At 36.5% G+C, this 144,179-nt stretch overlaps 2 protein-coding genes and 1 long non-coding RNA gene across 3 annotated transcripts; all 3 read right to left on the minus strand.

Annotated features, from left to right (window-relative positions):
* Positions 1–2,264: 2,264 nt before the first annotated feature.
* LOC100889391 (PRELI domain containing protein 3B) lies at positions 2,265–12,101 on the minus strand. Its single transcript, XM_030977875.1, has 6 exons — positions 11,992–12,101; positions 9,546–9,714; positions 8,572–8,658; positions 6,756–6,826; positions 5,180–5,282; positions 2,265–3,158 (listed from the first exon to the last, which is right to left on the minus strand). Exons 1-6 carry the CDS (start codon positions 12,021–12,023, stop codon positions 3,036–3,038), a joined length of 585 nt encoding a protein of 194 aa, XP_030833735.1. The 5' UTR covers positions 12,024–12,101; the 3' UTR covers positions 2,265–3,035.
* An 11,029-nt stretch (positions 12,102–23,130) lies between these two features.
* On the minus strand, positions 23,131–61,658 carry LOC579151 (deleted in malignant brain tumors 1 protein). The gene is made up of 7 exons (XM_030977884.1): positions 60,527–61,658; positions 44,191–44,520; positions 27,963–28,307; positions 27,114–27,533; positions 25,989–26,104; positions 25,033–25,276; positions 23,131–24,680 (listed from the first exon to the last, which is right to left on the minus strand). The coding sequence occupies exons 1-7, from the start codon at positions 60,693–60,695 to the stop codon at positions 24,217–24,219; spliced, it is 2,088 nt and encodes a 695-aa protein (XP_030833744.1). The 5' UTR covers positions 60,696–61,658; the 3' UTR covers positions 23,131–24,216.
* A 25,991-nt stretch (positions 61,659–87,649) lies between these two features.
* Positions 87,650–103,670, minus strand: LOC115921004. Its single transcript, XR_004062663.1, has 4 exons — positions 103,255–103,670; positions 99,517–99,523; positions 92,260–92,262; positions 87,650–87,660 (listed from the first exon to the last, which is right to left on the minus strand). It is a non-coding gene; the product is annotated as an uncharacterized LOC115921004 (long non-coding RNA).
* Positions 103,671–144,179: the final 40,509 nt, after the last annotated feature.

Genomic DNA, 144,179 nt, shown 5'->3' on the forward strand with positions numbered 1-144,179 from the left:
GTCATGATTGAATTCAAACAAAGCACAAATGAATATATAGAACTGAAATAGAAACCATTCAACCCACACAAATTCATAGCCTAGTGCATCTAATATACATATTACAAGCCCTGAGAATCAAGTAAAAACTATCTAAGCTGGAACAATCTTCATAACTTCAAATCTATCAAATTTAGCAAAGCACTAGATTATATTAAATGTTTTTGAATTTTTACTGCAAATCAATCCACTACAATGTTCAAGGAACTTCATGCCAATGAAATTTAACAAATTTGATCTCAAACCTAACTCAGTAAAATATAAATAAAACTGGCGACACTGTACTGATAAGAGCTACCAACAGATGGAGCACTAACAAAATTAAACCACCATGTATATAATTTAACAGAGAAATAAAAATATGCAAATATTTTGATCTCAACAGTCACATGATCTTTTTACGAAGGTAGGGCTATCCCTACAACTTAGAACACCAACATTCACACTGGAAGACTTTATTAATTCACATACGGTATATTACGGTATATTACTGTTGGTATGGCTCCAACATTCCATTAAAATGTCAATGTAGTGCTGGCACACAATGAAAAGTATTGGAAATATTGTTATGGGCCTTGCATAAGGTATTAGCAGGTGAATTTCAGAATAGATATGGGCACTAATGCCCTCCTGTCAGCCACACAACAATATCCAACTTTATTATCATGGAAATGTGTCAAGTGTGAGAACAACTTTCTTCACAAAAAAGTCTAAGAACCATAATGACCCATCAATTAAGAATAACACCATGATTACACTACAGAATTCCTTTTGAGTATTCATTAAATTTTCACACAATCATGGATAGATTTGATTTACTAAAAAAAGTGATATTCATATTTGGGATGGCCCTATTTATTATTTCAATGGTCAAAGATTAAAATGATGAATTACTATTTGCAGGTACAGGTGTACGTCTCATAAAAGAATTGCTTAAAACTTCCCTCCACCTTTACAAAAGCATTTAAATACGATAACAATCACAGCATCAAATATATCACCGTTCTAAATATACACATCTTACAGCTTTGCTGGAATGTAACCTTTAGAAAATAAATTTCTGAATAAAACTATAATTATGACAAATTGGTGAAAAAAACTAAAATGAAGATACTTCAAATACATGTAAAGGTTTGTTAATCCTTGTAAACTCAATCCTAGATTGGCATCACTAAAATGATAGGATGTTCATAGAAAACACAGCCTGTACAGATTATGTCACAAAACTAGCGAGTGCTTAAAACATGTTTTGAACTTCTGATTCATATTTGATACAAATCACATTAAAGAAGTCAATATCAATTTGCTATCTGTCAATATCTTAGAGCACCTTCATTAGTTATGGAAAAACTAGTCATATCGTCAATCACTACAGCAGTATCTTTTTTATGTCAGATCCCACTTTATAAATAAATAAAGGCACATTAAAATCAAGAATTCCTTACTTTTTGTTGTTGCTCAAATATGTGACTGTTGATGTGACATGAAGAAAGATATCACTGTTTCCAGAAGATTGTAATAGATACCTGTATTATATCATATTATACAATATAACAAGATGATAGACCCTCTGAAATTACCTTTTTTTTAAAAATCTAATTAAAAATAATTTACATGTTCTTCATTACAATATATTGAGTGGCTGGACATCAAAAGGTCAAACAAAATTCTCCAAATACCCTGGAGTGACTCAAACGCAAACTGCCCTCAATTTTACACATCAAAAACTTTCAAAGAAGCTACAAATTATTCTAGTAAGAATTATCCATTCATAAACACATCACCTATCTCCTGACTTTCATTTGACTAGTTTTTCGTGTTTTTTTTGGTCCTTTTCATTTTTTTGTTATCACAAATAAATATTCTCTTTCTATATATATACATGTATATTATGAAATAGCTATCACAAGTCCACCAAATACGCAAGCCACTGATAACTGATAAGTTTATCTGTCTCTTTCACAAAGTATATCAAATACAAAATAGTGGACAATATCCTTCTTGATATCAATCTAAAAATTCACACACTTTTCAAGATTTGACCAATAATATATTTTTAAATGGTCATAGATATTGTCCCCAAGTACTTTGTACTGTAATCTTCCACCAACAGAACATCTGTCTTTGGCATCCTTATTTTATCCTCTAACCTGTATTACAGTGGTAGATTATCAGCTTACCACTCAGATCATACAGATTTGAGATCATCTAAATGCCAGGTACTGTATCATACAACAGCATCTCACATTGTTGGAAAACACCACTAGCGACTGAAATTGCCACCAGCAACAATAACTAAATCTACACAGCACCTTTGTGCCAAGAGAGAAATAAATAGCTTGTCATCATTACTGTGGCTTTTTCCTCGTCATACATGTACATACTAATAGCCACATACCCATAGGTACTACACCTAGGTATTTACATGTAAGTAGAGAGAGAGAGAGAGAGAGAGAGAGAGAAGTTGATTAAATGCTTCGTCTAAGGACTAAGCATTGAGCTGGTAATGAAATTCATGACCAGAGGCTAAGAGCATACATTACTTTCCGATGTCTCTAGCTTTCTTCTGGCTCAATGGTACATTCATTTGTTGCCACTGGTGTGTGATCATTTGAGCTATAAAATGAAGTCCATCTCAATTCATACTTCCCCTAACTTACAGTACTGACACAATAAAAGTTAATACTGTCATACATAGTTTCTCAATAGTCTAGTCTCTGTAACTTTATGCACTGGAAGACAGTTTAACAAACATAACAGGGCAAGTTCAAGCTATTTTGTGCTATATGTTAAAATTACGCTTTTTTATCAACAAATCTCAAAAGAACTCCTGTAAACAGAAAAGTTTTGTTGTTTTACACAGCTTATTAACGTATAGCATGGACTTGCCCCTACCATTCTCTCTACCTCTCTTTCTAGTGGTGGACTTGTGATATTCCGTCAATAACGGCTGACAACATGAAATACTCTAGCTACTACACAGGTCAAAGCCTTTGTCAATCAAACTCTATGTTTTCTATACCACTGGTAAGATCTTCGATACCTTTCTTGGCCGTGGACGCCAGATCTGTCATCTCCCTGTTGATGGTGTCAATGACCCATTCCATTGCTTCACGTCCCTGCAGAAGATTAAATGAAGACACACAGCAAAGGAAAAGGAAAGAGAGATAAAGATAATTCAATTATTATCCACCAAAATATGCCAAATAAGAAGTAAATTTAAACATAAATTTTCAATTGAATTTCAATAGTTTTGATAATCATAAAGATAACAGACAAAATCTAATTCAAATATTACAAGATGTTCAGGGTCATTCCATATCAAATCACCCCAAAAATCTGAAAATCTTAACCCGACCATTTTTGATTTTGATGAAACTTACTGTACTTGTTGAGTGTGATCTCACAGCACCAAATCCCAAATTTTATGTCAATTGGGTGAGGGGTTTGGGAGATACGGCCAACCAAATTTTGAGATTTTTGCAAAAATGGGGGTGGCGGGCCTACCTTTGAACCCTTGTATCTCGGGACCTAATGGGTCAATCTTCACAATAAACCCTATTATAATGTATACAATACATGCAATATGCACAGTAGGCCTACAACATACATCTTCCACATGCTTTTTTGTTCTAGGCATATCCATTCTAAATGTCAGCAGTACTTGAATAAAAATAAAATGATAAGTTCATATAGGCCTAAAGGATCGGTTCTAGGATAATTACCCCCCTGGAAAATTAACCCCCAGGAAATGTCCCCCCCCCCCCCTCCGAGGACAATTACCCCCCGAGGACTATCACACACAGATGACAATTACCCCCCAGAAAATTACCTCCTAGGACAATCTGCCCCCCCCCCCTGGAAAATTACCCTTCAAGGATAATTACCTCCCCAAAAAAAATCTGCTTTGATTAAAACCAACTTAGTACCAGGATGAACTTTTCCTTTAACGAATAGGGGGGGGGGGGGGGGGGGGGGGTAATTGTCCAGGGGGTAATTGTCCTCGGGGGGGGGGGGGGACAGATGGTCCTAGGAGCTAATTGTCCTCTGGGTGTGATAGTCCTCGGGGGGTAATTGTCCTCAGAGGGGGGGGGGGAACATTTCCTGGGGGTTAATTTTCCAGGGGGGTAATTATCCTAGAACCAACTCAGATGTCTAAAGCCATACATCCTGTTAACCCTTTAGGCGTATATGAACTTGTCATTTTATTTCTAGAATGGATATGCCTAGAACAAAAAAGCATGTGGAAGATGTATGTTGTACTGTGCATATGCATGTATTGTATACATTATAATAGGGTTTATTGTGAATATCTGTAAGTATGGATACTTTCAGTCCTTATTGCTCCTAAACCAAAAATATTATATCTCTGAAACTTTTATATGTTTTAGTGAACATGTCAGAGATTACATTTCATGAAAAATGTTGTCAAGGTCACGTGATCCACAAGGTCAATTTCAAGGTCAAATTTTAGGTCAAGAGGTCAAAGTACCCCAACATGTACGAATTTTCAAAATGGCGGCAGATTTGGAATCCTTATTGAATAACCTTTCCAACAATACAAATTTTGTGAAGATTGACCCATTAGGTCCCGAAATACAAGGGTTAAAAGGTAGGCCCGCCACCCCCATTTTTGAAAAAATCTCAAAATTTGGTGGGCCGTATCTCCCAAACCCCTCACCCGATTGACCTAAAATTTGGGATTTAGTGCTGTGAGATCACACTCAACAAGTACACTAAGTTTCATCAAAATAAAAAATGGTTGGGTTAAAACCATTGGGTGATTTGACATGGAATGACCCTTCAACAACAACAAAATATCTGCCTTACAAATACGACACAAATACCATCTGAATAGTAAGTAAAGAACATGAGGAAAGCTGTATTTGTACTAACTGAAACATAATACCATGTTTCATATGTTCATGCCTTTTATTCCATTTCTTATTCTAATCAATTTCAGCTCTTTCTTGGTTTTTTGCTGTGCAAATGAAAACTTTCACTCACGATCAAAGTGATAACATGTATTTTACACATTTTATCTCTTAAAATATCGGTAAAATCACAGTAATTTGCCCCCCCCCCCCCCCCCCCCCGAAGACCAATGCCAGAGATATATAAATATAGAAATGCCACATACCTTGTTTGCATTGGATGAGATAGTACTTGTGACCATCTTCTCTAACTGGCCAGCCAAACCCAATCCTTTCACTGTAACTGTAGCCTCCTGTGTCAACAGTGTCCTGTACAAAGATATCATGAAGGACATTCATTGTATTTGGGTAACGAACCAGTGAGTTAGATTGCCACAAGTGGCTAGTTCTGTTTGACCCACAGCCTTTTCACACACAGCTAAAATTCATCGTATCTAGAGAGGATTAGAATCACCTAACAGTTTTAAACATGTTTATAGACAAAATTTCCCAGTGTGAACATCGTTTATACGATGTTGGGATAGATACGAAGTCGCGATCCATACGCCCCTAAAAGCAGGCTGCAGATACGAAGTTCGTATCTAGAGAGCTTGACATTTTGTGTGTGAAAGGAAATTCGTGTTTAAACGTGTTTAAACTGGAAGGAGCGTGCGCTTTGATTGACATGACATGACCTTCAATGCGCAATGGCACTACTGCGCATTTTACGAGCAGTAGTTAATCACGAAAATATTAACGATCGCAACGAAATTTCTGTGTGTGAAAGGCTCGTGATTAGTTTAAACACATTCGAAACACGTTTATACTAGTCATGTTGATAGAATTTTAGCTGTGTGTGAAAAGGCTGCCAATGCACAGTGTACCATCCAACTGAAATCTGATTTTGGAAGAATTTGCAACAGCACTTAACATATACATTTAAATATTCATAATCAAAGATCTGAATAGTGAATAATAAATAAATACAAATTCCAGACTATTGCAAGCCTCCTATAAAGAAAGGCCTAATTGGTTCTGAATCAAACTGACGTCAGACCGTTCATATAGTTGTCTACAATTTAAAGCAGATGGTGCCTATACGCTAGCTATAAGGCTTAATACATCGGACCAAAATTACAATTTTAGTGTTCGAATGAATACTTAGAACCTCAATTAGGAATACTACAGTTGCTTAAATGACAACATCCAATGCAGTTATAATTCCTGTAACAAAATCAGAAAGCGGTATTTCATATTTTGGCAATTACATGTTCTTGTTAGTTAAATGGTTGCAAATTTACATGATTTTCTTAACTTAATGGATAACTACAGTTCCCTACGGATATTATGTATGGAATCATGCAGTCGCCTGTAAAATGGCGACTGGCTGGAATGCTCCCCAGGGAGTGGAAAATGTGCACACATTGTGTGCGGGTAAGCCTGAATCCGATGACCGGGGTAATAATATATCTGTAAAGCGCTTAGGTACATCGTTGGATCGGTGTATTGAGCGCTATATAAAAAACCGGATTATTATTATTATTATTATAATTTTAACAGGTCAATAGATCCAATCCCCTTTTCTGTGAACCCACTGATGCGAAACTGGGTGAGCCAAAAACATCTCTCAATGAACAATGGATACAAAATCTGCCTCTACAGCAACTTTTTAGTCTTTTCTATTGGAACATATATTCTTTCTATTTGAATTCACTTGCAAAGGACCATGCAGGCCAACACGAAAACAAGTCTTTCAGGACAATAATATGTTTTGAGGGAGCTACATTTCCTAAGTATACTTACGCATTCTCAATGGTGGGATGTGGCTTGTATACTAATTTCTCATCGATAGAAACATAACTATGAAGTGAAATCTGAAGAAGAAAAAAATTAACAGATCAACTAACTGATATGATCGATTGATTTTAGTCACCAGCAATGACAACAACAAGTGTACAAAATATGCAAATTATGTGTCTCGACTGTGTAAAGGGGAATACCAAGCTATTCTGTTCCATACACTACTAACTACATCCAATAATTTATATCTTATATAATTTATATTTATGTGTGAATTTAATAGCCCTAAATGTACTTGAGCTGGATTCAAATCAAACATGAAATAAAATGACAACTTGGTATAAAATGGGTTCAAAACTCCACACTACTTGGTAATGTATAGGAATCATACAGACAGACAGACAGACAGACAGACTCAAGACATAATAAAAGCTGGTACATGATGTGTGTTATTGCGGAACAGAGGTGAATGGTCCAAGGCATTCTGTTCCTACATGTACATGCAGCTCAAAGTACATGTACACTTATGATGAAGTTCCGACGATAAAAGTTAAATAAATAATTTAATCTAAAAGTAGTTTATGAATTCCATTTACCCTTCCACACACTTCTGATCATGATCAAAGCTCTACCAAAATAACTTAATACCGTAAATTTCTGTGTGTAAGATGCACCCTATTTTTACGACCAAGATCAAGCCATGCAGGGCCAGGAAGGACTTTAATTTATCACGAGGCGCAGTTGAAGTGCTTGTGAACTTGTCACAAATAATAGTAACAATATTTTTTTTTAAACTAAAGATTACAGAGAAATTTTCCCCTAGTCCAAACAGAAATTTGGACAAGCTAGATTTTGAGTGGTGAGTCGATATCCTCAATGCGAGTGAGCTGCATGTGAAGGGGTATAATTTATCAAGACTGAAAAAAAAGAAAAAAAAATTCTCTTCCCTTCAATTAGGAATGTAGTTTAACTTCAAATAGTAGATCCTATTCTTTATCTTTATTCGCATTATGTAATTCATGTTGAGACACAGAGATTTTCAAAAACCACTAAAAAGTAGCATTTTGTGGACTCAAAATATCCTGTACCTGTGTATAAAACGCACCCCCGACTTTTTATTTTTTTCCGGTGGAAAAAATGTGCGTCTTATACACAGAGATTTACGGTATATATCATCATTTTTAATTTTTTTTTTTTTTTTGGGGGGGGGGGGGGGGGTGGGGTTTTGGCATTAATTAATTTCTCACTTTGATGTGCAACCTGTCTAATTAATTATGGCAACAGTTTCCATACATTTTTCTGCCTTGATCCACCAAAAACTTTTGTGTACATACATCTATGTACCGGTATGCTTGCCTACAGAAATTTCTAACCCTACAAATATGAAACACAACATGATCTATATTCAAGGTCCCATGCCTCAAAAGGAATTTAGAATCTGTTTCTTGGCCAGTATAAATCTTTTGCTGGTACCATTTCCCCCTAGTTTTCACCTAACTTCTACTACTCTCCAAATGCATCATGTGTTTTACATGAGTAGAGAATTTTGTATCAGGAAGTGTAAAATTCAGTTAAAAACTATTCACTTTCATTGATTTATCTTAAGACAAAAACTGTTGATGGTAAACTTGGTTTGAGTTATTCAATGCTGGTCAACTATCGAGGGTTATTTAATACAACTTATCAACAATGATAACCCATAAAAATTAATATAAGCTACCAAAATCAATGAGTTGGAATGGTTGTGAGTAAATTTATCATAGACCTGTGGCAAATGTTTCATAAAACAAGGCCTAGATTAATATGTATACATACTTACATTAGCAGATTTAGCAGTGAATGTCTTCTCCTTAGGGTCTACTATCGAGTATTCTGATCCGTAGCATGTAGGCTGTAGACCAACCAACTGCAATCAAAAGTTGAAAAGACGGGGTTAAAATCCTAGTCACGTAATCATAAAATCTTTATTCAGGGAAAATAATCTAAAAACATGATACGTAATTCACCAACAAATGTAAAGAGTAATACAATTTGCTATTCATAGGTGGCACTCAAAACAGCTCTTTTCCATACCGGGTAACTACAATTCCAATTATTTCTTAAGCAGAGTTGGAGGTAAATTATTCACAGTACTATACAGTATCTAGATTATAAGAAACTTGCATGTACACTAATTACAATTACATTCAGGGATCAGCTGTCAAAAAAACACATAAAGAAAAACATAAATTCTTACTAAAGCTTACTCTCCAAACATTTGCCATTTGTGGAATTTTATCCACCTTTTCACAACTTCACAACTGAATTTCATACTCAGATTGGTTTACACATGAAATAAGAAAGTTTGAGTTAAAATATAAGTACAGGACTGATCATTATAATTGTACAAAAAAGTTCTAGTATAGCTTTGGGTGTATTGAAGCTTTTTGCTTACCCTAAACTTATCTCTTACCTCAAATCTTAACACCAACTCCAACCCTTAACTAAGATAAAAATGAAGCCTAGAGGAATAGAGAAAATGTCGGATCAAAGGCAAAAAGTGATTAAATTTTATGGAAAACGTGGTCCATTAAAGTGGGCACCACAATTGGCCAGTATATATTAAAAGGTTTATACATGAGCCCCCGGGATTAAATCTTGAAATTTTGAGAGCCTAGAGCAAGTTTATATATTTTGTCATTATTTTGTATTTTTAAAACCCATTTTGGGGGAGGGGAGGGATGGGGGCAAGTGTGTCTGATGCCTGTTAAAGTTGAGCCCTGCTCTAAGTACATAACTTTGACTGGTACCTACCGATCTGACCCAGCCTGGAAAACCCCACTCAGTAGTGAGTAACCTCCTGCTGTGAAGACGACCCCTCTCATCTACCTTCCTGTCAAGGACGTCAATCCCGATGACGCTGGGGTTCATGGGATTGGGGTACTTCCTCCAGGCGGCTTGGGTGACTGTCTCCCACGGATGGCTGTAGAGAGAGAGAGAGAGAGAGAGGGATAGAAAGAGAGGGATAGAGAGAGAGGGAGAGAGACGGAGAGAGACAGAGGGAGAGAGGGGGGATTTAGTTAATTGATGGACAAAGACTACTAGGTGCTAAATGAGTTTCAACCACTAACTAAAACTCAAAATATTTCTGCCCTCCATGTGAGAGATTTTAGAATTTCTTATTGGTGTTCAGATTTATGGGTGTGAAAAGTGTGAATCTACGGTGTATACCGTATTTGCCGGCGATAAGGCCGCACCCCCGATTTTGACATTTAAAAAAAAAAAAAAAAACTTTTGTCGAAGGCGGGTTTCGAACTCTTGCGTACAAATGTAGATTGGGACCCAAAACCACCGCCTTAGACCGCTCGGCTATCCCGACTCTGATGCTTTCTCATGCGGCTTTTTCTTGTGTATGCACATTGCACCATAGCTTTGTTTGCGCGATCTGAGGATTGAGGTTTGCTTTAGCTATGGCAAAAACTTTGATCTAGATCTACCAGTAGAGTTTGGTTGGTAAGTTATCAATTTTATTTACGAGATTGACAAAACTTTGCCCTTCATTTAAAATATATAACACATAATTGTCGGTAAGACATGTGGTATTCTAGAAATGTCCATCACCTTTCATTGTTGTCCCATATGTACAAATTCGTGTTTTTGACTTCCGATCTTTTTTTTTAAAAACTCTTTCGCCGCAAAGGCTGCACCCCGACTTTTTGATATTTTCTCTTCCAAAAATACTGCGGCCTTTACGCCGGCAAATAGGGTAGGCTTACAAGGTACAGTAAGAATCAGGCTAAATGGACACATCGCTCATGTAGATGTACGAGCAAGGTACATGTACATCATCCTTTATCTTGGATCAGTGAACAGTTTTGAGGGTAGATTACATCAAATGTTACTAAACTTTTGAAAGAATTCAATATGGCAACTTTATTTTCCCCAATCATAAGACGGCCTAGAATGCACACAGAGGGCATTCATAGTATGCGTTGGGGTGCAGGCGTGCATGAAGTTAGCAACCGCAATGATAATCATCATGGACTTAATGTGAATTACTTACTGTAGACTACATAAGAAAATGTTTATTATAAGGTCTTCGTTTTTAGGGAAAATACTCAGAAAAAGATAAGAAAATTTAGACGAAACAGGTAAGAAACATAAACGACTTTTAAATAATGACCATTATTTTACCAGTTGATGAAGATTTAGTTAATTTTTGGTATGTTTTAGTACTAGTAGGTCATGATATAAAGACGTATTATTTCTTACCCCTTTCGTGTCAATTTTATCTTCTTTGGAGTATTTTTCCTAAAAACAAAGACATTATAATATACATTCGAGCACGCCAGGGTGCATGAAGTTATCAATTGTATGGTAATTGTGCAGCGGTTTGTCGTGAAAAAGTTATAACTATAATGTCTTCATTTTTAGGAAAAATACCCCAAAAATGATAAGAAACATAACTATTAAATGATGACCATTATTTGAACTTGATGAAGATTTAGTTGATTTTTGGTATGTTTTAGTACACTGTAGGGTATATCCACGCCGGAGTTACGGGTAAAAAATAGATACGAACGTACACTAGCGCCGAGATATGATTCTGAACTAGCGCCAACTAGTTATCATCAGGTATCACTCTGGTAATGGTATCAAAATCTCATATTGTCGGGTAAATTCTTGACCTATTTCAGAGTGCTTTGTAGATCTAGGAGAAGAAAGAAGAGTCCACCAGCCAACTCCAAAGCCAGTGTGCAATGTTCGACAGGTGACAGAAGGGGCGATTACAACGCATAGGCCTATTACTTTTTTTTTAAACCTGCCTCTCTGTCTCCGACTCCGAGTCTCTCTTTTCTTTACGCAGGCGCAGGGTTACCGGGTATGAGACCGGGTCCCAATTAAGGCTTGGACTTGGTGATATTAATTATTCAGTATCATATTTTATATCATTACCTAGCCCTTAAGTTAAGGCCTGGTGTACTTATAGCAAAGAAGAAGGCTAAGCCAGAGGCCAGCCAGGCCAAGGCATGTCAGGGGCGCTAGGGCCGAGGCATTGCAGTCGGTGCATGTATAGCATGACTACCGGGCGGTATCCCCTGGCTGTCTGGCCTGGCCGGTGTGGCTCTACACAGCTGTCATGCACGTGAGTCACGAATGCCGGCGTTTTTACAACGGCTTTGAAATGCCTTTTTTACGCATACTATGCATGTAAACCTTGCAATATCATTACAAAATAGAGGGAAATTGTTATACTTACTGGAAAACGTGTTCAGAACTCCAAATCTTCATGATTTCCGAAAATAATACCTCTTAAAACGCTCGGGAAACAGCGAATCGTTGCAAGAAATTGCACGAGAAATTATGCAATAACGTGCATAAGTATAGTACAGTGCTACGCAGTGTATCTAAGCCACATTGCAAGTACGCAATTTCCATTGTGACCTCACTTGTCTGAATGACTCGAGAAAGACATAGCTAGTCTAATTATACAGACGCAATAATATTATTTCCTCCCATAAATAATTTAGATCAGTAAACAATTTCCCAGGAATAAGTATATAATGTAAGATAATATATTCAAAAGTATTAATAAATCACGATATTGTATGAACAAGTTAGAAGCACTTATTTTTCTAACAATAGACATTTTTATAATCTAGGCTGGATATTAGACTGTGAACGTTATCAAATACGCGCGGAACGTCTAATGAATAATTCATAAGCCGGGTACGTGGGCGTGTACTACGTCGGCGGCTCTATGCGATCGGCAATGACAAATTTGCCAAATATGCACTTCCGGTTGTATAGTCATACGAAATAAAGAAATATTAATGATGAAAACTGTAATAATAGTGATGAAAATGATGACAATGATTAAAAAAACAAAAAACATATTGATGTTAATGGGACTCAAGGGAGAGAAATTGTATATTGTGAAATAGTGATTGGCATTACTTTTAGTTTCATAGCTGGCCTTTTTTTTTTGTTTGGGGGGGGGGGGGTGGGGGTTATGGTCTGCTATATGGTATTATTTGATTTTCTTACATCAAAAAAGAAAGAGAAAAAATTGCAACCAATCACCCGCAAAAATGATTAAAAATATCGTTTATTTAAAAGTCAGAATTTATTGATTGCCAAATACAACCCAACAATATCAGCGTAGTAAATATTAAAATAGCTAGGTTAAGACCAGTATGCCTACACACAGCCGGAGGCAGATTGAGGATTTTCCACACAAAAAAAAAGGGGGGGGGGGGGTTCTAAAATTTACCAAATTGCGAGAAGCCTATACGGCGTGACGGGATATTTTGAACCTTAGATGCTTTATGGTACAATCTGAGGCATTTCTGAATGCCGCAAACTCAACAATTTTTTTCGGGAAGAAAAAAGGGCTTTGGATCCGCCCCTGACAAAGGATTTATATTTATTTATTTATTTATTTCAAATCTTTTGTCAGGGTAGCCCAATCACCAATAGTAGTGGTATTCCATGGGGCCCTGAATAAACATGAACATATTTACATAAAAACATAACGTTTATACAGAACAGTTAAAATAAAATTCCATAGTACATTTAGAAAGAATAATATTCGTTTGCAAAATAAACATATACCATTAACCTAGTTCAACAGTAATGCCAATAGGAAAATATTGATTAAGTCGCAATTATGTGAATAAATCATGTTAAGATGATAGAACATGCACGTAGTGTATGTTCGGACAATGACAACACTGAACAACGATGTGAACAAGGATGTGAACAACGACAACACTTTCTAATTACTGTTTAAAATCCCGCCCCGGTAAATTCCAAAATAAGCTGTTCCAAAAATGTATACGGAATAAGTCCTATAAAGAAGGATTTTATATTTCACTGAGAACTTAAGCAATGTTTGCATTCGCTAACGCTTAATTACTATAAAAATGAAGAGTTGTAAGATGTAATCGAGTCCACCCAAATAACTATATTATTTTGATCATAAACTAAAACAAACTCGAATCGAATAAAATAATGAGGAATATATTGATATTTAAATGTTCTGGCTGGAGGAGTGAGTGCTACAGAAAATCGGGGCAGCAGTCATGATCAGTGGCGGCGATCCGGGGGGGGGGGGGGGACAGTTTCCCCCTAATTTTTTTTTAGGGGGGATCGTCCATCTCGGAAAATTTGAGGCCCTTATAGGCCCTGGAGGACCCAAGAGTGCAGCGTTTAGACAAATAAAAAATGCAAAAAATCTTCTCGTCCGGTATATAGCTACGCTAAGTGAAGTGTGAAAAAAAGTATATTGCCTATTTTTATACAACAGTTTTGCTAAGGAATGTATTTCTTTGATACAACAATACTTCAAAATGCTATGAGGGGGTATATTTACTTCCGTCACCTTCACCCCTCTCGTTCACTATGCTCCCTCGCACTGGCGGATTGATGGGGGAGGGGGAGCTTTGGGGCAGTTGCCCCCATAATAAAATTCAAACGTGGTTTATTTCTTATTCGATACCTTTGATTTACAAATGTTGCTAACATGGCATGGTTTTCGAGCTTCAGGGGGCTCAAGGCTGGCCCCTGGTTGCTCACCTGACCGTAATTAAATGCCTAAAAACCCTCAGTTTCCGGGGACTCCGCCTCCTGGACCCCTCCAGGGCCCTAAAGCGGGCCTCTGGATGCTCATCTGACCGTAATTAAGTGCCTCAGAAACCTTAGCTTCCGGTGCTCTGCCCACTGGACCCCCCCCCCCCCTAGAGCCCTCAGGCAGCCCCTGGATGCTTATCTGATCATAATCTAATGCCTAAAATCCCTTAGATTATTGGGGCTACGCCCCCTTTACCCTAAGAGAAGTGAATGACATGTTATATGATTGAAATTTTTATTCTTCTGTCGGTTCATACTTTTTCATGTTGTATATACTTATGTTTTCGTACGTTATAGAAATTCTACAAATTCATCATTATTTTCCTCTTCTTCCTTCTCCTCTTTTTCTTCTTCTCCTTCTTCTTTTTCTTCTTGTACTTAATATCATTTCTATCATCAGTTTAATGTTGTTATTATTATTATTATCTTTAATAAGTAGTTCTTTTAATTTTCTTATCTGTCTGTAAATATTACTATTTTAACTTATTAATTTTATACATGTCTGTAAGGGACCCCACTGGAAATAAGCTCTCGAGCTTTCGTGGGTTATCCTGTTCAAGCTGACTTTTTTTGATCTGTTATTATTGTATATTGTTGTATGTTGGAAGCTTGTCGAATAAAAATCAATCAATCAATCAATCTACTCCAATTAGTGACCCGCATGCCACACTGTAAAAAAGAATTTGTTCATTGGTAATTTTTACGTATTATTTCCATGTAGAATTTACTTGAAAACATTAGTTTTGCCACTTACGCACTAAATTTAAGTCTTGCTAACTCAAACTTTCAATTTAGTAGAACATACGTGGAATATTTAAGTAAAATCAAATACATAAGAACTTTAAGTAATTTCAGTTTGTATTAATTTAGTAATTTTAACTCAAAATCAGAAATTATACGTATTACTCAAACAATTTATGTTGATTATTCTTATCTTTTTAAAGTAAGGACCGATGCAGTGCGTAATAGAAATATTTACATAATTTATGAATATTCATTAAGACCAAATTAAACTCTTTTTTTAAATAAAACAATTCTTTTTTGTGGTTGAATGAAAATTTAAGGACTTTAAAACATTTACTAATTCATTTAACATGGCTAAGCAAAGACAAGACAATTTTATATTGTTACCCAGTTCAAAACAAATCAAAACTTGATATTTCAGGAAATTGTCAACCAATTTTCCTTTTAAGATGCTACGATCAAGTATATATAAAATTTGGAGCCTTTCAATATGTGTCGAATTGAAGCGTATGTAATAGTTTGTGATGGTGGTATATATACACGGTTAAATCTTAAATAGAAGTAGTGAATGATTAGTGGATGTTACTTGTTAGATTAGATGGGTACCAAATCGTGCAATATGTAATCCTATCATAGCTTTTTTTTAATTATCTAAAATGATTACAATACTTAAATTATTTACTTTAATGTAACTCGATTTAACTGGGTACAAATTTATTCAGCAAAATAAGTAAATTCTACTTAAGATGCCGTAGGTAATATTTACTTAATAAAAATAAGGCAATTCTTTTCCTCAATTTTATTGAGTTATTTCGACTATTATTTTTTTACAGTGCACTGTCCGACAAATAAGGTATAAAAATATGCTCATCTGACCGTAATCAAATGCCTAAAATCCCTGAGCTTCCGGGCCCCTCCCCCTGGACCCCATGCACCGGGTGCCTTAACGCGGCCCCTGGATGCTCATCTGGCCATTATTAAATTTCTAAAGCCCCTGAGCTTCATGGGGCTACGCCCCTGGACCCCACGCAAATTTACACGCCACTTGCTTCGCTCGCTTTGCTCTACCTGATCGTAAATACTTTAGCCCCCCCCCAGGCCCCCACCACTTTGAAAAACGTTCCGCGGGGCCTGTATGTAATTGTTCATGCAAACGTGGGGATGATGAAGATTTTTTATTTCCTGCCCCCCCCCCAAAAAAAAAAAAAAAGTTTTTGCTCATTACGCCACTGCTCCCTCGTCCCTCACATTTCGCCCCCTCCCCCCGGTCATGAAAAGAAATCGCCGCCCCTGGTCATGATAATTATCTTGTGGCCTATATAGACAACAACAAATATAAAAAATAACATATTTCCTTTCTTTTTTTCACACAAAACAAAATAAAACAATGTATTAAACGTAAATAACCAGCTAGAGAGGGACAGAACGAGACTTGAAAAAAAAAATCTGGATTTTTGACTGCAGAATTGAGTACATTTTTTAGTAGATCCAGTATCTAAATAATGACAGCATTAAACAAAACAAAACAAGAAACAAACAATAACAAAAAACAACCAATAAAGCAAAATAGGGAACAGCTAGTTTGCATGAGCAACTAAAAAATAATACAGCACTTTTTATATAGCGGAACAGATCTGTTGCAAGACGAAAAAAACACAAAAGAAAGACAATTTGTAGAATGAAAGGTGTAATGGTTTTATCACGACAAAAATCTCCACCGCCTGAGAAGATTGTTGTGAAGTGACTCTTTTGGACATGGTTCCCCTCCCCCTGCCGCCTGTCGTTCTCTTTGATCTTTCCCCTCCCCCTCCCCGCCTGACGTTTTTGTCTCTCATCTTGTTGAATGGTGACAAAAGTCACGAGACTAATGGATGCGCCTTCCACTTGCGGTTTTTAGATGTCCAAAAATAAGAGAAAAGGCGAAGGAAAGGGGATACTAAATGAAACTGAGGGACCCCTTTAACCCCTCCCTATTTTGGCCTTGTTAATTCATATATCATCACCTGGTAAGACCGGTGCCCCTTGCTATAGGGACACGTGCCACATCAAATGACGTTTATAATTAAAGGGAAGAGAGAGGGCAAAGGGGATACTAAAATTAACCGGGATGACCCAGCTCACACAATTCCTATTTTATCAGTGGCCTTGTAAATTCATATTTCATCACCTGGTTACCTTTGCCCATATTAATCGTGTCGGTGCCCTTTTCATTACTTGACCCAAGCCAAGGCACTGTGTCAAAATCAGTTCTGTATTATCTTCAATAATCACTGGTACCTGGATACTATACCAACTTATATTTCTATTTTGTTGTTGTCCTAATTAGGATAGGGCGTATTTAATTTATTTCAAATGATTTTGGAATAGTGGCATATATTTTGGGTTTCTTTTGTGATTACCAGTAAGTACAATCTAATCTCAAACTGTGTATTTGCTTCTCCTTTTGTTATTGTATATTGATTACTTGTATATTTGAGGATATGTCAATAATTCATTTGTATTTGATTTTTTGTTAAGAATTTGATGCATTTTCAATGACTTTTTGTAACCTAGTTAGATTTATGAATTTATACCTGTTTTTGTATTTAGTTATGGATTGAAAGTAATCAAAAATCTCGATTCCATTTCAATAAATAAATTTGAAATGTATAAGCCCTTGAGGGAGTGCTGTTGTGTGTGTGTTGTGTGTGTGTGTGTGTGTGCGTGTGCGTGTGTGTGTGCTCTCATCTCAGCATTCTTGTGGGGTTTTATGTGCGCTTCACATACCCCTTGTGAGGCATTTTTACTTTGTGGGGTATTTTTTCAGGACCCCACAGAGTAAAGTCTTTCAAATGACTGTATATTCGGTGTCCTATGCCCTGCGGGGCATTAGAAGTGGTACCCCATAAATGACTTTTTGTGAGCGTGTGCTAAAACTTGCACACTTTTTTATGGTAACATCGTAAGCACACCGCCGGGTTGTTATCGCCAGGTTGTACATACCCCACTAGTAGGGGACCACAAGGTATATCTGGAACGCACAGAAATACCCCACAATCAGGTGCCCCACAAAGGCCCTGATGTGAGAATGTGTGAGTGTGTGTGGTTGTGGGGGGGGGGGGGGGTGGAATATCAGGTAAACCAAAATAATGTGAGAGAATGTGGCCACAGGCTGAGCTATCCTTCCATTTCCTTCATTTTTTAACGATTTGACTAGGGGCACATTCTACCCATCTTCCCTCTTTATCTTTGACTGGGGAGGAGGCTGTGGTCAGAGGGAAGGGGCACGTTCATCCATGCCCCCTTCATAGCTTTATCAGTAAGAGAGTTGATGTATGAACACCCTTTATATTGTTAAATATATTTCTCAAGCCTGTCCACATATAACTTTTTTATTTGTATCTTTACATGTTTGTTCTCATCTTAATATTCCTACTTTCTTCAACATTCAAATTCGTATTATAGATATTCTAAAACCTAAATAGTATTGCTTATTTCAGAGAGTGCTAACACGAGACTGAAATATATAATCGATCTACATTTATAGTTTTGTCAACCGTCTTGCAAGGAATAGCTTTTGAATAAATTGAGATGCATACTTTAATAATAAATATGTATTTTTATATTCAAGAAATGTCTGCCTACCGGGTTCCCATTTATTTCACCTGGGTGGAGAATGGCAAATGCAGATTAATATCTTTCCTCAAAGGGGAGGCACTAGTCCAAGACAATTATTCCCGAGCCCCCCCCCCCCCAAAAAAAAAAGATTACCATACATTTTTCAGAAAACAAGAATGATGCTGTGTAAGTTGTATAATTCCTTTCTTCCAATGTCACCATTCTGTTGGGTCATAATATCGTTATAACAAAAGATGAAGTACACAGGTGTCTGACATGCTCTGAGATTTTGATTAGCAATATCTTTAAAAGTTCTTGATTATCCTCAATTAAATTTCATAGGTCATATCATATATATAGTATTATATCCTAAAGTTTGTGTAAATTAAGGTACAGCTACTAAAGTTATGCTTGCTTTTTGTGAGACAAAGTTTAGGAGACACTATTTTTGAGGATGATCAGGTTCTTTTTAAGATATTGTCATTCAAAATTTGGTTGGCATTTTTCGGACACCCTGTATCAATCTATTCCAATTAGAATGAAGCACACCATAAATTAGACATTCACAAAGAAGAACAATGATTCCATATTGCATTTATTCATAAAGATAACACGGTGGTACAGCAAAAAAGAGATGAGTGGATGTGTCACATGGTATGTACAACAATCAAGGTCACAAAACTAGTACAAGAACTTCAGTATTTCAGAAATATAAGTACAAGTTGATAGTATGTGCCAGAACAAAGTGATTTCTATCTTGCTCACATGTTTTCAAACATTTTCTGTATACAATATCACATTTTGAATTTAGGTTGGGCTTGCTTTAGGGGTAAGTATTGATAATTGTGAATGCTTTGATGATTAATAATCTATTTTTGTAGTAGACAGTATTGGATATCTTGTTGAGCAATGAGCAAATTGGCAACACTGTTCAGATACAATGAGTTACTTTCAATAGATTCGATAGATATTAATTGATTTAAAATGGGAACCACAACATATTCTGACCATGAATATTACGTCTCCTTCCTCCCATAGGGACTATATGTAAAAGGGATGCAGCAAAAACACACAGAGGAAAGGGAATAAAAGCCAACCTTTTATACCCGTTCCTTAAAAAATAATTCTCTTTATTTTGTCCTGAGGATGTCTTTATGAAAGGAAAAACCAATTTGACCATTGGATGTTGACTTAACATCATTTATGTGTTTTCAATTTCACAGAGATACATATCTTAAAAATTGAAATTTTAATTCTACTCATGCCACAGATTCTTAACGAAGTTTATAGCATTTAGATGCACAGAGTTGTAGAGTATCAGTAAATTCATGGCATGATATAACAACTTTTGAAAAGATATATCTGTAATTTGTACTCTTGATATAGATTTCTAGTCCATAAAATTATAATCCACATCCTAATTCATTGATTAAACCAATGTGGTATCTAAGACATTTGGTCACTGAATATAAATAACAATAAAATGTTGAATAATGTGCACTTATACTTTTGTTATAACACATAATATCATCTATTTGAAGCAGAAGGGCATCATCTCATTTCATTTTAAACAGAATTAATACCATTCGGGCTCCGATTAGATGATATCGTCGCTGTTTTCACGAAGTGACGGTAGTGAAAAAAAATTGCATTCACTTTGCGTTACAATTTTCCTCACTACCGTCACCTCGTGAAAACAAGGACGATATGTGCAAATCTTTGACTATTTTGAGAGCAATCTTTTCCATGTTCCTAAAAACAATTTATAAACAAATATGTACTATAGCACAAAATTTTACACCACAAATAAGTTAATGCACAGGAACAATTACAGAACAGTGAACCTGGAACAAAATTAGGCAATTTGAATAAAAAAAGAAATAATCAATTTTTAGATAATCACCCATATGTCATTAATATCAAATGGTATCAAAGAAACTCATCTTCTGCATTCTAGAATTATACAAATGCTTATACTTGCATGTAAAGTGCATTAAATAAAAAACACAAACATTATTAATCATCATTGAATAACTTGAAAGAAATTTAAAGTAAAATATTAAAACAAATTATTAGGAAGTTGTCAGTTAATCCTGTGTAAAATTGTGTTTTTCTTCATTTTAATAAATCATTCTTAGTCTTCACTGATGACTGATGGATGTATTTTTGCTTCATAGAAGTCCACACACACTATTTTCAATTAACTTCTACTTGAATCTGTTGTGAAAGAACACACAAATCAATGGAATATGAAGAACTTGGACTAAAAATGTTTTTGCTATTTCAATATTAGATCTATAAACACACAAGGGTTCCAAGCTGAATGTATCCCTTTATTTAGGATCAAATCTTTAACAACAAAACGGTAGTAATTAGGTGGATATAAAATGTCAATATTTCCAAGAATCTGTCTGTTAAATATGATGATACATGCCAGTTTCTCACAAGCAAGTTTGGTATTACAAAATTAATCTTTCTCACTGATCTTGAAAACTGCAAGTAAATAGTATAAAAGTAACGACAAAAGTATGGGTTATATTTAAACAATATATGTTTGTCATCTTTGTTATAATCTAAATTACAGTTCACAAAGGATAAGCTCTGAACAATGACAACATTGGGATCAACATACATAGAAAAATATTCACATAGCACCAAACCTTGCCTCCTGTGAGCAAGAAGAATGCTAACTCAACATTGTCTTTAGAGTTAAAACCCTTCCTGCTCTCAGCAGACAAATTCTCTTATTACTTTCATCTCATTTTCTTGTGAAAATGTTAAAGTTGGACGTAAGTCTTGGTCAGTGTCATAGCATTAAGTCCTCTTAATCTTTCTCCATATTTATATGATGAACAGAATGAGCAACTTAATCTCATGTACCAAGTTATTTTATGCTGGACACTTGATTAGTATCAACCTTCGGCCATTTAAAAAAAAAAAAAAAAAAAAAAATCACATTTATGTTGCTTCAATTTAAAACTTCAAAACCATAAGAATCAATTGATTTTTATATTTACACTGAAGCAATATTTGGCAGCCTGCAACTTTAAAGCTTTTAAACAAGAGAGGGCTTAGTAGTTGATTTCTTCAATGCTGGTGCTTCTTGTGGAATTAAAATGCAAGGGTGGTATGCAAAGTTATAAAGGAGTTTAAATCATAAGAACAATTATGCTTTTTAATCTATCTGTGAGCTGGCTTAAAGAGAAGGTTGAGTTCTGGGAAGAGGTGAAAAATAATTTGTGAGCGTTATCATTCTTATTATGCAAGTGTGGAAGAACATCAGATAAGACATGTTCCCTAAAAAGCATGACTCTTCAAATGCCTTTATATTCTAAATATGTCATGTACATCGTAAAACTCGGGGGTGGGATTTTTACGCCACGTGTTCGTGTAGTCCCATATACATCTTTCTGTGTGGAGTGTTTGTAACTTTACCAAGACTTGGCCAAATTTCTTATCATTTTGATGATTCCAGAACCTTGCAATACATACAAATTCTTATATGCTAGATGATCAACCTTTTCTGGTCGATTCCACACCGTTTCTTTCACAATGCAATCGCATGACCAGAACTCAACTTCATCTTTAATTTATTTAAAAAACTGAATAGATAAAAACATAATATGATGCCTTTTATCTTGCAACAGTTTACTAGTATCAACAGATAAGAATATCAATGGCAAACATTTAGGAAAGATTAAAGGCTTTGGTGAAAACTTGTTAGTCCAAGAAAAGAGTCCAGGTCTATCTCAAGTCAATTAGGTCTAAAATTAAGACTAGCACACATAATGGTACACATATCTCAATACCAGGTCAAGTTTGACTACACTGCCAAAAAAGTGCAGAAGTCTAACATATTAAAAAAATGCATATGTAATCAGTATTTTTTTGTCCACAGTGAAAACATGAATACAAAATGTTGCTAAATGAATATAAATTTACAGGTACAGAGTAACATCAGCCCGAGAAATTAGGCTATATTTCGAATTTTATCTAAGAAGCTTGAAATAAAGAGAAATATAGTAAAAATACTTTTGAAAATATTGAACTTTTTGTTATTGGACATCAATATCAATGGTCCTTAATGCATTAAGACATTTGTTGTTGTTGTGAAACCCATTTCATAATACTCCTGGATTCAGATTTTCTACTTATGCTTTTCTCTTTGAGTTTGGTGATATATTAAGCATTGCTTAAAATAAAACTTGTTAATCATCAATTTCATAATTTTATGCAAACGTTACTCTGTGCCTTTAACCAATTAATATCTACTAACTTTACTTCAACACAGAACTAAACATCATTATAGTGACAAACAAGAAGTCTTGCATAAAGAGTATATACATTGTCTTATTCTGTCTGTAGACTGTAAAAAGTTTGTACACGTGATAATTGCAAATGTATGAGAATACATCACCACATTTCTATAAAACAGTTTTGAAAATGTTAATAATTTTGTATAGTAGTATATTCTCTTTCCACTCATCTGGTCAATAAAAATAGGAGATAAAAAGTGAAAGAAAAACATCCCTTACTAAAGACAAATTCCATGATAAAAGTAGATTCAATAGGGAGAAATGTAGAAAGTACATACAAAATAGGAATAGTCTTAAGTACTTATGATACCGTAGTTTATCATTTCATGTCAAGGTAGATTAGTGAGAGCATTAAGAGCTTTGATGCATAATTACCAGTATATTCTAACATCCAAGATCCTTGTCTTGTACATTAAAGCTATACAAATTTCAAATCATGGCAGTGTTTGTGAAACCCTAGTAAATAGCTAAATTGCCATAAAATATTGTTTTATTTATTCAATTTATTTCATGTTTGTATTTTAACAGTTTGATTTACAAAAATCTCACTCCAGTTAATTAAAAAAATGCTGCAGATCTTTGATTGTGCAGTCCCCAAACTGGAGGTCAAGCTCCAGGTCCTGTGGTCATGTAATTAATGTCTGAACTAGTCAAGAAGTCTTACATCGTAAGCAGTGCACAAGTCTTCAGGTGAAAGCAAACTTGCAGCACCCAACAGCCGACAAGAACTGCAGCTACCAAAGGTTGTAAAAGCTGTCTGGTTTTAATGACTCTGCTCTAACATTGGCGTTGGCATTCTATGTCTGAGTGATTTCATACGAAGGCAACTTTTTCAACCTTTGCAGCTGTTTGACAAAGTGCAATAGATGCTTCATTAGTGTTCTCCTTAAAACCCACACCCATATAAACTATGCATTTTGACATATCATTCATTACTGGGACGAGGTAGGGATGGTGGTAGAATGAGTTTTCAGCTTAAATTTTCAATTACCATACCAGCTTTAAAAAAGAAGAAGATACAGTTCTCCATCTCCTTGCAGCACAAATATAACAACTGGATCAAAATATGTCAATCTATAAAGATACACAAAAAAAGGAATGAAAAAAGCTTGTCATCATCCGCCTACAAGTGGTATCCAAGGCAAGGTGACTAAAGCGAGAACGATGATAATGATTGACCAGATGAGTACCTTACGTCATTGTTGCGAGATGCACCTGTTATATGAGGGGGGCGGGGGCACTATATTTTCCGCGCTTTGGAGCATCTGGGCAAAGGCATCTGGGTGTCGCAAGACAATTTCGTAAGAGGGCGGTCCCCCGCTCAGAGCCTCAAGCTCTTCACAAATAGTTCCATTCTGCGAGACAGGGCTCGAGACCGGACTTGTGGTGCTGCTCCCTATAGAAGTCCTGGAGCAGATGGTAAAAGGGAGGGCGTCGTAACGCCGGGTGTTGTGCGGGAAGCCGTTGCTGGATCGGCCAGAGCGCGAGGCTGAGTGCACCATCATGACGACCATCGGGGTGGGACGCGCTCGAGGGGAAGAGGTTTCCTCGATGCGGCGGTCGCAGGATTTACAGGCATAGTGGAGTAGGGCGCCACCAATGATGATGAAAGAAAACGCTGAGATCATGGATATTGCGATGATTGCACCAGGTGGCAGATCTGCATAATGTGGTAAAATATGAAAAGAAATGTAATAGAATAGTAATATTTACATGAAACTGTACAAAATGAATGTCTGTAATTGAGACTTATAATAACAATTCAGTTTGACACTTACAGTCAAAGGGTACTACTGATGATCAAAGACACAATTGAAATAATCAAGAATGAAAAGTATGTCCATCGGATTATGATAAATGAACATCAAGGACCAACAGGTAATCATTTACCAAAAGTACCTTATTTTCTTCAAACTTCTTATTGGGTAAACACCAGAATGGGGTTGAATTCCCCATGAGAGCTAACTACCGAGTGTCTTTAAGTGATACCACGGAGCACTGAACCAACTTACGACTTGCGGAGCCAGACGCGGCTGTGATGAGACCGGTACCCTCAGACTTGCAGATGACGGCTGCATCCTCGTTATGGATGCAGTCATGGATGTGGAGTTCATTATGATCACACTCCAGGAGGTTGGCCTCATCTCCCTTGCAGTCCACGTTGTCCAGGAGGATGTTGACCAGACCAGGACCGAAGGTGGTTGCTTGGGTCAGGGCTCGCAGGGCATCGGGAAATCCTAGCTGACGACATACCACCTGAAAATGTGATAGGGCAACAGAGGAAGAGGAGGAGGAGAAGGAGGAAGAGGAGGAGGAGGAAGAGGAGAAGAAGAAGAATGAGAAAAAAAAGAAGATGGAGAAGAAGAAGAAGAAGGAGAAGAAGAAGGAGAAGAAGAAGAAGAAAAAGAAGAAGAAGGAGAATGAGAAGGAGATTGAAGAGTAAGAAAAGGAGGAGAAGAAGAAAAGGGAGAAGAAGAAGGGCAAAGAAAGAGAAAGAGGAAGAGGAAGATAAGGAGGAGAATGAGAGGGAGAAATAAAAGGAGAAGGAGAAGGAAAAGAAGAAGAAGAAGATGAATTACAAAAATTAAGATGATGAAGAAGTTATTAAATTCAATGCTCACTGCATGCTTCAATGAAAATTACCAGATTATTATATAGACCAACAAACCAACATTGGCATACAAGACCAATTGCCTTCGAGAGTCAAGAAGCCCCATTGATACAGTCCTGGCTGACACACCAACAATATCATTCCTGCAGGCCTTCTGAAAATCAATGAGGGTTCATAAGACCTGTAGCCCATAAAATTGATCGACCGAAATGTTGGTCTCGCATTGCCTTGAAGTTCGGACAACTTTTTTGAGGGTCCTTGTCATTATACCTCTGTTATTATCTTTGGATGTTGGTCTCATTAGTGATTGGTCTTGATAATGGGATGTCCTAGGCTTAGAAGGACGAACCAACTTACCCGAGCATCTTTAATATCCCACAGATCGTCACAGATAGTATACCAGTCGTTATCATGGTAGATCTCAACCCGACCTTGATGATCATCCTCCGACCCTGCTAACCTTACATCAGCCTCTGTATGAATGGTATCAAGATCAAACATGTATGTCAACGTCATCATCACACAAAACAATCAAGCTTCATTATAGGCAAATACAATTAAACAACAGGTAATGGTAACATTCCTTTCTTATACAGGGAATTTCACATCTTTAGTAATGTATCTACACATTTCCAACGAGCTTTAATCATTGGTCTTTGGATCTGTGTCTGTTAACCACTTGACAATTGTATATTTTGAATTCTTATATTTTTTATTTTTATGTTTTATGTAATGTTTTTTATGTCTTTTTAATTGTACAGACAGGGCCCCTTGGAAGAGCAATATTTGTTATTGAAGGAGGTACCCTGTTTAAAGAAAACTAAAATAAATAAATAAATTAGTGCCCAAGATGCTGTATATACTACACTGGATTGGGAAGAATGGTATTTTAGTGATTGGGGACTATGGTATAAATATACAAATATTGACTGGCGGAAATAATCTTTTCAGATAGGACAACCCAACAACAACAACAAAAGCTTTGAGGGGCACGATTCACTGTCTCACTTTCGCATATATATCCATTGTTAGCTACAGGTATATTGGACAATATTTTTTTGCTCTCTTGCCCAGCAGTCGGTAGCAAAGTTTATGCCTGCAGTTTTTACCAGTCGGAGGCCTAGAATCATATGCCGTATATCACACTACATCATATCATATTCCATGGGTTAAGATATATTCATTGCGAGGACAGTCATATAATTTTATCATTTAAATTACAAAAGCCAATTTTCACTCCGTTCATGAGACAAAAAAGCTGACAAAAAACACACAACAGTATTTGGGACCCTGTTGGAACCATCAGAATGGAGAATGAGGATCAACTGACGAATATCCCACCACACAAGTAACCCAAACCCTGACCCTATTCCTTCCCAAACTCTTAACCATAACTATAATCTATTGTGCTGATGCATGGAGGGGAATTCTAAAGTTAAGCCAAAAATAAATTCAATTCATATCCAAAAATATTTAGCCTACCTGCAAATTTTTTCTTCTTTATAATTGGTATGAGTGTTGAGTTATCCAAATGTATGTCTGTTAAATTGCTTCGATCAGCAAACCAATCCTCGTCCGGTTCATCGTTAGAGCATTCTGCAGCAGCGAATCCATACTGGCACGTCCATGGACTATTGAAATCTTCCGTTGAGAAATCACACTCTTCCAGTGAGGTCTCAGTTCCTTTGCACTTGAATTCACCAAATTTGGAATGACAGTTCATCTTGCTCCATGGGCAGAAGGGCTGTCGCCGTGGCAACCCAGACAGGAAGCCACGTTGCCTACAGGCCACCAGGGCATCACGTTTGTCCCACTGCAGATCAGCACAAATGTTCCACCAGATGCCCTCGTAGAATATTTCCACTAGACCTACTTTGGTCGGTACCAATCTCACGCCTTGACCTAGCACAAAATAAGATGTAAGATGGGATACAAGTTGTGTCACTGAATTATAGCGTTTTTATGCTGGTGCAAAACTTCCAAGAATTTGATTAGAAATAGTGAAACCCATACATTGCATGATACTGCTTTAAAATTCAAAGAATTAAATTTTCCACGATAGAGACCAATATTTATTCTCTGTCTCCAAAGAGTACATCCTTCTTGGACAAGTAATGTTTTAAGATTTCCTACATTAAAATAAAAAATAGGATAACCTGAATGAAATGAATACTACTCAAGAGCTGTGAACCTTAAAACCCAGCAAAGTGACTGTTGAGATCCAAAAGAGCACTAACTAATATCATAACACCCTTCTGTCTCTCAAAAGATGATCATACAGTGGTTTCCTTTAATCCCTGGCCTTCCCCCTTCCTCCAGCTCGCTACTCACCCGCTCGCATGGAGGGCTCTTGGCTGCAGCGGACACCAATGACCTCTGTCTTCTTATTGCAGTTATGCGTCCAGGCACTGCGGTGGTAGCAATCCCACAACCTCCTTTCATCCCCAGTGCAACGAACATCATCAAGAACTATTGGACCTGATCCGGAGCCAAACGACGATGAGGGCACGAAGGTCAACGCGAAGGGGTAGCCCAGCTGGCGGCAGGCCACGTAGGCGGCCGTCTTGGAGAAGCGATCCTCGCAAACCGTGCCCCAGATGCCATGGACGAAGACCTCAAGTCTGCCCTCGCTTGGTCTCTCACCCCCGAGCAGCCGTAATGAGTAGAGAGGAGGGTCTGTAACGAGAACCAAACAGAGATATTAACCCAATGCATAGAGTAACTAGGTGGTTCCTAAGGGGATGACAGAATTCATGAGACAACTCTGTAGTTTGATCCACTTCTGCAGTGACTGCCTCTAATCAATGCAAAAACAATAGATGATTCAATGAATTATGTATTGTCGTAATCAATGGAACACACAAACTGTTGCTTAATTATACAATATGCAACATATCCCCCATTCAATAGACATTATTTTATGTAATAGAATATTAGATTATCAAAACAAAACCACTTCCTTACATGTAAATCATGTTCTCTTTCCCCTTCCCTTTCCATATTTTCATTCTTTATTATCAAAAGTTTGTATCATATATATGGTACATGCTTTTTTTCACTTAGATCCACAAAGATTTTTGTGGGTATATATTGTATTATTGTAACTACAAGCTATCCACTTATTTTCATTCAATTCAGTTTCTTTACAACCACCTCCTTGTTTCTGGCATGTGATTAGAATCATGTAGAGTTTTTCCAATTTCCTCTTTCTTGTTTTCATTTAGACTTGTTAACCTTTCCTAGAAAAGACAGGTCATAAACTCCACGCCACTGTCTTGCATGATATCAAATATAAACTTGAATTCAATTTAGACTTGTATTGTACAAATCATTTCAATTCAATGTGGTTGGTATGGCCATTGGACGATCGAGGCTGGCGCATTTGATCATCAGTGCCTCTGACACCAAACGACAACCCTCGTCCCTTTTCTCCATTATGAATGTCCTGTCAGATGGAACGTGTCCATTTCCTCCCATATTTAATGAGAATTGATGAAAGATGTCTAAAATACGAGTACTCATCTTCATCATGAGTATCTGGGTGAACATCGGCAGCAGCATGGCCGCCCAACTAACCCTAAGGCCACACAGTAACTGTCTTGTACAGACTGTCCCAAGAAAATGATTCTAGACTATATCTTGATAATTGAACAGAGCAATAGGTGAATTTAGTTTTATCATAAAATTACTGAGTTTACAAAAAAAATGATTATACATTATGAAACCTGTATATAAAGACTTCATAAACATCGTGAAAGCATTCTTTACAAGAAGGTGGTCTCTAGATGCAGAGTACGGTTGTTTGTGTTTCGATGAAGGAGAATGATCAAGAGAAACAAACAAACAGAAAAAAGTGGTATTTCTAGGGAAATGGGTCATACAAGTGGTTGCTAAGGCAGGATTCGATCATTCTATTCAAAGTATTGTCAATAGATCTCAAACTTTGCCTGCATGCTCCTCAAATTGGCCACAAAGCTTCAGTTTCAGATTCATTTTTTTTCCATTTTCAACAGGAGAATCAATATAAACAATTATGACAAGAAATGATCAATAAAACTAGATGGAATTCGACTGCGCGCAGTCGAAAATGATGCCTCCGTTATAGAGCAATTATACAAACCAAAACAGAAAAAAAAAATTGAATTCACGTTCAATGGTAATCCATTGACAGGTTCTCAGAATATTGTGATTACAAGCAATTTCTCATATACATATATGACCCTTTGATCTTTGACCTCATGACCATAAAATCTACTCAGTTCATTGGCTCTGCAAGATGTTCTGAGTTAAATAGTAATCCATCTGTCAGTTCTAATGAGAATGCGTTCACAAGCTATTTTTGCATACATAATGGGCCCATGACCTTTGACCTTTGACCTTATGAACCAAGAATCTACTCAGTTCATTGGCTCTGCAAGTAACAAACATGACCTAATTTTGGCATGAATCCATCAATCGGTTCTTGAGATAACGCGATCACAAGCTGTTTTTGCATTCATAATGTGCGCTGTGGCCTTTGACCTTTGACCTACGTGCTCCAAAATCTAATCAGATTGTCTTCCTATGGTGATACACACTATCATTAAGTTTGAAGTTTAAATCTCCAGTGGTTCTTGAAATATTATGATAACAATCTCAATGTATGGAATTTCATAAGTTGACCTCTGTGACCCTTGACCTTTGACCTACGTGCTCCAAAATCTAATCAGATCGTCTTCCTATGGTGATACATACTATCCTTAAGTTTGAAGTTTTTACATCTCCAGTGGTTCTTGAGATATCATGATAACAATCTCAATGTATGGAATTTCATAAGTTGACCTCTATGACCCTTGACCTTTGACCTACGTGCTCCAAAATGTAATCAGATTGTTTTCCTATAGTGATACACACTATCACTAAGTTTGAAGTTTAAATCTCCAGTGGTTCTTGAGATATCATGATAACAATCTCAATGTATGGAATTTCATAAGTTGACCTCTGTGACCCTTGACCTTTGACATACGTGCTCCAAAATCTAATCAGATCGTCTTCCTATGGTGATACATACTATCCTTAAGTTTGAAGTTTAAATCTCAAATGGTTCTTGAGATATCGCGCTAACAAACTCAATACAAGGAATTTCATAAGTTGACCTCTGTGACCTGTGACCTTTGACCTACGTACTCCAAAATCTAATCAGATCGTCTTCCTATGGTGATAAATACTATTCCCGAGTCTTAAGTTTAAATCTTAAATGGTTCTTGAGATATTGTGATAACGGTCAAACGGGACGGACGGACGGACGGACGTACGGACGGACGTACGGACGGACAACCCGAAAACATGATGCCTCCGGCACCACCTTCGGTGGCGGAGGCATAAAAAATCAACAGACATTAATGCAATGCATTTTGCAAATTGATTAATTGAATTACAAAAGAGAATGTACATTTCTACTGTAAGTTATGCTTCTTCTTTTTGAAAGTAAAAAGTGTAGAAATGGAGGGATCCACTTCATATGAGAAGCAGGGCTTGTAGATTTTGGATCCCTCAAATAATGATAATCATAAACTTCTGTAATCAATACATATAAACTTGAAGACAAAAAGGGGGGGAGGGGCATTACATCATAAAGGTGACCAACAATTGCATATATACAGTTGATTCACTTTATTTTACTGACACATGGTGTACTAGGGTTCAAGAAGGCAATCTAATTCTTTGATTGATACATCTTGTCATGCTCTCTGACATTAACTACCACCACTAAAAAACAAAACATCACTGATCTTGACAGTAAGAAATAAAGTACAAGAAGATTTCTCTCAATCTACATGTACTTCAGGGTATCTTAATCTTAATCTTAAGTAGTTGAACCAAACTGAATACATCACTCATAATTTTGACGTTCCATTAAACTAAAATAGAAGAAATATAATTTTTTACTTCAGAGTTCATTTTTGCTGTCGGCCCAGGCACAACCGCAGTATATGAGTTATTCAAGCCCCTTTTTCTCTTTCATAATGATACGATTGATGAGATCATAATAGTTGCAAAATGACCAGGAAATAAGCTGCTGACTTTGATTTCTCCTGAAATCGATCATTCTTGCATTCTTCAGGAATACACAACACATCAAAATCTCACATAAAAGATGAAGTATTTGGTAATTTTGATTGCCTTCTTGTAATTGTGATGATCTAAGGCATTCTACAGAGTTATATGAGCCTCTGTTTGCCTTCTTCTCAAATAGTGCCTTGTACCCACAGACCCAAATTTTGAGAGGAAGGGGGGGGGGGGGGGGGGCTAGAAAGGTTTTGTCAATACAATATTTTCAGAGACTAAAAAGTATTCAATATTCAGGAGCCATGTTTTAAAAAAAGGCAAAAAAAAAGTAAGAAAAAGAAAAGGATTATTCAATAATACAAACAGCAGGAGGGCACTTAACTGCAAGTATGTTGAATTATTGTAAATATTTACTTATTTTTGAGGAGGGAGTATGGGTTACATGCCCCTTAAGCCCTTGGATCGATCAATGGTTAATATCATATTACCCCAGGTATTTCTTAAATAAACTGTATTTTATTGGCGTTTCTCATGAGTACCTTTAAAAATCCCCTAGTGATGAAAAACAAAAATTGGCTCTTCACCCATGCCTCAAACTAAAAGACAGCAGAAACTGGCACTGGTAATGTCATGCAATTTGGCGATGGGACAACGACCAGGCGGCCATTTTAGAAATCCAGCTTGCTGGAGGATTCCAAGATTATGAACTTAATGGAATAATGTTGGGAGGTCATCAACCCCATATTTATGTTAACCTGTAGACTTAGACACATGAAACATTAATCTCCATTTGATCTCCTTACGAAGCTCAGACAAGCATGAATCCATTCTAGTTTGATGCAATGACATGAAATTACAAGCAGTAACATAAATTCATGGCCATACAATTGTTCAGACACATAAATCTTCCTTTAATATTATGTGCTAGTTTTTAACATTCCCCCCTTCCTATGTATACATCTTTGGTCACTGTCCTACAGCTGAATTCCTAGCTTCAAGCAGACTAAACATTATACCTAACAGTATACCGTAAACCCATGAAGCAACCCTAACACTAACCCTATAATCTTTGACAGAAAAAAGCCCAGAACAACCATTGTTGGATATTGCAGCACCACTAGATACATATCACAAAGTCTGAAAAGCATGAGTTCCATATTTTCCATAAATACCACTTGTAAATTGAAATAAAAATTAAATTTATATTCTAATGTAATCAAGGGTAGCTAGCACACTGCAGAACTACAGAACTCTTCCATATCACAAAACAACATCAGGCATTGGATGTGGTATAGTGAGGCAAATTTCCTAGAAACTCATATCCATCCAATTGATTTTTTTCCCCTCAATCCTAAATAGACCTTTGGAGATCTATCTGCAAGAATTACATTATTCATTTTCTCCAGAAGGTATGCGACTTTTCCCTTTTCTATGAACTTCAAAGAGCAGTTTCCTAAAGTAATTTGGTAGTCCTAGGTGCAATGTATGAATAGACAGTCGGCCTACTTTTGACCCTTCAAGCTCACACTAGTGGCAAACCTGTTTTTGAAATTGGAAGCAGTGCAGATGAACATTATGTGGCAAATGGGTTATCATATAACAATGTGAACTTAACAGCCGAACAAATTCTCAATTTTTTACTTTATTTTTGTCATAATCTGCTCATTTTGTAGAGGTGTCATGGTTTAGTGGATGCGTCACTTGACTGTGGATGCGTCACTTGACTGTGGATCCCATGGTTTATGGTTCAAGTCCTGCCGCAGCACCACTTAAATCCTTTGGCAAGACATTAATCTGCATTAGCCACTCTCTATTTTGGTATGAACTCTCCAATGTGCCTTTTAGCAGTTTGATACAAGAGATTTGTTTACAATTTAAGTACTTTCATAATAACTATCAAACACATCAGGAAGAGCAGATTCTTTCTTCAATTACTTTTCAATGTGAACAATCTATTACTTTAGCCTTAAACCTATGTTTGGGGAATTTTTTACCTTCAGTTCAATTCAGAGTCAATTACCATTCTGTGTAACTCTTTGGCAAAGGCAGGTTAGCATGCATGGAGTCACAATGTTGGCCTTGCTGGAAGATAGCTCTCAGCAGCATGCAAAACAAATGTATCACTAATCAGTAACCATCAATATCACTGCCATGTCTGTCTTGGGAAATCATTGTAGTAATCCACACTATCAAACCTACAAAGGTCTAAAAATGTCCTCAATAACCCTGATTCTAGCATTTTTCTTGCTTTTTATTCTATTAGAGCTCTCATATTCCTATCCGCAGAGCATGAATGTAAACACAATCTGACCAATTTCTGGCTGTTTTTGAGTTGCGAGAGACATAGATGCCAGGTTCCTACATGCAACAATGGGCCTTTTCACACGAGAGAAAAACGGTATATCAAGAAACTATTTTTGAGTAGAAACCCATTCAATGAGTGTATTACAAAAATGTTGTTGTGTAAATGTGGCATGCAAATCATAATAATTTGTGCATATTTACTCCTTCTGTATTAAAACCTAGTTTTGATGGTGGGCAAAGTTCTTACACTTGTGAAGTCAAATGAAATCAAACTTTTGCAAATTGTTGACAGCTGTTTAAAGGGCTAGTAACACCAAGGGGGGGGGGGGGGTAGTACGCGTCACATTGACAGAAGAAAGAGCACTCCCAATGTAACATAGGTTTGTGTGGGGTTTATTAGAAATTGTGTAACCACCAAGATCCAAACCGAGGAAACGAAAACCTCCAACCAAACAAACATCAGCTTCACTGGAACTTTCCCAAACAATGATAATAGCACGTACTCTAGTAGAATGTCATCTTCATTTCACTTGCCCAAGGCTCTCTCTCCTGTCCACTCGACCCAACATCACCTTGGCCTTGAATGGTAATGTCCACTTCGGCACCTCACTCTACCCACATTGCTCAAGTACCTTCAAACACCTAATGTAAACATGAATTCTCAGCCGATTTTTGTCGGCTAGTGGTCGCCAGAAACCATTTCACTTCTCGATCTTTATCTTCTCCTTTCCTTTTTGTAAATATTATGTTATATAATTCTTCATCTTTTATTTAGTGTAAAATACCAAAGCTTTGTATATAAGCACAGAACACATTTACCCTAGATGTAGAATAGTTTGTAGCTTAAGTATGTATTCAATAGTATACAAATAATGAATGGTTATGAGTTCAATAGTGCGAATATGTTCATGAGTTGAAAGATTAACATTCTATTCAACGAGGCGTCAGCCGAGTTGAATAGAATTAACGTTAATCTTTCAACGAATGAAAATATTTGCACTATTAAACGAATGAAAAACATTCATTATTTGTTTTATACAACATCGAAGAAGACCTAATAGAACGTTAATCAACAAATTATGCTTTACTCCTTATAAAGATAAATTACAGTTCGAGTCAAGCCTTCTCAATTACATGCAGATACACGCAGGGATACGCGCGCGCACATGCAGCAGAGAGGTACGCAGTCTGCATATAACCAAAAATGCACGCGCATATAACCAAAAATGCACGACCGTGCAATATACCATCTATTGAATATCATGTGACCAACAATCGTCCAATCAAATGACAAGGATCCACGTAGGTGTTGTATAATTATTCATATTTATTCATTACATTCTCATTTATTGCTGTGATTCTTTTTGTGTGTTAGTGGTACTAGACACGATTAGCATTAAATGCTATTTTCTGGTCCCATTTATTATTTCAATGTTAATTAATCATTCACATTTGATTGTTATATTGATGTACTTTTTGTTTTGGATAATAAACTTCAAACTCAACTCAACTCAACAATATACCATTAACTCGCCTATCAAATAGTTTAAACAGGTAATTTCTATTATATCTTTGCCTATGTTCAGTATTACAACATGAAATTGATAAACAATTAACAAAAACAAACAAACTACTTTATTACTTGCACAAGTCATGTACTTCAATATCCACAATAATTCAAGGTAATACGGTGTTACTTTGTATCTTAGCACAATTTATGACTTTCTCCCTTAACACTGACCTACTTCTTAGTATGGTACCTCTAAATTAATAGGTGTAAAAGAAAACTTCTGATCTATATAAAATCAGACATCACACTCCCATATTATTATTTCAATGTATGAAACTTTCGAAAATCTGGACAACTTGCGGAAATAATAACAATTTCTTGTTATACAGAATACAACATTCACAGGGTCAGTCAATCATGACCATTTACTTCAGTTTTGTTAACATAATACCTGAACCTTTATTTTGATATACAAAGGTTTCCAAACATTTTTCTAAACAATGTTATGTCCGGTGAAGTGGATAAGCGTCCATAGCAACCGAGTTATTGACCAAAAAGTCATGTAGTTTTTTAAGTATGAACAGGGGATAAACTGTATCCTAGTACATTTGCTTGGAGACATTGTATGACCATTAAGAGTCATGATCGGGTGATGACCTAATACTGTCATGTTATCTATCATCCAGTTCAGTTTAATACCTGTTTCTGTGTCAGCTATGTCCGCAGGATAGCCATGTGGGCAGTGTTTACAGTTAGGACATGGCTACTTCATAAGTTTCAAAGGTAATATTACAAAGCTTCTGATTCTTACACTGAAAACCTCTTAAGCTTTGTAGAACTAGGGTTATCGCATTTTCCTAGGCCTGAACATGGAGAAAACTGTATCTTACTGCAAGTGCTTGCAGACATCGCTTCATCAGTGGTGTTATTTGTTCTCTTGTATATATGTTAATGTAGATTGTAAAACGTTCTCTTTTAATGCAAAGTGCATAGATAATTAGGTGTTAATTCTTAGGCGCCAAATAATTTGAAAGTTATTATTATCATTAATACTGACATGTAATCCATCATCCAATAAAGCTCAGTGGCAGATCCAGAATTCTATTAAAAAAGGAAATAATAAACAAACAAACAAACTACAGTTACAAACATTTGAGGGGGTGATGTGAAGCAATCGGATCGTTGTCTCATTCTCATGACTTTAATACGTCACGTGCGTGGGTTCGAGTACTGCGCTGAGCAGACCAAAAATGCAAAAAGCAATTGTCGCCGCATCTCTCTCTTTCTCTCTGCATCTCACTCTTTCTCTCCCTCTCTATCCTCTTTCCCCTTTTTCTCTTCTTCCCCTCTGCTCCTCTCCTTCTAAGCGCGCTCCTCCCGTCTGTTCTTGATGCAGGCTTAGGTTCAGGGGATAACACTCCGTTCATCATAGGCTACATAGCCCTTTGAAGACTAACAACAGAAGAAGGACAACATACAATTACATCTACATCTTCATTAGATAATAATAATGATAATCACAATAATAATAATGATAATATTAATAATAATGATAATATGTAACATACGTTATAAAGCGCTTAATAATAAGTTTCTAAGCAAATAAGATCTTTGTTTACTGTTGGTTTAGGGCTTATTGGTGCAATTTCAGGACAGCACACTTAACTGAATGCAACATTGAATATTTTTGATGGTGTTATCAGAGAATAGATTTTCACATCCACACTTTCCAACCAAATTCAATTAATACTTTCGAGGCTATCACAGACCATTTCATATCAGTCATATGGCACAAAAATTGACACCTCCATAGTGAATGTTCTATTGAGATCAGAAACAGGAAATTAAATGGATTACATGCTAGTATTCAAATGGTTTTTATCAATTTCCTTTGTACATGCCCTTTCCCTCAATGAAACACGTTCTGTCTGTGACTTGATCTTTTACATTATAGCATAAACCTTGCTTGATTTTAACAAATGAATAAATGAAATGTATTTTTGACCATTTGTGAAACAAAATATAAAACATATTCACAGGGTATAACAAAACTAAATGGCAATGGAAGACCACAAGACAGCCCAAATAGCTAATGAAATTGTGGTTCCCTGATATGTCACAATACATGCAATATATTTCAACGCTACTTAAAATGCATACAAACTAGGATCTTATATTCCATAACAAATTGAATGAGCAAAGTTATATATATATCTTGCAAATGGAATGTATATTTAGAATTGTATGGAATTCCTTGTGAAGAGAAATCATTGTGAATCTAAAGACATAACAAATTTTATTACCAATATACTATAAGATTTACACAAATACTTACACATTATTTCACTCACGCTTTACTTTTCACACGTAATAAGAATTACAAGGATTTCCAACTACTTGTAGAGTGAATGTCTTGAAGTGCCCCAAATCAATATGAAATGGTTAAGTAGTGTATCAATCAAAGTTAAGATACCGCAAGGACCGTTTGTCCCAGATACAATTGACAAGATACTGAATGTGCCTCTTGCTCCAATCCCCCATGGTTCAATTTACGTGATATTCACAAGGTGGCATTTGTGCATTTTAATGACTTTCATGTATTTTCTCTCATCAAAGATCGGTCTCTGAAGCATGCGATGGCACACACACATTAGGGCACAGAGTTGTCGTTGAATGTGAGAGTGATACATCATATAGATCCTGCGGGAAGTGTTGATGAAGATGAATGCTTGACATTTCTAACTTTGTCTCCTAACTAACAGACAGTGAGGTCAAAATTAACACGATTACCTCACACATTACTCGCTTGCTCGTTCTCTCTCTCTCTCTTGTTCTCTCTCTCTCCCTCCCACCCCTCTCTCTCCCACCCTTTCCCTCTCTCTCTCTCTCCTCCCCCTCACTCTCCTCCCCCTCACTCTCTCCTCCCTCTTCTCTATCTATCTGTCTGTCTGTATCAGTCTCAATCTCTCATGATCCACCTTTAAAAATGTTTCTTTTCACATTCGCATTGCTTACCACCCTTTTTCTTTATTTCTTCTCTTCACATCTTTTTTCTTCTCGTCTCTCCCATTCTTACATCACTCTTTTCAAGTCTCTTGTTTTGTATTATCACATGTATCTTTACCCTACTTCAAATGCATTCTCTCCAATTTCCTTCATATCATTTTTTTGTATTTTCCAATCACTTTAATTGCACAGGTTTAAAAAAAAATGTACTGTTCATTCCTCTGTTTTTCTCTTTAATCTAAAATTACATTTTAGTCTTATCATTTCATTGTAGGCTTTCTTTAATAGACCTATTTTTCACCCTGTGTTCTCTCTCTCCTTTCTCAGTTGTTCTCTTTAATGTGAATTGAAATCTATTCTCATGTCTTTCATTTGCTGTTTTGATCTCTTCTATCTCATTTGAATCTCTCTGCCTCTCTCTGCCTCTCTCTGTATCTCTCTCTCTCTCTCTTTCTCTGTATCTCTCTCCCCCTCTCTCTCTGCATCTCTCTCCCCCCTCTCTCTCTGCACCTCACTCTTTCTCTCCCTCTCTATCATCTTCCCCCTTTCTCTCTTCTTCCCCTCTGCTTCTCTCCTTCTAAATTGGAGTCCTCTTCACATCTCCTCACTTTGATTTATCTTTTAGTTTCATGTATTTCTCCTTCTCTTTCAATATACCTGTGTTTCCCTCTTGTCTTCTTGTCCAATGGTCTAATTATCTTCTTTCCACCCTCCTTTTCTCATTATTACAGTTCCCCCTTTCTTTCTCATCCATCATTTCTGTCTCGACAGCATTTCTCACCAGACACCCTTTCTCTTATCCTCTCCGCTTTTCTCTCTCTGTCTCCCCTTTTCTCTTTCCATCTCCCCTTTTCTCAATTGTTTTCTGATGCTCATCTTGAAGTGTGACCAATTTCCGCTGAATGCCAGCATAATATATCATTACCATGGCGATTGCTGTCATGATGAGAATTCACACCCCTAGAGCAAAGCTTTAACTTCAGCACATGTATGTTACTATCAACTGTTTTATCGAAAAACTTCTATGCAGGGTGTCTAAACATATAGCAACTGAGAATATGTTCCTGCTCCGTCTCCATGAGAGCCTAAACAACCCTCACAATTTAATCATTCCTCATTGAAATCTAGATATATAACAGTTTAACAAAAATGTGTATTCTGAATTGTGTAAAAAGAGATCATCATCTTGATGAGGGAAGTCACTTTCTATAGCCAATCTTAACTAAAGAACTCCTGATCACTTTGCAAGTTGACTTCATTCTCTACCTCATTGCGTTTGGTCACGAAAAAGTTATACCAGCATTTAGGTATTCTTTTCCATCTCAATCTTGATGATCTTATCTCAGAGTACACTACACCCCCCCCCCCAAAAAAAAGAACTCATCCAATGACAGCATTACACTTTTGAGTTTGATTGCTAAAACTCTTCAAACTCCTCTCCAGCTTTATTAAAAAGGAAACAACCAGCATGTTAGAGAAAAGCTTTTCAAGAGTTTCATCATGGAAGAGAAGGTTGAAAAAGTCAAGGGATGGTTTGCAGAGCTGTTATCCACAAGATCTCACGACACTTTAGCCCCCTGCCCTTTTCACCCTTAATTTTGAAGTAATGCAACGAGCCATCAAAGTGCAGACACCTTTCTTTCTGTGCTACAAACTCCAAGATGGAAATGAATTCTTGTAGGATTCCCTCTGATTACTGGGTTCTGCAAATAACTGGGAGTTTATACCTTCTCGTCTTCGAATCGTAATGACCAACAGACCCTCTGGACCCTGCCGGACGTCTAGCTAGCGGCTTTCCGTCACATGATTGCAACGTTGGTTACAGCTTGGCTGGGCAACAAGTGTAATGTCAACAGTGACTGCCCGGCCGGCTGTCTCTGCAGGCTACTGGGGATTATTACGCTTTATTCAAGCTTTTCTGATCCGTTTTGCGATAGATGCTGATTCTGAGATGTCCGACATGGATGACGGCCCATGGATTATTACATGGTCACATGCATGGCCTTTAGGCGTTACTGCCCTTACAACAATATTCAGAATGAACACTGTAGCATGGGTGCCTTTAATTGTGAAATACCTTTGTGGAATGAAAACCGCAACGTCATTCAAAGTTAACTCATGTGAGCCAATCGTGGGGACATTCTAACCACACAATCACCCCGCAGATATCTTACATATCGCTTCTCATTACCACGGAAACTTTAATAGGGGGGAAAGATGTGAATGATGGAGCAAGATTTCCAGAAATGAATACATATTAGACCCCTGTTACACATGCGTCGGCTTTTAAAGCGGGCCCCGGAGGCGGCCTCACACCGGCAATTTGAAGCCGCCTCGAGATCACCAAACCCCTGTTACACATGATCTCGGGCCCGCAATTTTGCGTCTACACATAGGCCGGCCTCACGTCGCCTTTTCACGAGCTGATGTTGGGGCGGACTCCAGAAAGACAGAAAGAGAAAGTGATAGAATGATAAAAACAAAGAATAACATAAGAGAAGGTAATAGAAGGGAGAAACAAAGAATAACATAAGGAAAGACAGAAAGAGAAAGTGATAGAATGATAAAAACAAAGAATAAGATAAGGAAAGACAGAAAAAGAGAGTGATAGAATGATAAAAACAAAGAATAACATAAGAGAAGATGAAAGAAGGAAGAAACAAAGAATAACATAAGGAAAGACAGAAAGAGAAAGTGATAGAATGATAAACACAAAGAATAACATAAGGAAAGACAGAAAGAGAAGGTTATAGAAGGAAGAAACAAAGAATAACATAAGGAAAGACAGAAAGAGAAAGCGATAGAATGATAAAAACAAAGAATAACATAAGGAAAGACAGAAAGAAAAAAGGATAGAATGATAAAAACATTTCACATAAGGAAAGACAGAAAGAGAAAGTGATAGAATGATAAAAACAAAGAATAACATAAGGAAAGACAGAAAGAGAGAGTGATAGAATGATAAAAACAAAGAATACAGGTTACGTCACTTCCGCTTATAAGCCGGCCCGAGTCCACTTTTGGTGTTACACATACCGATTGCGGGACTGAGGCCGGCCTCAAACCACATCCCGAGGTGGACTGAGTCCACCTGGCCTCAGTCCGGCTTTTCGAAAAAAGTTGGTGTTACACATACGTCGAGCCGACTCCGGGGCCGGCCTCAGTCCACTTTCAGACGTATGTGTAACAGGGGTCTTAGTTACACATGCAAAGGATGAACTGCCAAAAAGGCATTATCTCTCTTCTAAAATGACCCAACTTAATATCATTCTTGAACCAGTTTTTTAATATTATGTCATTCGAAGGATATCACAAGTTTATATATTGAAACTGCATTAAAACATGTAAATGCAACTAGCATGTAGACTAGTCAAGGCACTGGTGTAAAAGTGAGTGAGCACATAGATAAGTAAACTCAGTGTGAACTCTGCATTCAAGGAGCTACCTGTGAGCAGTTTGGTTTCAATTTCAATATTCTTGAGACAAGTCGAGATGGAAAAGAGATGTAAACCACAAGCAACTGAAACCGCTTTAGAAACACCTCCAGCTACAAATAAGGGCCATTCTTGAGTGATCTTTGGGTAAAACATCAGTGCTCATCACTGCACTCAGCTTCACCCCCCCCCCTTCATCATGAAGCCACAACTCCATCTAATCCCCCCTCCCCCCGTTCAGACATCCCAAATTAATCAATCACATAACTAAACCGTCGTCTACCTGGTAGCTTGAATTTTAGGTAAAAAATGAAGCGCTAAGCAGAGGGGCGTCAGCACTAAATCGCCTCAAACTTTTATAAAACTGACTTATTTCCGAGAAAAAAATTGTGGCCGTGTTCTACTATAACATTTCTATTAGTCTTTTAAGTTTTAAACCAATTTTTGGGACAGAAAGCACTTTAAATATAAAACAAATCTTTAAATGCAAATAATTCAAAAAGTAGTTTTTTGAGTCATTTGTGCGCTAATGCCCTTCTCCCAATTGGGCGACGATATATTCTAGCCTGAATGGATAATGAAACATGGTTTTGCAAAACAAAATCATTATTATTATTGAAATCATAATTTTATCACAAAAAGGTAGCACAAAATTGTCAAGATATGGAGCTGGTACATACATGTACCATCTCGGTGAGCTTAACTTGTATGTAAAAAACAACAACAACCTTTTAAAAAACAAACAACACAAACTACATGTATTATGCATTTTGTATTCTAGAGGCGTCTTTTTGGGCCATTATATTTCCCTAAGCTACCTCATACAACGTTTCTTTATACGATGTTGTTAACCAGTGTGAACACTCCTTCTTTATGCAAGTTTTGTTAAAATTACCTCAGTCTGAACAGGGCCTGAACAGTGAGGGTATGGGGCTTGTGCCATGGAGTGTAAATAAAAGATGCCTGTTAATTTTTCATGCATTCTCCACGGGCTGTCCCTCGGTCATTCAACCCACAAAAAACCAAGATCTATTTTGGTCTCCCTTATCTGGGTCGCACAAAAATGATGCTCCTAGGGAGTAGTATTGTGTTGTTACAGGGCTGTTCTCACTTGTACAAGTAATCACGATGAAGCACCTGTAAATTTCTGAATGAGTATCAATTTCAGAATCGCTCCCTAATTGCTTTCTTGAATATTAACTGAAAGTAATCAGATACTTGGATTAAAATGTAAGTATGAAATAACAATTCCCTTGAGTAAAGCATTCCTGTATCAATACCTGATTCTTTTACCGTACTTTTCAATTTTCAAATAACTGATCAAAGTGATTTGCTTTACAGTGTGATATTCATCCAGCCATTAGAGTGTTGCCCCCCCCCTTCCACTTTCATGGAGAAAGGCATCCAATGGCGTATCTATTTTTTTATTATTTAAAAAAAAAGTGTTTCGCCACCCTCTATATTCTATCAGGAAGAGAAGGAAAACTGATGAACCATCAAACTTTTCTTTTAGGTTTTTTGCCTCACCTCCACATCCACTTCAAGGAGAGAAAGCAACCAATGGCCAAAGTAATGATTTTCACAAAGGATATTGACCCCACCCTTTTCACTTGCGGCTTTTGGTAGATTTTTATACCACGCGTGTACCTCATGTCTTGCATGACTGACTGACTCACTTTCTAGATGCCCCCATTTCTAGCGCTCTCAGGTTTAGCCAAGTATAATTTCTTGCGTAGCCCCATTTCTGGAAATGCTTGCATCGAGATATGCCACGCATCACAGGCTCTGAAAATGTGACATCAACGAGGCATTAGAGGATATTGCCCGAGACAAATTTCCTCATGCATGAATGCATCATGAGATTATCTTATCAAGTGGGAAGAACGATGAGTTTTTATCTCAAATATTTGTACACTCTTTGGTTGTTTAGGCATCCATACCAGCCAGGCGTATTCTCAATATCTATACTCATTTCACCGCTGAAGCATAATTAATGACATCAAAATATTTTTCATCAGCATGATGCATTTTAGCTCTTTATACTCTTTAGCTCACTGCATCGGCTGATCGTCCAGTTTAATTTAGAAAAATTCTACACAGTAATTTGTACTTACGATATGGGTAGTAAGAAAAGGCACTTCCAGTACAAAATTGCTTGTTTAGAGCTAGAGCTAGAGAGGTACTAACTTTGTATGAAAGTATATGATTTAATACCCTTCTCAACTCTCAACATACATACTGCATTTTTCTTTCTTACCTGTCGGCTGCGGAAGCTGACACAGTAACTGCACGCTCTGACAACCACGTTCAATGGAGTACTCTTCAAATTGGCAATTGGAGAGGTGGGTGCTATTGTCTCTACAATGAAAGTTCTCATAAAGGATTGGATAGGTATCCTTGTCCAGCGGAGTGACAAGTTCTGAATGTGAAGCCAGTGCTGCACCTGGGTAGCCCATTTGCCTGCAGACGATGTGAGCTTCGGTGATCGTCCAGGTGTTGTTGCAGACTGTACCCCAGGAACCTTGATAGAAGATGACCAGGAGACCAGCATTAGCAACATGGCCGTTGACGAGTTTGGCTGAGAAATCTGAAAGAGAGAAGAAAGAACGGTTCAATATCACAAACAAATATGCACTGTACAATCAAATAAATGATCAAAGATGAAGTGTAGAGAAAATGGAGAGAATATTCAAAGAGTCGTGAAGATTCAAATCATACAACAAATAAAGCTGCAAGTAGAAAGTTCACTGGTTTTACAAGTGAATGAGAAAAAGAGAAGATATTAAGATATTACTACATAAATTTAAGGAACAAAGAAAATAAATAGAAAAGAAAAAGAATAGAGAGAGAGAGAGGGGGTTGGAAAAAGAGAGAAAGAAAAATGAATATCGATTGGGACAAATACAGATGACCAAGGAAGATTGACGGTTTCAATTTAAAATCAAATGATAACAAAGCTAAAACATACTTGTGATGCAATATCAATCCTGTGTGATATGAATAGAGCTAGGATAGGAGTAACAAACACCATGTGAAATATACTTGCAGATATTAATGGCCATGGCTGTGTTTATTTGCTTCATACATGCATGATCAAAATTATCAAAAGGATCAAAACACTTAATGATGAGCACTTGCTTGATCCTCTCGCATTTGTTTCTGAAAACATTTTGGAACAGTTCAAGGCACACCACAAACTTTAATCTCACTTGCCAATGTAAAAATGATCATCCCTAACCTCATCTGCTGAATAAAACATCAACCCCAATATTGACTCTCCCAAGGTCATGCAAAAACCACTCTGACATTGTACTACAGAATGTCAGAGGAAACTTGAGATGACACTTTTTATTTCCCAACAGACAATCTTGGAATGCAACAACTCAAATGACACGAACGTGGTCGCCTTCCGTCGGCAGGAAAGCAAAGTCACGTCTGAAACTTCGTCAATCAATTTGGAGGTAACTCCCCTGATGTCTCCCCCCCCCCCAGTCCCAAGTGCTAATCAAGGTCATGAAAGTATTAAGGAGAGAGCCACATTGATATGGAAATATTGTGAGATTATGTTCATCTTTTCAACAAACATACATAGAGGTGTCGTGGATGAGTAGATACGTCGCCGGACTGTCGATCACAAGGTCCGCGGTTCGAGTCCCGCGGTGGCACTAATGTCCTTTGGCAAGACATTGATCTACATTTGCCACTCTCCACCCAGGTGTTAAATAGGTACCAGTAGGAAGGAATTCCTTGAAATGCTGTGAGCGTCGAAATCGGCAGCCTAGCATAGCCGGGTAATGTTTGAGCGCCTTGAGGACCTTGCAAGGTCGATACGAGCGCTATATAAGAATCCAATGTTATTATTATTATTATTTCATTCTTAAGACCAGGCTGGATTTTCAATGTGCTAGCATTAAAATGTGTCATCTGAAGTTTCCTTTGACGTTCTGTAGTGCAATGTGAGAGTGGTTTTAAGTGACCTTGGACTCTGGAGTGGTAATATCATGATTGTGATTCATGTTTTATGCAGCAGATGAGGTTAAAGATTATCATCTTACAGTGTGAAGTGAGATTACAGTTTTTCATTTGTATTGTATTAAAATACACAACAACATTAAAGTTCACTGCTTTTTATTTTGCTAAACATGCTTATGATAAAAGCAGTTTACAAATCAATCAAATTATGAATACATTGACAAGTCATCCAGACAGTTCATCTACTGATATGTCTGCCCTTCAAGTAGTCAATGAATGTTTGATCTATTATGCAAACAATATGAACTTAAGCTCTTCCCCGTAGAAGCATGACACGGGCCACTATCACCCACTATTATCCACTCATCACTTAAGTTGCATGCACTCAGTGTGTAATGACATCTGTATGGTCATCTAAGTCAACATCTAACTGAGATAGCTACTCTCACATGCTCAATTTCTGATAATCGTCACCTTTCCACGAAGGTAGTCTGGACATTTTTGCATTTTCTCCCATGTTTGGGGTTAAACCTGCATCCAATGACAATTGAATCTTACTGATCTATTGGACCCCGTTCTCACTCACTTCGTTGGAGCGCTCTGGAGCGCTCTAACTAAGACCCGCTCCTCAGGAGCGGTTCTTAGGTGAGTGAGAACGCTCAAAGTGGTCCAGGAAGCGGACTTCTGGACCGCTCCAGAAGTCCACCTTCCGAGGTGGTCTTGAGGAGCGGGTCTTATTAAGAGCGCTCCAGAGCGCTCTAACGTGCAATGTGCACGGAAGCGTACTTTGAGCGGAAGTGAGCTAGTGACGTTCCGTGCGAAACATGTAGTACGGTACATACGGTTTGTATTCCGCGCGCGAAAAAATTGACCCGCCTACCTGAGCTGCCATAGCAACAAGTCCACTTTGACTCGTGGAGCGGTTTGAGCCATAAAAACTGCTCGGAGTGTGAACGCTCGCAAACCGTTCCTCAAGACCCGTTCCTCTGGAGCGGTCTGGAGCGGTCTAACTAAGACCACTTTCAAAGTGAGTGAGAACGGGGTCTTGGTTAACTACTTTTACAAAACAGAAACAGTAGTTGTTTCCACATTCTTATTTCTTAGCAGCCAGCAGTGAAGAATCAAAACTTATCGCTTAATGAAAATTTACTTGCTAAATGTATTTGCACCAAATTTGGCAGTTCAATCCTCTCACAAATTTTCTTTTAAACATTTGTTGTCACTTGGCTTCCCTCTCATTTATATAAGACAGTATGAATTATTTCCATTGTGATTTTGTACCACTTCATACCACATATATTTTCTTTAAGATTAGTTTGATTCTTCCATAAAATCTTCTCCAAAATTCTTTTTCTCTTTCCTCAATCAATTTTTATAAATATATCTTTTTAAAGTACAGTTTGTTCTATCCATGTCTCATATTATCCTATATTTCTCTAGAATCCTTTTGATCTATTAATCTTGTCTTTCATTTCAAATCAATAGTTTCATAAGTATCAATAGTTTCATAAGTGTCAATATTTCCCACTTATCATTCTAAATCCTTCTCATAGATAATCTTTCCCTGTCAGAAGTGTTTTTCCTTTCTAATACCTATTTTAAGATTTAGATCTTATCCATTGCACTCATCCATTGTTCTTCACAAATCCCCCTCTCTTGATTACATAAGTAATGTTATCAAGGGGGTTTCTCTCTAGCTTTCCACGTTCTCTCTCTCTCTCTCTCTCTCTCTCTCTCTCTCTCTTTCTCCTTCTCATGCCCCCCCTCTCTCTCTTCTTCTCTCTCCCTCTCTTTCCCCCATCATTTCTTATTCATATTTTGTCTTAACAGTTCACCGGCACTTTCCCTTTTATCATTTCTTATTTATGCTTTCATCAAAATTGCCCTGTCCTGCCCTCTCTTTCATCTTTCTTATTTATATTTAATTTAAAGAGCGTTTTTAAAACTTGTTCAACTTTCTCTGTCCTCTGCAACCCCTCCTCATTTGATCCATGCATTTCCCACCTCTCTCTCCCCCCCCTTCTCTTATTCTCTCTTTATCTCTTTATCTCTTTCTCAACCTCTCTCTATATTTTTGTATCCTTTTCTCTCTTCTCCTCTATCAAAAATTATTTCCTCAAAATAGTCTAATTACATCAGGGAGCCAACAAAAATCAAATTATAACAATTCCCTCATTCCGTTGGCTGGGCAAATTCTAAAAGAGCATCAAATTACACCATGAATAATTCGGCTTTATGTTATTAGTCCATGTGTACAACACAATTACTGATGAACTTCTATGCAAAACCAGTAGCAGCATCAGAAAAGGGGGATAGACCAAGAGATTGGATAGACCCATATAAAGGTTCTCCTATAGTCAGCATCTAACATGAAGGACAATCTCCTAAAATGAAATGGGGAACTTCACTCAAAATGTATTTACACTAATGTATGGCTCAAGAATAGAGTAGAAACATTGTCCCAAAGAACACAGAAATGTGTCTGTTTTTTGCGCTAGAAGGATGTTTTAAAACATACTTTAACACAGAGTGAACACCTTTCAGGTGATAAACAGATGAATTGCAATGAAATTTTCATTTTCATTTGAAACTCAAATAGATAATGGGGGAAGGGGATTCATCTGGAGAGCATTTCAATCTTTTATGCATAACATCATACACAGGGGGGGGGGGGAGATTAGAATATATCCATATAAAGTTAAACATCAGCATCCAACTAACAGACTCAGTTAAAATAAACATATGCCACAAACTGCTGATAAACTTTAAGTTCCAACATGATATTTCTTTTAGCGTTCTCTCTTAAATATGTCTGCATGTCTTAGATTGAATTCAATCACGTTGACTTAACTTCAATTAGACTAGAATCAAATCAAAGTGAATTGAAGTGAATAAAATTGAATTAAAAAGTAATGGACAAATTGAACTGAAATGAATTACGTGAACGTAGTCATGACAAGTTCTTGTAGTTTGACACTAGTGAGAATGCCCTTTCAGTATATATGGGTTGCTCACAATGGGGAGAAAAGTCAGTGAACAAACAATTTCAATTTGATGGCCTTTGACTCTCTAGAGGCAGGATGGTGTGGATTCTTGCTCCTATTCTTACAGGACACATTTAATTGAATGATGGACATTCACTGCTCTCATTAAATCATTCCTCTTTTCTCTGCCCTCCTCTTTCTCTCACCCTCTTTCTTGACCCTTTTCTCTATTATCTATTTGTATCTTTCTATTTCATTTCCCTCTTTCATGCATGCCTCCTATGTCACTTTAATGAAATTAATTATAAAACCTCAGTTTTCATGTCATCACTTTACTTGCTTTATACTCTGCCCTTTGCCCTCCCCATCTCTGTTTCTGTTTCTCTCTCCGTCTATCTGGCTAACCTCCATTATCTCTTTGTTTGTTCCTTTCTATTTCGTATCATTCATTCATTCTTGTTCACTATTTCACCCCAAATTCAATGACGATATCTGTCCACCCTCGGTTTCACATTCTCTTGTTTCTTTCTATTCATGTTTCTATTTACCTCTTTCTGTATTACCCCCCCCCCCTCTCCCTATGTCTGTCACTTGAACAGACAAAATTGTCATCAAATTACTGACCAATCATCATATCCCCCCTCTCACTTCTCACTTACTTTAGCCTACCTATTCCGAAATGCTAAATATTTTATTCTCCAAACCCCCCTCTCTCTCTTTCCGTGTTTATCTTTCTCACTCTCTCCTCCATTCTCTCTCTATCTCTTTTTTTTTTTTTTTCAAATTCAAATTTCTCTCTCTCTCTCTCCATCTCTCTGAATTAACACCAAGATGTAGTGACTCTTTATATTGGATATACATTTAGAAATGTTATTTCCAAGCAGGATTTCATATACACATTTTCCCCATGACATTTTTCAAGATACATAAACTATATAACTTTCCCAATAATATTTAATTACATATTCTAAAATGTTATATTCCTTCTAGGATTATCACTCCTAACATGTTGGTACTTTGATTCTCCAAGATCAAATTCATGCAAACTTTTTTCTTCATATATCATTCATCAACTTTTAAGTCAGTTATATAGCTTTGCTCCTTATTCCACACATACACCATTTCTCCTAATTCAAATTTTGAACAAACAACTTTAACTTTTGAACTCCAGTTTTCAACACTATGGAAATAAATACAAGACAGACAAAGGGATAAAAAGCATAACGAAGTTGATGGGAGGCAACATCTTGAAATTGCTTGCAACTAAAGGTATTGGGTATTGCACTCTGGGGAAATCAATATCAATGTTTTCCACTCTATATGTGTGACTGATCGCATCCACATTCACATTTTCTTCATTAGAACATGGCCTAAAAGATCAACGTTGCCATCGCATTCAAAGACACATTGTAGGTGAGACTAAAAATAATCATTGGTCCACTGGAGTTTTAAGATAAACGAACTTTAATAATAGGCCTAATGTTTATACTGTTTATCTTTCGCTTTATGAATATATATTGCATTCATGACTTGTATGAAATTGCCAAATAAATAATAACAATAATAATAATAATTTCACTGTAAAAAAAACAAAAATGCATTTTAAAATAAATATTACATTTTGCTCATGATTTTTAGATATGTAGCCAACAAGAGAGCCTATTAGCTTCCTCCCAAAACTAAATCATCATTTGGGGGTAAATAGAAAAAGAAATCGATTTTTATTTCACAATTTGAAGGGATAAAACCAAAAGTTACTGTCCTGGCGTATTCATATGTTGGACTGAATTTTTTTTTCTTTTTTCGGTATAGCTGCTGAGCAGCTGCAGAGGTAAAATTGAGATGTTTTGACCAAACTGTAACTTGGTCTTATACTAATAATATAATGTAATGACTGATGCCTACAACTATCAAAATGATGAACATCATTTAATGCTCAGATCAACCAAAGCATAGCAATTTATGTGTTATGAATCTTAACATTTAGGAATATAATGGACAATTGGAGCATAAGCATTTTGAAGAAGAAAAAAACCCCACCCCATCCCCTTATAAGCTGAGTGATGATCTTTTATCATATCGGAAGCCTTCTCAGTATACTATGTAAAATCAGCCACTGAACTCCTTCTTTAAAAGAAAAGAAAGTTGTCTCTTTAGCGCCAGAAGGGTATTAACCCCTTATCTATGCAGTTGTTTTCTTGATTATACTGCTGTCAGGAACAGCTCAGATAGATTTTCTGTCAAAGCCTAAAGCTAGTCAAATAGTACCTAATCAGAAGATGACAATGTGAGAAGAAAATAATAATAAAGAATATAATCCTGTCTAAAGCAGAATAAAGAAATCTAGGAAAGATTGTCGAAAAAAGTGATTAAAAGTTGAAGATCCAAACCAAACTTTGACACATGATCAATTCACCCTGGTTCAGTAGACCCACCATGTACAGGATGATTGAAGTACAAAGTGATAAAAAGTTAGACATCAAACTCCAAATTTGATACATGATCCCAAAATGGTACATCCGCTATGCATGCCGACTGCCGAGCTCAATCTAGGGTAGGACGCCGGGACACCCAACGTCTCATCAAAATGCACACCACGTGCTGACGAGGGTAATATACTTGACCGGGTAATGGCCTTGTCCGAACCCGACACTGGCTTGTCGAACCGGGTTGGCTTCCATAATGGGACATTCGGTACAAAATCAATAGAAGCGAAATCGACGGGCGCAATTCTGATTTACCTCGGCTCACACCTCGGCAGACGATGCACACCGTCTCCGCGATCGATCCCAACGAAAAGAGAGAAAGTTTACCGCTGCCGATCGGGAAATACAAGTCCTCGGTGGCAGCGGTGGCCACACTTGCAAACCTGAGAGCGCTGGTGCTCAAAACTGTTTGCAAGACTCAGAATCAATATATCACAAGACATTCTCTTTCCTTTGAATGTTGACAGTTTGAGGGCACATGGACAAAACACCCACATCAGAAAACATTCTCTGGGAGCTAGACTAGAGTTGGAGAGAGTTCTGGCATGAAGTGAGTAATCTGTCAAGCCAAGGAGCTTCTTGATCAAACTCTTAAGAAAAGAAATGTGTAGGAGAGGCCAGAGGCACAGGTCACCCTGACTTTGTGGTTGAAACCCACACTGACATGCAGAGTGAGACGGAGAAAGGGCTACTTTAAAACTTTCCTGAAACTGTTTTGAAGCAAGAAACTTTCCTGAAATGATACTTTCCTATTGCAAATTGTGGAAATTTAACATAGCCAAAACACTCAAAGAATATTGAAGAAAAAAATTGTGCTGTGATTCACTGATTTTGTTGCATGAAACTTTTGCTAGTTTATTGGATATGACAGCTTTGGCATCACAATAGGAAAACTTTTTTAAAAAAGGCAATTTTATTGTGCAACTGGGATTTTGATATCAAGCCATCTTTGACAGCAAATGTTTGAGAATGGTACACAATGTACCACTGGGAAGCAAAAACCCTGAAATATTCATCACCATCACTATTCAAATCACTTCTCAACTTCAAGGAATGACCTCCTAGGACACATGTAAAGTTGATAAAATGAATTTAAAAAAAATCAGATCAATACATTTTCAGAGTAATGTCATATTTCAAGAAACATGATGTGCAAAGTAAACTATGATGATCGTTCCCTGTCCTAGTTCCCAATTTCCTGTGGAAATTGTTTTTCAAAAAGAGCTGTGAGGAGAATGGCAAGGAGGGAAACCGGAGATTGCATCTACTCTAAAAGACCTTTCTGGGTGCTTTCCCGTCAAAGAAGTTGATGGAGAAAGTTGCATCAGGACCATTATCCCTCAGAACATAATAGGAAAGAGAGTGCTAGGAAGGAAGATAGGTTAATCTATGAAATGATGGAGAAAGAACTGGGATAAAGATACAGACAGGTTGAAGGTACCCCAGGGGGAGAGAAAGAGAGAGAGAGGAGAGAGAGTGGAGAGAGGAGAGAAAGAGAAGAGAGAGGGAAGAGAGAGAGAGAGAGAGAGAGAGAGAGAGAGAGAGAGAGAGAGAGAGAGAAACAGACTCACACCCTTGAAAAAAGTATACCCTGAAAAAACAAAACCGAGAATTATTGATGTTTTAACATAACTTAATCACAATAATAATTGATAAATGAAACATATTTGGAAAGCTTAGATCCTCCTCTTTCACGGATGAGTGATTAAAATGAATTTGAAAAGAGGAAACCAAATAACCCAAAATTATGGAAATGCAAGCACTACTTTTTCATTCCTTGCTCATTTTTCCTGATTGAGGTGTCATATGAAAAGGCAGAAACTCAACTTTCTAGAAATGTGATTTTCTTTTTGAAATTCAGATACTGTCAGCCAAATGACTTTTGGGTTTCCTCTGTTAAAATTGACTTTAATCACTTATGCTTGAAATATGCATCATATGAGTTGCATCAAATGAAAGAGGAGGATCTAAGCTTTCCAAATTTGTTTCATTTATTAATTATAAATGTGACTAAGTTATGACAAAACATCGATAATTCCTGATTTCATTTTTTCTGGGACGCACTGTATATCACTCCTCTATAAGTTTACTTATAATCCTGACAGCGTACAAGACAAGACAAAATCAGGCAATTCATACACACAATACGTTTTAAACATGATTACAAAACTGAACATCTATCAGCTATTTGTTTGCAAAAGTAAGTTGTTAAACAAATAATATATATAACAATCAAACTTCTCGTTAAAAATAACCTATTTTGATTCGTAGCAAATGTTATTGTTCCTTATTTGCAACAACGCTTCAGACTGAACATGAGAACAACATCAAGGACAAAATTGTATCGATTTTCTTTACAAAAATCATCCATTTGAAATGAGACCCTTTTACCTCGGATGTTCATCTGTAAATTTAGTATGAAGTCACGTTTTTAATCTTTTATCAGTGCAACCCTCAGCCCGGCACAAAAATAAAATCTTCTATTCATCAAAAGAGCTATATGATACATACATTGGACGAGCTCGATATCACATTAAAGCGTTTCATTTTCTTTTCGCTGAGAATAGCAGGAAGATTTTCTTGCAATTGCATTAAAGGTAACCTTCAGCCAATGTTTTGTATAACTGGTCTTTTGTTTGAAAAATCAGTGGAACTCCATCAACAGAAATCTCTGACATTCAGTTGTGATTTCTTGATTTGTATTTTGAGTTCCATAAGGGCTTATCTCCTTATTCAGAGGAAATGCTACTATTCCATTTCACAAATTTCTCAAAAATAAGTGCATTTTTAAGACAATTAGAGCAAAACCTGCATATGATAACTGATTGAGGGAATATAAAAAAGAAGCTTTTAAAAGCAGGCATTCTATAAACTTATTCTAGAAAAATGAAAAAGATTTCTGTTATTTAAAACAGGTGAATAATGGTTCACTTTTGAATTGTCTGTTTGGAGCCAGAAGGATATTAACTCATATATCTTAACACAGACTTTAACATTCGCCCCCATAATAGCAGAGACACTTATCATATACCATATAACAATATAACATATTTTAAAGAGAGAAATATTGTTTAAAGTGGATACATGCCCCCCATCTCATCTTACATTATCACCATCAGAGGAGTCATTCATGCAAAATCTAATAAGCATACTATTTGAAAACCAGAAACTTTTGCATGCATGAAGTATTCCTGATTTTTATTTATATTTCTGAAGTTTATGCCGCAAAATACCTGAAATCGCACTCGACCAACATTAAAGTTTTGTTTCCTCCTGTGAAATGGCCGTCCTTGAAAATTCACTAAGTTGTTATCCAAAGGTTGACATCTCAAGTGCTTTAAATCTAATGGAAAAGGTGCTATGTATATATGTATGACTTTTATTATTATTTATAGAGCTGTATCCTTATTTACAGTGGGTTACTAAGGATGGTAAGACAAAATAATGATGTTCTAAATCATATAAAATGTTCTAAATCATATAAAAATGTTCTAAATCATATAAAAATACATTTATGAAGTCTTAGATCTCTAAGATCACCAGTTGAAAACAATGTACACGCTTTATTGCCGTTGGGTGTGCCATCAATATTCAGTTCACATAGTTTTCAGACAGGGTTTAAAGGCTGCTTTCATGTACGTGTACAATAAAGATAATGATAGTTATAATTATAATCATAACCATGACTCATGTATAAATATAAGTATAAGTATAAGTATAAGTATAACCCTTTCCATAACCATAATCATAACAATCATAACTATAACTATACCAATATATATTTCTATATACCATAACCATAACTAACAATATATTGTTCCTAAATCAGTCTCCTAAAGTTATATGGAAAATGTTTTGGATGTTGCAGGTTCCCTTACTTATTTATGCTTATCATACTTTTTATCAAAACAGCACCAATCTTTTTTTTCTTCTAAGATATCAGGTATCACAATACCAATAGCCTATCTAATGTATTTTCCAAATAAACTTAGAAGATCAATAGATCAATCATTTTGAAATACATTTAGGTCAAACAGGACAAGCTGTTTAAAGCTATATGTTACATTAGTCTTGGTCACATTTCAATCACCCCCACCCTCCCCCCCCCCCACCCCCCCAACAAAAACTGCAAATGGTTGACTTTGGTCACCAAGCCTCTCTTTTATTGAAATGTGTTTACATCGAGCCTACATTGGCCTCTGAGACTTGTCCATAATTCTATAGATAATCCTATAATAAAGAAATTGCCTACAGGGAAATTTGTAAAAATGTCTGTGATCATGTCATATTTGTTTGCTTAGCACTGCAGCTGAAATAAATGCCTCACCCAAGTAAAGCAGGGTGTCTCTTTAGAAAGGTCATTTGTCCCTATAAAGGCCGTTTATGATCTATAACTTGATCTCCATTTCATCAGGTACAAATAGAATTCTATTCAGTTCAATTCAATTCATTTTTTCTTGGTTGACTATATATCTTTAAAAAAGAAAGTCACTGTTTAATTTATTAAAATCCCTGATGATTTTTTGTTGTCTGAGAAACCTACACGGTACCATTTAAAGGCATCCTTTATCAATGTTAAATCTGAGATGCACGGCCCTACGTGTTATCAGTGTCTGTGATATGGTGTAATATTGAAGCCATAAAAAAATGCGCTTCAAAATGATCAAGAAGTGCCTCAAAAAAGTAAAAATCTTTGAGTGACTGGTTTTACCATACTCGTTTTCCCCAATAGACTGTAGTGTTATGAAAACCGTTTGGCAAACGGCTCTCAAAATTTGTAATTCCAAACATAATTATCTTGATAATCAGACGATCGGCCTGTAAAAGTCATTGGGTTCCTGACTAACCTAAAGGGTTATAATTATCATTGCAGCATGAGCTAAATCCAGGATTTTGTTTCAGAATCTGAGACAAAGTTACCGGATCCCTTTAAGTTTTGAAAAATGATTTATCGGCCCCAACCATGATAAAATACAATGTCATAGATTGGTGGAAATACCTTCATGAAGTTCCCTTCACAAATCACTTTCATTATGGTGATGTCTATAATTTCAGAGTTGCTTGTAATGCAGTATACAGAATCCTTATCATTTTCATTGAAAATGAACATTCCTTATTCCCCTAACTAAATATGGATTACCTTTCATAAACATTCAAGGATATTTTGTTACAATAGAATTCATAAACAACTACTTTCAACTTCCAAGTACTGATAAAAATGCCAAAACTACCTTTGATTTATATCAGTGATTTGAATCAATGAAATGGATAACCCTCATATCATGATGTTCGTAAGCAAAATAGTATATGTCATGAACTTATATTACATCAGTCTATGGAGACTCAACTAATTACACATTATGAAACGATGGATTGTTTAACTGTATACTATCGGTATCGGTCTTCTGCATTCTCCCCCTTTTCTTTCTTTTCAAATACGATTAATTGTACTATTGATTATTTATATTTATTTATTTGCGAATTAATACTTGTATTACTTATCATTATATTGCTAAAATGTATTCATTGTTATGTTTGTTATTGTTTATGGAAAAATTCAGAAATAAAACTTGAAACTGAAACTGAAACTTGGGGCGTTCATTCATTGAACCTTATATTGCAGAAACGAAAATAATCAAACTGTAGGTAAAAAGTTGATGAAGCCTGTTACAAATAACACTCTTTGCATGACCAAGTGGAGATACATGCTTCTTCTTCTCGCTCCGAGTGATCCAAGGAGACACAGGAAGACATACGAGAATGGAGAGACAAGATAAATTTACTTTATTTTTTAAAGAGGAAGCACGAGCGAAGTAACCTTGTTTGTCCAAATCGATTCTTCTCGTTTTAACCCGCATTTTTGTTCTGCAACGCGCAGCCATGATTTATGAGCTCATTGTTTGATCGTGTTCAGGTAGTGACTGTTAAAGGGCAATCCAACCCTTGTAGTAAGGTCACTTGTATGAAGGCAGAAAAATTAGAGAAACAGAATGGCAAAAGTTTAAAATAAATCAGACCAAAGCTATGAATGTTTGAAATATGAGATCACTTAGTCTAAGCGTATCTGAAATTAATATTTTGGTCAGGGGATTGTGACTTGGTCACGGATTGCGATGGTTGGCAATAAAAAACAATGCTGATTATGCTAAAACTAGTGATTAAAAATAATTGTTAGATTTTTCAGATTTAAATGAATTAAAAAGAAGAAAAAATCACTACGCATGGTGACGTAACCATATCTGGTGACGTAACCATATCTCTGGGGCCTGCATGGGGCGTCTTTTCAACATTAAAGGCAAGCTGAACTGCTATCAATTTCTTTTAGAAGTCAATCAAAAATATTTATAATTTCAGTATACAATGTTATATCATACAATTAGTTGGAGAGAAATAGGTATCAAATTGGCAGCACATAGTCAAAAGAGTAAATTCATTTAATGATATAAATGCTTATTATTTTGATTCATTATAAGCTTCGTTTCCATACAGTTTCATGTACAAATAATACTTCCTCCAATGTCTGCAAAGGGTTAAAAAAAAATACTGCATTTGCCATTTTGAGGAGTATACAGAGCCTAGCCATTCAGGCAAATTAAATTTCTGTTCCGGAATGAGTAAGACGTACCTTACAAGAAAGAATGAATGGTCTTTAATCCATTTGCAATCGATGCAATACCCTGACTAACAACACATATGGGGTAACATTGCCCAAGACATCTTTGCTTATACTTGTTTTCGGTTCTCAATTGCCTCGTGTTCTAGTTCTATGTTAGGATAAATTCTACATTGCGCTGATGCATCAGAAAATCAATCACCTGATCCATCACCCTTTGGGGAGAACTCATGAGAATATCTAACTTGAAATGACAAAGAAACACACCAGGGTGATTACATGCTACTATTATGTCGAAAAGTAAAGACAGTTAATCTCTGGTTGCAAGTCACAACCTTAGGCAGATATATCATGTATAATGTCAGTCATATGTGAGACCAATTTAATAACATGAAGGATTATCTTTTGCTCGAAGGATTTACAGAAAGAAGATCTATAAGAGTTTAAATATAATGTACAATGCATGCTGTCTTCTTTGCTAATTTAACCCTTTTGCTGTCTCAGATGCTTTAAACAGATTTACAGAGAAGATGCCTTTTTCCCTTAAAACGATACACTTTGCATGTTTTCTAAACAAAAACCGCTATTTTCAAAGAAAACACATTAAAACCAAGAAGAATAATCTGATACAATCAACAGAAATGCAAAACCATGATATCAGAAACGTAAACAAAAATGTGAAGTACCACAGCTCTTTTTCTGTTCACATTTGGTATGCATACACCACTAATGCCACAAGTACCGGTATCTAAATATTAAGGAGAAAACCACACAAGAACTAAGCACATTTTAAAGTCTGATTCTCTATCTCTCAATATCAAAAGTTGTTTTTCTCAAACGCCCACTCAACATTCCCTTCAAATTCATCGCAAATATTGCTGTCTTTATTGATGGACAAATGCGAATCTAGGCTAAAGGGGAGCTAGATATGTTTGTGTTCTATGTGCATGTTAAAAGTCAAGCATCTATGAATTGCAGATTTATACTTCTACAAATTGCTCATTTGACAATACATAAACAAAAGAAGCAAAGTTGGAGAATAGGGCCAGTCCCCCTCCCCCTTTGGCCATGGAATTATTTATAGGGAGCATTTTTCATATGACATAACTTTTCTGTCAACATAAGGATAACAGTCTTTTCATTTTCAAACAAAATAATTTATACATTTCTTCTCAAATCGGAAAAAAAAAATGGTTTGAGATAAACTGAATGTTGAAAGCTGTTATAAAATAAGCATGTATCAGACAGAAAAAAATGAAAGATGAGGAAAATATTTATGCTTCAAATGTGCAGTATCTTTAGTAGAGTTTGATGATGTGCATAAACTAGTGCTGTAGCCGAACCACCGAACCGAACGGAAGTTCGCCGAACATGGCACTTCCGAACCGAACCGAACCGAACGCAAAGGCCTGGTTCGGATGTTCGGCAGAAAAATGAAAACGTTTTTGCAAGGTAATTAACTTGTCATTTTGTACCTAATTTTCATGTCATGATTGCTCATCTTATATTTACTTTTTTCCCATTTTCCGCCTTTGTGATTTATGTCTATCCAGTGGTGGGCGCGACTACACTGGCGCCATTTAAATCCCAAATCCTGACCACGCTACGTCGCGATCGCAAGCCAAAAACAAGAATACATGTGCGTGATCGAAACAAGTTCAGCTCAAACCCATTCAACAACAAATTTTTTTTTTTTAATTGTAACAATATTGGACAAATTTTACAATATAAATAATGAAATAAATATATATTATAGTAAATAGGGATTTCATATTTTTCCTATTGAAAATATAAACTTATAAAAACAGTTATTGATGAGCCTGAGTCTCTATTCAAGATGGCAGCTTTTATAACTCTAACATTAGACAACAACCGTCTAGGAAAATCTTTTAAAAATATCATTTATAGACAAATTGAAAACATGATTCTTTTAAAATTGAAAATAAAACACGATTCAAGACGGAAATACGAATGTAAGTAGTACTTTTCTTCACAAATAATTACGTTTAGAGCAGTTTTTTAATGTGAAATTCGTGTTGGTCGGAGGCAGTGTGCAGAAGTGCTCCGTGCTGGTCGGGCCCGGTAGGCCGGCCGGCCCGCCCAGTGCCGACCGCCGTGGCTATAACGCTGCTTGCTATTATATTACCGAACCCCGAACCGAACCAAGTTCGGGTGAAAAATTGCCGAACTCTGCCGAACCGAACCAAACACGAACATAGCGTCTCACTTACAGCACTAGCATAAACTAGGAAATAAATGTGATATCTCTCTGCCCACTTATTGTATGCAAAACTTGAGGAAGACACAAAGACAAATATATAAGAAGAAGAAATTAAAAAACATTAGAGTCTGTGAAAAACATTCCTGAAAAAAAGAACCATTCCGTTACCTGTTGAATATGATTTGGTTTTTTTGTACAACATACACTTTTGATTTACTCCAGTCCAAGTTTTCTAGGGCTTAGTATACGATAAGAAGAAAACATGACAGAATAAAAAAAACGGCTTATAGAGGAAAGTAATAATGAGAAGTGCCTACCTTCTATAGGCTCAGGTGTGTTGACAATGGTCGCTACGACATCACCTACAAGCAACATCAAACAGATGGCTACGACTCGAAGAACAAACCAAGATCTCTTCCATCTTTTCCACCTCTTTCTTCCCGATCCTACCATCATCATCATCTCCATCATTTCCATCGCCTCCATGTTTGCCGTTGGTCAATCGTATTATCAGCAAACTCTGATCTCTAAAGAAATGGCCGGACTGGAGATTGTGGTAATTCCATGCTGAATTTTGGCGCGGTGGTCAGTCCAGTGCACACAACTCAGCAGCCAGCGTTGACAGAGCGTTTCATCGCTTGCATCTGAACGAGAGAGGAGAATGGAACGCGTTGCTGAACGTCTCGTGGAGATTCTCAGACCAGCGAGGGATGGAGAGAAAACAGGCTTTGTTTGCAGAGTTTCTTGTTTTACTTTCACCCCCGTTCTCTCATTCTCACGTTGAGGTGTGGAATGATTCAATGTTGTTTGGTTTCGCGCTGTCTCAATCTGTCATCAAATCTGGCACATCCAACGACACGACATTTAGAGAATGCTGGATATTTCCTCCTCAAGCTTCCCATAAACATGCAGTGAAAGTCAGAAGCTATAGTGTATGCACCACGACTCAGCAGCTGATCACAGATCGTGTATCTAGATGACCAACACCATGTTCCTGTGACATCACATGAATGTTTCAATCTTTTCTCTGTATCCTACTGCTACATCCAATAAATTAACCCACACTTACAGGGGTCTATGATTTCTAAATGGCAGCAGGCACACGTCTCGCTTCCCCACCATCACCTGCGGAGCAGGAATAGTGGAGGCACAATCTGCGAGGGAGGGAAGAGCCGATGACACGAGACACCTGCTGCTGATGAGGATTTTATCTTGTTTCTGCGGCGTGAAGAGTCAGGTTACAGCACGCCACCACTCGCTGCCAAGCAGAGGTGTTATACGCTCCTCTCTCTCCTCATCGTCCGTCGTAGTATGATCACCGAGCGGCCTGGAATGCCATCAGTTTACGAGATTGAGATGTAGGTTGTAATCTCTGCCATGGGTGGGAAACACAAGCTCTTTGTACTTTCTTCCCTCTGGATGGGCTCGGGATGATGCAGAGATGAGTTTTATATCTGAGGGGGAGAATAAACAGTGGAAAGCCAGTCATTAGAGAGAGTGTGGAAGCAATGCGGCTTGGAGTGACACATTGTCAAAAAGTTGCATGGAAAATCAAGAAGGAATAGTTTACTGACTGGAAGGTGGGAGGATTAATGTTTCAATGAAGATAGCAGATTCCAGACAAGCCTTGAAGTGTACGGTTGTCAGAGGGTAAAACAGGAGGCAGGGAACCTTGATAGATGGCACACAAAAAGATTCCCTGAGAGAAGGGTTGTGTATGCAAGAAGCTGGTAAAAACAAAGAAGTGTTTATAGGTGAAAAGAGGAGAAAAGGAGGAGAGAGATGAGAGAAAGTGAGAGGGAGAAAGCAAGCAAGAGAAATAAGGAGACAAAGAGAGAGGAGAGAATATACAAGGGGAGAGAGAAAATAGAGAGAAAAAGAAAAAGATTTACAATTCCACACCCGGTGAGAATCTGGCACAAGAAGCTGATACCAAAAGTCTACCAATTTTGTCACAGCTCTGGATTTGTGTTTGTGAATTTCACTAGCTCACTATGACTATCCTCTACAAGTCAGTATGACTACAGATCTCACAAAATCAAACCTAGAGATCAAGAAGAGCTAAAGGCTGTTTCACTAATGAATGAAGAATTAGAGACAGAAACAGAGAAAGAACATTACGCAAGAAAATAATTGTAATCCATGACAGACAAAATAGTATAGGGGGGGGGGATAGAGGAGGGATACTTGTAAAATATCACAAAATGGGGGAAGCAAGGGAAATATTAGGTTAAATTAAATAGAAGGGAAAAAACGACATGGAGTGGGGGGAGGGTGTGGGAATTGGTTAACATCTATCTTAACTCCTTCCTTTCTCTCTCTCTCTTTCCTTCCTTGTTGTTTTCCCTTTATTTTTTGCACTTTGATTGGGGAAGGCATATATGCCCCACCATGTCCCACTGGAGCTACATAACGGACTCCACCTTGAAGTATTGTACACTTGAAATGAGCTAAGAATTGTAAAATTATAAAAACAAGTCTGAAAATTGAAAACAACCCCAAGAATTACAGATAATTCTTACATCAAGCAAAATTGTAGGTTTTCATGGAATGGAACAACAGGATATGACGTCAAGAATTCCTACAAGCAATGCATACTTGACACACTTGATTCTGTTGAGAGCCAGAAGGGCATTAGCTCTGTGTTAAACTGTATGACTTAACATCTATCTGGCTCTCCATAGATGATATATGATTTGTTCAAACAAAATGAAAATGAATGAATGGTGCTGACATCTATCCAAAGGATTATATGTGTTTATCTATTTCCATAAATTTAAAAGAGAAAATCAGTTTCCCTTTTCCATTTATCCTGTAAGTGCCTTTCAAAATGCATGAAGGCAAAAACAGTTGTAATTCTACAAAACAACAGTACAATTTCAGTTTCGATATCTCTCTTGCACTTGCTTTTCTTGGTTTCCTTGCTGTCCATGATCGTGTGGCTTAATTTTGCCTAATAAACCAGGGAAGTAATATTATGACTTTAAAATGAAGGGTAAAAGCTAATATATATCAAGTTACTGCTTTCCTGACACCACATTATATACACACTGTAAAAAGACAATTTTATTTCAGAATTTCGCCAAGACAAAAATATTGGACTTTATATCTTAAAGGTAAAGACAAGTATTGGAAACTTGCTTGTAACTTTACGAAGACTAGGCCAAATTTCTTATCATTTTGATGATTCCAGAACCTTGCAGTACACACCAATACTTATATGCTAGATGTTCAACCTTTTCTGATCGATTCCACAACGTTTCTTTCACAATGCAATCGCATGACCAGAACTGGTCTTTATCTTTAAGGGTTCTGCGTCACAAGCTCCAGACTCCAGAGTCAATATCATAACCTAACCATAGCCTCATATAATCCTTCTTGTATAAATAGATATCTGAGCAATAATTCTTTATGTTCTGTCCGTGACTTCTAATAAATTTCAGTGTACTTCTCTGAAAATAATATCAAACTAAGGCTACTAAGCCAATCACAAAGATCTGACCCCGCTCTTGGCTCCTCACAAAGCATTTCCTATACGCTCATATAGGCCTGGCATCATCAGACCGAAGTTGCAAAATAACCCGCTATTTTAACTAGCCCGATCTCAAATTAGCCCGCAGTTGCAATTAGTGGGCTATAATTTGGTAGAGAAAATATCTGAGAAATCTTGGTCTTTTTTCCAAAATAGCGGGCTATTTGTGAAATAGCAGGCTAATTATAGCGCCCGGATGAGCTAGTTTGTGATGAGCGTATCGGTCTGGAGAAGACGCAATTTGTGTCTGAAAAAAGTGGGTTATTTTGTAACTTCGGTCTGATGAAGACAGGCATATAGAGTCATAACAAAAATTGTAGACATACAGCTCTCCATACAGGCTTCCATACATGGGTCAGTTGTAAGTTGGAGTTATGCCCCAGGCAGGATTTATAAATAATGGTCCAATACTTGTTTCTTTCAAATTCCGCTTGAGAAGAGAAAATAGACTTCACTGTATTAAAATCCATATGATCTCACCCTTTATCAACTAAAATAAAAGGAATCTGGTGAATATATATATATATATATATATATATATATATTTATAAAGAAAGGGGGGGGGGGGTTCATACTGAAATTGGAAATGGGCTTTAAACTTTAAAAGGAAAGCAAGGATACATTAAGAGACACCCCAGACATCATCAGTCTCCAGTCTTACGAGACGATCACATCTTTAATCACTCGGTAATGGGGACACAAAGAATACAATTTATCCAAATGATAGCTCCCAGGCAACATCAACATGAAGAGAGGAGGAGCAACACAGCAGAGCAGGAGAGAGAACATTGATGAGTTTCTCTCTTCCATTGTAATTAGGAGGGATGTAAGAAAAATAGAACTGCATCCATCAAAAGCTTTAGCCCCCTGTTGGCGGGATGCCAGCTTGATATGGGTTTTAATGCACATGTTAGAGAGTGTGAGAAGTACAAGGATGTTGTTTAAAGAGAAGGTTGAGTTCTGGGAAGAGGTGAAAAATAATTTGTGAGCATTACTCATTCTTATTATGCAAGTGTGGAAGAAAATCAGTTAAGACATGTTCCCTGAAAAGCATGGCTCTTCAAATGCCTTCATATTCTAAATATGCATGTAACATCGTAAAAATCGGGGGGGGGGGGGGGGGCGGCTTTTTACGCCACGTGTTCGTGTAGTCCCATATACATCTTTCTGTGCAAGTGTTTGTAACTTTACCAAGACTTGGCCACATTTCTTATCATTTTGATGATTCCAGAACCTTGCGATACACACAAATTCTAATATGCTAGATGATCAACCTTTTCTGGTCGGTTCCACACCCTTTCTTTCACAATGCAATCGCATGACCAGAACTCAACTTCATTTTTAACTCGATATGATTAAAAGAAAAATAGAACTATGACTGCATGTGAGAGACTAAAGCATGATATTTCATTCTTGATGATTAGAGGTTTAAAAATCACATGTTCCAGTGAGAGCTGATTGACAGCAAATTGTTTACACTTATCAAATTCTTAACTCCAACCCTAGACCAAACACTACACTGAACCATTAACCTAACTCTACACCTAAAATAGAGTCTAAATCAAATAATTTTTCTTGATGAAATAAAGCCAGAAGCAAATGTTGCTGCAGCATTTCAAATAATACATCAATCATTTCTCAGCTCTGCATAAAGGAGCCTTAATAGAGTAATGAGTTGTAAATTGAAGCCATATGTACAGAAATACACCCCCCCCCCCCACAGAAACACAACATGTATAATGTAACAATATGTTTAGAATCATATCAGACCTCAGTGCAAGATTTTTATGTCCCATTGATCTCCAAGAAAATGAGTCTAACACGATGACAGAAGAAAATAGAACACCCTTCCATTTAGATGGTAGTATGTGGGTGCATACAAACAAATGTACAATAGATGAACTGACCTTGTCTCAATTGAGAGCTTGAAAGAACAAGATAAGACCCCAAAGCTTATACACTTCATTTCAGAATCTAAGGTAGATAGTAACCTACTCTATCAAGTCAGACAGATAATTCAACATCTGTGTGCAAAATAATGCAATCAATTTTCTGGTGTGATTTTCTAATTTATTCATCAATAATTGATCAATATCGTTTTGCTTTATGCTTTCAATACTATTTTCACATGCAGTCATAGTTCAATTTTTCTTTTAATCATACCAAGTTAAACAACATCCTTGTACTCCTACCACTTTGGAGTCGCTTCTAAATCATTTAAATTGATTATCAGGTAAGGTAAAAAATGTATGAAAGTGCTGCTCTTGAGTTTTAAAGAATGGCAATCTTTACTCAGAGTTTTACTTCAATACTATGATACAAAGATGTGGTCATTCCAGAGAGGTGGTCTTTCTTTACAGGTCACCAACACAGCATGCTTAAAAGGTTTACTGATAATGTAGCCCCAACAATAAAGCTTGCTTGACTCGATACATAACAGGTGCTTTACATATAATGGATGCCCTATTTCACACCAAAAAGAAGTGGTCTTTATAGACAGGTGGTCACTAAAGCAGGCTTGACCATCTCTTCTTTTTTGCACTCCATCAGTACAAACTTAGGAGTGTAGGTGTATCATAAGTGTCTCTGCTAAGTATGGAGGCAAATATTAAGTTAACACTTTGTCTCTTGCAGGCAGACAATAAAACCACAAGTGCAGACAAATTGCCCATATTATGAAGATTAATGGATTGAAAAAAGTCCTTAACTCATCTGAGGACTAACATGCCTCCTGTTTGTAACCCTAAATGATTGATTGATTTGATTGATTTTTTATTCGACAAGCTTCTAATATACAACAATATACAATAATAACAGATCAAAAATAAGTCAGCTTGAACAGGATAACCCACGAAAGCTCGAGAGCTTATTTCCAGTGGGGTCCCTTACAGACATGTATACAATTAATAAATTAAAATAGTAATATTTACAGACAGATAAGAAAATTAAAAGAACTACTTATTAAAGATAATAATAACAACATTAAACTGATGATAGAAATGATATTAAGTACAAGAAGAAAAAGAAGAAGGAGAAGAAGAAAAAGAGGAGAAGGAAGAAGAGGAAAATAATGATGAATTTGTAGAATTTCTATAACGTACGAAAACATAAGTATATACAACATGAAAAAGTATGAACCGACAGAAGAATAACAATTTCAATCATATAACATGTCATTCACTTCTCTTTTCTGACTGTCAAGTATTAGGTATTCCTTTAATTTCCTCTTAAAATGATCATAGTTTCCTATTTCTTTTACACCATTGGGAAGGGAATTCCAATGTTTTATGGCATTGTAATAAAACGAATTTCCAATACTACCTACTCTTTCTGGTAAGTTAAAGTTGAATCGTCTATTTCTTGTATTATAATCATGTACGTCAGTAACAAGATCGAAGTTGGATCGAATATAATGATTCGCCCTAGTATGATATATTTTATGCACGTGATGCAATGCGAGTTGTTTTGATCTTTGGTCGACTTCAAGAAAACCAGCTTTAGAAAGTTCGCTATAGCCAACATGAGTTCTTGGACCAGAACAGTTGATAAATCTCACCATTTTGTTCTGTATAATCTTCAACTTCTTTTGATCTGACTTGTTTATGTTACTGTACCATGCAGGGTTAGCATAGTCAAATAAACATTGAATAAGAGCAAAACAGAGTGTACGTCTTGCTTTTAAATCCATACAACTTTGATATCTGTACAAAAATTTCAGACGAGAATTTGCTTTTTTTACAACTGATTCTACTAAAGATGAAAATGAAATTGCGCTAGCCAACTCAATGCCTAAATACTTCACAGACTCTTTTCTCTTGATTGCTTGATTATTGTGTGTCACTTTGAATTCAAATGACTTTTTAGAACTACTTTTAGAACAAAATAAAATGCTTTCTGTTTTTCCCAAGTGTAAAGAAAGCTTATTATCAGTCATCCAATCGACACACGTAGACAGCTGTTCACTGAGCTTTTCCTCAATATATTTAGGATCAGGATTTGAATAGAGTAGTACGCTGTCATCTGCGTACAATAATAGTTTGAAGTCTTTTATACAAATACACATATCATTTATATAACTTGAAAATAGAATTGGGCCTAAAATACTTCCCTGAGGAACACCGCATGTTATAGGCATTAGTTTGGAACGAATATCATGAATGGCCACTACTTGGTGCCGATTAGATAAGTAGGATCTGAACCAATCTAAACTTGCCTTATCAAAACCCATTAGTTGTAACTTCTTCAATAAGACGCAATGATTAACTGTATCAAAAGCTTTTTGCAGATCAAGGAGCACCATACCAACAAAGCGTCCTTGGGAAGTTTCTCTCCTCAAATAATCAGTCAAATGAATTAGACATGTTTCAGTCGAATAATCATGTCGAAAACCAGATTGAAATTCATAAATTATATCATTTTCTTTGAAGTATCTTTCAATTTGAACACAGACCGATTTTTCTAGAATCTTTGATGCTACGCTTAAAACACTAATAGGTCTATAGTTGCTAACATCAGTTTTATCTTTCTTTTTATAAAGTGGAGTCACTTTTGCTATTTTCATATCTTCTGGAAAAGTACTCGTCAAGATAGATAGGTTTATTAAGTAACTTAGAGGCTTAAATAAAACCTTCGCACCATCTTTTAGAAATTTAGCTGGAATCAAGTCTAACCCAGTACTTTTTGATACATTCAACTTACGTAACTCTTTGAAAACAAATTGTTCACTGATTGGTAATAACTCGAAGCTGTTTTCACGTACACCTTTTCTTTCGTAAAAGTCACGAATACAATCATTGTCTGCGCTGAAAAAGTCTTTGGAAGGGGGGAGTTTGTCTACTAATTTGGCAGCCACATTTGTGAAATGAGAATTGAATTCATCAGCGATGGCCATCTTATCATGACATAATTCCCCATCAATTTTAATGACAGATTCTTGTTCTTTTCGCTTCTTATTTTTCAATCCTAAGCTTTTTAGATTCTGCCAAAGTTTTTTCGAATCTTGTTTATTTTCTTCTATCTTGTTTTGTAAGTAATCGAGTTTAGCCTTTTTCACCTCTCTTTGGACCATATTTCTTAATACTCTGTATCTTTTATAGAGCTTCTCATCTTTTGCTCTTTTCCTCCATTTTTTGTATACTATATTTCTCTCTTGAATTAGGGAAAGAATATCTTTAGTCACCCAAGTTTCTGATCTTTGTTTTATTCTTATCCGTTTCAGTGGCGCTATCATATTCAAATTTGAGATAAAAACATGTTGAAATATTGACCATGCCTCATTTACATCTGTACAGTCAGTTATTCGTGACCAATCAACAACAGATAGTTGAAGATTGAAAGACTCTTCTGTATATTTTTTCATGGATCTGATATCATTAGTCCTGTGATGACCTATAGCCAGTCTAACATTTTTCCGTGTACAGAAAGTAAAATAATGGTCGCTAATACCTAGATCAATGACACCACTTTGACTTATTTTATTTTCTTTGGTACAACCAACATGATCCAATAGAGAAGAACATGTAGGTGTAACGCGTGTTGCCTCTTTAATGAGTTGACTAAACCCATGAAGACTCAACAAGTCAATATATTTTTTAGCCAGTGGCGATTTGCGAAGAAGACAAATATTCATGTCTCCTAAAAGAATTATTTCGTCATCCTTCTTTAATGTATCAAGAATATTGGACAATTTCTCGATAAACAAATTGTTTTTCGGAGGTCGATACAGAACACCAACAACAATTGGTTTTGATCTTGGTATAAGCAAATTTATCCACAGGGATTCCGTATCTCCAGTACTTATAGCATCCATAATATTAAATGCAATATCATTTCTGATATAGAAACATACACCACCTCCAGAGCCAGAGGATCGATCATGGCGTATGATTTTATATCCGTCTATTTCAATTTCTTCATCATTTATGGAATTGTTTAACCATGTTTCAGTGAAAGCAATAATAGACAGCCTTTTTCTTTTAAAAAGAATTCTAAGTTCCGATATCTTGTTTAGAATAGACCTCACATTAAGGTGTAAAAAATGAAGACCTTTAACTTTAAACTTTTCTTCAAATTCTTGATAAAGAGAAGTGTTTTCATCTCTGAGGTTTGGCTGAATTACTCTTGCTATCGCTTGCTTTTCAGGTGTAACGCGCGTTATCTTAAAATAGTTTTCTTTTAGTCTATCCTCGTTTTGGCTTTCTTTCTCTAAACAATCGTCGTTAAATAATGAGTCACAAAAAGATGGCAGACAACATGTTAAACAATTCCACTTCTCATCAGGGCATTCATAATATAACCTGCGGTACTCTGAAAAACTGATAGCTTGACAATTAGTGTGAAACCATTTTTTACAATAAGAACACAGAAGGCCGTGTTGATTACATTTGACTGGCTTATCACAGTTCCCACAAGGGAACTTATATTTTCGACCGTCAACTATAATTTTCGGATCATCACTAGATTTTGTCAAACTTTCACTTAATTCAATACCCTTCTTACAAATTGAAGATATTTCGCCCAGTCTTTCATGTCCACCTTGGATGGTCTGAAGGCTGGTTTCAGTCGTGACCTCTGTTTGACTGCACTGAAATCCAAAGATCTCCCAGAAACAGATTCGGCGTAGGACTTTACGGGGCTGCTTTTCTCCTCATCAGAATGAAGACTCTGGTTTTCTCGGTAGATGGCTTGATGCCGCCTTGCTCCAGGTTCACTGCCTGTAACTTGATCGGACGACCGTTGAGTCCAGCCATGGCCTCGTGTTGTCGGTTGGTCAGCACTGTTGATGAGGCGTTTCAGGTTGCCTGCCAAGATTCGTTGACCGGCTCTGTTGAGGTGAACGCCATCACGCCCGAGATGCTGCTCGCTGATATCATTGTTGATGATGAGGCCCCATCTGTTCTCGCTGGCTGCCAACTCCATCAGATAGTTGATCTCATCAACCCGCTTCTTGTCCGCTTCACTCTCCCCTCTACGATGGATGATCGTAGAGACTGAGACGTTAAACCCCTCGGCAGCAACAGACTTGCCGAGGTCTGTGATTTGGTGGCAAACTTCACCAGCACCCTCAGAGATGTTATTGGTGCCAGCGTGGATGATCAGTTCTCCCCCTGGCTTGAGAAACTCGCAAGGTGAAGAGGTGAATATGTCTCTCACTTTTGCACCGGGAAAAGAGACGCACCTCACATTCTTGCTGCGGGAGAGATGTCTTCCGTCGATGTGTTTTATCATGGAATCACCGACCACAACTACATCTCGTTTGTTGCGGATCACACTATGTCGGTGGCGGTATCCCTCTATCTGCTCATGGTATGGTGGTGAAGTAGAAGTAGTACTAGTAGGTGTTGACAAAGATCGGTCTGAGCTGTCATCAGTTGCGTCGTTGTCAACAGTTGCGTCGCTGTCATCAGTTGCGTCATCAGAGATAACTTCAGAATGGGTGATGTTGGTTTTGGAGAACAACTTCAGGTGCTTGGCCTTGTAGTCACGAATTTGATCTTCAATTGGCATTGATACACTCTTGGCACTGTTGTCTGATTCCGTGATCTCGGATAGTATTTCAAACCGGTTATGCGTAGCAATTGTCGGGAAATATTTGGGGGTAGGCCTAGATACTTGTTGTTGTGCCCTCAGATTCCCTTGCTCCTTCTCCTTCTCCTTCTCCGTCTCCTTCTCCTTCTCCTTCTCCTTCTCCCTTGCACTACATCCTGACTTATGGATCCTGCTGAGTATCGTCGTAGAAGTAGAAGTAGAAGTATGCTGTTCGAATAGATTGTTGAACTTCTTCTCGATAGTATCTAGCCTACTATTCAAGCCTTTTATTTCACTCAGTACATTATGCAGTAGTTGTCGGCAGTCTGCGTCATCATTGAAGACATCATCTGGCTTTTCATGTTTATCTTCATCTACATCACCAGCGGCATTAGTGTTCCTTATTTCGTCTAGGCCTACTGCATTTTCTAGTCTTTCAAGAAGGATCGCCTTTACTCCGTTTGTATGCATACCTCTTTTCTGTAACTCAGCACGTAGTTGCTTCACGCGGAGTCCACGTAAATTTGTTGGTAAAGTTTCCATGGTTACGTTGCTGCGTTGGTATCTGCTGGTCCTTTGCGTAACTTAACTAGTATGGCGCAATATTTTTGCGCACAATTGTTTTGATGCTACGCAGAGTGTTCAAATTTGAAATATAAATTCGCTAAAAAACTGGATTAAAATTGACGAAAAACGAATATATCTCGGAAAATGTTCACATACCGTCGAAAAGAGTGAAATGTCCACAATCACAGGAAAATTTCCAAGACGTAGATGTATAACAGTCAAAAGAAAGTGCACTATAAACGCACAAAATATGGGAATTTACGGAGCACCACAAACACACGTCTGCCTCTGTCAGAGGCAAAAAACATAATGAACCAAAGAGAAGCAATTACGTCTCATATATTTCTAAATTGTACCCCACCCCCCCCCCCCCACAAAAAAAAGGGGCGACATAGCATAGGAAAGAAGGAAACTTGTGGACCAGTAGAGTCTGCCATGAACTTGCTGTAAAGGGCATGACTATAACAAATAAAAGAATACAATAATGCACCTGTTTGTTGTTATTTTGCTGTCTTGTCATCATCAAGAAAGGTGATATTTGTTCAATCAGTCACTTACATCTTTTTGTCACCAAAGGACAATGTACATAAACTCTTCTTTCTGTAATCAGTCTTTTACAAACTTCATGTCCTTTTTATCCTCACGCTCCTATTTTATTAGGCAAACACAGCTGGCATGAGCGGATATGAGAGCAAAAGGTGATGTGGTAACTGTATTTGTAGCTCTATGTGGTTATCCACTGGATATTTACAGTTAAGAACTAAGTTATTCTTACCCCTTGTAAGTTTGATATTTGTTGTGAGTTTCTTAACTCAAGAATGAAAGGTGGACTGGTTGAATTAGGGCATTTGCTGAATATTTATAGATGCAAACTTTAACACGTCACATTCTCAAGAAATATAATTCAGGACAAATCAATTTTTCACATACTTTTAATGATTTAGTTGTTAACAGTATATCTCTATCTCTAGAGGGAACAATCTAAAATTCTATTTATAATACTGCTTTTTTTTTTTTTGCACGACACATTTTCTATAGCCAATCGCTTCATGGGCAATAACTTGCACTGGCCAAATGACTAAACTAAGTCCCTGAACCAAACACTACACATTTCGTCCTTGTTTTCACGAAGTGACGGTAGTAAGGAAAATCGTAATGCAAAGTGAATGCAATTTTTTTTCACTACCGTCACTTCGTGAAAACAGCGACGATTTGTACATAATGCTAACCCTAACCCCAAGCCTAATATAACACCCAACTGTAATCCTAACCCTGTATCCATGACAACAACAAAAGCCTGGAGCAATTGACACTGGAGCATATATCTGAACCCTTTTTCATTGCAGAAAAGTAACAGGCATAATGTCACTTCTTTATGAGAAGAGGTTGTCTGTTTGAATCCACAAGGGCATTTACTTGTATACTTATACACAGAATAAACTTCCTTCTGGGTTTGCACAGATGACCTAAAACTTCAAAAGAAAGGATCTCCTGGAATACACCTATTTCAAAGAAAAGGATTGAAGAGGGTAGGAAGCAATGAAGTCCATTTTATTCTTCAATATAAAAGGGTTAAAATTTATAAAGAAGGTCGGCTGAAAGTCAAGGAAGGGAGCCACTCAATGTAGTGATCTGAGATTTAAAACTACCTCCATTGTTTTGCCTATTTGAGCAAGCTGGATAAATGATGCACTCTCGGATAGCATAATCTGTCCTACATTTGATGATTTTCTGCAATGCCCCACTTTGGAAATCCTAAAACATGTCACTGGTTGATACTTGACAGAAAAAACACCATTGGCGAAATCCAGGATGGTGACATATCAGTGTTAAATCTATCCCCAAGAAATGTTCAATAACCAGTGAAACACCATCTTCTGTGAATAGCTCTTATTCTGATCTCCTTCTAATTCATTCAAGAAAGACCGACAGCCTCATTCTCACTACGAAAACATACTCAGCAACGCAAGTGTTTTATAGCTGGGGGGTTGACACAGTTTCGGATTCAGTTAGCAACCTATATTTCCCCTGTGGTATTGATCCGTGCATATCATACCACGCAACCCTCATTCTGTCTGCTTGTCTCGTGGGGGCACCGTATGATTGTACGACTCGGCCCGTATTATGCATACTTAGCGTATTCTCCGATATCTCTGTGCAGGGTGATAATATTTGCGGTTTATTAGAGATATGGGTCAGAGATATTTACACTAGGTGATTGAAGAAAGACTGGGGAATAGCAGTGAGGAAGTCATATAGTGGTCAGAAAACGGTGGAACCATTTTGCATTATTTTGTTAAGTTTGTGTTCATGTGAATCGTCAATACAGCACAAGTGAACTGTGGAAAGGAGAAGCATTATCATTCTCAGGTTTTCATTTTCCAATTAATTACACCTATCCTCATATTTAATCCTTCATTTTTTAACATTTTCTCTCTTTCTTTTTCATCTCCTTGCTTTCCATCATATCGTTCTTCTTATTTTGAGCCATAAAATTGTTTAATTCTTATATTCTCCTCCTCCTCCTCCTCCTCCTCCTCCTCCTCCTCCTCCTCCTCCTCCTCCTCCTCCTCCTCCTCCTCCTCCCTCCTCCTCCTCCTCCTTCTTCTTCTACTCCTTCTTTGTCATTTGTCATCTCGTTCTCCTCTTCCTCCTACTACCTCTACCCTATACGTCTATGTCTACTTCTTCTGCTACTTCTATTAATTATACACTCTCATTCACTTCCCTTTCCTTCACCTCCATCTCTTCTTCCGTTCTCCCTCATGCCCTGCCTTCCTCCTTTTTTCTTTAGTTTTTACTTCTTCTACCCCTTCTTCGCTATCTTTTACATTTATCGTCAGTTCTGCCTCACTTTATATCCGAGTTAATTGATTTGTTTCAACTACATGGTTCAACATTCAACTGTCTTTCCCAGCTCCCGCAGCTTACAGGCAAAGCCTGCTCTGTTTCATCACACTCTTACATGGAGTGATCGCTCATTCTCGCTTATTGACAGCTATTCAATCAGACTTGACAGGTTTCCAGGGAAGGAATTCTTCTCATTTGAACATGACCTAGGAAAAGATGAGCTTTTTCTCTCGGGTAAACACATTAGCTAATGTGAAATGTAGACATAAATATGACATGCCTAAAAAGCATAACGGGTAAACTTGGTGCTTCTACAAATGTCTTATGATGTATCTGTATGACCATTTGCAGTACTATTTCACCTAATCATGGTAGGTATATGTTATCTGTTTTGAGCTAAAAGGGCATTAACTCATATATTCTTTAACAAATAGTTAGCAGCCTTCTGGCTCTGAACAGATGATATACTACCCCTATCGTAATATAATCTGCTGAGAAAGGTATTAACTCCATGTAAAATGATATGACTTAACACTTTCTATCCCTCAGCTGACAATATTTTTGTTCTGCCTTATTATATTTCTACCTTTGGCATTTTGGGCACATCTTAACACAACGCCACATTTCCCTATGCTTCTCAATAGCAAAAAGTCATTCATTCAAAAACACCAGGCCCAAAAATATTCTTCACTCCCTGATCACATATTTACAAAAAGTGTATTAATACTGATGGTTTTGTCAGGTCAAATCCATTACCTCCTACTATCTCTCTCCTCATAATTACCCTCATCAATTCATCAGTGTGATTGCATTATTGGTTCTCACATATGTAGACTTTTGTACATCTCAAACACGCAAATTTATTTCAAAATTGGATTACAACAATTCGTCCTTGTTTTCACGAAGTGACGGTAGAGAGGAATGCAATTTTTTTCACTACCGTCACTTCGTGAAAACAGCGACGAATTACATTATCTAGGAACATAAATGGGAAGTTGGAGTACTTATTTTTAATAATTCTTATTCATGGCATTAATATAAAATAAAGCTGTTACAGAAAGCTATTTTTGATTTTAAATCTCAATTGCACATTATTTTCTTTCTTAGCTCAATTACACCTCACTCGCTTTTACCTGATCTTTATATACCTCAAGCAAATACAACATTTCTTAAAAATCTAGATCTCAACTAACCCTTTGATTATGGTTTCACCTTTGTGACAGATCTCTATTGATTTGAAAACAAACATTACTTACAAAATCAATGTAATCCATTTTAAAAAAAATTCATAACAGTGAAAAGAGAGGAGCCAGAGAGAGGAAGAGAGAAAGAGAGAAAAAAGAAGAGAAGGAAAAGAGATAAAGAGAGGAAAAAATAAGGAAAGGGAGAGAGAGAGAGAGAGAGAGAGAGAGGAATATTGAGAAGGGGGATGAACAATGGTGAAAATGGATAAACAGATAAACTGCATAGAATATTGAAAATGCTACAAGGTATCATTTCTGTCTGTCATGTCACTAGACATTTCTTATCACGTAGCAGACTTTAATGTTATGGTCACAGATCAAATGTCACATAAATTCAAAAGTAGAATGTATATGCTTTTCTTAGAATAATGAGGCACGCCACAGCCAAAACAACCCTTTTATGCTCGTCTCATCGCTAAAAATGCCCAACATATTATCATGCCCCACTCCTTCAAGGCTTCAACTGCTATCGTATACTCATATCTCGTATATTCCTGCTATCAAATATTAGTACTACTATACTAGTACTCTCTGAATTGAAAGACCTTGCATCTCCCATTCATACAATCATGACTGCTCCTTATCCTTAAGAATTCACAATTTTTCATTCATCACTTTCAAGGAGGGTACGTTAGGAAAAGACCCATTTCTTTGTATTGTGCAGTCTCAAAGAAACGTACGTTATGAAAACCTATTTCTCTGGAGTATGCATTAGTGGAAAATAAAGGGCAGCCAGCGACGACATTTATTCTCGTCTTCAATTTTTTTGATTATTGCCATGGAATTGGTGTTTGCTGCCCCCAATATGGGTCAGCGGCTCTTTCATCGAGTTTCTTCTGGAAATGATACCAGGTGAAAGCGCTTGTAAAGAGATGCGGAATGTTTTCTGGATTGGATTAAGATGGCCTTTAAAAGCACACAGGAATGTTTAACACTGTTGTCATAGCATGCAGATGCAGAGTACATCCATTGAGAAAGCTGTTATTAACTTTGTGTAAATAACATGAAAGTTAATGTACTTCTCAGGCTCATGGCAAATGAGAGTGTGCACAATTATAATACATTGTGAGATAAACATGAAATGGTAGTTAAAAGAAGAGAAAATACAGTTTCATAAAAGTATGTTATCACAATTCACAAACATAAGTGATCTCCGTTGATAATCAGTTGCTGGAGCTAAACCTGGGTAATAATATCCAAAGTCCTTTGGAAGCCCAAAGAGTTGTATTTATCATAACGTGATATGCTCTATACCAACACAGTATATTATTATTATTATTGCATTACTAATGCACAATCTTCAAAACATTAAACATTAGATTTTTATAAAATGGGTCTGCAATATAAATATAAAGTCAAAATATAAAGCGACATGCCCAAGAAAATGCCAAGAGTCTCAAGAATCATTTGCTATATCGAATGACATCACATACGTAGACAGTTAAATAGTATAATACACTTTTAAATGCATGCATCTATGACCTTTCCCTATGGAACTCTGTGCATGTTATCACGTCTTAACTTTGTACGCGCCAGAGAAACGGTTACATGCATCTTACCTGTGCATTATCACTTTTTGAGAGGAACTGTTTTACACGGTAGGTATGGTAGGAAAGAAAGAACGATGCACGGTCACATCTTGTAATCTCACCAATTAGATTACCTACACTCTAAAACCCCTTCTTGTAATTTATAATTTTGGAATAACTGTCCTTGAATCATTAATGAAATTATCTATCTTAGGTCAGCAAAGCAATTTCCTTTTGCCCAGGTATCTTATCAATTCAGAGACACCATACCCCATTGATGCAATAACTGTGATTATACATGTACCAGTAACGTTTACCAGTAATGTTTTATGACAATTTTCATTTGAACTCGGATATCCACTCCTTTAATACAAGAAAAAAGAATGACTTCCATCTACCAAAATTCACTAACTCATTTTTGCAAAATAAATCAATTAGATATCAAGGTCCTCACAAATGGAACCCAAGTCAAGTCATTTAAAGGGTGTTACGAACCACAACGCATTTAAACTTAAACTGAAAAGAACAATACTTGCCACTTATTGATTTATTGAAATACATAATTGATTCATATCTTTTGTTAGTATGTAACATTATTATTGTATTGTATCGTATTTCATTGTATTGTATTGTATTGTATCTGTTTGTTTTATGTTTGGGGTTGCTTGTTTACAAGTTTTTAACTTATTTTATTTTATTTTTCAAGATTCATATTTAAATGTAACATGCTCATCTCGTGCTTGCTTTCAACTAGAACAAATAACAATGCACAAATGAAGACTTTAAGAATACCATGAAAAGTTTCCAATGAAAATGATTTGCTTTGAGGATATTAGACTCAAGATTTATGGAAGAAAGCAAAATATCATTTTCATGCCAGTGAGCAAAGAGCACGGTTTACTCAGAAAATTAAAACAAAAGTGGGTCAGGATTGTATTCAAAATTAAAAGAAATTCTGAGAGGATAAAAAAATGACTTTAATATTTTGTATTACCCATATCCTCTTATCAATCGTTGTTAAAAAGAAAGCTATAACTTAACAGGCATTGTATAACAGTTTATAAGAAACATCCAATTCCTGATTCTGTAAACATTTAAAATGGTGAAACAGCTGATGTAAGAGCTGAAAAAAGAGACTTTCTTTAGTTCAGGGTCTATGGCAATGTCTGGATGCAATAAAACTGAGAGGTCTATTACCAATGACTATACTTTTAAAAAGACTAGATAGCATTTTATCTATTACATCATCATACCTCATTACTAGACTGCATTTCATTTAGTGGAAGGGCAATATGGACATTATTTGCCAATGTTGGTTAATCAAGAGGGCAAGTTTAACAATTTAATTCCTTTGCTCATGCATCATTAACTGCAAGCAGAAAGATAATATTGAAAAATATCCCCACAATCAAACCCATCCAAGTCTGAAACAAGACTATATGACATGAGGATAAGATGAGAGCGGTAGAGTGAAATGAAATCCTCATTGCAATCATAAAGGTTCCTGATACAGTGACTTCAATAATAAACATGAACCCATGCACATCCCCCTTCCGTTACAAACCATCATTCTCATCCTGACCCACCTCTCATTTCCTTTTCGCTCTTATTGTCTTTCTCCTTGCTTTCCTTTTGCTCTCTCCTTTTTCTTCCTCGTTCCCTTTTACTCTCTTCCTTTTTCTTGTTATCTCCCTGACCTTGTTCCTCATCCCCATTTGCTCTTCTATGTCTTCTTCGTCCCTTTTGTTCTCTAAGTTTTTGTCCTTTTTCCCCTTTCTCTCTCTCTCTCTCTCTCTCTCTCTCTCTCTCCCATTCTTTCTCTTCATCTTTCTCCTCATTCCCCTTTCTCTCTCTCCCCATCTTTCTCCTCATTCCCCTTTTACTCTCTCTCTCTCTTCCCCCTCTTTGCCTTTTCGCTCTTTGTCTTTCTCAGTCTCCTTTCAATCTATTTGTCTTCCTCCTCATTCCTCTACTCGCTATTTTTTGTCTTCCTCCTTGTTCCTCATTCAATCTCCATGTCATCCTACCTCGTTCCCCCTCTCGCTCTTCTCATCTTTCTCTTCATCTTTCTCCTCATTCCTCATTCAATCTCCATGTCATCCTACCTCGTTCCCCCTCTCGCTCTTCTCATCTTTCTCTTCATCTTTCTCCTCATTCCTCATTCAATCTCCATGTCATCCTACCTCGTTCCCCCTCTCGCTCTTCTCATCTTTCTCTTCATCTTTCTCCTCATTCCTCATTCAATCTCCATGTCATCCTACCTCGTTCCCCCTCTCGCTCTTCTCATCTTTCTCTTCATTCTCCTCTCGCTCTCTCTGTCTGTCTCATGCATTCTTCTTGCACCTTTTTCAATCATTGCTCGGTTTCTAAGCATCCGCTTTGAAATTATTTTCACTGGCACTATGGCTATAATTTTCCGGTTTTTGTGCAGGAATTCCTTGACAGCCTTTTTCTCAGGGTGAATTATTGATTAAAATGTGGCTTCTGAAACTGTAACAGAGAGCACAATTTATGTATCCTATTCCTCCTTTGCAATCTTAAAGGCAAGATTTGACATTCACAATGATGACTCAAAGTCAGTCCAAATTTATTTGGGCAGAAAGATTGAGTAGGAAATTCTCGTAGAGATATAAAGTTTCTAAATGAGATATTTGTAGCTCACACATGAGGAAAGGAATTCTATCAAAATACCTTAAGTTTTGATATCTACAGTTTTAGATAAGCCTAGTTTTAGAGTTATTTGTATTATACATTAAGCAGAATCCCTATTATTCTTTTTCCCTCTTACTTATCATCAGTCACTTCTATATCGCTTTTTTTAATACCTTGTTGCAAAATGAACTGAAACATTTTTAGTACTTTCATGAGTATGTCCAAATGTTAAATTGTACCTCTAATTTGTCCCGATATATTCACATCTACTAAAGACAACCTACCATACAAAAAAAAGGTCATTTTTTAACTGTCACTTGAGATCCAGAAAGATATTATCTCTGTTTAAATGATAAGAGTCATTGCCCTTTAAGCTTTCAACTGACACAATTTCACTCTTATAATAAACTGTAAAAATATTCTGTTAATGGATAACCTTGGCCTCATGCATATAGTAAGGTTCTCTGCGACAAGCTTAATCGAGTCAATTCAGCAGTTCTTAGTCAGCAATATATATCTCCTTTCTCATATCTATTAACAATAATCACATGATATGTCAACGGAGAGTAATTAATGTCATAAACGACCTTAATAACCTCTCCATTGTATCTGCAATAAATCATGCATAACACCTGTCACACGGTCTAGTGGCAATTGCTCTGCGATCAGTGTATCATACACCTACCAAAGTCCTAACAGTCAACTGTGGACAAAACATTACACCTTACACTAAACCTAACCCTAAACCTGACACTAATACCGACCTGAGTTGCGCCCAGATCCCTAACCCAATCATATTTTATAAGCTTTATAATCCCTGCAGAAAATTTTGCTTGAGCAAATATTGAGTTTCTCTCCATGCCTAGTGACAGGAAGTAAAGTATTATCTGGTGAGTTCCTAAACTGTTTGTGTTCGTCAGTAATAACTGACATTTACTTTTTTTTACCTAAAGGGCATTACCTCTGCGTTAAAGAATATGAAAAATGCCATTCTCGCTCCATAAAAACCATGATGGGTTTTAAATTTTAAGCCTACGAACACTTTAAAACTTTAACGCTAACAGCAGAAACCAACACACACACACACACACACACACACACAAAAAGAAGCAATTAGTGTCACTCGTCACTTGATGCATTTCTGCTGGACACACAGCGAGGCACGTGCTCCAACAACTCAACACCTCATCAACAACTACTGGTAGCTATAATTATAATTTCTTCAATAATACATCTCTCAAAGTTAATTTGACAATACTCCACACTAACAGATATACTTCAATGTCCTGACAAGCCTTAATGACCTTTCAAACATGTCTCTAATATTTCTTGAGTATACTTTTGCCTACTATGTAGACTGAGCAGTTATATTTATAAACAAGAAATCCTTGATCAATTGTGTATGATTTATTTTCATTATGACTCAAAAAGATTTTCTAATGTAAATGTCCATGATGATGTATCCATGTTGTGCATTAAACAGGCTCTTCAATATAATGTAAGACTCCTCTAAAATGAAGCTAATAATATGAATTTTTGTGCAACATTATATCATCTTTTATTAGCTATCAAAAGAATACAAAAGATTATTAATTGTTTGATAGTATGTATTTTTGTGCACCATTAATTTTTTTTTTATACGCTATCATAGAATACAAAAGATTATTAATTGTCTGATATTAATTTTTGTGCACCATTATATCATCTTTTATAAGCTATCAAAGAATACAAAAGATAATTAATTGTCTGATTAAACGTATGAAATTTCCATGCAAGAGCTGATCCTATGTGACTACACACTATTCAACCCCACTCCTACTCATCTGTATATTTAATATCTTCTCATTACACATCATAAGCAGCTCACAAAAGAATGTGCAATGCAGCATCCCTCCTTAATGAGCTCAAAATTGTGTCTGTGATCATACATACATTACAGCCAAGTATACATACACCGATCGCTTATGAAAACACTTATTACATCATATACTGCAGGCTTAGCAGTTTCTCCCATCTCTCTCTCTCTCTCTCTCCTTTATTTATTGCATGTATGATGTTGATCATTAAAGGTTAAATCTCTCCTAATGATCCCTCACTTTTATTTTTTGAAACATCATGAATAGAATCATACTTATTACACATCAACTATCAAATGGTATGACCAATATATAATTAGTCCCAATGGACTCATTAGAATTTGCAAAATGTGAATACAAGAAAAGATCTAACTAGAATAAGTCTGTGTATGGTACATATTTCGAGACAATATACAGGGACTAATCCAAACAGAGAACCTATGAAATTTGACAAGAATTTTAAGCAATTAATTTTTTTTTTAAGGAATATGGAGACACCAGATAAGGGTAGCTAATTTATAAACTTCAGAGATTGATCAGATGAACAAACAGACGCACATAGATGGATAGATGGGTAGCTAGGTTTTTTACATTTTATAAGAAGCTTGAGAAGGGTAAAAGAGGAGTCTGAAAGAGAGAGAGAGAGAGAGAGAGAGAGAGAGAGAGAGAGAGAGAGAGAGAGAGAGAGAGAAGGAAAAGGAGGAGGAGGAGAGAGAGGAGATAGAGGAGATAGAAAGAGAGAGATAGAGAGACAGAGAGAGAGAGAGCGAGAGAGAGAGAAGAGGAGAAAAAGAGGAGAGAGAGAGAGATGAGAGGAAGGAAAGGACTAATTCTAAGAGATAAAGTGCGAGAGGACAAATTGAAAGAAATAGAAAGCGTGGGAAAGATATAGAGATAAACAGCTAGAAAAAACAATCAAAAGACTAAAAATATACAAGGAAAATAATATGAGGAAATATAATCATGATTTTAATCAGATATCTGATCATTTTACTCCTAACACCCCACCCCCCCCCCCCAAAACAAAAAATAGTTAAGAGAAACAGAATGAAAGCATGACAGGTGGGTCATACAACGTTGCTATCGACCTCATTATCAATCGCTGCTAGCCATTAAACAGTATAAAAAGACTCCTGGGCCGCATTAATACAATTTCACACTCTAACACGGTGTGGTCAGATTGACCCAGAGTCGCTGGAATTCTCGAAGTGCAATTTGTCACATTTCAGGCTTATGACTCTACTCTCCACCGCCAGCGATATGTGTACAGTTTCATTAATGACTTTACACAGAATGCAAAATAGAGGCTTTTGGGGGTTTAAGGTCAGAAGGCCAAACTCATCCAGAAATATTTCAGAAATTGTTTACTATTTCATATTTATTGAAGTGCACATGAATTATGCTGCCTGTTTGTTTACACTGCTTTTCTTGTAAAGGATTGGAAAATAATATCCATCAACTGTATATACTGTAACATGTGGGATAGGAGTTCAAATATATATCACACTCTTTTGCTCTCATCGGATGCATTATACTAAATGTATTTACTGGTAACACAAACGATACTGTTCTCATATTCACTCGCAAAAAGTAACATATGAGTGTTTCATGTTTTCCCTCACTCCGTCCCTCCTTCCCCCTCTCTCTTCCTTTCCCTACCCCTCCTTTTCTTCTCCCCCCTACTGCTCCCTACTCCACACCCCTTCCAGGCGAAGCACTTATTAAACAAGGGCAAGAAAAATACCCCATGTTTTTGGAATCACATTTGCCCCAACATACCAGGTCCAATTAGCGCCCTGTGTGTTCTGGCAGCATACAGAGCAGCATTCTAATTAAGTACTTAACCCTAGGCATGTTTACATAATTAATATGTGACGATACAACGTACATACTGCTTTCTTGCCAGCAGTCACGCATATATGATTCATTTTTTCTTCGTAAACTTACTTTCTTCCAAAATGTGTTGCTTCGTGAATACTCTTTCAATACATAGAAATAGTGAAAACTGATATAAAGTGTTTTGTGAGATTAAAAATCTTTTCACCATCTTTTATATTATCCAAATCCACACAACAGATCATGTCATGTTTTTACATTTGGTACACAAATATTTAAAAAATTCGTCCAAATTCAGGTTTATTCCTATAGGACATGGCGAACTGCCACAATTTTTGTTGTTTTTGTAATAGTAGTCATGTAATAAAAATGATGCCTTATGAAATTCACCTGCTTGTGGATGGCACAGAAATCAACTTTTTTTTAATTTGAAAAAAGAAAGAATCAACTGCTAAAACTGATGTATACTGTATGTTTTTATGCATGAACAAGACTTGAATGCACAAGGGCAAATTCATAGCGATTCATTCTCCTCCCCTCCCCCCCCCCCCCCCATTTCATTGAATTTGGCCCTTTAATGTCTAAACAGCCCTGGAATTGCACTGTTTTGGGTACATCGCTAGTAACAGATAAAAGGACACTGATGAGATTAAAGTAATCCATTAACTAAATTTGTTACATAAAGCAGTCCATTTTTATCTAACTGTTAATATTTAACCTATGTGATTAACTCTCTTCACTAATAAGTTTATCGGTGAGGCAGAAAACTCAATAAAACATTGGACCGATTTCCCTATGGGGCTGGGCTGCTGCTAACAGTAACATACCTGTAATTAGCCTCCATGGTGCGCCATCCCTGAAAAAGCAACGCTGGGATTCATAATTTTCTCGTAACTCTTCGGCCTTACTTACGTAATTCACCCAAGGGAATGTTCATACTCTGCAAGGGTCTTCGCGGGGTCGCTTTGACAAAGAAATCTAAGAATTTAACCTTTTACGGAGCTCAGTCATTGTAACTAGAAGGCAAAAGTTTCGCTTCCACATCAGACCCCATTATCTTCATGTACGTGTGTACTTTAATTTGGAACATACAGTACTCTGTTTCTAACAGTATACCAAATAAAAGGCAAGAGTGATTTGAACTACTTAATGCAAAAAACAAGTTTTATCTTCATATAATGAAAAGCAAGTAAAGTCATAAAAACTTTATATAAAAGAAAGTTGGAATAAAAATGTGTCTGTATTAGTTCAAATTTATGAATTCTGATAATATTAACGATTTTCAGATGAACACTATTTATCAATCTATTATCAACCGTGTAACAATCACTGCTAACAACCCTGTAGTGACGGTTGTACGATCCCCAGATATAAAGGAAAAGACTTTGCTCTAATCTACCATCACTATTTTTTAAAATTATTGATTATATCAATATGAACTTCTTATCTAGTACTCTAAATAGATGGATGTGCAATTTCAGTAGAAAAATAATTATTCCTTATTACAATTTATAATATATTAAAATCTATCAGAAGCACTTAGGTTAAGGCTGTACTACACATATTCATTAAAATGCAGAATTTCTTCTCATTAGCATTCTGGTCCTGCATGAGGGAAGGCCTAATTGCTACACGGCTTGACAGTTTGCTCTCCGCGGACTTATACCCTGATAAATATTTATTGCAGTTCCGTCAGAATTATCTTCTTCTTGATCCATTAATGTCACTTGGTTCTGGCTACAGGTCAAGAAAAAGAATGTTGTATCCACGGTGTCGTCAGGGCTACAATACCATAGTTCTTGAGGGGGTTAAGTCACATTGTGATGTGCTGGTATGATGAGTGGTTGAATTTCTTTTTCATTAATTTGGTTTAAACTTTTAGAATCAAGTGTTTAGTGAAAACATTCCTCAAATATGCAACAACAACAAAAAACCCTGATTATACCGCTTGGTAAATGAAAATAATATCCAAGAAAAGTTGATAGAGACCCCCTCCCCCAAAAAAACACACACACAAAGAGACTTAGACTGAGAAAGGGGAGGAGGATGAAGAAGAAGAGAAAAAGAAAGATGAAAAGGAGGAGTAGGGAAAGATAAGGCGTTGATAATTGCTGCATTGATTTGGAATTGAAATAAGTCAGTGAGAAACAGAAGGTCCCGGATCCAAAGCAAGATAATTACAAATATTTATTACGATAAATTTTGAAATTTGCTACCTTAAATCACATTTGCTACTGACAGCTCATTTCGTCTACGTCGTTAACGGTGAAACGATACCCAAACTGACAACTGCAGGGGTGACTTTTAAAACAGGTAATATTTTATACATTGGCATACAAAAACTTGTGCTTTCAATGTGTTACTCTTTAACTATTAGCTAAAGGGAAGAGAAGACTGACAAGGAGAGACAACATAAATAATGGAGGGAAAGAAGGGAGGGAGGAAGGAATAGAAAGAAAAAGAAAAAGAAATAGAGAGGGAGAGGGAGAGAGAGAGAGAGAGAGACAGAGACAGAGAGAGATATAGACAGAGACAGACAGAGAGGTACATAAACAGTAGAAGAGAAAGGGAGGGAAAAAATGAGAAGCAGAGAGTGAGAGAGAGAGAGAGAGTGTGTGTGAGAGAGAGAGAGAGAGAAGAGAGAAAGAGAGAGGGAATGAGAGAAAGAGGAGTAAACAGAAGATAAAGATAAAACAGAGATACAATGAGAAAAAGGACACAGCCAGACACAGCCGGATATAAAAATGAATCACTATTAATCTTATACCTGTCCGCGTGTTTTCTTGATCTTTGGCCACTAATTTAATTTGTACCATAAATATCAGTCCCTAAGTAATTTGACAGATACATCTCCTTAAAGCACTGACGATGCGTACCAATATATCATATGGCAAAATAAATCTTCAGGTATACAGCTCAAAGAGTGGAACGTATGATGCAGTTATCACAACTTCCTTCATACCCTAAAAGCAAGAGTCGGAAGATTTGAGATGTACGTCAAATGTCAACTCATTGTAATGATTGTGTATGTGCATAAGAACCCCTCACTTAATCCTTCAATCCTACCTTCCCTTTGTTACATCATGGTTACATCACAGCCCTTATTTGGTATGGAAAGAGGGGTCTCTCTCTCTATCACCCCCTCCTCTCAATTAAAAAACAGCAAGCAAAAGGTATGCCGGAGTCACGTCTCCCGACCAATTTCAATCAAGCAAAGTTCTGGCGTGATGTCTCGACTAAAGCCTCGACGTCATGGCTTGTCACCCTACAGTCTCACATGCATTCAAATGGTGCTGGTGCTGCGTGCGCTTTATTCAGTAATCAATTGGCCCATTACCAAGTATCATTAAGGTAGCCAATGATACATTACAAATGGGTCCAAGGTATTTGTACTCTCTGTCTGCACTTTTGCTACTTACGTTCCTAGTCTCTGCTTCAAACTCACCCCCCCCCCCTCCCTGAGGGGATTCTAATGGCAACATCACCATCTCATCGAAGAAAGAGCCCTATATATATATATCCTTGTAGGTAATTAAATTGGATTCTGCATTTTTAATGAGGCCCAGGGATGTAGCGGTGTGACGAAAAAGTAAATTCTACAAAACATCAATAGTTTGACAAACAATTTGGTATGATGCTTACGACCAAACACAAGCCTATGAAAAATAGTTCTATTACCTCAATAGCACACTCCAATTTCATGAGGATATATATATATATATATATCTTAATCAAATCCAAAACTTGGTGAAAATGATATATGATAATAAATGTCAATGTCATATTGATGAGAGATATGGTTACCTCTCATAGCCGTTGGCACTACAATATATTATTGAATTACCTTATACAGAGATGCTACTGAGAATGATACAAATTTCCTGAACTTTAAAGCGGTGCGAGTGTAGCCTACAGCAGCCGGAGGTCATGAAGCCTGCCATAGGGCCCATGGTGGGGTCCAGGGGTAAAGCCCCATGAAGCCACAAGGGTTTTGTGTTTCCAGATTACACAAAAAACAACAGTTTCAATGCATGTAAATATGCTTTTTCAGAACTATCAATTCATATATTTACACATGGATACATGTGCAGATACATGCCTTACACATGCTGTAAGCACAAGAGCCCACCAATGTTCTGCATGAACTGCTTTCTGATCAACATACAAGGATATGGGATCGTTGTTTATCCTGATCACTTCCTGAGAGTATGTATGTGTCCATGACTTTCACCTCAAGCCATCAACATCTTCCTCTCGGTTTTGATTTCCTCCTCAATCTCCTTCACATACCCTTCCAAACACGCAGAGAAAGTGAGAGAAAGAGAGAGAGAGGGAGGGAGGGAGAGAGGGAGGGAGAGAGGGAGGGAGAGAGAGGGAGGGAGAGAGGGAGGGAGAGAGAGAGAGAGAGAGAGAGAGAGAGAGAGAGAGAGAGAGAGAGATAGAGAGACTGTGAGTTTTCTCTGTTTTTTTGGAACCATTTTTATTTAGAAGATTATGAAGATAATCCCAGAAAAATCAGAAAAATGGCATCTCTGCTTTAAGAGGATTGGGGATATATGTTTCTGAACGTCACACATGTTGTGATTGAATCACAATTTGTGTGAAAGTTGAACTATTTATGAATATCCATTATATCTAATCATATTATTCAGAGAAATTTAAACTTTCTATGAATTTGGTAATAAAATGACTCCTGTAAAATATATACAAAAGATCAGATGACACTGTCTGCTTCTAGAGACAGAAGGGCATGAAGGTAAATCCTTTAACACCGTTTACTGCTCCTACGGCTCTCTGTAAATTATATAATGATAACAATGAATAAGTGAAAATTAAAAAGGTACTCGATTATAAGTTGTATATCTTTTCATACAAATATGAATGTCTAAACCTATGATATTGGAAGTCGGGTTTATTTGGAGTTTTGACAGAGCTTTGGAGAAAAATCACCATCCCTGCAATTGTTATCATTTTTCATGTTAAATACATTTCTGTCATTCTTTGCCAGATTGGGGCTCACATTGCAATCACCTGAACCTCCTCTTAGGCTCTGTGTCTTTCTCCTGAAAGTACAAAAGATCATCCCTGACCCGCTCTGTACTGACCGAGCCATCATCAATATTCATTAACACACAACTAGAACATGGTCTAGCCTCATGACTGCATACATGACACGATCCCATTTCCCTCAAATTGAATTCTTTTCTGATAAATTGCTCAAGAGGTCTTCTATGCAAGGGTTTTGCGGTCTGTGATGTCAGATTTTCTGGCTTAAAATCAGGACTGTCCTGCGATCCCCCCAGTATTTTTACTAGTATCTTTTATCAATATCAATATCAATATTCTTGAGTCTCGAACCTCCCTTTTCTGAGTAACTTGTAATAAAATTTGTTCTGATTTAAATTTTACTTTCATGGATTGCTTCTAAATCTGAGGATATGGCAACCTCCATCAGTAAGCAATATTAATTATATTAATGGAAAATATTATACTGTATCCTTTATGGGGATTACTCAAAGCTTTTTATGGATCAACATCATAATCTGCAGGAGATGGGTACAGGAAAAAGAGAGAAAAGAAGATGGAGAATGACAGAAATAAGGAGAAGGATAGAAGCAGAGAGAAAGAGAGAGGGAAAGAGAGAGAGATAGATAGATAGAAAGAGAGAGAGAGAGAGAGAGAGAGAGAAAGAGAGAGCGTGCGAGCAAAAGAGAAAGCTTTGAGACATAGCAAAAGAGAGAAAGAGAAATAGGTGAAAATCAACGGTAAAAGAATATCCGTGTATCAGATGCAGGGAGGAATAATTGAAAGAAGAAGGAAAAGAGAGAAGAGAAAGAAGAGAAGAGAAAGAAGAGAAGAGAAACATGAGCAAAGACATATGAGCGACAGAGAAAAATGAGAGAATCTGAAACAATACAATTTTTTAAGAAAGTCATATTTTGACAAAACGGACAAGGGGGAGGAGGTGGGAAATAAAAACGCAAGATACCGGAAAACTGGAAAATATTGACGAAGTCATCTTGTGAGAAGCTGCTTTCATGAAACCATAGAGTTTTTCCTGCCTGCCAAAAGGCTGTTGCTGCCACTTACAAAACACTGCATTTACAGCCTTTTGCGTTGGGACAGCCAACAAGATTTGAACATTGTAGATGAGTGGATGAAAATAGAATAAATCGCATGGATTGAGTCAAACAAAGTCTAGGACAGAAATGCATAAATTGATGTGATGACAAATAGTGTGGCCTTTAACAGGATTTGAATTTCAAACAAAATGGATTTTCCTCCGTGCATCTTTCTCGCTAATACAAGCTTCCTATTACAGCGGCTTCCATGTTTGAAGCTCTACACAAACCTGACTAGCCATATACAAGAATATCAAAGTTCACCGGCCGAATCCATTTTTTTTCTTCATGCTACATTAGTGTTTCTGAATTTGATGGTTTAATGCTCTTTGTCATTATTGGGCAGCATTCTTGCGTTTTAGTAACAAACAAATCTGCATTTCATGACCAAATGAACCCTTAAAAATTTGAGATAAACAGTTGGAAGTACTTCGCTGTAATTGCGACATGAAGCATGAAGCGATGAAGGCTCATTTTCTTTTCAATTCCTCAAAGTATCAATCTTCACAATTTGGGGGTCATAAATAGTGCAATGTCATAAAAAATGATTTAAAAATAATATATGTTACTCTATAGGCTTTATACTTCAATCCCATCATAGTGTATGATTTCCAATATAAATGGTTCCTTCAGGTTTATCAGACCGATGTGAATGGCTCTACTTTGACTTCTAAGGAGAGAATAAGGGGGGCTGAAGAATAATACCCATCATTAGGGCGTCTGCCATATCTCGTAATAGTACAATTACTAAAATGTTTGGTCCTCTAAAAATGTAGAAAGTCATCTGCCCGGCTCCAAATCACAAGGAATTAAATTTATTATATTTGTTTACTACTATATTGACCACAATAATATTTTAAGAGAACAAAGTACCCCACTGTACTTACGAAATGATGAAAAATAACAATTAGGCAACATTTCCAAAGCAGAAGATAGATTGCATTAATTTCCATAAAATGTGTATACTTTATGAATGTATAAGCAGAAAGGGGGTATTGTGGGGGAAAAGAAGAATGTTATGAAAATAAAATGTTTATGGAAATGTGACTCATTTCAAAACCACACAAAATCTTTTCATCCTACATCATGTGAAAAGAGCTATCCTTTTCTGATAATACTGATTTGTAGGTAAAGTACAGACCAATATCAACTTGTCATCATTTTTTACCATAATCCTCCCTGAAATGGCAAAATAAATCTTTCCACAATCAAAATACAGGTTTGGTGCATATGTTGAACAGGAAAAAAAAATGCATTAATAGGAAATTGAAATGCCACTTGCAAATTTCAATTCAAAGATTACTTCAGTTGATGGATATGGGATTTCTCTTGAAGTATATTTAAAAAATAACATACAAAGGAAAAAAAATAGCCTGTGAGATCTGTTGAAATAACATAATTATCAGTTTCATATCTATCTCCTCTGCATCAATGCAATAGGTAGCTTCACTGTGCAAAGAGGTAAGTAATACATACAGGACTCTTCTTATATGTTCTGTTAAGAGCCAGAAGGGCGTTAACCTTGTGGTAAATTATGTGAGTTAATGCCCTTCTGGCTCCAAACATACATGTTATACAAATAGTGAATGGCCATGAGTGCAATGGTACAAGATTTTGCACGAGGTGAAAGATAAGAGACGCTATATTCAACAAGGCGCAGCCGAGTTGAATAGAGCGTCTCATCTTTCACCGAATGCGAAATCTTGTTCCATTGCACAAATAAAGGCCATTCACTATTTGTTTTATACAACACCTCGGACGTTAATGGGCTTAAAACAGTTTTTCTGGGCTTAAATCTCAGCGATTTTTTGTTTGTTTTTTAATTCATGAAATTGCCGATAGTGAGCGTGCACTATTAAGCAGGCAGCAAACCATGCGCATACCATGCGCCGCGCGTACAAAGATTTATGTTTATTTTGACGCGGAGTGCAATTTCGTTTGATCCTTTCGCACCATTGCACTCTGACCTCACTTAGCTCACAATATACTTTGTACATCGTTAGTGACGTCAGAGTGCAATGGTGCGAAAGGATCAAACGGAATTGCACGGCTGGAGAATGATGCCATTCAATGGTACTTTAAGCGCATGTCATGTGATCAAGAATTGACCAATGACGTTGCAAGAATCTTAGTAGGCGTTGTATAAACACAGACATTGGTACTTCTTGTTGCCACAGATGAGAATATCAACATTTTAAAGTCTGCTGTGAAATTCGCACCCTTGTCAATACAGATGAAATATCACATTTGACATGTCTTAATTTTTTCTGATCTGTTGTGCAATTTACTATATGCTCTTGCCACAGATACAATACCACATTGAGAATGGTGCTACAGTCTGGCATGTTACCTTATAGCTGAGTACAAGTCATAATACTGGAACAAAATTTTGAGATTCACTCAATCTGGAAGCAGACTAGAGCTCTATAGCATGTGATGTAATTAATAATGCAAAATTGGCCAAGGAGCTTTCATGAAACAAAAACAAAACAAAACAAACAAAATCAATCATGAAATCTACAAACTACAATTGTTTAGATAGGAAAAATATTATTTTTATGATTTGTTTATCCTTAAGGTGCTATCAGATTTGCAGACATCTAAATGACAAATCAAATTTTATGATGGAAATTTTCATTGACATTGCTTTTCCCCCTGTTATTCTAATACAAATAATCTTTCACAATATGTGACTTAACAAATTTATTTGATTGATAAATCTGAAAAGACGAACAAGCTTTTTTTAAATATTAGTTCAAAATCTCAAAATCATGGAAAGGGTTGGAAGAGAAGAAAAAAAACTTATTATCAACCCTACCTCTCAGACGACTAAATAACGATACAAAGGTCTCACTTCTCACATCTTTCAAATTAACATTGCACTGCCAAAGGCCTTTACCCCTGGGTGGACAAATACTGCAAATTCATGAGTTGCAAACGGATAGAAATATATAACTCATAAATTTGGATGAGTTAGAAAAGCAATAACCACTTTCAAAGGCATTTATTGAAAAGGAAAATATGGCGGCTAGAATTTGGGAAACAAAAACACAATCAGTTGAATCATGAGAATTTTATTATTGGGTTGGAATAGGAAATTTAGGGTCAACGAACCATATTTCAATTTAAAAAAGAGGGCATCAGTGCTGGATCCCTTTTCTCTCTTCAGGAAAGTGGGGTTAATTGTACTGTTGAGTAATATGTAATATGTGATATAAACTTCACCCACATTTTGTTTCTTTCCAATTTTTTGTTGAAGCTTGCTACTTTTTCCTTTTCTTTAGTTTTCAGTTCTGGCCACCACTGGTAGATATTATCAATGTACTTTGGAGGTGCATGCAGTTTTCATCCTTTATAAAGGCTGTAGTACTTCTAATGCATTGAAAGATACGACTCTTTGACAAGATTTGTTAAGGGATCCAGATTCACAATAGTTTCATGCCACAAGATAACTGAAGTACATTATTGAATTTGATGTAAAATGATGTAATTAAATCCAAAAATTCAGATTAAACAGATTTCCAGTTTCCTATTACATGTACTTTCATCTCAAGTTAAGGAGGTAAATAGGTACATAGATTTCCTAAAAAGAATCCCCACTTTGCTACTACAAGTTTACATTTCTAAAAATATGTGAGATCTGCATTCGGTAATTGATTTCTCTGAATTATTTACTTCTCCATATAACCATGCTCACCTTGGAAAATAAAGTACTAATTGAATTACTCTCATGAAGCAAGTGATTTGAAGAAATGCCTTAAAACATGAAAGAGAAATAGTGCAGCATTTAATTCCCTCTGAAACTCTATCCTCCATTCAGCATACAAATAACATCTGTTGCACGCTATAAGGAATTTACTGCCATGAGAAATACACGCCTGTAAGAGCCTTATTGCTGGCATGCAATAAAAAGCGACTTGAGAGTCCACATATACAGCTTGTCGTAATCAGACGTCCCTTTCCCCCTTCACCAACGATCCACACAAAACTATTCATTTCTAATCCAATTAATAACGAGTGAGTGCTTCCCATGTTCGGCCAGGTAAACAGGCTTTTTCGAAGCGTGAAAAGAAGAACAAAATAGTATGTGTCAATTAATTCCTTTACCCCCTATAAAGAAATGGTAGGCAAATCTAATAGAGAATTTATTACACACTGATCCAAGCACATATTTTGAACAAAGCCAAGCGAAGTGAAATGATGATCGCTTAAGAGAAAATTACTATAAAATGTAACTTGCAGTCGCACAATCGTACCCATGATATTACTGTGATATTACAATTCAATATATAAATCAAATTAAATTGGGCGAATCTTTAGTGCATTTTCTGCACTATTTTACATTTTCATCACTGATAATAAAAGAAGGATACTCCGTAAGATTCTCTTGTACTAATATTCTTCTGCTAAAAAAATTGACAATCTAATCATTTCAATATGTTTGCAATAAAACTTTGCCTGATGCATTAAAAAGATATTTTTCATCTACTCATCTTGAATGATATTCTATTTGCTGATAAACCAATGATGTTAAAGCAGATAAACAATACAAAGAAGAAAAAACATAAACATACAGCAAGCATAACATGATAACCACAAAGATCTACATGTATTTTAGACTTACTTTTAATTATTCCCACTCAAAGTGACGGATCTTCTTACAGAATGAAATGCTTATGAATTTAACAATCCTAGAGAATAAGAAATATAGAATATATATGTGGTTATATTTCCAGGAGGATATTCCAAATTCTATGAAATTGTTGTAGGTTTGTGAACTTGTAACATATGGAAATGTGCAGAGATGCATTGTAAGTACCTTTTGTCAATGATTGCCAAAACAACAGCTTGCTAAAATGTCTGCGACCCTGGCTTTCGCAAAAATATCTTGCAGGTGTTTTTTCTTCTTTACTACCTTTCAATCACAATGAAGCATGCAAAATTCATAAAAAATACGCCTTTTTTTTCTGCTTAGAAATATGAATTTTGTATGAAATTATATTTGGTGGCCAGTGACCTGATTATAATTTGATTAAAAGTCGGTTTGACCTTTCTGCAACCAGTCAATATGTAAGTCCATTGTGTGAACTAACAACGCTTGCTTCTCAAACAAAAATGGGTCCAGAACTCTACAAGGCACTTTAAAATTGCATAAAATGAAATTATATAACTCTGGCTTATGAATGAGTAAAATGATGACATGAAAAGTGGATGTCAAGAATCTTTCAAACAATCTTGAGTTAAACTACACCTTATCTAAAAATAAAGGATGCTGTTTTCTTTAATCCCTAACCTAGTCCAACAATACAACATAAATTCGCTGTTTTAGTCTGTTCCACTTATTCACTTGCTGTTCATTTAGTTGTAAAGGTTGTTCAGAGCTTTCCTAAGCTAGATCACTTTCTGCAACTCAATACTTTTCTCACTGTATGCATCCTTTTCCATCTACCATTTTGGGTATTACTCAGGATATTGAGCAAGTCATTTATTTAAAGCATCTTATTGAAATACAGAATGTAAATTTGTTTCATTCCTGAACTTTCATACATAATTGCAATCAAGAAAAGTTTATGAGACTCATTTTATGACACTTCATAGACTTTTCATGTAAATGCATGTAAATACATGCATGTATTCCACCTATCGTGTAGACATGTCCAAAACTGATACAACCAGTCGCCATCAAAACCCTGACAAATTACAATTCTATTCAAGACCATTGTCTTTTGTCTATATCTCTCTTGGAGGTCTTGTGAAATTGAAAGGCTAGAGCGCCTACGTACAATACCTTCTAGATCTCAGACTATGATCATCGAAGCTTTGAATTCCCTCGTATCTAGGAGACTTAGAGTCTCTTATGAATAATAAATCCTTTACGTGCTGTAGGCAGGAATTATTGTTACTAAGCAGCCTTACTATCTTTATATATATATATATATATATATTTTTTTTTTTTTTTTTTTACCGGGGGGCATACTCTAAAGGTTATATTGTGTTTAGTATATTGTATAGTTATACATACAGAAAAATGATTAGTAATCATTATTTGTTTATCAAGCAGTAAATGAGTAATAGGACTTCCCAAATATGACTAATTTACAAGATACTGCTAAAAATCGCTCACACTTAATCTACAAATTATGTTATAAACATATAGGACATGTTTTGACAAAGCAACTATGATTTCTTCTTATTTCTTTTTCTATTCTTCAGCTATAATACATTTTGAATCAAATTTCAATGGCTGATAAGATTTGTAAGGGAATTTGTAACATTATTGTAATTTGTTTTCTGTTTTAAAAAAATTACATTTCCCTACCATTACCAGAAATAAAAGTTTTACCTTTTGTACCAAAATCAAAGACGATTTAATGAGAAGTTTACCCAAGATATTATTTGCCAAATCATAAGCGGAATTTCGATCTACACACACATCATACAAAAAAGCAAGGACAAGTTTAGCATACCTTGAACTGTGTGTGTAATGAACAGTCAAACTGTTATAGCCACTGCTCTATGAACGCAACATGTATGTCGTGGCTACATATTTCATCTCCCTCAAGAAATAAATGTGTGTTGTAGAACCTCTCTAGAAAGACCACCTGTCTACAGTGGCCACTTTCTTTGTTTCCTTGGGTGGCCATAATGACAAATTTGACTGAAATAGTGATTCCCCATGCATCTAACAATGCATTTGAAATCAAGTTGAAATTCAAAAGGATATATCGTTTTTTTTAATAAAGCAGCATCGATGAAATACTAATACATACTGTAGAAAACAGCAATTTTGTCTCTTTTTGTGAAATACAGGCAGTGTACATCCTAAACTGTGTCTTACATAGTACCTTCACATCTAACCAAGATCAATGTAACTCATGGATTGGGTGAACGGCTTTGACACCCTCGCTAATCTTTATTAACGATCAATTCAATTATCCTGCCTAAAATTGATTATTCTTTCGGCTCCCTCGGGGGAAATTTGAATGACCTTGACAATGAGATGCTTATCGGGAGACGGTTTGGTTGAACCAATATCAGGCAGAGATAATAGTAGGAGATATGGCACGGGACTTACATGGAAACAATCTCTATAGATTCTTATGTTAAAGCAGACCACCCGTTGAAAAAATGGAAGACAAAGACTTCTGAAGAGCACGGTCCTTCCCATCCCGCATTCGATTACAGCACACTGTTCTAACCCAAACATTTCCAAGCGATTAGTTTTTAAAAACATTTCCCCCAAAGAAGCAACATCACTTCTTCAAATTGAAATGTATGCTTATTTGATTTCACAAAGACTTACACTATTGAGTGATCTCTAATAAGCCATTTTATTTAATCTTTAAATCGTTGTTTCATTGGGTTTGAAACATATTCCAGGGTAGAAATGTTAAAATCCATTGAATTGTACTTGTTTCTGTGAGCGAAGAAACACAGGGTAGTCTTTGTCAAAAAAGTAAATAAAATATTTGATTTTTCAGATCTTCAGTCCAAACCTAGTTTCTGAGCAGGGTTTACTGATCAAAACACATTAAGCTTTGTGTAACATCAACACTGCTCTTATTCCCTTCTTTAACCCCTCAAATGCCATAAATGACGTAACCTGTTTAGTTTCTCATTGACCATACTACACACATTTACACACTTGGCATTTCACGTGTTAGACAAACATTGAGACTACCACTGCCCTTCCCTGCATGAATGGACACCCATAAAACCTGCAAACGATATTGAAACATGGTAACAAAGAGAGATATTGCCTGCATTCTCAAAGGCACACAAACCCTATTGCCCTTGGTATGAACTAGGATGAAAGATGAAAGAAAATGTGTTTGGTCATAAAGGCTTTCAACTATTGCCTGCTGAGAGCCAGAAGGGCATTAACTTTGTGTTAAACTACATCAGTTAATGCTCTCTAACTCTCAGCAGAGAGCAAGAAGGGTATTAACTATGGTAAATCAATATAAGTCAATATCATGTTAAATGGCATGAGTTATATCTCTGACTCTCAGCAGAGCGCCAGAAGGGCATTAACTTTGTCTGAATAGACAAAACTGAATGCTCTTTTGGCTGTTGATATCATCTGTCTCTGTTAAGAGCCAAAAGGTTCTTAACTATAAGTAAAATGATATGAGTTAACACAGTCAACACAGAATGTTATTGTATATTCCCCAGCTACTTTGTGCCTGACTCATTCTCAGAAAAGCATTGCGATGGAAAGATATTGCTTCTTACAAGAAGCCAGCACTGGCAACAATACATCATTTCTTTCTCTCTGTTCTTCATACATGTTACATTCAGAGGTTATCTATTATCACATCAACTATTTCCTGGAGGTACCCCTATCCTGACTCAACTGCTCATATCTTCTTCTTGGAGCTACAAGGATGTTAACTCTGTATTACAGTATATGAGTTAATGCCCTTCTATCACCAAACAGACAATATATATACAATCATATAGATTTTATCAACAATATTTTTGTTATGGCTAGAATCAAAGATCTTTTGACTGAACAAATTCAATAAAATATATGTTGAAGGCATCCCATGTGAGGTAAAGGTGGATGGGGGTGGGGGGGGGGGGGGGGTGGAGCACACCTAACCTGTGCCCCCCCCTTTTTAAAACCAAAGTGACACCCCACTTTTGATTTTTTTTTTTTTTTGGGGTGGGGTCATTAGAGAATTTGGAGTCCAATAGACATCCACAAAAATCTGATGACCCCTTTTCTTTGCTTGTTTGAGAATTTCAGAATATTGTGCCCCTTTTTCTTCGCAAAGAAATTCTGGAACCGCCACTGATAAAAGGTAGATGTAGCTTACAGCAATTACAATCCTTATCTGATAGTGAAGCCCATCTGTTATGACAGTTTTAAACAGCTGCGGGGGAACAGTTTATTTTGGAATTCCTCTTCTAGTTTCCCCATCTTAAATACAATACATCTAGGATACATAACAGTGACAAGGAACATATAATTCAACAAGTTTTAAGCCATGTCCTACTATATTATTAGAAAGGTATCACAGGCAGAGTTTCAAATACATTTTGAGGTAGGTCATCTGAAGTTATTCTGATATCTGCTTAGTTTTTTAAAGGTGGATTTCTTGTCAATGCCACAGGTTACTTTTTCTATAATATCACATAATGAATGTGTAAAAGTGCAATAACAAAATACTTCCTAATTAATGAATACCAAAATAACAACTGTTTGCTTTCAAACTCTGTATAAAATTGCTGCAGCTTAATAATTGATTATTCAGTCTTCACTCATTTTTCATTAAAAAACTAAAAATCAATCAAATTTCAAAATACAAAATACAAAGTAAAGGTAAAGGTAAAATACAAAGTACATAATATGAATTCATATAAAATAAAAAATAGAAGGGGCTACCATTAAAAGCCTATTAATGCTTGGCAGGTTGATGGTCCCAAGAATAGGCAAGTTATAACATTAATATTATGGCGGAAGAGGAAAAGTAAGGTAAGGTAAGGTAAATTAAAGAGATAAAATTTTGAATGTCTACTTTTGTGTGCTCAAAAGCTGTAAACTGTCTAAACATTCTGACTGGTACAAAGTCACAACTGCCGATACTTTATATCTCATGTTCCCTCCGAGGTGTGCAATGTGCATACGGTACATTCAAACCACTACCCTCTTCACCAGGAGTGACATTTCTTCACACATCGATACGACAGCACGGATCAGCCCATCTCAGGTGAATAGAGAATCGATGCTGCCATCCTTATTAATCTATCTACCCCTCCAATTGTTTTCTGGCGAGGGTTGGATGAAGCGAGCGATGCCCTTGAACATTCGTGGGACGGGATAGATGAGCAGGCTCGTCAACCGGCCCAGGATTATTCTACACGTCCACCTGCCCTCCAATCAGATTGTGTTCTCGTAACACGAGTGGGTCCAAAAGAAAATCTTTGTTTTTCCTTCTTCCAACATATAGCCTTTCTTCCCGTCAAGTAAGGAGCTCTATTTACTTGAGAACTTCCTGTCACGTGCAATACCTGAAACTTGAATCATTCTGGACAGAAAATTCTCTCTATTAGGTGGGTCATTCAGGTACTAAAGAAAACTTTAGTATTCATTTGAATTAAATTCATTTAAAATCTAGAAGTGATGATAGATCAAATACATATTGGGAACACTTTGATTTCCCTCGCGAATAGCCCACCATTTATTTTGTATAAAAAAAGCATTAATGTCGATTTTTCTCAATTTTCATTTTAATCATACCTTTGCCAGAGATTTATTCTTGGACATGTTTCTAAATATCCCTCTATGAAACAAATTAATTCCTCCATCAATAAATATAAAGAGTAATATTTGATGTAATTCTATAAGAAAAAAGGATAGTGCTTACAAGAGAGATTAAAAGAGTTGCTAATCTGCCTTTGATTGATTACACCTTCAAGTTCATATCTATTTTGTTCTTTATGAGATCTGTTTCTCTCATTTTCTAGCTGTTATTAAAATGAAGTTGATACCAGAGTGGACATTCTTAAAGTTTCCCTTTAAGGAGTCTCTTGTCTATAACAAAAGAAGGTGATCTGAGGTCAAGTCTGGCTTCCGCTTGCCAAGATATTGCACAAAGCTTGCTGTTGAATAAAAGCATGTGTAAAAATTACTTTTAATTCACAGCGTCTCTTATTTGATTGGTCATTGTAAAGGTGTTGTATTCCAGTTAAAAAATCCCCTAATAACACCAAGGCACATTTTTCAATTCAATGCCACAGCACGAATGTACTTCTATAAAACATTATTCTTCATTTGCCAGTCAAAACCCAGGTAGTACCAAATTTTGTGTGTATTTGAGCGCCTTATCATGATAGTTCATTTTAAGCTAGGTTAATCAGAGATATAGTATTCAGGGCACAGAAAACGTGTGACTGATCAATTAGCTTGAGAAAGTCCACAGGAGTGGACGAAAGCTTGCCCACAAAATTGAAGGCTGGTTGAAGCTTTAAAAACTACATTTTATGATTATCCCCAACCGAAGAAAGTTTTCTGTATCATTCAGGGCCTTGTATCCTCATAATGCTTCATATATTTCAACTATTATTTCTATTTCAAAATGAGACTGCCTCGAGGACAATCTATATAATATATTGTTCTTTTAACAGACATATGATCGCGAAGACGTTCAAGAAATCCACTCTAGGGTAATTTTGAGAGCCTCATGCATCGTCTATTAAAATGTGAGATTATGACATACTTCCTGTAGGCAATACAATAAGAGAGTGAAATGGCCCTAGGGTGGATTTGTGCACATAACTCTTTAGGGGGTTTCCATCCAGATGCAGTCCGATCACCCATGTCTTTTCTGTTTTTTATCACTTATCATCAGTCAAACTGTGATCAAAACCATCTCTACTGAGACAATACAAAACATTAACAAAATCAACTTAGATACCACTACAGCATATATACCCAACTGATCTGGTCAATGACTTTATTACGATGCTGGCAATCTACATCATTTTTATACTGCTGTAAACGTTCTTGGGTTTTCATTAAACATGACTTAAGGCAAATAAATAAAAAATTGATTCATCATACTTACAATCTATTCTTTTTCAGTGTCCGATTTCACAAAATGCTTTAAGTGTGAAATCTATGATATTTGGAAATGATTTTGGTTCTTGACTGACCAAAAGCAGAGTTTTTATTTTGAAAATTTGTAGTGATATCTAGAATACCTATTATGTACATAAAAGACCAATTACAAAAGAAAAATCATAATATATGTCAGAGAAGTGAGTGTTAGACCAGCTGTGTGCGGAATAAAGAAAACACCTGTCAAATTTCTATATGTTTATTACATAACCTTCAAGACACTTCAACTGCCGCAGGGTATTCTTTTTTTCTTGAAATGTGTACTCAGCAATTAAAAGGTTGTCATTTAAAGATTAGTTTCTGTTTTCTATTTCTTTCTTCTGTATTTCATGTCAAATCACTGCTTACTAGATTTCAATTACATGGAAATATTTTAGAAATTGTCTAAAATCAAAAGATGAATTCCACACAACATCCCCTTATCACTACAATAATCTCCATTCTTGTAGATCACCTGATAAAAATAATTTACACAGCCCCAATTCCATTCTTTTAAATAAAGGTGTTTTTTAAAAAAACAACTTTGATTTACACTACTGGAAAAACCCATAAAAAACGTTGGTGTGTGTTTGCTCATTCTGTTTTTTTGGGGGGTCGAGTAGTACACATGAATGACCTGTCACTGCTCTGCATGCGATTGCATTGCAGTAAGGAGAGTCAGGTGACCAAAAACCGGAATATTTCACTGACGTTTAGAAAGCGAGCAAAAAATCAGTGAAATTTCTGCCGGTGTTTAAAAAAACCACACTCCAGAGGTGGGTTCTTGGTCATGTTTACCCGTTGTTGCTATGCAACTTCCGATAAAATACCGGAATGTGAGAAAAATTGATGATATTTGTTAAATGCAGCTATTGTAAAAGTTCTTAAATTGAATAAAATGATGAACCAGTATGTTTTGATCGATCCCTGTAAGCTCACAATCATAGGAGCTTCACTTACATATTCAGAGCATATGCAGGAGACTGAAAATCCATGCATAAATTGAATTGCTTATAAATCTTTTTTTTTTTAATGTCATGTGAATAAAAAATGAATTAAAAAAATACAAAAAAGAATAGCTAGTAGCTGATATTCAAATACCTAATGAATTATTCATGTCTAAACAACAGCTTTTTCATCAATATGGTTATTTCCCCCCCTAAAAATCTGATATTCAGACTGTAACAGCATTTGGATTATAAATTGCACTTCTATAGTATGTAAAACTTTGATAACATATTTCACTTTTAGGTAAGATCAGATTCTCTCCGTTCATTTGTCCAATATGGATTTGATAGGATAGTTGATTTGCTAACTCACAAAAAGGAAGCCCATATATCTCAAAATATCTAATGATCTTATAAGCAAAGCCAAATATTAATCAAGAGTAAAAAATAAACACACATTGAATAAACTCTCATCTTCATATTGAACCTTCTACAATTCCTTGTTATTACATTCCAAAGCAAATGAGGTGCATCGTAAGGAAGGCACAAAAAGAAAACAAATCAAGCTGAAAAATGGATGGATTGCATTTCCAAATTCTCTCTCCACTGAGGAATTTCAGCCAAAGTCTTCATAAACTGTACATATTAAAGATACACTGTTTTTTTTTTTACAGATAAACACATCATATAACATATCCTGAAACAAAACTGCTTGATACAACAGGCCTTAAGGAGTAAACTGAGACAAAACGATTACAAAAAATAAGTCTCTACTCACCGAAATTGGTAAGACAGTCTATGAAGACGTCAAAAACGTACACTTCCACTTTGGCAGGCAGGAGTTTGAAGAAATGTAGGGTATGAACCTCCAATGTTTCTGATACTCCTCTCCTTCTGTAATTTCACCAAATAAAAAAAATATGAAAAGAAGGAGACAAATAAAAGAGACTTGCCCCGAGGGCACGAGTAGGCTGTACCACGAGGATTACGATCCGTTGTCTTCGGCGGCGGAGTTATAATCACAAATCGGCCTCCGGTGTAGAGTTCCCTCGCATTCCCGACAATGATCTTATTACATCTGTGCAGGGTGAAGTCCAAACTGCAGATTGAACGGAGGGAGCCTGGACACTCAGAGAGCGTTATGGAGTGGGGAGAGAGAGAGAGAGAGATGGAGAGTGGGAGACGCAGACGACGCAGAGCACAGAGAGAGCACGTCCTGCTCCACAGAGCACCAATGACACAACTGTGCAACTGCCTCACTAGAAATAAACATCTCTCCAGATTCGGTTGTTATGACAACCAGACACGTAGCCAGAGCATCGAGTTGAAAGGGGGATGAGAGCTTATATTCATTTTAGTCTCTTTTTTTTGGGGGGGGGGGGATAAAAGTAATACATTTCAACAATTTTTTTGTTGCTGTAGAAGAAATGTTGAGGTCGTTATTACATCGCCCATGTCAAAATGATGTAGGAGGATGACTTTATCCAAAATGATTAACCCTTCCAGCTAGAAGAGGAGATTGAAGTTTGCAATATCTCATTCAGCCTTCAACTCAAAATGAACTTGAAAGACATAGAAAAGGTTCTTGAAAAGCTAACATCGGATCCACATTACATCCACATTACATGCATTATGAAATAAAAGAATATTACATAATGCTTCAAATGTTTTAGCTTAAATATTTGTTATAAGTTTTGGCGCATGTGTGATAATTAAGTATATTATGAAAACCAGCATTCTGAATTTATTGACGATTTGAGAGAATAGTGTTTTTTTTACTTTAGCCATGTACAAGTTTGAAATTCAAACTATATTGGCAGGAAATACAATTAGTATGTTTCCATTTTATGCATATATTCTCTAATCCATTACAGGTCAAATATTAAGAAGAAAAAAAAGATTTTTAACATGATTTTTTTCATTGAACATAGTAGGTTATTGGAAGGAGAAAAAAGAAGAAGAAGAATAAGAAGAAGAAAAAGAAGAAGAAGAGAGAGAGAGAGAGGTTATCATAACATAGAGAAAGTATTTTGCAACATTCAGCATGAAATATTTGTAACAAAAAACAGACTATACTTAAACCCCAAAGCAGTGCTGACTATCTCATGTTTTGTCCGTCACTAACCATGTCCCATCATCAATAACACATTCAAGTCAAGCTCACAACTCTCCTAACCGCCAAATCCCAATGTCTTGCATGAACATCAAGTCATAGAACTCCAGCTTTGTGCTAGCTTTTGTATGAGAACTCACTCCGGGCATGCTCAAACCCTACATTTTCAATTTGTTCAGCAGCTGCTTTTAAATTGGTGCAGGAAAAACCGAAAAAAGAAGGCATATTTGTGAAGAATCAAAAATCAATAGCGCAGTTCATTTTGGAACTGGTCGGGCCAGCCGCATCACTACGAAAGCCCCGAGATGACAATTGATGCATCTGGAATCATTAGGAATGGGATGTGTGATATGAAATTCATTGTTGTTATGAAATTTGGGTGAAAGAGAGTGTAATCGGCGTCTCTCAACATAGAACGGCATGGTAAGTGATATGCGGCAGTGCATTCCCCAAAGTGGGAACTGCACATTGAAATCCCAGCAGGAGTTGTTTGTGAGAAGAAAAAAGCTCGTTGACCTGCAATGTTGTTTACAGGAAAGTGAAGCTTACTTACAAGTGCACTGATTGAAATGAATACCAAAATATTTCATAATGACAGGTGTACGAGGCAAACATTAGAACAGCCATTAAAACAGCTATTAGAATGATGACAAATTGTCTGAATGTTTTTTTTCTCCTGAAATGTCCATAATTTGAGCTGTATAAAACTTAAACTATGTTATTTTCTTCATGTCAAAAAGATAACAAGTTCAACTTCAACTCATCGAGATTTCAACCTTGAAATACACTTCTACCATATATAGGCGTGAAGAAAATGGTCTAGGAACGTGAGACGTAGCTGTACTTAACAAGTTTATTACGAGCACTTTTATATATATATATATATATATATATATATCAGTCTGTAAATTTGCCTAATCTGTTTTAGTAGTAGCTAGGTTACAAACTTACAACTTATAAGGCAATTCACTATATCCTTTCATTCTGGGGCAAATCCAGGCTTTGGAAGGGGGAGGGGCACAATAAGAGGTTATCACTTGAAAGGAGGGGGAGGGGGGCAAATTTCAGTTGCTGTGTCACTTGGGTTTCAAATGGTTGGGGGGGGGGGGGTCCCAAATAAATCTGCCCCTACTTTCATTATCCAAATTAAGAAAATATTTGGGGGTAAAAATGTAAACTTAATGTTAGTGCTGTTCTGTCAGGCACTCAAAATTATACTTGGGGGCTCTTGAACATTATTCATGATACAGAGTCATTCAGTTGACACATTAGATAATTCCAGTGAAAGATTTATTGTTTTACGAGACTAGACTAAACATTGTAGACTTCATGACTAGATTGACTAGATACTAAAAAGGAAACAGAAATGAAATGTGATACTCTACTCTGATCCCATAATGATAAATCGGTCTGAAAATGATTGGGGCTCAAACCAGTTTAAAATGCACATTTTATTTAAACAAAAATTCAGCACCTCTATGAGCAGTTGAGCACTTGATGAAATCATCTTTACAGGGCTGGTTATCCTCCTTCTGACTCTAAAGGCCTGTCTTCACTATCTCGAGATTGCCAAATATCCAGCTATTTGAACTATCCCGATCGCAAACTATCCAGCTAATTTGCGTCTTCATCAGACCGAAGTAGCAATTAGAAGGATATTTGGTCGAGATTGTGATCCCAAGATATCTTGGGATAGTTTTCAAAATATCCCACTATTTGGCAAAATATCCAGCTATTTGTCCTGTGCGTCTTCACTAGACCGAAGATTCGCAATACGCGCTAACGCTGAGCAAAATATCTCAAGCTAATTTCTCAAGGTCGAGTTTCAAGTTTCGAGGTTGAATCTCCAGATAGTGAAGACGCGATTTGTTACTTCGGGATTATTTCCCAAATCAGAAATAGCAGGCTATTTGGCAATCTCGAGATGATGAAGACGCGCCTTAAGGGAAGTGAATGAAGACTTCCGGCAAACATTTCTACCATTCAGGCTGAAGAAGGGATCAAATCCGGCAATCTACTTGTCTGAATCATATAAGTAGAACAAGTATTGAGATGAATGGAAAAGGACATGACTTTGGAATGCTACCATTTGTCAGATTTGTCAATAGAATTGGTTTCTCAGATCAAATGTCAAAATAGATCCAATTTATAGTTGGGAAGTATTTCCTTCTGTTACATTTCATTGAATTTATGAAACAACCTTTTCATCTTAATTACTTTAACAGGCAAGTATCACCCTCCTCTATCATGGCAGGTGTTTTAAATATAATGAAAGTGGGAACATGGAATAACAAATAAAATTTGGTTACTATATATCCTTGCGCTGCAAACATGCTTGTGTAAGGTGAAGCCATAGTATAAAATGCTCTTGTTTTGCACATGAATGTATTATACAGAATTGACATTAATCCAATAACCAGGGTAGTATTAAAAAGCCCCTGCATGTTCCTTGAGCATGAGAAACATAGATATCATTATCAGTACTTCAGTAATACTAATCACATTTGTATAGCTTAATACTACGTTTCTAAGTGCTTTATATTGTAATTATCATTACCCTGGTCATAGGATTCAATCGCCAATCCGCACATGATAGTGTACATGCTTCACTTTAGTTCTGGTATAGAGAGTAGCTGTAGATGTAGATAGAAATTATTATATAGACTGCTTTTCATTTATTTTTTGCCAACCTTTCTGGGTTTTAAAAACAAATTATTCAAAAAGCTATTTTTATGTACAAAATATCGCATCTAGAGATTTTACGCAATAATGTATTAAGCTGTGGCTTTTTATTACATGCTCAATATCTTAATGCATTTAAGAAGCCAAATATCGTCACCCCCATAATTTTTTCTGTTTTATCTCTAACAGGGATATGCTCTATGTAATCCCATACAGCTACTTCATTTTGATCAACCCCCCCCCCCCAAGTAATTATATTTTTTCTTATAAATCATGTTGACGGTATAACCAATGATATCAAATGTGACATGTTATTTGGCTGGAAGAAAACAAATCTATTTCTGTATGACCTTTGATGTACAGCAGAAGCAATGAGCTGCTTACCCTTAAAAAAAAGTGGATTTGGAAAATATCCAGTGACTAGCCATTCAGATGACCAACAATCGTTGTACGGGCATAAAAAAACTGTATGATAATTAATTATTGCGTTCTAATCTGTATATCATTACAGAATGTCATATAGAGAAACGCATGTTAGAATATTGTTTTAAAAAAAAAATAGACACATTCAGGCTCCTATTCTCGTCTGAATGTTGTATCATACGAAAACCACATAGCTGGGCGGAGCTTATCGTGAGGGAACACTGATATGACTGGCCTGCTGTCAAGTCAACTGACCTCCTTAAAACTTTTCAAAACGTTTCTTTACATAATGTTGTTACCGAGTGCGTGTATGCCCCATTCACACCACAATGATATTTTTGGTGCATGCGCTTCATATAAATATCCTACAATCTGAACAGTCCATAGTAAATCTATCTTCGCTACTGTGACACAAACCAAGGTCCTTTTTATCTATATGACAGGCAATAGATGCTTGGATATAAAAGAAGGTCAAATAAATGCGGGAAGGTCAGATAAATACAGATAAACACGACAGCATATTATCATTTTGATCATACCATATGTTTATAATTAGTTACACTTTACAATATTGTATTCATAATATTTCTTCTTTAAAGGGCCTTGGAAAGTAAACCCAACAGCTACAGCTCTGTCAACAACAATTGTCGTCAATGACTTTAGAGATGGTCTAATTCCATGTTCCTCTAAAAGGTAAATTAAATCGGCTTGATAGGTGGCAATCTTGGAATTATGACATTCTAAGCTAAGAAATAAAAATTACAAAATGAGGAAATGTCATCTTTTGAAAGCCAAAAGGGCAAGAGTCCAAAAATACTCTGCAATCTGAGCAGATGGTACCCTGACTCTTCAAACTATTAGGAGAAAGATTGAAAGAAAAACAAACATTGGACAAAATGTAACACACATACCCTCAAGTCACACATCCTTGGATCTACCTTGAATTGGAAAACAAAATCATACAGCCTTGCACATCATGAAGACACTCCATCAATCATGACAAGGAGGAGAATTCAAAAGTCAGCAGTGAAATGTTGAAGTTCAGATAAACCTGCGGGGCAAGCTTAACATGCAGGGCAGTCACCCCTTACGCATCACACATCTAGCTGCGCGGTACGATGATTGATGATTCTATCGTGGCACCGACCAACGGGACGGATGGATGTCGGGCGGGCGGGGCCGATCCTTTTGCCCGGAAGTCTGTGCATCATGCCCCATTAGACAGGACATGTAGAGTATTAATCAAGCTATTGTAACAATCATCATCGTCTGTTCTTTAATTGATCCCACATGATGGGCATAGCAGGGTGATAAGTAGCTCTAACTAAGAGGGTTGGGGATGGGAAGGGCCTTGTAGGAATTGAAAATGAATTTGATTTATTTCACTCGGGAGGCAAGAACATGCAGATTCTTAACTATTAACACTGTCAGTGATATAGATGCTGAAAAACTGAAAAAATAACTGTAGCCATATGATGAGACAAAGGAAATCATGTCCTTGTTCCTGCAAATTCAAATTATAAGCAGTAACATGAACCAAGAAAGACCATACCACAGAATATTTGCTTAAAACACATTATACAACACCTACGTGGATCCCTGTCATTTGATTGGAGGATTGTTGGTCACATGATATTCAATAGATGGTATATTGCACGGTCGTGCATTTTTGGTTATATGCGCCGTGCATTTTTGGTTATATGCAGACTGCGTACCTCTCTGCCGTGCGCGCGCGTATCCCTGCGTGTATCTGACGCGAAGGCAATCTGAATGTAATCGAGAAGGCTTGAATCCAACTTGAATTTATCTTTAATATAAGGAGTAAAGCATAATTTATTGATTAACGTTCTATTAGATCTTCTTCGATGTTGTATAAAACAAATAATGAATGTTTTTCATTCGTTCAATGGTGCGAATATTTTCATTCGTTGAAAGATTAACATTAATTCTATTCAACTCGGCTGACGGCTCGTTGAATAGAATGTTAATCTTTCAACTCATGAAAATATTCGCACTATTGAACTCATAACCATTCATTATTTGTATATTAATATTGAGAGGAATTTGCGGTATTGATGGAACAATAAGGTTTAAGGAAGTATGCCTTTGAAGATTAAGAAATGAAGGACCAAGAAAAAAAAGGTCACAGGTGGACTGACTTGGGTTGGAACCCAAGACCTGGTAGTCCTGAGACCACTGATCTTACCAGTGAGCCTTCCTTACCAGTTTGTTTAACTCCATATACAATGCAGTGGATGCACTCATACCCATAGGAGCATCAACTAAACATTTCTTTGAAAATGAAAAGGGCACGTTAATAAAATTATAACAGAAGTACTGTAAATTTGTAGTTACACAAGAAGTGTATACAAATAAAACTTTTAAAAGTGTTATTCAATGCATTTTTCTTAGAGCATTCATCTGTATTTCTTTACAGGGCTTTCATGCATCATTATACATCTGTGTACTAATTCCCATTCACTTTTGAAAACATGCAAACAACTTCTTCCAGAAGACAACCACAGCCATGCCTGTCGTTCCAAAGTTACAAGCATGTATACATCATGGCTTAGAACAAAAGCAGTTTCTCTTTTCTCCTTCAATACCACCATACGTCACACTCAATCTCCTACTTACCTCTTTCATCAACAAAACTTGTTCATGGAGTAATGAATTTTCCATGAACAAATGAACTAAACCTAAGGCAGAAATGAGGTAGAAGTAGACTAGAACAGAGCAATCTAGCGAGACATCTCCTTCTTCTCATTCTCGCTGGACACTGCCCCCTACTCGTATCCTTGCAGCAACATACTAATCTCTAATCACTTCGCTTTGATCACTATCTGTAATTCATTACATCTCCGTACTGCAACGGCAGACGCAGACTAATTATCTCAGCGAGTAAATTTCCTCAATAATTGGGTCATTAGCCATTAATACCAGGCTCCATGGAGCTGCTTTTCAATCAAAACATGTTCGCTACCAAAGTCGTATTCAATAAATCTATATATTGGCAGCATCGGGTAAAAGCAATTTAGAATTGATATCTCATTTATGAAAATGCATTTTTTCAACCATGAAATGATTCCAAGAACAATTTGCATTTTGTAGTTTTTTGAAGAGTGGTTAATTGCATCGCTCGTGGAGAAATTAGCAAAGAAAATGGGTACATCTTCTTGAGCAAGATGGAAGCATTTTCCTCATCACTTTATAGATATCCACATTCAATATCATTATTTAACCTAAGTAAGGATTCTCATTTTCTAGAAGCACACATGTGATCCATATTAAACACACTCTAGACTTTATCAATCATTAGTAAACTTGCAATGCAATTATCTGCTCTACTAACTCCAGTGCACATGTATAGTACATAATCTAGATAATCAAAATTAGTGTTGAATTTGTTTTAGTTTTGTAACAGAAATTAGAGGGAGATTGTGTTGCTATATGTCCTTCTCTTTGCAAAGGAAACAACAACCAACAGTGAAGAAAAAAACTCCTGAAAAAAGATGTATCTACCGGTATTCATTTCTTCATAATTTTTCCTGCACAACATTATTACTCAATGCACCACTGAAATTGGGAAATACAATTTTATGTGTAACCTAAATTTGATTCTATGATGACAGGTTTTCAATTAGTTCCCAACTTCCCATTTTAAATATCAATCTGTTTACATACAGTGCACTGTTATGACAATCCTGAACCTATTTTGTAAAACTTTTATGAATAAAAAAAAAGTTCTTCCTTATCTAAACAGATCTGTTGTTGACTGTATGGAAAGGATTTAAAGCAGTATCAAAATTCTAAAGCAAAAGATAACAGAGAAATAACCCACTTATCTAAAGGAACAAGAATTACACTTATCCTGTGAAATCATGGCTTGAGAAATCAAATATTTGGGCAAAACTACAACAAAAACGTAAATAATGCTGCATCAAATGAATTCAATTCTCTTGAGTCAAATCTGTCATTTTAATTTCAATTAAATCTTGAAAAGCTGACACGTACAAGAGCCGAAACAGTTCAGGTTCACGACTGCATACAACACTTTGATACGTGCTTCACATTCAAAGGCAATCGGAGAAGCTTGCACACATCAATGCAAGTACCGTACTTTAAAAATGAACAAAACATCCCGTTCGACTCTTAAATATCGTTTGCCATTGCAACTCCTGCAGGGCAAAGGCGAGTTCAGTTTACATGAAGAAGGGGAAAGACTACACCTCAAGTTCAGAACAAGTTCTTGTTTTTCACTTTATTGCATTAGCAAAACCAACACACTCCTCCTCGTATGTTGTTCTACAGGGGCCGTTCAGATAAGGAGCAGGTTTTGGCGCAATATTGGGTTTCAGACAGACTAACAATAAATGAGTTGCTTCAATGTGGCATGAATGGTATGGACAAATTAAACTAACAGCTTTGAACGATAGCTAATTCTATAGAGACTGTCTTGATTTCATATGTTGAATGTGCTTACATCAAAGTAACAGTTCCAGCTCTTTCTAACTCAATAAGTATTTGACATGCATAGTAACTAAGGCACGATTCCAAAGCCCTTTGGAAACAAATATTGCTGTTACATGAATCATAAAAATTACAATTGCACTATAAAAAAAGAATATTACCTCATTGTATTGCAATACAGTTTTTCTTTTCTAAAGTAAAATATAAAAGTATTGGAATATGACATATTTTTAAGTGTAATAACATTTGAGTTGTTCTCTTGAAAAAAGGTAAAATTATGGAAATTTAACCCCCGTTGTTTGTAGCAAAATACCTGTATTTAAATGCCCTTTTAAATAAGCCCTTTAGAAAGTGGCATATTCTAGCAATCAAATAAATCAACACACGTTTGCATACCTCATACCTAATCTAATGAACATACATCTTATAGAAGCTGAAAAGTAAAACTGTTAACACATTGCTGATGATATTGATTACTCTGTATTTTCAACACGTTGTTGTATAAATACATGTTTATCTGCTTTGATTGTATTTTTATCACAATGAAATTCATAAACGATAGATAGATAGATAGATAGATTGATTTATTGAATGATTTTAGCTCTCACGACACAATCGGTTACCCTGTCACATTAAATTTTGAAAATGACTTCATATCTTCGGGAGATTGATTAAATTTATTAAAGATAGAATTTGTTCTAAACTTAGGAGTTCTAAAGATCCTTGTCAATACAGATTTTAATGGGTTCTTGTTATGTTTGATTTGAGTATCCAACATCCATGGTGCTCTAGACAAAATTGCAACTTTTTTATGATTTCAAACAATAAACTGTGTTATTTAAACTAACTTGTAGCTTCTCAGTAATTATATGTGCATGAGCCTTTAACCATTCAACCCTGTTCTAAATAAACTGTCTGGTTGTAGGGAGAAGGGGGTCAAATCTTTCTTCGCTTATAATGAACATCATTATGGCACTCAAAAGACAAAACCATTCATATTTTAACTTCTTATTCTACAGCCACTTGAGACATCATTATCAGATAAAAACAGGAATGCAAGATGTTAATGTGGGATCTTGTTTGGAAATTCACCTTGTTGTTCTGCATTGTACATTGGTGTGTAATTGAAGATGGCTACTAGCATGGTCCTTCACTTGCTTGAAGTGAACATGTAAGTAGAAACCCACAGAGAAAAGGAAGAATCATTGTGAAAGTGCCTAAAAGAGAGTGTGGACAAAATAATGTCCATTTCCTGGGACTTCAATGCATCAATGAAGAATGATGTTATCATATTTCATATGCTTTCAAAGTAGGATCGAATGAATATTACACAACCAGTTCAAATTTTTTTAGATTGTGCATTTCCACAGACCTGCCCCCCCCCCCCCTCCTCCAAGCTTAAATAGTATTCAACAGGTGTAATAGATTTGGAAGAATGGAATGATGCAACAATACCATATTAACAGGGTCAGCAAAAAATACATTGGAGCAAGGACACTTTAGCTTGGGAAAGCTTTAAAAAATCTCAGTAAACTGAAGAAGAAGAAATAAGAACTGTCGTAAAACACTGTCAAAAAATGGCACTTATATATTTAAAATAAAATCTAAAAAGAGCATCTTCGTACGGGAAAGTGTTAATTATATCATTTCCTTACTACATCAACTTTGATCATGCAAGAAGCTATAGCTAGCCTTCCTAAAAATGTACTGAATCGTGTATTCTCCATCACTTCTACCCTAATAACTTTATGTATCACTAGCCTCATGTGAACAGCGCTCTCTGTATCCACTGCCCAGCCCTCTAGAGTAATACCTGATAAATTTTCACAGTCAACATTTTCCCATTCCTGATGAAATTAAATTCCTCCTTTGGGGGTCAAGATAAACTAACCGACCAACTTTTATTATGCATGTGTGACGTCAAGACTCGTGAGTCCTCATAAAAAAATTATCTTCAGGATATATCTGTTTATTTGGGGGTTTTGAAATCAGAATGAGATATATGTTAAAATGCAGAGACCTCTAGTGTGGCATTGTCTCTTATCTCATGTGTACTGCAGAAGTGGTGCATATTTTGATTTTGTCTTCATGTCTTTTTGTTTGTGGGAGGGGGGTATCTTTGTATTACAAACTTAAAAGGAAAAGAGATACTTTAATTAAGAAGTTTATTGTCCTTTATTGTCAACTGAGACTAAATAAAGTACTATAATATAATGCCTTTCTGGCTCTATAAAGCATACAAGATATGCTAGAAAAGCAAAGAGCACTCCTTCAAATTTAGGGACAGTCACTATAGAGTTTTGGAAATTTAAAGATTTTTATGTCCATCATTTCATTTGCCTCGTGTCTTTACTGAAATGACCACATTTCAACTTATAACTACTAGAAGGAGTTGATTGGATTAGCAAACTTTCTTATGTCTGTCAAGAAAATATGTGGTAGTTTGGTTTGATAGAATAAAACTGCTAGTTTTTAATCACTCTTGACATTGAAGTTTCATTCAAGTTTCCTTCAACCACAGCATATACAAAATTAGTGAAAAGATCTATAAATATCTCAGAGTCCTCTCGTATTCCTACATGAAATGCTTTGATGAAAATTGAGTGTTGTCTATTCTCAAAACAGAACATTGCTCATTACAAACAGCTTTTAAAAGCAGAATGCAATTTTTGTTTAAATGGTATGAAAATTGGCTATTGATTATGATTGACAGACTAACATGACCATGAATAGTTCTAGGAGTTATAGACTTTTCAAACAAGGAAAACGAGATGAATATAGAATTATTGTAATACACAAACTAAAAAGGAAATACACAATTTTGTCTGCTGACAGCTTTATTTAAAATATATCAGTTAGCAACTTCTTCTGTTTCTCTTTTACTGATGCAATGGAAACCAAAAAACTCCAGAAATTATAGTCCCATATTTTGCTTTAAAATGCAAAGGGATATACAATACCCTCAAAAGGTAGCAATAGGTCATCGTTACCTTTTAATACAGAGTTAATGCCCTTCTGGCTCCGAACAGACAAAACAGCACCTTTTTCTATGAAAGGTATGACTGTAGCATCCTTGACACTTCACTTTACATTGTCTCTTTCTACCTAGGAGAAGAAAAGGATGCCTAAAGGGAGGAGACACTGCCCTGGTACAAGCACAACGTCAGCAAAAAGTCTGTTGAGCGCAAAAAGGGTATTATTTACTCATAACCTTCTATACACAGTTAACACCCTTCTGGCTCTCAGTGGAAGGATGGTGCCTGCTTCTGTCTTGCTTTAGGATGCGATTGTACTATAACTAGATTAGGAGTTGCCAATTTGCCCTCAGCTCATGGGCACAAGAAATGATTACATCGAGGGAGGTTAACTTGACAACAGTCTTTCTATTAACAATAATATTTTGAGTATAAAAGAGTTTTTACCATGAAATGATCACTCTTATATCTCATTAACATTAAGAGAAAGAAAGAAAGAAATATATTTGTTTTTGTTCATGTATGCTATTGTGCATGTCTGTTTAACAGCTGCAAATTACTTTGTGTTGAAATATACGCAATTGTTGCAAAATTTTCTACACCTTTTTCGTTCTGGATGAAAATAATTTTCCTGCCGTACTTTTTGTAGAATGTTGACAAAAATGAAACAAACTGAATACTTTCATTTGGCATTTGCACCTAGATGTGTAACTTATTCCAGTACAAGGAGATATTCAAGTATATTTGTTTGAGTCAAGTCAACTCAAAATTTTCAAATGGAAAAAAGAGAATTTTATATCAGACTGACAAAGCCATTCTCATTTGTAATGCACATATTGGTTGACTGCTTTAATTCATCAGGAAAAGCAAACTCTCAACAGATAGCCTGAAAACACATTTGCCCTCCTATTCATCGTCATGAATTATACATATTTCAAGAGTTTCAATTTTCATTTTGAAAAATTGTGCCAGGCAATAAGACAAGAAATATATTTGTCATCTTGTACTGCAGGGCACATTATGAATACAATCACTAGTTTCATGGGGTTGAAAAATGCATGTGCATGAGCAAATGATTTTTTTTTAATTTTTAAATATTTTTAGCCCTATTCATATCTGATATGTATCCATACATTTGCAAATATTCTATACCAATAGTGGCAGAAATGTACAGGGCCAACAAATAGTGCGGTATTTTGCTGAGTTCCTGTTCCATTTCCGTTTTCCTTTATGGGACTTAGTAAAAAATACAGTAATATTTACAGAAAGCTGGCAGATATGTGAGCGGTATCTCAAAAATAGCTGTAACATTTACGGCATACCCAGAGGGGCAACCACAATGCAAGGCTGTACTTGCCAATCGAACTGATTGCGGATGCCTATATGATTGGAGGCACACCGCAATATTACCCTAATATTAAGGGTGGACAGAGAAAATCACCAACAGATGCACATCAGCAATATTTGTGGTATTTTTGCAAGATATGAACAGGGCCAGGGATCAATTTCATTGACTGCATCATTAACCCATTCAACTCTAGAGCCCGATGGCCCCTGTATCAAGCATATGGGAATTAGAGAATGCAGTAGTCAATAGGTTAAATAATAAAACAAAACAAAATTTGATAAAAATCAATCATGTCAAGTATACGATTGTCATGGCAACAAGCAGATAATCATCAAAAATAGAAATGCATTTAGATTGTTTTTAAAATGGCCATGTCAGATTTCCCAAGGGTTGAATATCCAGTTGATTTATTCATAATGGTAAAACAATATCCTGCTTTTTGATGACTGATGATTTCAACAAGGTTGTAAACAAACAGAATTACACCCCCCCCCCCCACCCCAAGAAAAGAAGAGGATTGACTGCATAGATAATATCTGGGACAAATATATTTATATGCTTTTCTTGGTTAGCTTGTCTCAAAACAGTTTACATGGATTTGCTTCACAGCACCAAAATGTTAAACTAACACATTTACATTAAATAAATAAAAGATAACAAATCTAGTCATCAGTAGTTTGGACACTCATATCCAGTGGGGAGATTGTATCATATACTCTGCGCAGAAATGAGTTAATCAATAATTCACTATCATGACTTGTTTATAGAATAAGCAAAGCAGATTGGAGTGCAATAACAATATTTGCAACAATGGTGATAACATCAATACTTGTTATCAAAATACATTTTCTTCTTGACAATGAATATAAAACAGAGAGAGAGAAAGAGAGAGAGAGGGTGAGAGAGAGAGAGAGAGAGGGGTGAGAGAGAGAGAGAGAGAGAGAGAGAGAGAGAGAGAGAGAGAGAGAGAGAGAGAGGGGGGGGGGGTGGAGAGGGGGGGGGGGTGGAGAGGGATAATGACAGACAGTACAAAAAAGAACAATACAGTCATTATTAAATTCTTAATTTTATTAAGCCTGAATTGAAAAAGGTAATCTTTTCAGAACCATGGGGCATGCTTATTATTTCCAGGAAGCGAGATAGAAATACATTAATAAGATAAACAAGTGTATATCATTTCCATTACTTCATTATTTTGTCTGACAGAATGAAAATACAAGTGAGAACATCTTCCCAAATGTCAAATTCATGGTTATATCTTCCCATAACAAATAACAGCTAGAGAGAAAAGAAGACAGAAGATAAAATAATGATAGCATGGGAGAGACAGATAGACAAAAACAAAAGACATTAGAACCATTAATTTATTAAGCCTGAATTGAAAAAGGCAATCTTTTCAGAACCATGGGGCATGCTTATTATTTCCAGGAAGCGAGATAGAAATACATTAATAAGATAAACAAGTGTATATCATTTCCATTACTTCATTATTTTGTCTGACAGAATGAAAATACAAGTGAGAACATCTTCCCAAATGTCAAATTCATGGTTATATCTTCCCATAACAAATAACAGCTAGAGAGAACAGAAGACAGAAGATAAAATAATGATAGCATGGGAGAGACAGATAGACAAAAACAAAAGACATTAGTCTGCCTTATCCAATATATATATATATATATATATATATATATATATATATATATAAAGAGAGAGAGAGAGAGAGAGAGCGAGAGAGAGAGATAGAGATAGAGAGAGAGAGAGAGCGAGAGAGAGAGAGAGAGAGAGAGATAGAGAGAGAGTGAGATAGGGAAACAGAACCAGAAACAGACGGAGAGACACAGAAGATGGAGTGACAGGGTGAGAAAAGAAGAAAGAAATACAACGCCAGACATGAAATAGAGGAATAAAGAACGATAAACAGATGGATTATACAAAGAGATAAAGTGAGACAGAACAACTCGGTTAGACTTGAGAGAAAGTCAGAGAGAAAGAGAGAGAGAGGGAGAGAGAGCAAAATAGATGATGAATTGCATGTGCCCTCGATTTCCATAAACTACGTGTAATTTGAATATCTTACCAGCAAATAATTCATGAAATTACTCAGGAGGCACATATAAAATCAACTACATGGTCATGTGTCAGCTCAGTAACAAGAACTGGGTTTATATATACAATCAATAATTCTTATGCTTAGCTGAAATGGATTTTAAATTGAATTAATTTCCACAATCCAGATCTTTTTCAGCATCCCTGATAAACTTTTATTTTTACTTTCGTTATTACCACACAAGACGAGTTTGATCAATACTTTACATACTTGAACACACACAAAAGAAATAAGGCCTGAATTCATAAAGCTGCTTTAAAAAGCGGCACCAAATTCTACATCAGCTATTTACAATGGGCAACCAAAGATGAACAAAATGACATGTTCTGTTTTCTGAAAATAATGGTAAAAAACAAAATATGTACTTTGTTTTTGCCTGCATTGAGACAGTTTTTGTTAATGCAATGTTGATCCTTTTGACCCATAGTAAATCAATGGTCAAGCCCGTGGTCTAGGTACTCACCATGTTTTGTAAAGTAAGGTATAAAACATTGATTCTCAATCAAATTAAGATATGAAACTACAAGCTGTGATATGAATAAAATATGATCTGGTCATCCCATTCATACTGCTTTATTCTGACCTGCCCGACTTTCAAATAAAAAACTTCATGCATTTATTCATGTATTAATATTGCTGGCGTATCTTTATTAAATGCACAATTTTTGATTTGGCAGGCCTTTCATACTGACCCCTCTTTGCAATAAAGATTGAACTTATTTTGTTAGACACTGAATTTTTGCAGAATATCACCAGCTTATTTTTGTTATGACAGCCCATATTTTCAAAGTATTTAAACTTTTGTTAAGTAACAAACTAAGATCTTAACCTACTGCGTACTGGAACCGGGTTGTCCCTGTATTAAGCCAATGGGGATTAGAGAATTCAGTAGTCAACAGCTTAATATTTTAGTAAAACATTGAAACATTGAATAATTGAAGAATATTGTAAGCATATTCCGTGTTCTGTATAGAAAGGAAAAGAAGAGGAAAAACAGCTCTCTGATGTTCAAAAGTAGCTTTATTCCTTAACCCCTGTCTTGTTATGGGCAGCATTAACCTACCTTAGAATGTAAGTGATATATTGTAAGTTTAGATGAAGAATAATTCCTCATGAAATTGTGAAGCGTGAATAATAAAATCAAAATAATAAAAACGTTACTTATAAAGCGCTTACGACCGAAGTCTCTAAACGCTAATCAAGCCCAATCTGATCATGGCAAATGAATAGAAATGAAACACAAAGTATGATTCTTCAAAGTTTAAAATATAAAGTTTGTGGCACACCAGGGATTAAGAGTTCTCCACCTGAAATCTCTATGCCATTTACTGCTTACCTATTCCAAAAACACAAAGAAAAAAAAGTCCCTACTGAATCATTCATCTCAAATACAGAAAACAACACAAAATAGCGGCTACCTTCAGCCGACTGGATGGCTGATTAAAACACTAATCCTTAGGAGCTATATGTACTTGAGAAGTACAAGAGGGCACCATGCAAGAAGTTTGAATTCTGCTAATGGAAATAGACCTCCAGGCTCACACTCTACTCAGAGAAACTAAACCCTTGGACTGTTGAGAGCCAGAAAGGCGTTCATTCTGTGTTCAAATAAAGGAGTACACCCTTCTGGCTCTCAACAGATACTTTCTTCTTCGGATTGCAAAGTTCTTGAAAAAAGACCAATGCCGAGTCCCAGGGAGTTATAAGAGGAATGCCCCAGGGAGAAGGGAGAAATTAGCTGTTGACTTGGACTTGACTGGAAGAGGAGGGGGCCGAGAGGGCACAGGCATCCAGGCACAGGTGATGCTAACTATATCATCATCATCATCATCATCATCATCATCATCATCCTCATCATCATCATCATCATCATAATCTCCTTGACTTATAAGGTTTCAAGATCTTCATGTTTGGAAGGAATTCGGTTAAGGACATAACTAGATAGCTATTGGAGGAATTACAGTTTCTCTCTTTAGGGGATAAGGGTCTAAGTACAGTGTTTTGAACACTTGACTGGAGATGCTAGTGTCGCTAATTAGAGCCTCAACACTGCACTGGTGTCTACTGGCAAGAGCTTGCATGTCAATTGCAGGAGAGGAAAACATGTTAGGTTAAAGAGACCATGGTATTCGCTAACTAAATTTGATTAAATCAAATTGTAGTCTCTTAGTAAATTAAATTAAATTAAATTAAAACATAAATTCTGTAAAAAACTAAATGCAAAGGGCAAATTCAATTTAATCTAAAATGTGCAAAGTTATTAAAATGAAATGGTCAGCTTAGAAGTAGAAGGGCATTATATAATGCATGTGATGTTGACACAATGGCCTTAGCACTCTCAGAAGAAGAAATACAAGGAAAAGTAAAATATCACACATATTGCAAGTTACACTGGAAGCAGCAAATATGGATAGTAACTGCAGCAGTTATAGCAGTGGTGAGAATGATTGAAGCAGTTATTATGAAGTACATGTATAGATGCAACAGTAGGAGTATTGACATTAAGAGAACTGGTCGCCAACTTGAAGTAAATCTGGATGGCAATATTCTAACCTGGTTGTTAAAGATTACTTTAATCCAATTTATTACAGCAAAGCACAATAATATATGCCTTTATAGACCCAGAAGGATGTTAACTGGTATACTTTTATGAAGAGTTAACACCATTCTGTCTTTCAATAGACCATATCTTGTATGTATCATTATACCTTGAAATATATCTATAGCAGTGATCTACATGCTTCAGTTACAGATTGCATTAGATCTTTCATTACACTTGTCTTGATGCAATACTAATAACATATCAATATCTTATTTGTTACCACCAGCAGAGAGAGAGACAGAGAGAGAGAGGGAGAGAGAGAGAGAGAGAGAGAGAGAGACAGACAGACAAGGGGATGGGGCGAGAGAGAGAGATAGATAGTAAAGGGAACAAAGCAAGACAAATACAGAGACTGACTGAGAGAGAGCAAGATGGAAACGTAGATGGACATAGAGACAGAAATACAAAGATGGAGAGACAGAGACAGAGACAGAGAAAAATAAAATAAAAATATCTTATATGGACTCTCAATCTGTTTTAATACTTTTGTTACTATTCTTTTCACTGATTATTTCATATGCTGGAAGAAAATTCTATAAGAGTGAAAACAATTTCTAGTTACAATGATATTCTAACAGAAGAAAACCCTCATTTCACAACCAAGTACCCATGTCATTATGAATATTGCTTAAATTTGATCAAAATGTCACAAAATGCTCCTCTCATTTTTATTTGGAGGTGGCATAAATAAACAAACACTTCAAGATGTCTGACTATACTTTAAGGAACCTCAGCATCGTTCAAAGTGAGAGGGTCACAAATGTTAAGAGAGAATACATCACATTGGACATGGAGCATTGCTTCTTCCATTATTTAGGGTAGCTATATGACATGTTTAATGATATAACCTTGGTCGCTATGGCAACATAGCTGATTTTTATCTGAAGCGTGTCAAATGAAGAATGATTAAATAATGTGAATTGAGAATGGTCACCGAACCACGTCAATAGAGGAATTTCATCTCCATGCTGCCCTGATGCAGATTGTAATAAGGAGAGTATATCACTGTCATCATTCCTGTATGGCTTCATACAAGATTAAGTCTCATTTCACGAAGCCTTTTTATGAAGGGGGAGGGGGATGAGAGGCCTGTCCATGAGTAAGTATTCTCATGCCATCATAAGAATGATAATGTTCATCTTGAAAAAGAAATGGAAAGAAATGTATCCAGCGTTTCCTAAAATCCTATATAAAAGAAAGATTCTGTAACAGTCAAGAAATATGTTAATCTGTTTCTCCAAATGTTGTATTCTACCAACAAACATCACTTTAATATAAATCATATGAATAAGTAAAAAGAGAGAAAAATTTGTGATGAGATAAGAAAAAAAATAATAAGGATTGGGAAGAAGGGTTGAAAAAAAACATACATAAAGAGAGGAGATGGGAGAGAGGGAGGGAGAGAGGGAGGGAGGGAGGGAGAGAGGGAGGGAGAGAGGGAGGGAGGGAGGGAGAGAGAGGGAGAGAGATAGAGGGTGGGTGAGAAAGAGAGAGAGGGGGAGGGAGAGAGAGAGAGAGAGAGAGAGAGAGAGAGAGAGAGAGAGAATCCACAGCCATGATCCTAAATCTTGATGGTAACCCTCGATTCCCCGCCGTTTCTCAGACAGGGCATTGCCATTCTTGAGGTAGATACGGAAATGAGGATGTTAAGTAGAAAATAGAAAAAGAAAAGTTCATGTTACAGAGCTGTAGAGCACTTGATTCAACTCTTTACAAGCAGGAAATGAACTTGAAATTAGTTTCATTGCATCGTGCTATAGGTGTAGAGAAAAGAGGGCAGAGGGTATACTTATTCCTTCTGTTACAAGACGGAATGAGTGTAGCGAGAGTGCATGCGGGGTAGAGAAGCCAGGAGTGGCTACGGTATGACATCGTAGTACAAGGTAGTTTGGCATGAGACAGGTAAAAAAGGAAAAGAGAGAATCATGAAATAAGAAACAGCAGTGAAAGAGAAAAGGGCAGAGAAAGAAAGAGAAACAGTGCTGGAGAAATAAAAAGAACATGTAATAGATTTTTAAAAACAGGAAAAAGAGAGAGATCAAAAGATAGAGAAAACAAAAAAAAAAGAGAAAAGGAACAGAGAAAGAGCGATGAAGTGATAGAGAAAGATAATGTAAAGATTAATTGATGGAAAAGAGATAGAAAAAGAGAAAATAAATGATGAACAGAAAGTTAAGTAAGAGAAAGAAAGAGATTTCTGTTCACTCTCAATGCTAAGAGAAAAGCTGGCAATAAAATGGACAAGTATGAAGTAGGAGAGATAGACACACTTAAAGGCATGCACATTAAGAAGGTAGACATGGTTATGAATGAACTCAATACTATCAATGGATGATTGAATGATCAACATTCTGATAAATGATTTAAAAGTGATCACAAAATCAGTGCAGTTGATTTATATCATAATGATGTAAGGTTCATAACCTTGTTCTACGTCTATATCTTGATTAGATCACACAAATCACACATTTCTAAATAAAACAGTTCTTGAGATCTATTATAGGTTAAGACATAGGCTTTGGTGATTGTTAAAATAACAGCTCTTCAAAACTTGTCTCTACAGTAATTGTTCAGCAAATGTAGAAATTAACATTTTTGTAAATATATAAAGAAAACAGAGAAAAGAGTAAAACTTTCTTTAATAACTTGAAACTAACTAATTTCACCCTCATATAGTAGATACACTAATGCATGAATTAAGTTTTAGAAGAAAAAAATTAAACAATATTGAACAGTACCTTTAATTATAGGAATACACAATTGCAATCTTGAAAAAAAGATTGGACAGAGTCAAAATGTAAAACACCCTTCAAAAAAAAAAAAGAGTGGACAGAATGGGACCTGTGAATCTTGGAAAGTGAGACGGTGATTGAGCACTAATTGAATGGGATATTGTATGTCTGCCACCGAAGTGCTATGAATGATGAAGGAGTGCATCTCCCATGTGTAAGGCCACAGGAGGACGCTAATTGTGTAGCTACGGACAGCAAGGACCATCAAGTGGTCTAAGGGTCTCGCTGGATGCCAACCAGCGCAGGTACTTCAGGAATCACTTTTCAATTAGATGGAAGTTGATCAAGTTTGGAGAAAGATAGAGGATGGAGGACAGGAGAGAATGGTTGCAGGTTTCACATAGTTCTAATTCTCTGTGCATTTCACGGAACAACAGTTGAACTACTGAATACTACATATACAGACTCTAGAAAGTCTTGTCACTTGTTCATCCTGGCGACCCAGCTATTTCCATTCCCAAAAAATCAATCAATGAAAGATGAAATATATTTTATTATGCTCTGCATCTTGCCCATGTCAGAGAAAAAGCAATTTCTGGTGTTCTAAGTTGGTAATTAGAGTAATCTTCATAAAAGGTAATTTTAATTCATATTATGCTTTAAATTACTTGACTTTCTCTTTCTTTTGTGTGAACAAAACATATCAATTATATTCATTATATCTACTAAAATACTCTGTAAAGACCCAATAAAATTCACATCACTAAAATTGTTCAGTATCTTTCCTCTGATATTCTTTTTTTTCTTCAAAATCTGCATCAACTTGATTAACGGGCCTTTAAATTACAGCAACCTTGGGAGAGTTAAATGGTAGGATGAAAAATGAAATGGCAAAATAAATCCAAAGTGGCACTGAAATTAGCAAGATCACCAGAACAAATATCTTGTGAAATACTGCTCCGAAAAAAACAGAGCCATAAATCATACCTCCCATTTCTGGTTGCTTGATTTTGCAAACTGGATGGAGAATAAAGAAGTAAAAGGGCAATTTCTCTTTCACAATAATGAACCAATTTGTGTTGAAACTTTCCTGTTTTTATTTTGTATAAATTGTTGAATATTTTGCTTCATATACAAAAATTGCAAAGAGTTACTCTATCTATCATCTTGTGTCAATGTGGATACCAAAAATTTCAAGACCAAACAAAAATGAAAAACAGAAAGAAAAAAATGCCATGCTTTAAAATCAATATAGAAACTTTTTTTGTTTTGCCTTTTAACACTCGCCACCACCACACTACTTCCTTCTTTCTGAAAATACCAGCATATTAGGTTCACGGCCCCAAAATTTAATCCATCTCTGCACACGGGAAGTTCGCCCACATTTCGCACACCAATATTAAATCTCTAATCCTCTGAAAAACACTTCCCTAGAAGAAGCAAGAAGGATGAATTACGTAAGGAACCCGAAACCCGGTGACATCCGACCCGAGCCGCAAACAACATCACGTCGCTAAAGTACGACAATATTTCTCCCCGCCTCATCCCCGGGATTACCTTTCATGTTGAGCACGTGCCAGTAGTTTTAACATTTTCTGACACAGCATGTAACTAATATCAGAGAAATGTATTGAAACCTGGGCAGGTGGAACGGAACCGATGCGTACTGCCTTTGTTGGGAGAACCCACCATGAAGCCAGATGCAGAACCTTTCAAGAATCGTATGATAAAAATTTATGGAAATTCTACCACATTTTGAAATTGTAACCGACATACCTTCATTGCAAACTATCTTTTTCTTTTATATTTTATACCCAGACATCTCTTTTTTGTTGAAAAAATTCTCACTCCTTTTTATTGAAAAATTTGATCAAAACTTTATGACCTTAAATATTGCATATATTCAGTAACATTAGATGAAACCTCAGGCTCTCTATCCTTCTATAACAAATACTTATGTACAGGACAGCAATCTTCAAGAAAATGAAATATAATGATTCAGCTGCACTAGTTAACATTTCAAGAATAAAATAAAGGCAGGCTGACTTATGTACAGGTTCCTATAGTACATGTTTTCATGAGAAACCATTTTTTCATGTTTTTTCACATTTTTCAAGGGAAACAAAAACAGGTTCTTTACAGGCAGGTGGTCATTGAAATTTGTAAAGGTTTGACTGTAAAGTTACATTTGAAAAGTCATGCTATAGGCTACGATTTATAGTGGATTCAATCTTCACTTTCACTAGGAAGCATAGAGTACCCAAACTTATCATTGTTGGAGTTCATATAATTGAATGCTTTGATTTTACATCAATTCCTCAGTACAATAGTCAACATTCAAAATGTTTGTTTAATAATTGATATTAATGAATTTGAGAAATGCTAGGATGACATCCACATGTATTAAATACACAACTATTGTTTTCATGTTGAGTTAGATTACCTATAACATTTGACTTTGAACATATTTAATCCAGTTTGACCTTGACCTATGTCTTCAAGGGATGCTCCTCCTATTGTATCCATTTTTGTAATTGTACCTCAAACTTGCAAAAGTAATTGAAAGTTCAGTGCACTGTCACACAGACATATGCACATACAGAAGGACAGAATGAATGTGTAAATCCTCCTAAGAATAAACATAAACTTATGATATTGTTTAATGTATTTACTTTTTTACTTTGATAATTTTAAAGCAAATTAAGTCAAAATCTATGCCTGAAGTAAAATAAATCAATATTGTCTGCTGGCATGAGAGAAAGCTAGAGCTTGTGAATGGAGATCATGTTTTAAACATTCACTTCGAATCACAAAATAGATTTCAGCAGAATTATGTCCATTTGAACAGTTTCAGAAATTCCCTTCTTGTATATTTACTCTACATGTAAGGTTTCTTAATGGTCATAAATTTGGAGGGAAATCCAATTTCCTCTCTCCAAATGTCTGGCCCCAAGCTCTGAAATATTATTTGATAAATGACTTGAGTTAAAAAACCGTCAAGTCCGACTAGACTCGGGGAAGGCATCGAACAAACAGGCAAAGGCACGGCTCCCATTCTCCCGAGTTGCTTTATCAAAAGGCATGACAGATCAGCTCAATACAGCTATCTTGGCAGAATAAATCACTGGTTTGGGCTAAAATGGAATGAATCCGTGAGGAAGAGGGAGAAATGCGGAAACATCGCCATCATATATCATGGGAGATTTGTACGGTTCTCTAGCGTCTACAAGTTGACTCCGGTTTTCCTTTCTTGAGCAATATATCACTGAATTATGTCAGATATAGATCGCAAATCTACCCCTCCATCTGAGGATAAGTTGTGGTAACGATACGTGATAGCATGAGCATTGTTCACACTGGTGCATAAACTATGAGTCTGTTTAGACTAGAGGATATTTATACAAAACTCATATAAAGAAAAGGTTTGAAGAGATCGGTTGATATTGCAGATGGCCAAACATCAATGCATGCTCGCGATAAGCCTGCCCGGTTACAAGACTTTCATATTCAAAACGATTAGAGTAGATCAGAGCGGGACCCTGATTCTTTTATTAACTTTTCATTCAACACGATGCTCAAACATGCATCTTGCTATGCAACAGTTCTGTGTAAAACATTTAGAATAGGAAAAAAGTAATTTCTTATCATATAGCTTCTAATTGTATAGAAATGTGATGAATTATGATAGTCTGAACAAGAGATTAAATACGATAATCATGCATCTTATGTGGTGTACAACCCTTCAATACTTCTTCAAGTATATAATCATAGTGACAATACATTTAGGGATGCATTCCTGGATTTCCTGCTAAGCAAAAAAGTTGTTACAAATTCCATTTTGAAATTATGGAAACAGTCCCAACCTCCAGTGGACTCAAAAAGTTGGAACCCACTAGACTTATGTATAAATGCTCTCCAGGGAAGGATTTCTGAAACCAAATTCTGATTTACTTTTCCACAAATTTCCAGGCAATTTAATCTTTATACAAGGGAGTTTAGAGTTTTGTCTTCCAAAGGATATTCAGTGTCAAGTTAGGTTTTCCTTTGAAAAGTGATTTCTGATTCCTATCAGCAACAGTAACTAGATGTGTCATCATAGAGGTGCAACACATTTTATGGAACAAAGACAAACAACTAATTCATGGAATATCCTAGTTATGCTCAAAGAATACGATAGCGGAATCTATGAACATTACATAGAACCTAGCATTGATGGTAACTTTGCCATTAATGGTAACTTCCATGGAAACCTTGATTTGATTGACTGTTGAGTGATGTTGCCATGGTAGTTAAAGATAAACTTTAGTACTGGTAATGCGATTGCATTGTGAAAGAAAAGGTGTGGAAAGGATCAGAAACAGTTGATCATGTAGCATGTAAGTATTGGTGTGCACTGCAAGGTTCTGGAGTCATCAAAATCATAATAAATTTGACCAAGTCTTGGTAAAGTAACAAGCACTCACATAGAAAGCTATATATGGGACAACACACATGGTGTCAGGGCGTACTACCTTGATTTCCTTGTCTTTCTATGCTCATTACTCAGCCAGTATACATTTTCTTTCAAAATTGTTTGGCACATGTCATTTATTTGTAATCTTGAACATTCAGTGTAAGTTTTGTTTGATTCTGTGAGAATTTTTTTTTTTTTTTACCAGTACTGGAGTTTATCTTTAATATTGATAGCAAGGATACTATCGGTGGTTATTTTTATGCAGCAGGGCACTGCTCTGGTGTCTACCTGTACAGAAAGACCAGGGCCCCATTTTACAAAGAGTTGATATTAATTGCAACTTACTTGCAATTGATATCAATCGCAACTATGTACATAAGAGATAGGAGATTGCAAACTTGCGATTGATTACTTGCAATTGATTTGGATCAATTGTAAGTCTTTGTAAGACAGGGCCCAGCTCTCTATAAAGACCACATCTTGTCCTTCCGTGAGCAATGTTTCTCATTGAATCCTGAAACCTGAACATAAAGACCACATGCCTATAAGGCAAACAATTTTGGTCTCTATTGAAATTTCTTAATAAACAGGTTTGACAGTATCAAATTGTAGTATGAGCTAATCATCTCAACATCTCAACAAGTTATCCAATAAAGTCTACTACTACTACTATTACATTGTATCTACTTTAGAGCATGACAAATTATTTTGTATAAGAAATCACCATTGTTCAACCATTTTTATTTACTGATTAACATCCCCTCTGAGTTACTCAAATGGCTACAATATTTGAGCTCAGAATAAATGATTTGTTTCACCCTCAAACAAAAACATTTAAAAGAATGTCTGAGATGTTCAATATATGATTACTCATCTATCAACCTTGCTTTCAAATATTACCCCTTCATGAGATATATTACATACTATTGTAAAGCATGAATAAACAATTCCACAAAGGCAAAAACCTTGTTTCATGATTCACGAATAGATTTGGGTCAGTTTTCCAATTAACTTAAAAGATGAGAGTGGTATTCCCTTGTATCAAACTACGGTAAAGATGTATATGGAGCATGAAATCAGGACAAATTGACGCTATATCCTTGATAAGGACAAAACTAATGTAGGAAATTGAAAAGGCATGAGAGCTGGAGTAATGAATGGATTTTCAAATCAGCATGCAAATCATAATGTTGATGGGGTCTCATTTATTAAGAGATTGCAGAGTGGGGGAGGTGGGGGAGACAGACGAGAGAGAGAGAGAGAGGAGAATCATGGGGAAGGTTAGGACAAGGTTCTGTGTGATATGCCGACACGTTGACTCGACCTACGGGAAGGTGGAAATGAACTTGCCGATGGCACAACACGGGCTGAATCAGCCGCTGTGAGGGAGAGTGGCTAGAGCAATATTGGCTAATGTTCAGGGCAAGTTCACATTGAGAGTTCATGCCTTTCAAAAACACCTGGTGAACTGTATGATGTGTTTTATACTGCCAAGTAAAAAGCCTAAGAAAGTGTGGAATGTACTCTATGGAAGATGTGTGTTATGCCACAAGGAAAGTATATCCAGTGGGTTGAAAGCCATAGCCTGCATGATGACATCTTCAGGCAAGTACACATCATGAGATTGCACAAAAATGGGGTTGTCCAAAATTGGGATGTATTGCGCAACATCAGCCATACTGGCCATGGAAACGTGCCCTTTTAGCCACTAACACTGGAAGTACTTCAACCAATGGGTAGCCTAGAGTAACGGGAGACGTTGGCTTTCTGTTCTAACATGTCTCACCAGCCGAGAAAGCGGGCAGGAAGGCTGCAAAGTGAAAAAGAAAAAGACTTGGAGTGTTTTTCTGACACTATAATTATGCCGTGTCAGGAGGTTTGATAAGCGATCGTGGATCGCGCAAAATATATTAAAAGCGCCAGCCAGAGATTAATGAACTTGGAGTGCCGTTTGAAGGGGTTGAATAGCATGCGTGTCAGGGCTGCGCGCCGGGAAAGCGACCTCATCGTAATGGAACATTAACCACTCCAGTACCAATGTAGAGATCCTTTACTTCCTGGTGAAGTGCGCTTTTGGGGACTGACGCATGTAGGCCCTTGCGATCTACTGGTAATAGAAACTTTATACGACTTACGCTTTGAGATCTTGTTTTCAAAGAATTAATTAAGATCAATCAAGGCGAAATACGGCCCATCTAAACAAGACCACAAATACATCTCCTTTGCATTCACTCTAGACATGTAAATAACCTAGAAAGTGGAATCTTGGACGACTAAACCGCACAAGTAGTCATTATGGATGCCAATGCATTGTTTTAATGCCAATACCCCCTCCAGCCATTCCATGTATTTGCATTCAGGGGAGAAAATGAGGCAAGGTGAGAGAGAGGGCTCTTCACTTTGTGACCTACATACATATCAATGCATATCAATTCATTGTTTGGCCGGAGATGGAGGAGTTTCCGGGAATGTTCACGGAATCAATCACCTTCGCTGAGGTCTTACACTGCAGAAGTCGGAGTTAATGCGCTAGATTCTCTTTCAATTAACACTTGAACTTGATTTGAACTTGACTTGCATAAATCACTTTCTATTTGGCTCTGTAAAAGTTATATTTTGAGCTTGAGTTCTTAAAAAAACACAAAAGAGATATAATATAAAATCTTTAGGAAAGTTGGCATGAAGGCAATATGGAGGGCATTTTAAAGACTTTTACTGATGAAAAGGCTTTATAAACAAATACAACAAACAGATCAGATTTGTTATCTTTAGCCTGTGATTAACTAATGCATGAAAATACCTTGGGCTGTAATACTCACTACAGAGTTTGCAAAGGCACAAACACGACTGCCGCTGTTAGTACAACAAAAGAAAAAACAACATGACATTTAAAAGTACCAGCTAATATTCATACAAACAAACAAAAGTAACAAAATTTGCCAAATAGCCTCTTCAGCTGATTATTTCACAGAAATCTTGTTGCCTAAAATTGAAATTATGTTTTTTGTCATTCATTCTAGTTTTGCAGATGCAGATTCAACTGATTTTGAGAGATAACATGTGCCTACTCAACCTAACAAATATCTGTATGATAATCAGTAGCTATTCTTTTGATGGCTCAAACAAACTTGACATTAGAAGCTAAATTTTCAAATGAAAAAAAAACTTGTCTCACTTAATTAACAATCACAATAACATAATTTGACAAATGATTTAATCAAAATAGGTTTTTTTTACCCCCCCCCCCCCCCCCCCACAGACGTTTGCCTCTAAGAGGGGCCCATAAACAACTACATATACCTCATAGTGCAAGTACCCTTCTGGCAATTAATAATAATATTCCGCTTATATAGCGCTTAATGCAAATGTCTCTAAGCGCTTTACAGATATACTATTACCTCGGTCATTGGATTCAGTGCTTGCACGCACACACTGTGTGCACCATTTCCACTCCCTGGGGAGCATTCCAGCCAGGCGTTACTTGACGCTCAAAAACTGTTTGACAAAAAATGACGGTCGCATCCTACCGGGTACCCATTGAACACCTGGATGGGGAGTAGAAGTGCAGGTTAATATCTTGCCAAAGGATATTAGTGCCGTGTCGGGATTTGAACCCTCTCCATCCGGCAGTTGTATATTAAAGAGCTAAGTATTTGTATGGGGATTATTGTGGCTAGGTGGCAATTAGGTATCGAAAGTAGGAAGAAAGAAAGAAAGAAAATCACCTTTTAATTTACTTCTTTCACATCTACCAAAGATGTACTGGTGGCTAGCCGTTTTGGTGATACTTCCCAAAACCCTACATTTCTAGGGGTCACCTTTTGAGCAATGATGGAGACACACTGACACAATTGGTTCAGCAGAAGTCTGGGGTTAACAACACAACATTATTCATAGTTTACCTTGTGTATTGGAAGGGAGGTAGATTCACAACTATTACAACTATTACAGTTTCTTACAGTTATACAAGTATTCATATCATCTGCAATAATAAAATCAGTAAAATGATTTTGTGAAAAGGGTTATCGTATGTTAATGTCATGCTTTCATCAATTTTACTTTTTAATGTATTATCTGAAAAGAGGATAGTCCTGTAGATATATTTGCACATTCATGTCAAGAATCAAAATGAAAAGTAACAAAAAGAAGAAGATCAAGCCAAAGGTTAATCCACGGCTGACAAATTACTCCGTGCACATTGCACTGGCACTGTACAAAACAGCAGGAAAAAAGATAAAATTGAGTTCTGGTCATGCAATTGCATTGTGAAAGAAAATGAGTTGAATCGATCAGAAAAGGTTGATCATCTAGCATATAAGTATTGGTGTGTACTGCCATGTCCTGGAATCATGAAAATGATAAGAAATTTGGCCCAGTCTTGGTAAAGTTACAAGCGTGGAACACAGAAATAAGTGTATGGGACTACACAAACATGTGGCATAAAAATCTGTCCTGATTTTCACGATGTTACATGCCATATTTAGAATATTAAGGCATTTCGAAGAGCCATGCTTTTCAGGGAACATTTTTTATCTGATGTTCTTTCACACTTTCAACAATGATAACGCGCACAAATTATTTTTCACCTCTTCCCAGAACTCGACCTTCTCTTTAAGTATTTTCTTTATTGAGAAATAACTCTTGGCCGAATGACCAAACCACTTGCCCAAGGCCAATCAGGCAAGTGGCTATGTAGTACCTTTCACAATAATATTGCTAATGGCAGTCTAGGAGGTGGCCACTTTCAATGAAATATGAGAGCTCATTGAAATACGTTGACTTCTTTCTCCTTTGCTACATGTATAAACGGCATTGCCAAGAACAAAACGTGTCTGACCTTTTTCACACAGAATGTCAGCTCCGATCCAATAACAAAAACTTGAGTGTTGATAAGCTTCATTTCTCATGAGAATCATTTGCGACAGGACATAAACATAACTAGCACATAGTGATGAGTAATATAATAGGGTGTACAGATAGGGGGTTACTATGAGTTTGAAAGAAACACATATCTAGTGAGAGCCAAAGGTCATTGAATCTTTTGGGCTTTCAGTAGACCAAGTGGCGGTTCTCCTAACATACTCTTTATGGGTCCTTCAGCTTGTTACCTACATGAACCCTCTCATTAAGCAGAGATTTCCACATGTCAGGGAAAGATTTGAGGGCTTACCCCTTTCCCATACCCCCCCCCCCCCAGATGTCCTTCAAGTCACAGCTCCAGTTCTATAAATCCATCAGGAAAACAAGGGTCCTTACCTTTTTATCTGCCATTAACTTATCACTGATTGTTAGATGATCTATGCACCAGGCAGAATATGAGGCATTACATCAACTTCGCCAAGCTGACCCCAACTCGCCCCTTTTTTATCTTCTTCTAGTAAAGACCCTATCCTCCACACTCTAATAGGAATATGAATCCTGAAGATATTGGAGGCATTACATGATTACACCCCCCTCAATCCTTCCCCATCGTATCCAAATGCTCTTCATTTAGTATGAACCCTCAAGATATTGGAGGAATCACCCCCCCCCTTCAATCCTTCACCATTGTATCCCCATGCTCTTCATTTCACTGCTATAGTAACTTATACCACCATCTCACTAGAAAGGTGATCATAGTGACTAATGCAATTTGTGCAAACTTCAGCCTCAACGGGGGCAGCTTGGGCAGCTTTACCCCTTTTGGTCTTGGTCTTCCTCTTAGAAGGCATGGTGATGTGTGAGAAACACCATGTTGTCTTCTTGTAGTCTATTAAATGTGTAATTCGCTGCAGCCTTTTACAGCAACGGGGATGGTTGCTGCACAATCACTGCCAAATCAGCGGCAGCACGTACAGCACGAACTATAGAAATGGTAGCGTCAGGGTGGTAATATTGTTTCAGGAACATGATTGAAAACATGGCCGATCACAGCTGCTTTCATTGTGCTTGAAATACACTTTTGGCTCAATTAATGCGTTTTGGTACCTCTGTGCTCTTGCTACAGACGTTTTGAACATATTCAAAATTTTGTGGCTACCAGGCAGATGGTGGGGATCCTATTGATGCTTCAGAAAGGCTCCAGATACAGTGGGAAAGGTTATTGGAGGGTCGCAGCGGAATCATCTTCTAGTGAGATGGGGGTATACCGGAGTGTTGGCTCAGTCAGTAGAGCGTCCGCCTCACAACCGGGAGGTCGTGGGTTCGAACCCCGGCCGCGTCATACCAAAAGACGTTACAAGATGGGAGTTGTTGCTACCTTGTTTGGCGTTCAACAATAAGGGATAGAGCAACGTCGATCTGGCGCTGCTCAGTGGCTGCCGGGCTCACGATCAATTGGGCAAAAAGAATTTCCGTTTCGGTTTAATAAAATTTGGAGTGGACTATTAGGCTATTATTATTATTATTATTATTATTATTAAATCCCTGAGTACTACGTACCCCTAGAGGGGAAACCATGTTCCTTCGTCATAATACCTGTATTGTTAGGGAAGCTATGGACAAGGGAGAGAAACTGAAAACATTACCACCCCTCCTCGCCACCTCCTCGCCAACTCCTCCCCCTCCTCCTCCCCTCCTCCTCCCCCTTCCTCCTCTCCCCTCTGCTCCATCCCATCCTCTTCATTTCACTATTCTAGTAACTTGTAGCCACACATCTGAACTATGCCCCTGCGCTTCCCCTAAAACGAATGGCAACTCCAAGATTCTGTTCTTTTTTCCGTTTTGAGATGTCTTTCCTTCTCCTTGTCAGAGATTTTTTTAGTAAAATGATTCTAAAAAAAAGTAAATCCGATGACAATTTCTTTTCTTTCTTTTCCTTATTGCTCATCAGAAATTACAGGAATAATGTGCCCCTCCCCTCGTTATGAAAAAAAAAATCCTGGATCTGCCCCTTCTAGTATCCCCTGGAGGTGAGTACCTTATTGCCTGCATCCCATTTAGCTGCGACTGTTAGCAATTCCAAGGGAGAGATTAAAGGCATTAGCAAAGTCAAAGCTAATTTACGCCACAGCAAACATAGTGCAGGGGGAATGGAATTGAACTTTACGCAACGCCGCATCCTGCATACACACTGTGGGTAAACGCACTGATTAACAGATTGCAGCAGTACTCTGGATTTCAGGAGTGATAAATGTGTTTTATTTCCAGGGTTATCCTACACCTCTTTCTCATTCCCTTGTCTTGTTTTTTTTCCTTCTCCCATTACATTAAAGATAAACTTTAGTACTGGTAATGCGATTGCATTGTGAAAGAAAAGGTGTGGAAAGGATCAGAAACAGTTGATCATGTAGCATGTAAGTATTGGTGTGCACTGCAAGGTTCTGGAGTCATCAAAATCATAATAAATTTGGCCGAGTCTTGGTAAAGTAACAAGCACTGTACACAAAAAGCTATATATGGGACAACACACATGGTGTCGAGGCTAGTACTACCTTGATTTCCTTGTCTTTCTATGCTCATTACTCAGCCAGTATACATTTTCTTCCAAAATTGTTTGGCACATGTCATTTATTTGTAATCTTGAACATTCAGTGTAAGTTTTGTTTGATTCTGTTAGAATTAATTTTTTTTTTTTTTTTACCAGAACTGGAGTTTATCTTTAACTTCTCCCTACAAGCATTTTTTGTTCTTCTCAACATTTCCCTTTCTCTTTGCAATATTACAGCTAAGATGGGCCGGAAAAGAATTCCCAACGAATATCCTGATTATATCATTACATACCAGTCATACAACATTTTACAGACTCAGTTTAAAAGAAAGGAATTTGGGATTTAAAAAAAAACTATTCTTTCAACAGTGATAAATTTAAAAAGCTGCATTTTATTTTGGTAACAGCTACAAACTAACAATTATCAGGCCTAGATTGAAAAAAATGTTTTATCCCTACATTGCTATTTTATCTTAAATTCATTTCAATATCCCTTTAAGATTTTTAGATCGATCTAATATGTCTTCTAACTACATATTCTACCTTTTGGGTAATTAGTCCCTTTAAACCTGAACCCTCTCCTGTGCCTCTCCCCAATCTTTCCCCTCACCAGATACATTAAGTTCCATTGTATGATCAATCCTATGCTCTTCTGCACATCAGATTACTCATGCTCTAATTATTTAGTATCCATCTCTTCCCAGAATTTAGGCATATTTCTCACTTGAATCGCTAACTCTCAGATACAAAAAATATATTTCCAGTTATTGACACTTCTTTAACAACTTCAAAGAATTTAGCCTACTGCGACACCCCTTTGCCTATTAGCTAAAAATGATCTGGATTCAATTAGCGCAAATTGTTTAATTGTCCTTTCGTATTTGACCGGTCATTCAACAACAATTTCATTCTTTTCCCATCATAACATCATGGGCAACTGACCATTCTGCGCCTGCGCAGTCCATTAACAACTGGCTATTTAACAGTAATCACGTATCTACGCCACGTGCGATTGGACACCAAGGACAATTAGCCAATAGCGAGGCAGCATTTGTTCCGAATACTGACCATTATTAATCGGGAGTGGTCCCCATGGGACTAATTAGGCTCCTGATGAAATTTGGACCATCAGAGCCAATTTGTCACAATTGAACTGGACAGAAACTATGGGGCTAAATGAGAAAAGAGGAGATAATTACTGATAAATAGACTGCTGCTGAAATCTCATGACCAAAACCTGTTGCCATTTTGGAAGAATTTGATATTCTGGGTGTGTTCCTCCCACCCCCCCCCCCCCCAAAAAAAAAAGGAATCATTGAACTCTAAGATTATGAAATTAGGTCGAATGCACTTTGCAGTTCTTTCAAATTTGCTTTAAAATATTGAAAATATTTAATTAAACCAGGCCCTGAATTTCTTGACTTGTCCTTTTATTACCAAAGAAGTTAAAGATAAACTTGAGTACTGGTAATGCGATTGCATTGTGAAAGAAAAGGTGTGGAATGGATCAGAAAAGTTGATCATATAGCATGTAAGTAATGGTGTGTAATGCAAGGTTCTAGAGTCATCAAAATCATCATAAATTTGGCAGAGTCTTGGTAAAGTAACAATCACTTACACAGATAGATGTATATGGGACAACACACATGGTGTCGGGGCTAGTACTACCCTGATTTTCTTATCTTTCTATGCTCATTACTCAGCCAGTATACATTTTCTTCCAAAATTGTTTGGCACATGACATTTATTTGTAATCTTGAACATTCAGTGTAAGTTTCGTTAGATTCTGTGAGAATTCATTTTCTTTTTTTACCAGAACTCAAGTTTATCTTTAAGGATATAATACTTTTTGACCAAGAAAAGGTTGTCATCCTACATTAGTTTCTTCCTATAATCTAAAATAAATTCATGAAATGTGTAATGTTGATATCATGATATACTATTTTTATAAAGTGAATTTTAAAAAGGGACACTTGTGATGTAGTAAAATATGAACTGTAACCCATATTCAGAAATTTGGTGGAATCGTAAGGGTCACAATTTGTTAATACTGCAGCCCTACTGGTATGGGGCTTTTCATTTCTTATTGTATTACTCAATACACAAATACAATAATTTATTTAGTAATAATAATATTTTTCGTTTGGAGAAAGAGGGCATCATCTTATATACTCTGACACAGAGTTAATGCCATTTTGGCTCTGAACAGATGATATGGCTTAAAAAGAACTTGATTTCAAAATCAACTTGTAAAAATAGGAACATGAAAACCACATCCTTTTTTATTCCCTATTTCTTTTATCATTACAGCTTTACCCACACGACTTGCCATATATACCTCACACAGCTGACTGGTTTATGTGTTTTAAATAAGACTGCATTTAATACGCTGACATAATATGAGTATGAGAATTGACAGAATGACAACACATTGCTCGTACTTAACCTTCTATATCACTTCTTATCTCCTTATCCAGTGGTTGACCAGTGTATGATTGAAAACACTGATGATTAACGGTCAATGGTATCATAACAGGCTCATTATCTGGACAGTTATGATGTGTGTGCCGTACCCAGAGGAGATACTAGGAGAGCTTGGTCATAATATGTAGGTGACACATTGTTATGAATGACCACCCATTAGGAGGAAAGAAAACAGACTACGGATGGAGTAGGAGAAAGAGAAATAGATAGACCTCTGGGATAGTTATCTGGAATTCTTTATTGGTGTCAGCCTATAGATTGGCCTATATATGTAGCATCCTGAATCATCATCCTTTTTTCTCCTTTCTTTTCACATCTTTGCTTCCATCCATCTTTCCCCTCAAGTTTCTCTCATTTTTATCACTCACTTTATTAAACACACTAAGCTACAAATATTTTAAAACAGACAAACAAATGAGGATACAGTTTATTCAATTTATATGAATATTTTCCCCCTTCTCTATCGCCCCCTTCTCTCTCTCTCTCTCTCTCTCTCCTCTCTCTCTCTCTCTCTCTCTCTCTCTCTCTCTCTCTCTCTCTCTCTCTCTTAATAACACTCCTTTGTTCATCCCTACCTCACCTGTCACAACCTGTGTATCTATATGGCTACGTTTCCTATTACTTGCTCTGAAAATATAAGAACTTCTCATAACCAATCCAATTTGATGATTTCAGCAGCTTACATCTATTCTTGGAACTTTTTGTTTACAAACAGTGACACGGAATGGATGAGTGTAGTATAATAGTGTCTGACATACACCAGTACCTTATTATGGTATACAGACAAACCATTATGTATTTCACTACCAGCCGTGTCATCATAATCATCATCATTATATCAAGGAGCACATTAAAGAAAAAGTAGCTTACAAACACTTACCAATAGCCCTGACGAGGATACCCTGCGTAACCCAAAGCCCAAGAGAATCAACTCGTTAACTCTCAGGAATACTAGATCAGATCTTTCTTTGATAGCTCAATGAATGGATGAATCTGTAGGGAGAACAGATATGATATGAATTATAAGTTAAACTGTGGATTATGGATAAAGCTTTCCATGAACTATGTATGAATGAACTCAACGTGATGTGACACCACAAAGCCATTTGCAGTTTACTGTGTGAAAATATGACAAAGAAAGGTGTCTTTAATAGTATGAAAATATGATACTAAGGATTTGTTCTTTTGAGGATGGTATCGAATCTCTCCTAAAATGGATTATATAATACAAATTAGACTTAAAATTTCATTGTGTAAATCACAATATTTCTAGAAACATTGTATTTTGCGCCTGATGAAATTTGCATCTTGTGGTATATTTGCACTCTTATCAAATGATGATACCTGATCAACTGCATGCTTCAATGCATTCTCCAAAAATAACTTTTAAACTTAACTTTCTCTGAACTTAACATAATCTAAATATTTAATATTGAAAACATCAATGCAAAAATTTCAATTTACAAATTATGAGAATGTAAATGTGAGAACACTGTGTTCTCCACAGACTTTATTAAGGTTTCTTTTAACACATTCCTTTAGGACACTTCTGAGCCTTACCGGTATTTCATTAAACGATTTATAAATACAACCGCCACACATCTTAAATAAATTTTATGACAGCCAATCTTATAAGCAATGATTTCAATACTTTACACAAATCATTGTAACTTGTTTAATATATGTAGTGACAACTAATTACATTTTTTACGAAACATGGCCCAGATGTGCTTATTTTTTCAGTCTCAATACACCCAAAATATAAAACATATGCCAAGAGGACAAAATAACAGAGTTCTGGACAATATCCACCCCCTCACAAGCATGACTTCGATTAGGAATGGACAAAGATAGGGGCTTCTTATACTGCTAACAGTTGATGTCGGCTTGATCAAGGCTCCTAAGGGTCCATTAACATCATCTGGTGATGATCATGACTTTGGGAGGTCGGGATGAATCATAAATGGGATGCAGAGACCATTAGAGAAAGGCAAAGGTATCTTGTGACCGCCACAGTGACTGTTTGGAACAAGAGAGGTGTTGACTGTGTGTAAACTGGTGCAAGTTAATGCCCTTTTGGCTCCAAAGATACAACATGTGGGCAGGGGACGTGTTAAAGGGGCAAAAATAGGTTCATGTTTTCACATTTTAGCCCCTTGTTTGGCTGGTCAGCACTTTTAGAGATCTGTAAAGTCACAAGTTTGCACTTTAAATGCCTTCTTCCAGGGCTTTTTAACTTTGAGATACATGTACTTTAGTTCTTTTATTGTAAAAGAGAACAATTTTTCTTTGGTGATATTCTCACTGTCCCCCGATCATATATATACATTTGAACTTCTCTGTTTTCAGATAAGCTCTTACACTTTTTACTAAATATCTTTATTCATACTTTCATTATCATCATGATAGTGTAAAGAGGCCTCTAGAATCATCATGCATTTACTAGCTGCATTTACACTGCAACCTAAATGCATCAATTTTTCTCATATTTCGGTGTTTCATCGGTAGTTGCATAGCATAGCATAGCAACTACATGTAACTGCAAACACCACAAAAAATAGAAATAACAAAATCCACCTCTGGAGTGTGTTTTTTTTTTAAAGCCTACCGAAATTTCACAGATTTTGCAGTGTAAATGCAAACTTTGTGCTAATGTATGCAGGGCACTGATGAGTGGCAGATGCACACTACTAACCAACAAGTCTGTATGAGCAAATTTCAATGTTTTTTTTAATGGTTTTTTTCATTAGTGTAAATGGGCATAATGAGGCTCATTAGGGATTGACTGACTGTCACTGGTGGGTTCCCTCGAGGTGTTGGAAGGTCAGGAAGATCAAACAAGTTTGGTCCTATAACCCTATCACTTCCAAGTGAAGCATGCAACGATATGAGGAGTTAATTAGTAGCTGGATAGCCACTGAGGATAATGCGATTATCCATTGAAAGAAATGTTCTGCTGAGAGCATGAAGGGAGTGAGTATTCACTTATATACTGCTTCATAGAATTTATGCCCTTTTAGCTCCAAGATGGCAAAATGATGGATGGACAAGGATAAAGATATTATATGCTTTGATGGTGAGAATGATTGGAGCTTCCAAACCCATGAATATTCTAGAGCTTCATTTCCTGAAAAAGGATAAAAACTGTAGCACTTTTGTTTGTTATTGTCTGTTGAGAACCAAAAGGGCATTATCTTTTTGTAAAATGATATGAAGGAGTGACCTTCTGTCTCTCAGGAGATGATATGTTGTAGGCTGTCAGGTTGGGTGAATCGGAGCTTGGCTTTGCACCTATTGTATTGCTTGTTTGTTACCCCACACCTGAAGTGTCAAGTATATATCGGCTCAGAGCCAAAAGAACATTAACTCTGTATTAAGTTTACAAGTTACAGCCCTTCTGGCTCCAAACAGGAAATATATATTTCTGCACAAATCGTATAACAGAAGACAACTTACATGATCTACCAAACTTCAACCAACCCCTGTAAACAGATCTAAGACATACTTTAAAGTGAAGATATCATAGAAAGTGTTGAAAGGCCTCTACAAATGATCAATTTGCCAAGTCATCTAATCTAGATATTCTAGATATTCAACTCATAAGATTTTCAGTAGAATTACTTTGAAAATTATCTTACAATCTATCTTAAACTTACCAGAGATCCTAATTTTGTAAAATGTAAGACAATACTGCTGGAAAGATGATGAGACTTTCTATCAAAACCACAAGTTGGAGCTTTATACGATCATATAGACATATAGATGTCTTAGCCAAGTGGTTAACATACTTGACTGGAGATGTCCTCTGGGAAGCCTTTAATCTAAATTTGCCACTCTCCACCCAGGTGGTAAATGGCAATTGGTAGAAAAGAATTCCTTGAATGCCTTTGTGCACTGAAATCGGTAGTCTAGCAGAGCCAAGGTAATATTGGAGCACCTTGTGCAGTGGAAATGAGCCTTATAGAAGGTATCCACTGTTATTTTTATTATTATTTAAAGTAGAACACCATAATCTCCTTTGGTGATGTAAGACCAACATGAAAATTACTTGTCTCTTAGACAGGGAAGACCCCAAAATGGTCCATACATTAAAAACAAACAGTGGAATAAATGACTTAGTCCCAAACATATCATTTTCTGTTGTTGCAGACGGCCACATCCATCTCAATATCACCACCACTCCTGTGGTGACTTAAAGAGATTAACGATGGTGGGTCGCCGTTCTTCAGTAAATATAACTGATACCAAAGATGCAAGGATGCAAGGATGCTAAGGAGAGAGATGTAATTTGGTCGTAATGCGATCAGGACCGAGCATTTGGGGATACTCAGTGCGGTAGCTAATTCTCAGTCTATCATTACAGACCCAGTTATGTCGGTTTGAATATCTAGTACTGGTTTTGAAATAGCATTTTTAAAAATTACATTGAAGTTATTCCGCATAGATAATTATGTAGTATAGGCACCACTTAAATTAGTTTAAATTTACAACATTCTTCCCTTCAATCAAAGCTGAATAGAAATTGTAACTTGGAACATCTTAATATCAATTTAAGTGTAAATGTGAGTTTTGCAGGGGGGGGGGGGGGATGACCCCCATGACCTTTAGATCCACCACCGTCAGATGAATTTGTTGTATCGCGTGCCAACTATGTATCAAGTTAAAGTCATTTAAAATGATTTATTTTCTCATGACGTGATAAACTGGTGCTCGCGTTCATCAGCTGGTAAATTTTAGTTTGACTTTTCAAATATTTTCTTACTAAATATTTGTTCATAAAATAATTCAACCAAAAATTCTACTCTCAGTATTTGCCATTTTCACATTGTGTATATTTCAATTTGGCTCCTCAAATATTTAACAAAGAAGCTGCTAGCATATTTGATCATATATGCATTTCTTCCCCAAAATAACAATTGTCTGTTTTACGTGCCATTTTCTAAAATGCGATTTCTTGTACCTAGCCTGGTATTAAGGAAGAAATATTTTATTTTCTTCTCTATACTAGTGAAATTAATTGAAAATAATACTGAGGGGCAAAGACATTAATGGATATATTTGTTTGATAGAATACTTTTTTCTTTTTTTAAGGCTAACCTGTACTATGACAATTTTACAATAAAATAATTTAACTTTCGTGATTTCAGGCTATCAGGTATAATGTCCATTTCAAAGTGAAAATCAAAAAATAGAATTTAGTAATGATGGAGGTACAGCTAACAAGATGAACACAGATGATCAAGAAGACAGAAGGAACATTGAGAGATAGAATGACAAAGAGAGAGAGAGAGAGAGAGATATTGAAGAAGAAAAAATATCAGAAAAGAGGCATGTAGATAGACTGAGAGAGAGAGAGAGAGAGAGAGAGAGAGAGAGAGAGAGAGAGAAAGAGAGGGGAAGAGGGGGAGGGGGGGGGGGGCTCAAAGCAAGACTGAAAGGGGAGTGAGAGAAAAAAATGATGCTGAACAAAACAAAAAATCCTGAATTATACATACTTTTAAGTATTTTTCCCACAAAAGATTGTGTGAATTAAAACAGCAACAACATAGGCTAAAAGCTAGAAGGGCAGTCCTTTAACATATATCCTATGCCCTTCTGGCTATAAGCAGCTAAAACCAACACATGAATATCACATCCTATGTTTGTCAATGACTCTCTCATATACTCAGATTCCACAAACAAAGCCTTATTCTTCCCTTCATCATTTTTGGTTGAATAACAAAAATGGAACACATAGAAAACACAAACTGATAACACATAGAAAAAAAAGAAAAGGCATAGAATTGAAGTAAACCTTGCCTGAGACAAGAGAACGAAGGACAAATCAACCTAATGAAATAACGTCTACCATGCCATGGGAATAATTAGTTTGATTTTATCTTCAGGCACTTATGTAATAAAAA

This window comes from Strongylocentrotus purpuratus, unplaced genomic scaffold (genome assembly GCF_000002235.5).
Source record: "Strongylocentrotus purpuratus isolate Spur 01 unplaced genomic scaffold, Spur_5.0 spur5_contig_810, whole genome shotgun sequence".
NCBI classification, from domain to species: domain Eukaryota; kingdom Metazoa; phylum Echinodermata; class Echinoidea; order Camarodonta; family Strongylocentrotidae; genus Strongylocentrotus; species Strongylocentrotus purpuratus.

Coding starts and splice junctions, on each gene's coding strand:
- LOC579151 (XM_030977884.1), bottom strand. CDS start 60,695: ATGGAGGCGATGGAAATGATGGAGATGATGATGATGGTAGGATCGGGA. Junction 26,105..27,113: donor AAAGAAGAAAAAATTTGCAG/GTAGGCTAAATA, acceptor CCATTCATACAG/AGGCTGATGTAAGGTTAGCA. Junction 25,277..25,988: donor GGGATATTAAAGATGCTCGG/GTAAGTTGGTTC, acceptor TCACATTTTCAG/GTGGTATGTCGTCAGCTAGG.
- LOC100889391 (XM_030977875.1), bottom strand. CDS start 12,023: ATGAAGATTTGGAGTTCTGAACACGTTTTCCA. Junction 8,659..9,545: donor TTCCAGGCTGGGTCAGATCG/GTAGGTACCAGT, acceptor TTTTGATTGCAG/TTGGTTGGTCTACAGCCTAC. Junction 6,827..8,571: donor TCACTGCTAAATCTGCTAAT/GTAAGTATGTAT, acceptor TTTCTTCTTCAG/ATTTCACTTCATAGTTATGT.